This window comes from Diadema antillarum, unplaced genomic scaffold, assembly GCF_040938485.1.
Source record: "Diadema antillarum isolate AM-2024a unplaced genomic scaffold, OU_Dant_1.0 seq00000392_RagTag, whole genome shotgun sequence".
NCBI lineage: Eukaryota > Metazoa > Echinodermata > Echinoidea > Diadematoida > Diadematidae > Diadema > Diadema antillarum.
The window spans coordinates 1097235-1227500 of record NW_027271387.1 but is presented as its reverse complement, the minus strand read 5'-3'; the positions used below and the strand labels follow the sequence as shown (position 1 = coordinate 1227500).

The 130266-nt window shown below is 38.9% G+C and overlaps 2 protein-coding genes across 2 annotated transcripts; one reads left to right on the top strand and one right to left on the bottom strand.

Moving 5' to 3' along the window:
- Window positions 1–8834: 8834 nt before the first annotated feature.
- Window positions 8835–82955, bottom strand: LOC139731979 (myoferlin-like). Its single transcript, XM_071642851.1, has 51 exons — window positions 82862–82955; window positions 80815–80870; window positions 74256–74347; window positions 70461–70566; window positions 66242–66311; window positions 65819–65933; window positions 64931–65117; window positions 64032–64094; window positions 58934–59134; window positions 57851–57888; window positions 57262–57344; window positions 56028–56131; window positions 54723–54791; window positions 53788–53831; window positions 53247–53323; window positions 49109–49209; window positions 47996–48199; window positions 46542–46754; window positions 45949–46055; window positions 44556–44751; window positions 43303–43458; window positions 42474–42617; window positions 41053–41136; window positions 39788–39867; window positions 38933–39050; window positions 38364–38466; window positions 37565–37689; window positions 36522–36686; window positions 35698–35761; window positions 33749–33826; window positions 32743–32924; window positions 31980–32132; window positions 30658–30756; window positions 27882–28043; window positions 27402–27564; window positions 26030–26166; window positions 25284–25313; window positions 24859–24888; window positions 22774–22881; window positions 21812–21937; window positions 20690–20851; window positions 19992–20083; window positions 18754–18924; window positions 18150–18304; window positions 17474–17702; window positions 16508–16603; window positions 14548–14686; window positions 13607–13706; window positions 12807–13012; window positions 11214–11323; window positions 8835–9396 (listed from the first exon to the last, which is right to left on the bottom strand). The coding sequence occupies exons 1-51, from the start codon at window positions 82953–82955 to the stop codon at window positions 9219–9221; spliced, it is 6165 nt and encodes a 2054-aa protein (XP_071498952.1). The 3' UTR covers window positions 8835–9218.
- A 15729-nt stretch (window positions 82956–98684) lies between these two features.
- Window positions 98685–101299, top strand: LOC139731976 (uncharacterized). Its single transcript, XM_071642850.1, has 2 exons — window positions 98685–98688; window positions 100089–101299. Exons 1-2 carry the CDS (start codon window positions 98685–98687, stop codon window positions 101297–101299), a joined length of 1215 nt encoding a protein of 404 aa, XP_071498951.1.
- Window positions 101300–130266: the final 28967 nt, after the last annotated feature.

The following is a 130266-nucleotide window of genomic DNA, read 5'->3' as shown; positions in this document are numbered from 1 at the left end:
TCCAATCAAATTGTGAAAAGGTGGTCATGAATTCACATTTCTTACGAACGATCAGGAGAGACGAAACAAAATGAAAGGCCTGTCTTACTCCAGTTCTCTATTAGTTATACATTTTCTCATGTTGTGACAGTTCGATTGGTTCTCATTTTGAAGTGAGCCAAAACCTAAGAACATTCTCACTTATAATTTCCAAAGAGTATTATGCAGGCACGCAAACTCAATTTAGTTGTATTTCATTTAAATGTAATGGGTAAGAGGGTATGAGAGAGAATGCTGAGCTATGAAGTAAAATGGTAAAGTAAAAAGTTTGTCAGATAGTATTACAAAAGCCTGAATATTGCAAGAGCTCCGGAGTAAAAACAATCAGGGAAAAACCCTATGTATGATAACATTGTGAGAGCGTTAGACTGCATTGTGACGCGTCGTTATTTAATTTACATTCTTTATTCATCTTTTTCATAAAAAAACACAGGTAATGAGCCGGATTGGGTTAAAATTCTTACTTACAGCTTTGTAGAAGTCTGAGTCAACAGTATCACACAGTACTTCAAGACGTATTAGTACAAACGATTTCTTGAGCCTGCACCGTTTCAGGCTCTGTTCTGGATACGGCGGTAGAAACTCATTCTTTTTTGTTGTTTATTTTATCATTATTTACTAATCTCTTTTCTAACTTACAGGTAGCGGATTTCTTTGCAGGCCAAATTCGGAAATGTACTGTTGATTATTACTTATACATTTTCTCATGTTGTGACAGTTCTATTGGTTCTCATTTTAAAGTGAGCCAAAACCTAAGAACATTCTCACTTATAATTTCCAAAGAGTATTATGCAGGCACGCAAACTCATTTTAGTTGTATTTCATTTAAATGTAATGGGTAAGAGGGTATGAGAGAGAATGGAAAGTGCTGAGCTATGAAGTAAAATGGTAAAGTAAAAAGTTTGTCAGATAGTATTACAAAAGAAACTCATTCTTTTTTGTTTGTTTATTTTATCATTATTTACTTATCTCTCTTCTAACTTAAAGGTAGTGGATCTCTTTGCAGCCCAAATTCGAAAATGCTTAGAGACAGCTAGTAACCAAATATGCTACTATAATTACTTTAATAAATAAGAAATAACCATTCCAGTATGTATCTTAGTGTGCACAGTAAGACAGATCAAATCAAATAGGATAACATCTGAGCACTAAGCCTGAGGTCTGAATTTGCACTCAACTTCTTCCAATGGCTAACGGATGTTTAATTTTTGAATTTCACTGACCTCCAAATTTCACAAAGAAAACCTTCTTAGCATGATGGTTAATATGACATTTGACTGATATTGGAGATGTTTGCGAATCGGATCTACTACCTTTAATATTATTAAATCTAAAATGATTATTTGAAAGTTCGGAAATGCTGGAAATATCCTACCACAAGGAGGCAAAATATAAATGGTTCACATTTACAATTCATTTTGTTTTAAAAATTTTCTTATTTATTTTCGTTTTTGACAAACTCGCATACCAACGGCTGATATACTGTATAGTAAAGTGAATGTTTCATCTTCCAAACAGCATCCAATGGGATGGAAAACTCCAACTGAAAGGTGGACACCGTGACCATACTCGCTAAAGAAAACGCGTAATAGGGGTCGTTTTTTCTCACGGATTAGATGGAAAGTGTGATGTACGAGCGTATATAATCAAAGGGTATCAAAAAGGCCGAAATTTGGGAAAATGGTATATTGTTCAATCATGATGAAGTACTTCTTTAGGGTGCAGGAAACATTTAAGGAATACTTGTTTTTAAGGCCCAAAAAATCATATGATCATTACTCGTTTAGGGGCCATTTTGAAAGTCCATGTATGAGCATGGTGTCCACCTTTTAATTGTCGCTACCCCTCCCGGGACAGTATCAAAGGACCGTTTTGTTAATTAACGCAATCCCCCCTTCCTTTAAAAATCCTGGCTTCAGGCCTGCTAACGCGGGTATACAATAGAGAAAATAAAAGTTAAAACAACACCAGGAAAATCACTATTCTCAATTTTGCGGCGCGCTACGCGCGCAGAGTCTCGAACACAATTAAACTTTGCAACTTCCTGGCAAAATGAGTTTTTACTATTTCCTAGATGAAATACCGTAACGCAATTGCATGCAACAGACAAAAATACAAATTTCCTCGATACTTTAAAACGTCATTAAAACAGTCAAAATTCACAATTTGCGGCGCGCTTCGCGCGCAAATTCTTATACAACTTTTGTAGTTCGGTCGTCCAAAGAATATATATATATATATATATATATATATATATATATATATATAATTGTGTGTGTGTGTGTGTGTGTGTGTCATCATTGGTATTGGTACCGAAGGTCCATTTTTTTAGTGACCGCACCCCCCTTGAAAAATCCTGGCTACGGGCCTGTACCTCTGGTATGAAAATAACTTGGGTAAAGAGGTATCTTGATAAAGAAAATGAGAGTTAACAAAGTTTTTCTTAGAATGTATGTAAAAACTATGGGCGGTGATATGTTCTTTAAATGGAATCTTTCACCTCGGCACCTTATTCTAAATGATAATATTGATATTTTTGGTACGATGTTCTTTTTGCATGGTGTCATTACAAGTACTACAATCCAGTTAAATTCAAGGAAATTGTTTCACAGCCATTATGGTTTAATTCCCATATTTTAGTTGATGGTCAGCCTATTTATTCTAGAAATTTTTTTGAATCAAATACGACTTACATAGGAGATATTATCAACCCTGATGGTTCCTTCATGAATTATGACCAAATATTACAGCAATTTAATCCAGGGTTATTCTTGATTTATTTTTCAATAGTATATGCAATTCCTCAAGAATGGAAATTCACCATAAAACAAAATATAGATTGTCAAAGTGTTGTATTACTTTCGAATCCTTGTGATCTTCTACTGAATAATTTTCTTAAATCCAAAAGAGTTTCAAATTTTTGTTACCCATACTTTGTAAAGAATCATAAAACCACACTTTCAGAGACAGACCACCAAGTAAAATGGAAAACTGATTTACTGTTGCACTTACAAGATTCTTTGTTATGGAAGTCTCGTTTTTCTTTGATCTATAGATCATCGATAGAGAATAGAATTCGTAATTTTCAATTTAAGTTCGTACATAGAAAAATCGCTACTCAATATTATCTATGTAAAACAGGTATCAGTGATTCTGCAATTTGTAATTTTTGTGACTCTCATCCACAGACATTAATACATTTATTTCTGAAATGTACCCATGTGTCATCTTTCTGGTATGAAGTATTTTTTTTTGGCTCAAAGCTAAAAATGTCCGCAGTGTTATGTTCATAGATGAAGAAATCTTTTTTGGAACTTTGCATGTTGAAAGAGGACATTTCGTGAATACAATTATCTATTATGCAAAATATTTTATATTTTCTTGTAAAATCAAAAATATCATTCCAACTCTAAATCCGTTTCTGTTTTTTATGAAGCATTTGGAAAATACAGAACGCATCATAGCTATGAAAAAGAATCGTCTAGATTTTCATGGGAGCAAATGGCAAGCTCTTATACCATAGTTTTCTATGTTATTTGTTTTTTCCATATTGTACTATTCATTATTATGCATGTATTAGGTATATGAAGCAGCATGTGAATTGGGAAGAAAGAGTTGGAAAAAAAAAGAAAAAAAAAGATGCTTTTTAAAGATCTATCTGATCTAGGCAGTCTCTATAACCAAACAAACATATCATAGTTTTCATCACGGAGGTTCGCATATAACTCACGGACGTTCGGAACAAACAAGATATTGAACAATGCAGTTCTGTGGAGTTGGAAACGCATTCTATTCACAACCAACTGCGATTTCATGTTGAGAACGAACTCCTCTGCAAAATCCTAAATAACTATCACCAGTTGTCATAGTTATAAATATAATCTTCTTCATGCTAATGTATATATATATATATATATATATATATATATATATATATCAGTAGTTTTCGTTTTGTCTTGTTTTGATTTGTTTTGTTTTGTTCTTTTTTGTATTGTGTCATGATTGTTACCTTTTACTAGGGAGAAGCCTTGACAGGTCAATGGCCTCTTCCTCCACACCCTGTATTGCATATATGATTGACGTATTTCCTGTATTATTCATTCTTTTTTATCAGTTGTGCAAGTTGTGGAAATAAATGAAATGAAAAAAAAAATCTGAATAGTTATAGCTTGTTTCTCTTTTCATGCTGAGGATTCAAAGAAAACATTTTTTCCATCTCTGGTATAGATGGACGTAAGAACGTACGTGTAAGCTCAGTGACGTAGTCCATCTGATAAAACATTACCCCCGGTTATGTCGCTAATATCTTCCATCAAACGAATCAGTTAACTCGGCAATTACAACGACTTCCATTTGTAAATTTACACTTCAGGTTAAAAGAATCAAATGTCATGTTTTGTCAGTTGTAAGCAGACCATCGGTAACCTCTGAAAATTGAAAAAAGAAGCTATTTACTACGCACATTGTTTTCATTATACCATCACACAAATAGATTGGATGATGTTTTTAACAACATGTTTTATCATAACTCTAGGGCCCGAATTCACGAAGGTGGTACAATTGAAACCATGGTTTAAACCATGGACAAAGACCGCAGTTTTTCTTTTTTAATGGGGCGCCAAGTGTCGCATGGCCTATTTCGTTACGAAATCAGTCATTTCGTCGACGAAATGATTATTTCATTGACGTAATGTTAGCGTTTCGTAACGAAATGAACATTTCGTCGACGAAATCGACGAAATGACTCATTTCGTAACGAAATAGGCCATAAGACACTTGGCGCCCCATAAAAAAAAAACTACGTTTTTTTTTTTGTCCATGGTTTAAACCATGGTTTCAATTGTACCACCTACGTGAATTCGGGCCAGAGGGTGTGGCGAGGCAATCGCTATTTGCATTTGACGTCTGAGCGACCAATAAACAGAATTATTATCAAAATCATGGCAGAAATGTGTTAAAGGCATAATTTACCATTTGCAGAAGAAACAACAACCTATAGTATTAGTGCTTTCAAATAGTCCTAAAATGTGAGTTAGGGATAGATACAACCATAGTAAAAATTTGAATCCTTATGATAGATGTTAAGTATTGTTGAATACACAAAATTAGAAGAATAGTTATAACAAAAATGTTTCCAGACTAAACCGTCTACAGTTACGGTTTACTAAAAAAAATACTGATATCTCCTTAAAAATACTGATATCTCTGATACTGATATCTTCTTTGCTTTATTGCAAATATATATATATATATATATATATATATATATATATATATATATATTGTAGGATATTTTGTGATACAACAGACTTACACATATGATGATGATGATGATGAAGTCTTGTATAGCGCCGGTATCCGCCAAGTCAGGCGCTCATGGCGCCTGACTTGGCTATAAAAATATTATCCATTTTGCATAAAACAGTCACAATCCGTGGTTACAGGCTGGTGATGCAATCAACTGAAATTAAGAGTGGAAGGCCCACACTCCAGAAAGTTCAAATTATACGTGCATTCTCTACTACAAGTCATATGCATCAAATGTGATATATTGAACATTTTTTAAATCATTGCTCCCAAAGGTAAACAGGACCTTTAACATTCCATTTACAGGCTGTCATGATACAGATCTCTTATTATTTCCTCTCAAAATTCCGGATGCTCTTAGGTTTGGAGCGCCAAGGTATGAACTTGTTGTCCTGAATTTTCTGATTCTCATGCTGATGTAAATTCCCCCCCCCCTTTTTTTCTTTCCACATTATAGTGTTCCGAACCTCTTCTGGTTATAGTGAGACATTCGTTATTTGCATTTGACCTCTGTGTTGTCAGTAAGCTGAATTATCGTTATGGACACGCCTTATCCGAGCATATAGGACATTGGTATCACAGCTTCATATTTACAATTCGTTTCACATTCTGTCACTGGTGTTTATAACTTTAACGATTGTAATTTGCGTAGTTTATTTCTACTTATTACTTTTCCGAAACCTTACCAACTTGGGTGTCTTCTATGAGGCTGCTCGTCCATTCTTTGTATATGCCTCTTTACATTCATGTTTCGGGGGATTTTTTGCCTTCTGTTGTTTCTCACGCTTATGCATCTTTGCACTTGCAATCTCGCGATTTGTATGCACTATGCTAACACAAACACAAACACCAGCACCCACACTTACACATTTATATAGACACAGCACACGTACACACAAGTACAACCATGTCTACACACACACACACACACGCACACACAAATCGTTGAAATGATAATCTATGGTTACTATATCTTCTAAACGCACCGACAGATCTCCTGCAGCCGATTACACTAACAACAATCGATCACTTTTATATCACGCGTTATTGATTTAACATCATATTTTACAACGTTGGTTTTGCTCGAAGTATATAGATATCATTTCTTTGACAGAGAGAATGAACACCTTGTGATTCCTTTATTCACTTGAAAATCACAGTGACACTTGTCGAAAGGCGAATTCTCCCCGTATTAGTAACTGATATGCATCGCTCATTATTACTACACGAGTTCATTACACAGTCATACGGTGAAGTTCGTGTCCACACACGAACTACGATGATATAGTGATAATCATGTGGATATTCAGTACATCGGTTATATGATCTGACGAGAATTCATGAATATACATATATCTCTAAATTTGTCATTAACAAGAATAAAAGACAAAATCGATCCGAAAAAAAAAGTCAATTTCAGAGACCACATCATCCTCTTGATTGCGCAAATTACTCCGTTTCCTGTTATAAGCAATTTGATATCAGTATCGATACAGTACTTTGGCAAATACACTGTAATTCTGTGACTCTAAAGGAAAAAGTGTTTAATTTGCAAGTTACTTTCATTTGACCCACCATTCTCGTTTTGGTCTAACATCTCTGGCTTTATATACACTTTGATCATATAAATAATTCACATGCATTATCATGACATTTCAAGACAAAAGCAGTCAATACAAATAACTAATATCTAGTTTGCATGATTTCTTCCAATATATGTTTTGTTTCGTATCACAACAAAATAACACAGAAAATTACTAGCAAGCTCATTTCGAAGTAAGTTCGGATATTAACCGAGCCACTACAATCAAGTCATAAAAACTCTGATAATCTTGGTGGTTGACGGCCGTTATCGAAAATTTTAGAATGTATAAATAACCGTTGATATTGGCAGACGTCAAGGATGTGGCTGGGAATACACATGACCATACATTAATGATTAAATTTTCTGCTACACGAATAGACACGTTCCTTCAGACTTCAGACTCACGAATACACAGTGCTATATATTGCCAAACGTTGAGATTCACATTTTCTGAATAGGGAGATATACATGTACTTCACCTCAGCATGCAAATCACAATAAATCCACATTCCGGAATAAGTTCACTTCCACGATTTACGGATCTGCACGGTATCATTTTGTATAACCTCAATTTCATGTGAACGCAGTAGTGTTGATATTTGCTATTACTGTATGAGCTGTAATATACAGATCGTCAGGCACATCTTCAACACTTTCAAATACTAATGGTTACATGTATTCCTTGTGAAATCAGTAAACATTCACAACAAGGAACTACTGGAACTGAAAGCGACTGTATCGAAATATCGTTCAGTACGTTCAAAGACATCTCACAACGAAGGTTTATTACGTTATTGTCAACTAATTCAAATTTACAACCTTTACAACAAATGTTAGTGACGGCAAGAAAGCCCCACAGAGAGTTGTTCTAACATAATAGTAACTAACGCGTGCAAACGGGATTTCCAGTATCGAAATACATTTATTGGAAGCAGTTATACCCAGGGCTTGTAACAAGGTCCTCATGATAAAAAAAAAAGATTCTCATCAATTTGAAGATATTGATAAGCTTTTGCTTTCCTCTCCATTGTCATGCTCATGAAGGCTTATTAAAGATTCAGCGAGTATGTTACACCGCTTTTTTCCCCCTTTGGTAATGATATTTCTCTATTTAGGCACAGAAAGTCATATTTCCATGCTCATGTTTACTATGATAATTTTTTAAAAACAAAAGTCCTTATTAGTCGAATGTGACAAACAAAACAAGAAAATGTAGAAGGTGGACTAATGCCATAATCATACGCATCTAAACTTTTATCAGCTGTGAACCGCAGCTTTTGTTTCCAAGAATACTGCGCAGTGATATATAAGTGAGAGAAATAAATCAGAAAACATTGTATTATGCTCAGACACTGTCGTTGATGTAGGTCCTTTGACGTTGATGATGGGGGAAAGTGACGGGTATACTCATTGTTATTCGGGGACAACATGATAATTATTTCCTTCAGAAAAAAAAACCCAATAAAGTCAGGCACTACGAAAGCCAAGACAAAATATAATCACATTAGTATTTTACATCTCCGATCCTATTCAATATTCATACGATATAAAAAATATTCAAAGGTTTATATTCATTAATCAATTAAATACTGTCTCAAGCTGATCATTTTTTTTTTCGGTCATTTCGAAGAAAACCTTGATGTTGACGGTAGTTTTGTAGTGGAAGACATTGTTCAATTGGTAAAAGCCCACTTTCTAGGTGCAGAACTCATGTTTTGATTTGAGGCCCACAATTTCATCTTTAATATGCACATTAATTTGACGACAGCGTTATTTTATTTAAATGCTCAAGTTCCAGTGAATGAACATTGTCATTGGCTGACCCGGTTTGAGAGTCGCAATTTAGTCCAAGGCACTGCTATATGGATTACAAGAGCGCTTAGGTTGAAAACGGCGTTAAGTCAAAGTAGAGACCAAAGCTCTTGTGGAAGACATTGTCTTGGTTTATGGCCAATGATCTAGTTTAAGACAACGATGTAGCTGACTGCAGCATATTTTATTTGAATTGTTCAAACAGCACTATTTTAAATAGTTGAAGACATCCTTATGGAAGACTTGAATGTCATCGATTTATGGGAAGGCAGTGTTTGAGTTGAAGATATGGCGTTCTCTCGCTCGTAGGTCCACGTTGGACTTGCAGTTGATTAAAGCGTATCGTCTGAACACATCGTTGTTCTAAGTGAGGATTCGTGCTCTTGTACAACATCATCCATATAATGATCATGAGTAAGAGGCAAATGTCTTCGTAGATTGAAGGCATCCTTAGGTTGAAGGCATCCTAGGTGTTCTAGTTGAAGACGGCGTTGACGGATGCTCCCGGCACGTTGTAGATGAAGAGAATGAGGAAGATGATTAGGAGGATGACGAGGATGCCGATGATGATGTACCACTTGTAGTTGTACCAGATGATGAAGCGAATGGATTTCCAGGGGGAGGTGAACCACAGGAAGGAAGTCTCTGGGCGACTGCGTTTCAAAGAGATTTTGAATAATTTAACACTTACCTATTTACACGAAAACATATTCTATTTCCCCAAACCCTACCAATTTCGGCACAGTAGCCTCAGCCTTGCAAAACCTCGGACAAACTGCAAACGTGCATTTTTCTACAGGGGAGCCAAACTATATAACAGCCTTCCGCATGCTGTACGTGACTACAAGTCACTGAATGATTTTAAACGGTCCCTTTCTGAATTGGTTTAATCTCATCTGTGTCAACTTATCTAGATATACATGTATTTTTTCTGATACACAAGAAATGTATCTACACTTTTCAAGAAAGCGTATTTTGCCTTGAGATTTTGTATAATATCGCATTATAAATTAATATTTCATGAGATTATTATACTTTTGTATTTATATAATATGTAATCTTCTACTCTTTTTTCTTTCTTTTCCATACCTCTTTATAACTGGTCCCCATGGAAGACCAGCGGCACCAGAAAAGTGCAGCTGAGTATGGGCTATCCAGCCGTTATTTCTATAATCCTACATTCTATTATTTTGTATGTCGATGATGTGTCACATTATTCATTTGCTATGTATGTATGTTTCATTTTATGCATGATGTATCATTTTCCTTGCGCCTTATATGTTGTCTTTTATATCTGTATGTATGTTATGACGGAAATAAAACAAACAAACAAACAAACAAACAAAACAAAACAAAACCCCCCAAAATATTCAAACACACGTCTCTGACATTGCACATAATCATTATGCTTTACCGCAGGCATGTGTGGTATATTTGCACGTTGCTATGCATAGTGCCATAAAATCAAATCATATTGCACATAATCATTATGCACATTATGCACATATTGCACATAATCATTATGCTTTACCGCAGGCATGTGTGGTATATTTGCACGTTGATATGCATAGTGCCATAAAATCAAATCATGAAAAATGCTTTTGAAGGGAAATTCAATTTTATATATCAAATCTGTGAGATTAATTCATGCCTACTCTTGAAGTGACAGATGCAAACGTGGCTGGACTGAAATGACGCAAAATGACGCAAAAAGGATTTACGTGGAGACCCACGGTTTTGGATCGCCACACCAGTAAAGTTTTATCTGGGAATGTCACGTGATAAGTTACAACTTGACCTCTCCGTTGCCATGTATAAGTTTATGGAAATAGGACGCTTTTTGTGTATTAGATCATTTAAAACACGAGTTCTCATTCAATGTAGCTGCTGTGGCTATTCATTAAAGATGGAGGAGAAACATTCTCCACATTATGATATATTGCATATCAACACCCCTTTTATTTCATATCTAAAGTTTTCAGTCAAATAGCGATGATATCTAAGTGGACAAAATCATGGTCCGTGCCTTCTGTATTATACATGTTAGGAACGCCCTGCGCAATAACACACAAAACATGTTCCAGTCAATATTGTTGATATTCAGTTGGAGAAACGATAATAAACCATGCCACATTATCTTTATCTGATGCCGTTTGATCATGTAAAACACGCTATATACCAAGATATTGTAAGCTATGATTATATACAGATATTGCAACTGACTTAAAGGGAGTTGCAGGCCATGCACACTGCACATCTTATTGAAATAATTGCCTTGGAGTACAATGTATTTGAATTTGAAGCGTGGCACGAACTCTTCTTGAATGTTATCCCTGGTTTGTATAGGGAAAAAATATTCTTGCGACATACAGGATAACACTTGCTGGATGACTTTGCTTACACATCGTGGAAACTTAACTACAAAGAACTTATGCATGGGAAAACAAAATAAGATCAGTAAGATACTAACTTTGGCGGGTCTAGATGGGGATGCTGGTTGGGTTCGTCCCTTCCCGGAGCTGTGGGCCGCTCTTCGATCTCACCCTCGTCTAGAATTTCAAGCTCCATTTCGACCTTTCCCTGCAGTGAGAGATACATCATATAGGACTCATGTATAAACATCGACTTTCAAAGCATGGGCAATCCATCCATTTAATTTGTAAACTTTGATTAATTATCTATGTATGATCTAAGGTTTTTTTTTTTTGGTGTATTTTTGATGTGAAATGGAAAATAGACAATCAAACAAACACACAACTGAAAAATCCAAATGACGGCGGGGAGTTTGCCTGATTATAGTCCTTATTTGATGTTTCACCTGGCAGGTTTGCACTTATGATTTAGAATCTATTTAGTTTGAAAGAGTATGATTATTATGGCTGTTGACATGACACTCAAATGTATCAAAAAGGCAAAGTAATGGCAGCTTTGATAGGATCATGGAGTTTTATTATCTCAAGGGAGCCAATTCTATGGACTGCTTGCTCTTCAAACAAGTGTACAGTATCAAAGGGGGCTTGTCATTACCTCATAATATTATTTACTCAGCACTTTCCATACATTATTTCCGGTGATAGATAATCGGGACCGTGTTTTCATCCGTGATTTCCTACACAAAACGCCAATTCGAAACGGCAATGAGAAGCATGATATACGTCGTTTTGGAATGTGTTTGTATAGTTGACTTGTTTGCTTTCCGGGTCAAACGGCACAAAGCAGCGACGCTGTGCAATTCCCGAATCGCAATAACCTCAAAAGAAACGTCTTCTTTGAATCGTAGTTTTATCTTTCTAGGGTTAGAAACCTGGGTCTATATACAATGTGAGAGAAACAATTCGACTAATTATGAACGCACCTGGCAGGATTTAAACCCAGGACCATTAATGTTGGGAAAATCCACTAAAATTTTTTCATTGATTTTACAAGAAAGAGAGAAAATATCCCTGCAGAACAGTGCAAATTAATCAAAATCGGATGAGAAATGAGAAAGTTACAACATTCTGAAATGTCAAATATTTTAGGAAAACACTCCTTGAGCAGTCGTTATGAACATTCATTTCAGCAAGTTGCTGATGTCATGCTATCACAATTTCTTATTCATTTCAAATACAGAAGTGACAAAAAAATCTAATATTTCAGCTATCAGCTCTATGAATATAAAACTTGCCTTAAAACGTTCTAAAATCAAAACGAACAAATGTTATCTTTGATATATTTTGGTAGGGAATATGCTTTTTAGCTGTAAGATGAAATAACGATTTCCCCAAATTTCATATAAAATAATGCATGAAAAATTGCGAAGACATGACATCATCAACTCACTCACTCACTTGAATATGCATAAGGACCGGTCAAGAAATGTTTCCTGAAAAATGTGAAATTTCAAAATGTCATATCTTCCTTGTTGCTTATCCAATTTTTGTCATTTTCGAAAAGTTCTGTAGGGAGTTAATTCCTCTTTCTTTTTGGAGTGTGTTTATTGGATGTAATAGGACCTACATACGCACGACAATCAAATACTATAGTAAGATAGCTTGCGCTAATAAAGATTGGATCAACTGACCGCCAGGGTACGTAGGTCTTCATCCCCTTCCGTGCAGTAGCATGGCCACCAGCCTCGGACCCGCTTCTGATCGAAGAGAGACATGTAGCTGACCTGCCGTGAGCTACCTTTCTTCGACCCGTCCCCACCGGGTAGCTGGTTCAGCGAGCACTGGTAGGACTTCTTCGCAGGGACCACCATTCGGTTCAGGTCCAGTTCCACGGCACCTGTAGAGTGGGAGAGGGAATGGAGTTGGTTGGAGGACCAGAATTCATTTTCATATTCTTTCCCATGTACAGTATATGTTAATGAGAACCTTTTCCAAAAAATGTTTATCCGAGAAAGAGAATATCAGGGTAGATAGATAGACAGACAGACACACAGACAGACGGAGGGACGGATGGACAGACAGACAGAAAGACAGACTCTTTCTCTCTCATCATCCTGATCTCTTAAATGTGACGTAAGATTTGATCATTTTGGCGCGACTTTTTTCCCCCACAAACATAACAATAAAAACAAACTATGGGATAAACATGAGCACAACGAGTAAACACATTCATTGATTTACTCCTCTTTGCCGAATTACCCCATCAAACAATTGTCAAATGTCACGAATTTACTATCGATGAAATCTGTCCCTTTTTATCATTCACTCAACTCCTTCGGTGAGCGTCATTCAAGTTATTTGCCGGCTTTATTATTTTTTTTTTCTCGGCTCCGCTCGAGTCAAGTAACTGTACAGTGTATCATCAAAATTGTGGTGAACATACAGTGCGATTGAATATATAAAAAAAAAAAAACAAGTGAAAACAACAAACCAAGGAAGTCGTCAGCGGAGAATTTGTCGTTGTCCCAAATTTGAATTACGAATGTGGGAGGAACTCGTATTTCCGTGGCGCTAACACTCCAGAAATGTTCCTAAAGTGGAAACAAAAATATATTGAGGAATGAAAATCAGACCGAGTCTATTATGTTCAGACCGAACTGTAATTCTATTCCTTACGCGTGATGGCAAATAATTTTATCATCACTTTTACAACTACGTTGTCGCAAACAAAGACATGGATAGTGGTAATGATGAAGACAATTCAACTTGTTTCGGCTGTTCCTCATTCCTATCACTGCCATTAGTACTGGTGCTATCTGTATATCCCATAACGCTTATCGCCCTTTCTAGGTGATTTTGTATCAGATATGTCACTTATGGGCTCGCATATCTATTTCCAAATGAAGCCTACTCCATGGGTTCAATTTTGCTGCACACTTGTTTCTACATGTATTATCTGCTGGCGCGATGGCGCATTCATTATGTCTTCTACATTCTGTTCAATGAAATCCCTCTCTCCGTTCTGGAAATAAATCTCCTGGCACCAACACCTAACCAAGTGCTACTATTCCTAGATAATACCTGTATCCTCGTGCTTAATATTTGCTCGTTAGTATGTTTCTACGTAAGACACAATGTTGACAGTTAGATATTCCGTTTATTTCCTCAAAGGATTTCTCCTCCATCTGAAGTACGACTCCTTCGACAGCGCACGGTCGAGTGCCATCATCTTTCGTTTTCCTTTCATAATATTCAAATTACCCCCCTCCCCCTAAAAAAAAGTAAATGAATAAATATATTCCCCGCTCCGTTCAACACACTAAACATGCCACCCCCCCCCCCCCCCCCCCCCCGCACCATCCCGTCCGCCAACCACCACCTTTATCGACACGGAGGCGTCCGCGGATATATGCGCGTAGCATTTGCACTCACCTTTCTCTTGACCACGAGCACGCGCTCGGGCGGAATGTAATCCATGTCAAAGACGAATCTCCAGTTGAAGTTGCCCTCTCCGTTGAGTGACCGGTAGTGGACATCCGTCTCCTGCTTCTCGTCTTGACCAGCCAGCCAGCTGTCCATGCATAATATACATGCGAAGAAATACGAACAACTGGTTTCTGTTTCTGTTCGTGTGCTTATTTTGTTACACCGGTCTGAGACTGATTTAAACACCTATAGCTTATACACTAAAGTTTCAAGCATGCGCACACCATGGATATTTTCGCGCTCTATCCAGAGTTATATCAGACATAACCCACACAAATTTTCGAGGGTGTGTGTGTGTTTGTGTGTGTGTGTGGGGGGGGGGGGGGGGGGGGGGCTAATCAGCAGATGGATTCCCAATCAGATGTTGCTATGAAATCAATGCCTCAGTTATAATAGTTAGCTATGATTTCATTAAATTGCAGACGGATTGCATTTCTTTTGACGTATTGATTCACCAACGAAAAAAAAAATATTTAGTGAAAAAATTATAAATCTTGAAAGATCCTTATGAAACTTGAGCAACTCCTCCTCCTTTGGAAACGTTGGAATGAAAGTAAAACAAGTCGGTTCAAATCAAAACATGAAAAGGTTTGAATGTTTCATATTTTTCGCATTTGCCAGATTCTAAAAATTAGTTCTTAGACTTCGTGTCGATGTACTAAGAATTCATTTACACGGGGGCGAGAGAGACCTCAAATTGGAGAAAGGTAACACTGAAATAAAACGGACACACACGTTGCTCACCCTTTGAACATCACTATAATGATAAAATAAAACGGACACATTTTGCTGACCCTTTGACCATCCCTTTAAAATAAAATGGACACACTTTGCTCACCCTTTTGACCATCACTATAAAATAAAACGGACACATTTTGCTCACCATATGACCATCCCTTTAAAATAAAACGGACACATTTTGCTCACCATTTTGACCATCCGTTTAAAATAAAAGGGACACACTTTGCTCACCCTTTGACCTTCCTTTAAACTAAAACGGACACACTTTGCGCACCATTTGACCATCCCTTTAAAATAAAACGGACACACTTTGCTCACCATTTGACCATCCCTTTGAAATAAAACGGACACATTTTGCTCACCATTTGACCATCCCTTTAAAATAAAATGGACACACTTTGCTCACCCTTTTGACCATCAATATAAAATAAAACGGACACACTTTTTTCACCCTTTGACCATCCCTTTAGAATAAAACGGACACATTTTGTTCACCCTTTGACCTTCCCTTTCAAATAAAACGGACACGTTTTGCTCACCATTTTACCATCCCTTTAAAATAAAATGGACACATTTTGCTCACCATTTGACCATCCTTTTAAAATAAAACGGACACACTTTGCTCACCCTTTGACCATCCCTTTAAAATAAAATGGACACACTTTGCTCACCCTTTGACCATCCCTTTAAAACAAAGTGGACACACTTTGTTCACCATTTGACCATCCCTTTAAAATAAAACGGACACATTTTGCTCACCATTTGACCATCCCTTTAAAACAAAAGGGACACACTTTGCTCACCATTTGACCATCCCTAAATAAAATAAAACGGACACATTTTGCTCACCCTTTGACCATCCCTTTAAAATAAAATGGACACACTTTGCTTACCCTTTTGACCATCACTATAAAATAAAACGGACACTTTTTTCACCCTTTGACCATCCCTTTAAAATAAAACGGACACATTTTCTCACCATTTGACCATCCCTTTAAAATAAAACGGACACACTTTGCTACCTTTTGCTCACCCTTTGACCTTCCCTTTAAGATAAAACAGACACACTTTTTTCACCGTTTGACCATCCCTTTAGAATAAAACGGACACACTTTGCTCACCCTTAGGCCATCCCCTTAAAATAAAACGGACACACTTTGCTCACCCTTTGACGTAGATGTCGCTCATCCTCTCACCAGTGATTGAAGTCTCGTCCAAGATCACGTCTACTGTGTTCCAGATGACGCAGCGAAGCTGAAATCTAATAAGAGTATTACATAAACCTATGATATGATCACCATTCTATGGATTCACTTGAATCCAAACTTATATTTACTTCTGCCGAGGAGGTTCTGTTGTGTTTTTTTTTTATTCCCGAAGTTTGCCCGTTTCTTTCTTTGTTTGTTTGTCGCTTAACAATATCAAAAAAGACCAGTTGATGCAATTTTCAGGATATGCTCATTGTAAAAGAACCACATGATATTCCATTCGCTTATTTGCTATAATTCCTTGGGACAAATTCATGAAATTCTTCCGTCGAGAGGCTTTATTATGCAACTGATTGACAAATTGTTCTACATCGACGTCGATGTAGGGCAATTTGTCAATCAGTTGCAATTCCTTGGCCGTTTTACGAGTTACATCGATGCTTTTGTATTTATTTCTTATCACTTATCTTTTTTATTTCTCATATTCTGCAGTCGCTACTGAAAACAGTTGACCTTTCTTCATTTTAAGGTATAGTTAGTATCAGGATCACATTTCTTTGGTGTTGTGAAAAGTCCAACATTCTCCATAGCAAATCATCAAAAAATGAAGCCGAATGTTATATATCAGATGTTATAACGAGAGTTGCTGTGAATATGATCAATGATTGAATCCTTTAACGGCAGAAGTAATGCCCTTCCACAGACAAGGTACTCTTTCCTTACTATACCTTAAAGTTATGTTTCTAGACAGTTGCATTTGTAACTGCGTATTGACAGTCTGATATATCATATTAGATGTACATGTATACACAGTCTGGCACTATTCTATGACAGATTTTCAACCTTCAAGCAGCTACTGTTGAAGTTTCAAAAGCAAGAACAATCATTGGTGCAGGGCGTTCCTGTACACGAATTAAGCTTACTTCTTGGCCTTTCGAACAGTGATGTCAAAAGGCGGTCCCGGCTGGCTCATACCGCTGGGAAAGATGTCTACCCACATCTCGAGGTGGCCCTGGACCAGGTCTGGCATGACAGGGTTGTACAGCTTCCGAGTCTCCACGTGCTCCCGGACCAATTTTTGGGCCCGCAGAGCGTAGAGGGCCAGTCTCTGGTCCGTCGGGCCCCAATGCTCGTTTTGAATCTTGTTGGCCTCTACGAGTGGATTTTCGTGAGGTCGAAGGTAATCGAGATAGAGTGGTTAGTCGCTTTGCTTTTTTGGAAGTTCGGGATAGATTTCAATATTATACGCCGACGTTTCAGTCACTATTTACTTGATCAAGTACAAGAGTATTTTCTGACAGCATTCGAGATGGTAACTATACAGTGCAACAACAACGTAGGCAACATGTTAAGAATCTATACATTGTAAGGCCTAAACCAGTTCTCCTTGATCCATATTTCACTTTACGTATGTTTTCTAGTATTATCATAACGTTACCTTTACAATTATCATAATAAATGTGAGTACAACTAATAACTATCATCATTAGTCATAATTGCAAACAGTAGCTACTAGTCATATCATTGTTTTGCTTCAAACGTTAAATCACGTCTTGCGAATGGTTTCTGAACATGCGCAACAGACTGACATAGACTTACCGAGGTCAATCAAATTGAAAGTCTCGCCTCCAACGATGACGCTTGAAGGTGGATCTGCGTCCTCAAAGATCGGGGGAGCCATCGAGTGTCGCTTGCAGTGCTCGGCCAGGAGCTGGCGGGGAGTGCCCGTGTCGCGCCAGATGTTCGGGCCTGAGCTGTAATTTCACACAGTAAGTTGCAGCGAAGCCGTAAGACTACATAGTGACCAGTGACCATATACATATTCAATTCAATTCATCGACTCAATTCAGTTCAATTCAATTCAGTTCAAGTCAGTTCAACTCAACCCAATTCAATTCAATTCAACCCAACTCAGCTCAACTCAATTCAATTCAGTGCAATTTAATTTAATTCAATTCAATTCAATTCAATTCAATTCAATTCCATTCCATTCCATTCCATTCCATTCAATTCAATTCAATTCAACAATATAAATGGGTACCAAATTATGACATGGTATAATAGATAATGGAATGACCTTCTTGGAGACGAGAGTCTACATTGAAGAGACTATACTCTTTGTACACTAGATCATAACAAAACAAGCAAGCAAAAACGTTCAACATAATTCGATATCATAATAAGAATGACGAGGTGTGCTCACATGTTGTATGTTTGGGGGAGACCACAAGTTGCGCGGTACTGCGTCAGAAATCGATTCTCGAGATCGATGACAGTTTGACCGATCATATCGTCACGGCTCAGTAGGTCCCGATCCATTACTGTGATCACGAGGTCCTTGTGTATCGGCAGAACCGTCTTGATCTCAAACAATCTAGACCAAAATGAAACAAATGAGCTTGTTATTAAAAAAATGGAAAAATGCAGATGGCGATTTTATGGCCTCGTGATGATGACCACTATAGCAATGTGCCATAATAATTGCCACGAGTAGTCAATATGACATAATTTGGAAGTGGTCATGGTATCAGTCCATAGTAGTATGCTTTCAGTAGTTACTAGTAGTTTCAGATTTGGACCATACTTGATGTATATTGGTTTACCCTTATCAGGACAAAGCGAAACCTAAAGACACCAGGGCTATGTAAAAAAGAACAGCAACAACAACAACCAAAACTGGATTGTTTTATTTGCGTATGTCTGTACTAGGGAAGGGGTTCTCCCGCCCTGCGACATGCAGGAAGCACAACCATGTATAGTGTAAAAGGGAATTTCTACCTGTTGCATAATAGCAGTCTGTAACTTTTGTATCGTCCTCTTGAAATGATCGAAAAAAAACTTATGTATCAACTAACGCAAACAAATTGTCATGCAACCTCTGTCAAAGATTTATAGATATACTTATTGGTTTATGAACTTGGGAAGGGGAAGGGAACACATTTGAGCTGCATAAAAATTGCCTTATTTATATTCACTTCACCAAAATCGCATTTACCTTCCGCACCACGCTAGTGAAAACTTCTGAGATTATACTTGTCGATTGATAAGGAATATACATCAGATTAGACTTAAACTTTCATTACTGCTTTGCCCTTTGGCAGAATCTAAAACTAACCCAATATTTCTTTTACTTAGCGGAAATGTATCGAGATGACAAAGCAGGCTCAGTGAAAATTTAAAATCGTGGTCGGCCTCATTTTAAAGAGAGCGGAGAAAATCTTTACACAACGATAACCAGCAAATCACTGTCAGTGAAAATAATATCTTTGACGAAGATGGTATCGATGGTGACGATGAAGGTGATGGTGACGATGATGGAAGTTTGATGATATACACATTTCATATAGATAAAATGAAATGAAATTAATTTTTGAAATGAACGAGAATGATGTGTGTTGAAACAATATGTATCAAGATTGGACACAATCTCGTAAGCGTTACCTGCCGAAGAAAGGATCGAGGGTGTTGGGCACGTAATTCTCATTGTCGTCCTGCTTCTTGTTGCCAAGGGAAACGATGACGTAAGGATCAGACTGTCGAGCAAAATTTGTGAGTGACAAAAAGGAATTACTGAATGCAAATTTGCAGCAGAACTGTTACATAACGGGCGTTAACTACTAGGAATACAGCATATGAATCCGTTGATTGAAAATAAGAGAATATAGCAGCTATTTGTTGGTCTTTTCTCTCTCTTCCTCTTTTTTGTTTTTTTCTCTCTCTCTCTCCTTTTCTTTCTCTATAAGTATATCAAGTGCATATCATAAGTTACATTGTAGATCTCATATGTTTAGAATAAAGATGAATTTGTGAGACTACCAAAGGAGTCATATTAATAATGCATGGAATATCAAATGAAATTTCGTTTTTCTTACATGCAGACAGTTGTTGGTGTCATACAAGTCATTCTCAACAAGAACACAGAGCTTGATTTGACAGTGAATTTAGCGTTTCGAATCTTTGTACTGTAGTTAGTGTTCTTGAATCTGTTGTGTTCTTGTTGAGTCCCTTCTTGTTCGTGTGACGAGTCTACTTGAAGTTTGATACTGTTGTTGTTGTTCTTGTGTTTGTAAATGCTAGTGAGGCGGCATGAGTTTTATCACTTAGATCGAGCATTAATGTAGCAGCTATTGTCGTCTTACCAGACCATTTCTGTCCATGGGGCACAGCTGATGCGCGCGCACCACGTAGACACGCACGATGCATTCCACGAGCCCGACGTGCGGTAGCTCGCCCTGTTTGAAGAACATTGGTTCCAGGGGTTCCTTCATCTCCGGAGGCAGTGGGTAGATTTTGAACGAGCCCTAAAAGGACAGGGGATTATAGACGAAGAGAATCTTCAGGTCACCTGCATGGGTCTCAGATACATAAAACATGCGACACACAGTGATTGCAGTTCCCATGGCAACTGCTACGCAGCAGCCAATCAACTGCTAGTAAGTCTCTTGTAACTATGGCATCAGTTCATATCAACTTGACGGCTTTGACATGAAGATGATAATAATGATGATAGTAATATATAATAATGATGATAATAGAAATAATAATAATAATGATTAATAATAATAATAATAATAAAAATAATAATAATAATAATAATAATACTAATAATGTCTTATTTATCCAGGGTAGCCTCTTCAGTGTTGCCACTGCTCTACCAGAGGGCCCTGCCATTATTATTACCCTGGCGTTGCCAGGTACCCATTTATACACCTGGGCCGAGAGGGACCTCGTGGGTAAAACATCTTGTCCAAGGACGTCAGCACTGGGCGGGATTCGAACTCGGGTCCTCAGATTGGGAGTCGAGAGTCTTATCTACTATGCCACAGCGCCCCCATAGCAATGGATGATGAGGATGATCAATGCGGATGATCAATGTGGATAGTGGCAAGGTTTTTCAGGAATTTCAACAATAAACATGGATTATGGTGCTGCACTAGAGCTACGACAGGAGAGACTAGAAGAGGATTATTGCATCAGCGATCGCCTACGGGCAGAGATATGTACAGCAGAGAAGAGGGATTATGGTAAGATCTGTGAGTGCATGACCAGATTTGACATCCTTGAATTAATTAGCATTATATTATTTTGGTAATAACTATCTTGATGGTGACCTTATTGTTTTTCAAACATTTTATGCAAAATGTTTCTTCATTCTTTGGATTATGTTTCAGTTTAAAAAAAAATCTAACCGATTTTGAAATTAACCAAGACAGTGTTCAACTGCGACTTTGATTCTCTGCCCGCATGTGATCATTTTGTACCTTGAACTCGCCCACGTTGCTCGGTTCTTGGTCCCCTTTCACCTTGCCTCGAGTCAGGGAGAACGTGTCGCAAAAATCGGAGAAGCCGTTGAATTCTGGAACCTTCTCTAGTTCGTAAGGAATGAGCTGGAATAGAAGAATAACCCAACGAATGATCGCAAGTACAGAATAATAGTGTGGTGATCATCAGCCTCTAGTAAATTTCGTCATCAGAATCTAAAATATCAAGATATAGAAGAGTTCATCGATCACTACCTCTACTATACCGGTCGGATCATCATGGTGTGACATTCTTGAAAGATGTTATTGTTCATGGAAATGAATTTTGAATTGTACGCCCAGTTGTTGTGAGAAAGATTGACTTCCTTGTCATAAAGGTGAGGCACAAACAGAAATGTATGCAGTGTCCTGGGAATTGCTCTGCAAAGATCAATTTATAGGCAAATTGTATAAACATGAATGTAAACTAAATAAACAAATTCTCTCAAATGTGCAAAACAAAGTGGCAGCTGAAACCTTTCGAACGGGCATCTTACTATTTGATATTTGATAATCATACAACAGAAAATAACAGAACATAACAAAACAGAACGGAATACTCCCGAACAATATGAAAACATATATCACGCGTTCCTTTGGCATACGATTACTAGTATTTAATATTTTCCTTCCGTGCGAAAAGGAGTAAAGTGTAGGAAATTCAAAACTCTGTTTCGTGTGTATGATTGTCGAAGTGTACACATATATTTTAGAGAGGGATATATTGATAGATTGAGGGTGAGAAAGGATATATATTACAAATATACAAATATATAAATATATAAATATGTAAATATATAAATATATAGAAATATAAATGCATATATATATAAATATATCAATATATAGATATACAAATGCATATATTTATAAAGGAGGAAAAACTGGGAGGGAGAGTGAGAAAATTCAACGCCTCTGCCTACCTCCAGGGTATCGTAGCCGCGCTCCAAGTACGACACACACTTGTCGGTATCACCGATGGATGCGTAATATTTCGACCACCAGTCGATCTCCTCCTCTGCCACGGCCTCCTAAAAGTTCGATAAAAGAAGTTTGATAATCGACAAGGTTGTCGTCGATAGTTTGACAAACAGATTCTTATCAATTGCGGACGCAATATACGAGAAGTCTTCATTACGATTATTAAGACATAGTGACCGTCCAATTATTAATGAAGCGATAGACAGGTTTATGAACCATGATTGGAAAGCAAAGTAGAAAGAAAATAATGGTAATCTTTCAAATACATAATACTTTGCTTGGATTCAATATGATTATGATTATTATTTATTCGACCAGATGAAGAACATGATATACATGTACATATCATAACATTACAAACATAACACAAAAAGTAGAGTAAACATTACAAAAGGATACACTATACATGTACTGGACATGTAAAACAAAAATAATGATAGAGGCAAAGAAGGTGCCAAATTCAAGTCAGGGTACACATAAGTAAAGACATTTACTATTTCCCGTACCCATGTGAGCCAACACATGTTGCCCCCAACTAGCAACATTGATAAAACGCATGCAATTTACAGACTTACGGTACACAATTCCAAATATCATTCTGTAAATATGAATAAGCTATATAGACTATACACGGATTCAAGAGAGTGCAAGTTTTTAAGGAATCAGAGCTAGAAATCGGTATATCAGTGACATCGGGTGTACGGATTGCTGGCACCTGCGTCTGTTGACAAATTACATGCAATATTGTAGAAGCGGTAAAAAGTCTAGACGATGTAGTGATATATACAAGAGGGTATTTTGGAAGCTACCACAGTGTGCTGATGATCAGTTTTGTGCATGACAAAGTTGACAGATGGTCGATCTAGAAAAGTTAGCAAAGAGGAAACTAAACGCGGACACTGTGACAAAGAGAAAACCAAAGGATGAAGGCTGATACGCATGCAGTTTCAGCAGTGTTCTAGAAAGAGAGAGTCTCCAAAAGAGGTCGAAGAGAGGACCTTAACATAGGAAGTTGGTGTCACTGTGGATGTGCAATCGTGGACGGTGGATGAGCAAATGCATGGAGAAGAGATGTGAGCAAGAGATGTGATGCTGGTGGATGATCACTCAAGACTGCCATAACTGCTAGATTCCATTCATTTCAATTCGATATTTGGTTTTAATTCACACATGCAAGAAAAAAGTTGAATGTGCACGGTGGCAGACAAACAAAAACGTCAATAACAACACTTGTAGCTTCATATTACTTACAGTAAAACGAATTACATCATGATAACGTGAACAGAAATATTTGCGATATTCTAAACTACTTGTCAAAACTACCATATCATGACTATCAGTAATGATTATGGAACGAGTTTAGATGGTAAAAACTTAAGATGCCTTGTAGATCTGAGGATGATGTTCATGTGTGACACGATCCTTTCATGAAAGCGAAGATGAATTAAGCAACAATCATGTATCTCCCCAGCTAAAAATGGAGATCTTGGAGAACAAGAATTGCCGTTCAACTTTGGATTTGTTAAAGTAGGCAGACCAAGAGAGAATAATGTCAAAACCAGATGAAAATGCCTTAAGAAAGAAGAACCATTGTGATATAAAAGAGCTGAGTCATGGGTAAAAAGAGATAGATCAATAATTGAAAAGAATGGGATAAGAGAGGAGAAGGAGTCGAAAAACCGTGTTCTGCGGTTAAACTTGTTTTGTTTAAAGTTGACTTGTTTGGTATTTGGATCAGGTTCCCATCAGAAACCCTTAAATGTTTTATTCCCAAACATAATGACTACGCTGATGTTGATGAAGTGTGTAAGATAAGAAAGGAAACCGTTTCATGATTTAGCGTTTCAGTTTGCACGTATGGATTTTATCACAATGTCGATACCACGCACGACAACCATACCAAAGTGTAAAGGTTCTAGTGTACTAAACAATGCTTTAAGAAGTGCATGACGAACGTTGGCAAGCATAATTATCCTTAAATGTGTAAAGATTGGAGTGCGCAATAATCAAGATGAGTTGTGACATACCGGGTCAACCGATCTTGTTCTCTGCCACCACTGTTAGGATAAACAAGGAGAAAAGGAAGAAAAGAGAGAAAAGGAATAAAGAGAGAAAGGTTACATTTACATGGGTGTATCCGTCATCAAAACCCATACCATGTCACTGTGAATTCACGTGTCGTCTGCAACAAAAAGATTTTGTATTCAATGAGTACGATTTTTATCTACGCGTGTCTGGTGTGAATATAATTACCTCCTAAAAATTAACATGTTTGATATCGTAATCTTTATGCCAAAGTAACCCATACCCCTACATCATTATGATGAACCAATGTTATGATCAGGATTTCATGTATATAGTATTACATCACATCGTAATTCCATTGTTTTTTACACGTCTCAGAAAATTACAATCAACATTTATGAGTTAAGGGATAAAGCTTTTCAAATACCTGCATTCGTCTTAATCCGCCCATGCTGATCTGTTCAGAAAAAAATATAGAAAGAATATAATATCATGTATATATGAAGCAACAGAAAACGACACCAGAAAAAAAAAATCGTTCGCCTAAACTCACAGCCTTCTGGGCACATGGATTCAGTCGTTTAGAATATCTTACACACGTAAAACCCGATTCTCGTATAAGAAATGACCTCTGTTTTGATCGTGTCAATAGATAGCGCTCTTAATAATCGTCTGAAATAATATCATCGTTTATGTTGAGAGGCAATAATCTTAATTAATATAAAGACAACAGCACAAGAGTGTTCTCGTAATGTTGGTGGCAAATGTAGGTACCAATACTCAATTGTCTACAGAGAGAGAGAAAAAAGTGAAAGATTCAACGACATAAGAATCATAATATATATCTTAACAGAAAATGGAGAAAAAGTAATTTGCCTGATACATATATACACTTGTACATCCATGCATGATAAGCACACATTGTATCAAATGGTATGGTATCTACATGATATATCTCTATGGGCTCGACAATCCCTTCTTGTACTGGTCATCAATTTCACTTTTTGGTAACCGCAAAAACTAAAGAAAATGTTGAAAATGCATACTCGTGAGCTGTATAACTCGTGAGCTGTATAACTCGTGGGCTGTATAACTCGTAGGCTGTATGACTCACGGGCTGTATAACTTATGGGATTTCGAGCTCGCGATGTGGACCTAAATCAGTATCGATACCTTTTTCTTCCTCTGGTTGTCTTCGGCAGACAGTGTGACTTTTCGACTTTTGTCCGTGGAAGACTCCCCATCCGGCATGTCGATCACTTCGTACTCTTTCTTGTCCGGGCGGGTAAGTGTGAGCCCTGGTACGTCGTCTTGTAATACAGAAATAGGTTTCGAGTTTAATCGGAGAATATCACTGAGTATTCAAAGCTTCTCTGCTTTTCAAGATGACGAAACATGCACTTATAAAAGTCCAGACAATACCCTGTTTGGTTACTGGCAGGCCTATGTTAAGTAGGGGAACCCGGGGCAAAGAGGAACACAGGGCAAAGTGAAACACCCCACTAAACCTATATATTCAGTCTTGAATCTAAAGCTCATGCACCAAGATCCCTCCAGAATGCTCCATCTTTTGAGATCAGAGCTGTGTAAATAAATAATTATATGTGTGTCTTTTAGGGAAAATATTTGTTTTGCATACCTCAAAACCAACAATTGATGACAAAATATTTTATGCCAAATTATAATGCTTATCTGAAATAGTATCTCGAAACCATGGTAACAACGATGCATGGATTTTAATTCAATTCATTCGGTTTAAAATGATTTCATTTCCATATAAAGTAATACAAAGTAATTTAAGCTTCCATAAATCGTGATATCAGGGTTAGCAAATATTGGCCGACGTCACAGTTATGCCTGTTGGGAAAATTATACATGGTTGGGGCAAAGTGGACGGGACAAGGTAGAACATGTTAACTAATGGGTTTGTGGGTAAAATGAAGTTTGGTGTGCATTTGTTAGCGGTAGTCCTAAGGTAATAGTATAAACCAAAAATCTTGCTTTACTCTGCTTTGAATTCCCGTTTTGGCTGAAATCATATCCTGTACTTTTTCCTCATGATTTAAGGTATATTTTCTTTTACAGGCTACACGCATGCAAATGAACATCTATCAACAAACTTAATGTTGCATTCCAAGTACATCGAGCTATAATAGCAATACAAAGGTAGGTAAATTTTATTGTGGTTAGATGGCATGGGTGAACCTATGGTTTAACCCTGTGAGTTCTTTAAGAATGAAACCCATCATCCTTCCTCTGATATTTCGATCGAACTTTAAAAGATTTCTTTTTTAATTGTAAATATGTGCACATTGTACAGTGCTGTCTATTTACCGTTCAGAATGATTAATGAAATCATCCAGGAACAGATTTCACTTTCCTGAGGCATTTAACATTCATTTGCACCTACATTATTTCTTCATAGCTTCTTCTTTTAAACAATACTGCATAAACTGGATAGGTAGGATCACACAGCGTAGAATTTTTTTTCAAACTGGAAATGTTATCAAACATTCCCACTGGAAGGAAAAACTACACAGCTTACCAGCTCTGTCATCCGTTGTAGATAGTCGCAGAGATCGGATGCGCCGGTACTTTGCAAGCCCGCTGATTGCAGTGATGCCCACGATTGGTTTGCGGCCGAACGCTCGGTGATCGCGCACCTTGATGTTTATCGGGGGCGTGTAGAGTTCTTCTCGTGGCAAATCCTTCATGACCATAAAAAAAAGAAATGTGTTTTAGCCTCCATATTTGACATTTAACATCGTGACTACCCAGCTGTAATGTTCTTTCGAAATGTTAAACCATGCATTATCATTATTATCATTCTCCCTTATCCGAACTGCATCGAATTGTAATTTCGAAAATGTTAAACCATGCATTATTATTATCATTATTCGTCCTTATCTGAACTGCAGTGAATTTGAGCAAGTCAGATAGTACATTTGAACCTCGAATTGGCAACGGTAGACTTGACAAAAGCAATACCCCCTCCCCCTTCATGAAAGGATTTTCTATTTCTTACCACTCGCAGGATGAGGATCGGCTGATCGAAGTTTGGGTTGGTCTTCACGTTCTTGATTACTTGCGATTCCAGAACCTTCCCGCCAATCTCAAACTCAACACTGGGTGACGTCACATTCATCTGCATGAACTTAGACAGATTGCGAACTCCCCAACACAGAATCTGTTCGAAGACAAAGCACACAGATCCAATCATTTCCTCTCTGTTTTTGATACGCCGGTTGTAAGCGCTGTGTTCTAATTTTTTTTAAATAAAAATCAGCATGAATTGTTCCATGTATAGATACCAAATAATAATTCATCTAGAAAATGTTAAGCTGCGTTTACACCATGTTCCCGGCAGCCACAGCAGCCCCCTTTCTGGCCACCGTGGGGGAAAAAAAAACCCGGGATGGACGTGAAACGACGCGGTGAGGCGGGACTGTCTAATGTGGCAGGCCGTGATTGCCGTAGATGCCGTGGATGGCGTGTCAGATTTTTAAACTGTCAGAAAAATTTACCACTGCAGTCGGTGCAAATGAGGAATTTTGTATGCTGCGATATAACGGGGTGAACGCAAGGAAACATGGCGGCACGTAATAGACCGTAACACAACTTGGAGGCGGTCCGTATTGGGACGCTACGGAAAATAATGGTAGTCATAGCCTAACCAGACGCCGTGAGAACAGCGTCTGATAGCTGTATGTTTACCGGAGAGAGGACTGGAACGAACAAGACTAGAATACGAATAGGGAAGGAAAATGGCTTATCTACCCACGGCGCACTGCGTTTCGGGCAAACTTTGTATCGTTTTGAAATAAATGTTTATTCATTTTATGCTGATCAGGCCACTCTGTACAAAGATTTGCAATGAATAAAGAAAATAGATAAATCAATAAATGGGGCTGTTATGGTCGCCGGGAACATGGTGTAAACACACCTTAGACCACAATATTTTTCTTCTTCTTTGTTTGTTTGTTCGTTTGTTGTTGTCGTTGTTTTTGTGGGGTGATCTCTTTCTGAAAGGTGCCCTCTCTGTTTGTTATAGCGCTGTTCCTATACAGAGTGCCCTGTCATATAGTCAACTTATTTGTATAAATGTCTGTAGTCAAAACTGTGTCCATGCCAGTGGATAGTGTCTAGCAATCAATATCCATGTGCTGCGGACCCCTGCTTCCTTTTCACCAGTCTTTCCTTCTCTAACTGCCCCTTCCCGATGTTTTGTTGTTATTGTAGTTGTTGTTTTCCGTGTTTTTTTTTTTTTTTTTGGGGGGGTCTTTTTTTTTGGGGGGGGGGTGCATTTGTGTGCTCTCACTAATATATCTATTTTTTAATTTTCAATTAATAATTGAGTGGCAAAAATTGTCATCTTCCAATCTTATCTTTTGCGTGGGCCATACAATATATTCCAATAACACGATGAATTACTTCAAATACATTATCATAGACTATGTACGTGCATATTTTTTCCCCGCATTCTAACTTACACGTCCGTATTCTTTTTTTAATAGTACTGAAGTTGTACAATTGATTTGAATTCTCGGTATCACCAATACCAAGGTGCCGTGCGCAGAGCAGCGTTTTAGATGCATTGTGAGATAGCTCAGGGGACAACTTAAATGCCCCGGTTTTGGCTGCATATATTATGCACTCAGGTCACGTTCTGTCTTTATCCAGGGGTATTTTTTGTTGAAGATTTCTTCGCTTTCGATCATGTGACCAGCACATTGAAGCATTGCAGTAGTGAACCATGACTCCAGTAACCGCAAATCAGTAACATTTCGAAACTTTCAGCTCTTCTAAAGCTGAACTATAGCCAAGAAAAAGGGAGTAACAGCGTAAAAGCAGACAAATAACTACATTGAATCGTATGGGAACTGCGACGCGCGCGAGACAAATGCAAGCGACAATGGACCGAGGAATTCCACAGTGCATCTGTGAGAGGGCTTTTCAGCGTGCGCAGAAGTTTTCTGCGCATTGGCATCCCACAGCACAGCTTTAAAGGTAGGCCCCTATACATTTCACGCCTGGATCGAAAGGGACAAAGTGGGTTTAAGAATCTTGTTTATGGATGTACGTTGACTGGGAATGATTCTAGTCCATTTATTAGTCCATCCGCCAATAAACCAAAGTGCCCTCACAATTCCCTTCTGTGATGTAATGATATTTCAGGCGTCATCGGGACGAATAACTTTTCTGGATAATGAATTTTGAAAACTACATCTCTGAACACTTTCTTACGATTAATCAAGAACATATGCGGTGTTACAGTGATCTAGGTAGAAATGCATTCGCGTTTACAATTTCATCTGACAATGAAATAAAGTAATCTACCTCCGTTTCTGCTAATCTCCGATTTCATTTTACGTTTCTCGTTCTTGTGCTGCTTAAAGAAAAGGAAGAAGCGCTTTCACAACAAACAAGATAAAAATCCCCACAACGAAACAAAATCATATATCCACGACCATGCCATATTCAAAATAATGCGACAAGCGACAGAACATTAAAGCAAAGCAAAACCAAGAAGCAAACCATGTCGCCCCATGATATCAGCAGAATTAAACAAATAAAAAGGAATAGGCCTTTGACAAGACCAAATAAAACTCAACCATCTCAAATAAAATCATACAAAACAACACTACAAGGTAAATAAAATACAGCCATTTCCAACCATAAACAAATGAAAAGAAGAAAAAAAAAAGAATAGAAAACAAACAAAGCAAACCAAAGGATTATGTTAAGTCTGGTTTGACCCAACGTCCGTGTATTCATGATTTACGCGCATGCGTATAACTCACCTCCACTGCAGTGTGTTGCATGACGGGTCGGATTCCGCTGGGAACCACGTACCGGTTCTGCTTCATGGGCGGCATGAAGGGCAGGTCGGAGTGACTCTTCTGCAAATTGAGGAAAACTTGGGGTATAAATTGCTGTACAGCGCAGAGAGGATACATGCAAAGGAGGAAAAGAGACAGACGAGAAAGGAAAGAGCGCGAGAAATTTCAATGAGAGTTTTTGATTTTTCGTCTAAATTTTTCTCTTTGTAAACTTGAAACGAAGCAAACTCAAACGACAAATTAACGTTTCAAGACTTAAAGTCTGAGACATATGGAAAAAAATTCTTTCTGCTTTTAAGGAGTGATATGTTTCAAATGAAATTATGGGTACACGATAATGAAGGGGCATGAGCATCAATTGATACTAGCGATGATGAGGGTAATCACTTAATTTGGAATTGCGGAAGTGTTAATTACTCCCTAAAATTTGTCTGCGATGAAGGTGATACTCATCACAATATGAAGGTCTTGTTTAGTGTTAAACGTGATATTGGAAGTTTATTGCTCAGATGCGAAGCCCATGGCTAGGTAGTTTAGATTTGTATATAATAATTAATGAGAGGTGTTAAAAAAATTGAATGAACAATTCCTGTTGAAAATGCGAAGTCACTGTCAAAATGGCACTCCTGTTAGCATTCAATCCATTCACTGACGCAGATACATTTTTTTTTTAAATTTCTTTTTATTTCGCAGAACGAAGGAGATTTGTTGTTTGGTGTTTTTCTTCTTCAGTCAAGAGATTGCTTAGTCTGTGTCCCGAGAATTTGCCTTTTGTCTCAATAAATGTTTAGATTTTTAATCAATTTTTGTAACTTGCGCAATTTCCCTTCTTTAATACATGTCTCATTATTTCACATATTCGTGTATGTATAACTGTATCGTAATTATTCATTTCCAGCCAGGCTTATTGTTTATGTATTCTTATCATGGACGAAGAAATGAAATGAAATGAAATGAAATGAAATGAAGTAATATGGAATGAACCTGAATGGAGTGAAATGAAATGAAATAGAATCAAACGGAATGAAATGGAATGGAATGGAATGACATGGAATGGAATCAAACGGAATGAAATGAAGTGAAATGAAATGAAATGAATTGAAACGAAACGAAGTTAAACGGAATGAAATGAAATGGTATGAAATGAAATGGAATTAAACGAATTGGAATGACATGAAATGGAATGAAACGGATTGAAATGAAATGAAATAAAGTAAAATGAAATGAGGAATGTCTAAAGAAAGCATGCGGATATTTTCAAATAGGGAACTCCTTTGCCTCACCTGAAGAAAGAGCTCGAAGGAAGCCAGCAGCTCTCCAGCATCCCTCTGGCCCCGCTGGAGGTCGTGCCAGGCGAGGCGGCACACCCGACGGTCCGATGGCTGCAATTTCACCATTGGTTTGATCTTTGCCCTCCCGAGGAACTCGTCATTTTTCTGAAGGTACAATAATGGGATGGCGCGTGTGAAGGTTTTCTTACGTAATGATTGCATCACTTCTTTGCTTTAAAGAACGTCATTTGAGTGAAAATTACGATATTTATCTGTTCGCTCATACGAGAGGGATTCTCACGTCCGATCAGGTTCAACAAGAAATGATGAATTTCAATGGTATGTCTGTATTAAGCTATAAATTTCCAAACAAATTCAGTGCCCTTGATACAGCAATTATACTGACTTCAAGTCTCAAGTCCGCATTACCATTATGTATTTTCTGTGCAGAATCCCAATACACAATATGTAATGCTTGATTTGGAAACACAATTTTATTTGCAACTCTGCGATGACTTATCGTTATTTGATTACTTCGTACAATGCCAAGATTAATCGGATATCGAAATATATGTAGCAGCTTTTGCTCTACCTTTAAACAGGTTTGAAAGACCATCAAAGTTAGAACAAACAATTACGGAAAGTTTGGCTGCGAAAGTGCAATTATTTAGGCAAGAAAAGAAACTTGTCAGTGTCGAAAATGAGAGCGGAAAACACGAATTGTTGAAAGAGTAATATTCTTGTCAATATTGTCATAATGTAACAGGAAACCTACGTAGGCATCGTGGTCATAGATCTCCACGACGATATCGGGGGGATGTCGGGCAACGAAGCGCGGGTCTCCGTGAATGACGATCTCTTCGAAGATCAGAGTCTGGTCCCACTGCGGCGAGAGTGAGTGCTTGATGAAGTGAGTTCGCTGACTCCGGAACAGGATGCTGACGAAGGCGAACGGATCTGGATAAACCACGAAAAGCACGGGTGAGGCAGGTGAGCGGAGCAGCGAAAACGAAATTTTATAGTCACAATTTTCTCCAAATAGATATCCTCAAACCATTCTACACACATTTTCTACATTTCTATTAACGAATAGTAAAATGCACAATCAATGCCATGATCGTAATATCATCTCATGCTTGAATACAGTACTTATTCGATTCTTTCAAGGTTCATTTCATTGTTTTGCGGAATGTACTTATGATAATGTGTGGCACCTTGACATTTTCCTTGCTTTAAAAATAGTCAACGAAAGCGATCTGGAGATCACCATTTTAAGTTAGACAATCTAAGAATCACTAAAGCTTCGGCAGTGTGAAGACAAAGTATGAGTATAGCATTTTTCATTGTGTACCCCCTAGAAGTCGAATTTCGAGTTGTGTTCGCGAAGTAGAGTTCAAAAACTGTAATTTCCTCTCATACCAACTTTCCGTAGGGGATAAAGTTCAGAAGAGAATTAAAAGAAGTCTTCATACCCTCATTTGACCATTTGAGAATTGAGATTACTTGACCAAGTAAGACATAGCTGCAACAGGTGGAACACTGAATGACTACCGCTCGGCTGAGAGACACACCCATCCTCTATACCCCCATGTCAAATAACAAAAAAGAAATGTAACGTGACTGCCGCAAGCATAGTGGAAGCTTCGTAATGAATACTCAGCGGCCATCAACATTATCGCTTGGTCAGTTTAAATCAGCATGACATGAACCCATTGAACCCTTTACATAAACTGCGGCCCATACCGTCATTGCACAGCCCATGTAATATATACGAGCCTTACCTGAGAAATTGTCCGAATCGGCAGCGATGAGGTTCCGCGCCTGGAACATATACGCCCGAAGTTGGTATTTATGCACCTCTACAAACGGACAGATGTATAATAAGTCACATTAGTTGCTCTGAGGTAGGTAAAAAATACAAATCAATCCACCTTGACATCCCATTTCTTAATTTACTACCAGTGATGGAAGAACATTATGCGTCATAATTATCTGGGACACTGAACAAGACAGATTGACGATATAAGGAATGAAACCGTTTCGTTAGATGTCCATTTCCTCCATGTCTTCCAATCATCTTGACAGCAAATATTACGCTTGTAAAGTCATAACCATGCATAATAATATGTCGTATTCTAGGAGTGATACATGTCTTATACATTTTAAAAACTGACCTCGGGATCACCTCTCATGACTGAGATACTCAATCCTTTGTCTTTATTGCCACAGTGTAACCACTACGTTATTGGTTTCCCTTAACATCATTTCATCTTCTACATTTGCCGGAGTTATCTTTTCCATTTTATTTCTTTTCATGATAATATATATCGCAGTTTTCATGTGGCCATGCTGTACTGCAGGAGTCACGTTGGGGGTGAGTTGGCTCAGTCGGCAGCGCGTCTGCCTCCGACCCAAGCGACCCGGGATCAAACCCGAGTCTGAACTGAGCAATGTTGTGTGTTATCATACCGTCCCCTCTAGAAAGAGGCAAAACACTCTGTCCCTCGGATAGGACATAAAATGGAGGTCCCGTGTGTGAGAGAGTCACAACTCACGCACGTAAAAGATCCCGCTTCATTCATTCATCACAAGGAGCAGGGTGTTTAACCTGGTGAAGTGGTCCCACCTCACATCCAACTGGACCCTATCGAAAACCAGCTTAACATAGGTGAATATGGGCTATCCAGCCAAACAAATGTTGTCCCCAAATTGAGCAAAGATGGACACACGATAAAGGAAATTTTCAAATTTGGCTCTGTCATTCGTAAAAGCATCTCATAAGTCATCTCATGACCGCTTGTAGAGCTTCTCAGGCTTCGACAGCAACTTCATGATCTGCGGCAAAATCTTGTGGAAGCCAAGAAATACCCCGAAGATCTTGCAAAGGTTTATCCTATAATTATAAAGATTCACATTTTCATGTAGCCTTCTGATGTGGTTCGTTGTTATCGTGTTTTAGGCATCGAATTCACTTATACATTTGATTGGTTTTTAACCAAGTTTGGGGCCATCTTAGTGCAAAATATTGAAAATTACATATTTTCAATACAGTAGTGATACATTGCAATAGTTGTACCGTGTGAAAAAAAAAAACCCGGAGGGACCCACTAAAAAGACAATGCTTGTAGATTGTGGGCCCCTCTTGTATTAAGTGATCGATGCAAAAATTGAATTGAATTGAAAACAGCAGCAAATCAGCACAAAAAGTTTGTGACAAAAAAAAAGTTTGGCAGCCCACTAAGAGACAGAAGGACAAACAGTTACACACAAAACAACAAACAGAGTAAAGAGCATAAGACAAGACTGGGACAGCAACAAGATTACTCGTAGGGAAAGAAACTGACTTGACGACACGAGAGGAAACAAGACTATAGCGTGATAAAGAGGCAACAGAATAGACAGGAATAAATAATTGTCTAAAGATTTGATCCCAAAGATGCGACAAGATAGTCGCACATAAGGTTGAACAGGGCTTTGTGGTATTTTTGCACAGACAGACAGATAGACTCACAAACACAAACTTCCAAATCTACTGTGTAAGCGGTGATGAGAAAAGGCCAAGTGAGTATTAAGCATCCAAGTTTAATAGTTAATCTTACTACAAACCCGTTGTCATTATCCGCCCAGTACACATACTGCACCAACACACAGTCAGGAAAGAGGTTCAATTCCCGATTACGTTTTAGGACCCTATTCGGAGGAGGAGGAGGAGGTAACTTTGATAACTTACCTTTGGGTTCCAGGAAGATTCTCGGAACTGCCTGGTCTTCCTTCTCCGTTTTTTCCTCTGTCATCTATTGACGAAGAACATCACCAATATCTCTTTAGCATAATCATTGCAGAGTAATCCTCCTAAGCACAGTATATAAGCATGCAAATCCTTGGGGTTGTAAGAATGCAAGCATCTTTCAAGATTAAAGCATGATTCTGATTTTGATGAAAGTAACCCTGTTTCCTATATTTACGGGATTTTGAAATCTGCCCATAAATGTTTTATAGACCATACAAGGTTTCTATATGGTCGATGGGTTAAAGAAAACTGATAATCTGCATAGGGACTCTGTGACTGTATATGAATGGGCCTCCTATCAATTCGATCGCTGGTTAGATCGAGAATTATTGTCGTTTGGAGTTTTGTTCTTTTCGTTAATGATTGTCGAGGGAGTATAGTGTCCATCTTCATATTCATCCTCTCGAGTATTTCAATCGGCTGCCGTCTTGGCAGCCTGTTGTGTCCAACACTACTACAACGGCTTTCCCGCCACTTACATAAAGCTACACGCGTTTCTTAGATGGCCATAACAGCAAGTAAAGTGTGTGATAAGGTGTATGATGCCCGATATAAGGAGTAATTAAGCGGTCTCGCCGAAGGAAAATGAATGTCGCTGCAAGACTTATATTTACTGTCTATAGAAAGACAAAATGAATGGCCAGATTTATGATCTGAATTACGCTTTGAAAACATGCACGCGTCTTAACCACCAGATTTCTATTGTGCGAAAATCAAATGGATGTTTGATATCTTTATCGGTCTAACATCAAAATAAGCTGTACCGATCTCCGAAGTTCGAAGATGGATGCGGCGGTGTCACTGGACGGGATCATCTTCCGATGCCATCGACGCCTTCGGACGATGTCCATCTTTCGCTCCGTGGCGTGGAAACGCATGTGGAACATGGGCGCGTACTCCCAGCCGTCTGCTTTCATATCCTCCTTCGTCTGTACAGTTGAGGTAGAAATGGTTCAGGGGGTGTTTCATAAAGCTGTTCTTAAAGTTACCGACGACTTACGAGCGACTGGTGATCAGTTCTTGTGCTGAATTATTGAAATTCTGATGAGTATATAGCACATTACAACTGATCACCAGTCGCTCGTAAGTTGTTCGTAACTTTAAGAACAGCTTTATGAAACACCCCAGGTCTCACACTCGTAAATAGCGTCTTTGGTAGTGTACTTATAAAACAATGCACTGAAGATTTCAGCGCGTTTGAGATGCCGAGTAACCAAGTTGGTATACTACAGCCCTGAAATTTATGGGAATTTCGATCGAACTTCCAATTGAAGGTTCTATACAAACATTCTGCGCGAGTGCCAATTGTTCAATAAAGAGTAAACGTTCATATCTGCCGTTTCTCTGACATTTTTGCCCCTCTTTCTCTTACCCTCTAGCTGGTCGATGATACTAAAATATATTTGTACAGCTATTTGTTGCAATCTTATACGTTGTACTTTCACAGTTGCAATTATTATCTAAGGTAGATCGTGAACAACTTTTGATATAATGAAGGCTCGTCCTTTGCGGGAGATGCTATAATTTGTATGGAATATCGATTGTTTGGATTTAAACTTTTCCGACAAATCGAGCGTGCAATGTTTTTGCTATGAGGATGATACACAAGAAGCATTATTTTCATTGCTTTATAGAAATTCACGTTTTGGGACGTCCTAAACAAATCGACACTGTAAGTGATTTAGGCCGCCAGTCTGTCTATCCCCTGTCAACAGGGTGAACATTTCATATTTCAATGTCAGAGTGCCTGCCAGACATGTTTGACTGAATTTCTGCACAGCATCAATTCCCTTCCATCATCGCCTACCTCTTGCACGCTGACTTCCTTGACCAGCGATCGTGGTCGAACCCAGCGCTTCCTGCGACACATGTGATACGTTCGGCTGGCCGGCGTCCACGCGGCCGACGTCGACTCCACGCAATACTCGTAACCTGATGTGGAAAACGAAAAGGAACGTGTTGCATGCATCAGCGGTGCTATGGTAAAAAACTCCACATTAAGATTTTACCGTAGATACGAACGCTTAAGCATTGGAGAAGAAGTCACCGTGCCGAAACTCGTCAAAATGCCCTTTATCTAATGCAATAGGGTTGCCTTGCGCTTTAGCGCATATCATCAGGTTGCAATCTCGCCGCATTATTCTAAAGATTGCTAAGAATTTATCCAGAATGTTAGCTTCTTTGCCATTTCATGGAGAATACCCGTCATTCTTTGTCTCTTTTTTTTTCTCTCTTTCTTTTTAAGATGATCCTTCGCACTAGTCCAAACATTAGCCTTGTGACACATCAGCATACTTTCGATACACTGTTTTGGTTGGCCTATACAGCAGGAAATACTGATTTAATGACTCGTATTTCAGTACAGTTCGTGCAACGTTAGGGTAATGGGAGGCTGACAGTGCATCGCCAAGGCCTTTTCTTCACAGAGCACCGTGGAGTGATTAATTTAAGCAATACTTCCAGTCACCATTGGTGACAGCTTGGCTTCAACCAATCAGCTGTGAGGATTTGACAAGATCCGAGCATCGATTCACATTATATACAACATTACCGCGGTGTCCCGTTAGCCCCCTCCCGCTCCCCCCTCCTCCCCCACAGTTACCAACCTTCGTCATCGCAGGCTCGGTTGATATCCACCTGCCATGCATCGTCCCACTTCCAGCCGGCCGGGCATTCGATTTGGGCCCTTGATTGGACTGGGTCTCCTTTCTGCCTCACAAGAATGGTGAAATGAGTAATAGAGAAGAAGTAGAGGTTACCGATTTCTTCACTAGGATATGAATCATTGAAACTTAATAATAGGAATCAAAATGATGATAATGATTTTAGATGAAAGAGCTAATTTATCGATTTTCAGCAGTATGACTGTCTGAAATCAATCGTTTGATGATTACAACTAATGAACATTGTAAGGAGATATAGAGACTAGCTATTACTTTGGTTTAAGCAAAATCTAAATTCATTAAGCCGGTGCGAACATCGTGGAAGTTTGCCCTGCTAACAACATTACATGCTTTTGTTGGTATCTTTTCAAGAAACGTTTTACAAGTAACGGCGAGTTATTTAAGAGAGAACCCTTTTTTACTGCTAGTTTTTTTATCTCTCATTGAAGGAATAGAGTCCTTTCCTATTAGTGAAAAACATCGATGGAACTAGATGGGTTAACTAAGCTTACCACGTTGGTGAAGGGAGTGGTCGATTGAACCCATTCGCCACCGGGAATAAAGCGGACCTGCTGCTCGAAGCAGTCCTCAAGGAAGTGTTTCAATCCTGCGTCTGCATCGTAGAGTAAACTTTTTTGGAAAATGAGTAAAAAAAAGAAAGAAAGAAAATGTATAACGTTATTCATATCCTTTAATTTTCAACTTTGTAAGTTCAACTTTGTCATAAAGGATTAGGCGGAAATATGTCAACAATTATGACTCACCGTGTGATTAATCGCGAAAATTTGTTGATAATGCATGTGATTTAAGGCACGTATGTTATGAATGATAAACTTTAAGGAATAGGATGAAGCTTTATCACACTAGCTAAAATTATAATAAAAAGACGGGTGTACACTATGATTGCAAGTAGCTATAAAGTTCTAACACAGTCATGTTCTCACTATAAGTAAAATATAAACTACCATAAACTGAATTGGTTGTTTAGATCTACGAAATCATATATTCACCGAGGTGAGTATATTAAATAGAAAAAAATATGATACATTAATTTCCGTTCACAGCTAAATATATCGAAAGGCAAAATGAGAATGAAAGCATTAAGCAGAATATCTCACCAGGACACGGAAGTTTATGAAAAATGGTCATATAATTTATTCAAGGAACAAACATAATGTCACATCACTTCGATAGAAATAAAACGATGAATAGGTTTCAAAATGCCTAAGATTTTGCCTACGGCATTACTGACAGAAAAAAAGGGGAAATGTTTCTCGCATCCTACGAATCTCGTACGTCAGATTTCATATAGCTGTTTACTTGTATCCTGACACTGCGTTCTGGTTCTGCTATTTTTTTTAACCCACCTTGCATCGAGGCTCACAAACCAGTCACCGTCCCACCTCCATCCCTTTGGCGTAGTGAACTTGTTCTTGGGAAGGTTTAGCTGAAATGAAAATGAAATTAATGCGCAGGACTACTCGTGAGAGCTCTACCATCGCTGGTATACATCCCAGTCCCACAAACTTAAATATCTGCACTCTTTCTTAGCACTAAGCATTAGTCCCTTGTCTATCCGTAGGAGTGATTAATTTTTTCAATAGGTATTCTATGCTCAATTAACGTAATGATCAACTCCAATACACAGAATTCTGTCATTTGCAAAACTATGGGAGTCGCAATGTAGAAAGCAGTTATCTTTCCTTAAAATTCAGCAGTGTTTATTTCATAACAAGTTGTTTAGCCTTCACATCTGGAAATTCTTTTTAAAAAAGAAGTAAACAACCCTGGTTTTACAACCAGGTTAGCATTACACATAAGCATGCGACATGGCTCTTTATTCTGTTATCAGACGGCGAATTACGAATGATTATGTTTCACTTTAAATTCGTGCCATCAAAATATTTCAGTATCTGTCATTGCCAAAAAGACAAGATTATGGGATGTAGATTAGATCTAATCTAATCGCATTAAAATGATTTCTCTCTATTTCTCTCTATCTCTCCCTTTCCTTCTTTTCTTTTGTATTTGTTTGCAATGAGGCGTCAATTCAGCACATTTCATTACACTTAATTATCAAAGGAACGACCTGCAGGATTTTTGTATATACCTCTCAAATCAAACAGAAGCTGAAGTGAATTAGTCACGATGTGAAAAGTGCCAGAAATGGAAATGATAGGGAATATATTTCGTGCATTTCCCGAGCTGACGGGGAATATATTTCCGAGTTACGTGTTGCCACAACAAAATATTTTGCACCTTTAACAAAGCAGATAACCATTCGACATGTTCGACGCATGATGTGTTCCACATGTCGTGAAGAAATCATGTAATTTTCGCAAGTATTATCAAACACGGCGGAGTATGCGAACGTGACTGACTTTTGCGCATAACATCAACACTCCTATAGGCCATTACGTCACAGTATGCATCCAATTCAGTGGCATAGTTACTCTTAAACTGTACTTTCAGAAACAAGCAATTTCAGACCCATCTCTCTTTACATTGCGTCTTTGAAAACACCACGCTTTTTAAATATTCAGGTATAGATGGAAATTAAAGTTATAGTGAGAAGTTCTTGTAGGTTGAAAGTAATTCTGTAAGAATCTGACTAGACGGAGTACAACCGTACCTTGCCCGAGGCGTCAGAGTACTTCGCGCGGGAAATGAGCGCCTTGTCGGACCACTGACCCATCATGTTCCGTTGGTTCTCGTACTGCTCAGATGCCGGGGAAAACAGAAAGTTAGAAAATTCTTGGTTACTCGGACGGTATCATGGAAGTCCAAAAATGAAAGCAAGTAACAAATGAACCCTCTCGAGACCACACTTTAGAAACAACATAGCGATAATGCTCAATGACACCTTGCCTCTCTATGAAAGAGTCAAATATTGCAGTCCTCGTTGTGTTTGCGTGGTTTCGTTCTGTACACTAATTCGCGCTATGAAATGATGTAAAGACTATCATTCAGCTGCAATGTAATAAGAAGAAGGTCCTCTCTGTTGAATGTTTGCAGCACAAAGGAATAATAAAAGGGTGTAATCCTTCTTCCATGGACCATCATCTTTATCTCTCTAATCATTGTAATTGAAGGAAGATGGTGTACTTTATGATAACGCTTAGATATTTGTTGGTATATTGAAGTAATATTACAGTATCTATTTGTTCATAGGTTTGATGAGGAATAGGGCCGAAAATGTTGGTACTCTATCTTCTTAATTCCAATGTTTTTTGTTTATCCTCTAACTTTGTCTAATGCTTTAGGAATGCTCTTAAAGCGCATTGGGATTCATGGGGATGTGACAACGCTGAACTTAGCAAAGAAGAAAATGGGGGGGGGGGGGGTGACAGGAAGATAAAAAAGCAACACAGATATAGGATTATAAACCAAAACTGAACCAGTGAGAAATGGACCCTGTTTAGGAAAGAGAGAGAGGGAGAGAGAGAGAGAGAGGGGGGGGGGGATGGGGAAGAAGCAGGAGAAGACAAATAAGAATGAGGAGAGAAGAAGAAGGGGAGGACTGGAGCAGGAGGAGGATTTGAGGGAATAGGAGAAAGAGGAGAAATAGGTAGAGGAGAACGAGGAGGAGGAGGAGGAAGAGAAGAAAGGGGATGAGGAAGAGGGTTAGGATGGAGAAGTAGTTCCGCGGAGGAGGAGGGGGATGGAGAAGTGGATCAGCAGAGGAGGAGGAGGAGATGGAGAAGAGGATGCAAGGAGGGGTAGGAGGAGGAGGAGGAGGATAGAGAAGAGGACCCGAGCAGGAGGAAGAGGGGGATGGAGAGGAGGATCCGAGCAGGAGGAGAAGGAGGATGACGATGGAGAAGAGGATACGAGGAGGAAGAGGGGGAGGGGGAGAATAGAGAAGAGGATCCAAACTGGAGGAAGGGGGATGGAGGAGAGGATCCGAGCAGGAGGATGATCGAGGAAGAAGAAGGAGCAGAAAAAGAAGAAGAAGAAAAGAAGAAGAAGAAGAAGAAGAAGAAGAAGAAGAAAGAAGAAGAAGAGGAGGAGGAGGGGGAGGAGGAGGAGAACTTCATGTGAACCTGACCCTACCGTTTCAGCGTAAACAGCGATAGATGAATCCGTGAGGTCTTTGCGGAAGTTTTCACTGTGTTCCTCCAAGCCCAGCCAGAGTTTGAGCCGCAGCATGGCGGGGATGGTGTACAGACCGTCGTCAGCAGAACTCGGCTTTACGTACTACCCAGATTTAATGGATTGATAGTCAAAGGAAGAGGAATAGATAACGTTGTTGTTGTTGTTTTTTCTGAGAGGACTATTGATCATTTTGACTCGGATAATCCCCAGGGTTACCATACTCCGAGTTAGGACACAGTGAGATCAGTGAGTTCAGTGATAAGTTTCAAGAGCAGAAATAATCTTTCACTCTCCGCTTGGTAAGATAGAAATATCCACATTTGATGGAAACTGTTATACTCCGAAAAGAGTGTTAATTGAATGGTTCATGTATACATTCTGAAAAAAAATCCTATGTTTAATTACAGAACTATAGACTACGGCTTTGAACAATACAGTGTGACATAAATCATTAGTACTTTAGACATGTTCAAAACATCAGGCATTTGAACTTGATTTTATACCAACCACACTTTGCCAAAATACTGCATATCATTGGGTCTGAACCATGAACATTGAGATATATCGAATAATATTTATTTCTCACACTTGATAAAATGATCTTATTTTATACTTCTCGCATTGCCGAATGCAGATAAAAATGATCCTTTACCTAAACTGCAAAAATATGTTCATTACCACAGTATTTATCTTATGCAAAGAAATAGATGAGATAAGATGAGATAAAATGAGATGAGATGTTGATCTGATTTTCTCTCTTCGGGACTTGGGTTTCCATGGTGCTTACCTGGAGGAAGTAACTGAACGTGCGTCCACAATAGCGCCCGCACGCGTCCCTCCCTTTGGCAGAGTACAGCACTTCGTACGCGGGTACCCGGATGTAGGCGGTCCGCTTGGATCCACACAGCATCCACACCACGACATCCGGTATGCTATTCTGGGGCTACTCATTTACGCAAAACAACAACGACAACTGACAAATCAATACATATATCATTATGATTATTGCTTAGCGTTATCACCTACTCTAAACATAACTTTCAAACGTCCTTCCTCTTCAAAGAAACATAATTATGTGATATCATAGCCCAGTGCGCCTTTTGTTAACTATGTTTGCTACGGAAGATAAAAGCTACCCATATGACGATAACAATTATTTTTAAAATATACTTTTGCGAATACTGTGGTAAATTGAGTGATAATATAGCTCCCTAGAAGAGAGATTGATAAGATACTGAGATAACTTACTAGGGCCCCCACTTTACGTGAATTAGTAGTAAGCTACATACGATATCTTCACATTGTTGTAAAAAAAAATGCATATTACATGGCAACTGAACAAAAATACATGTAATTACAATAATGGAAGAGATATATTCTGACTGGGCGTCGTTAACTACTTCGGGATCTGAAAATCTACTATGCAGTCTTTATGCCCTTTGCTTAGCCCGTCGCAGTCAACAAAATACCAATGATAACACCGCTGTGTAGCAGATAAGATAAGTCTCCGGACCTTAAGCAGGAGGATACGGGTTGGAATCCCACGTCAATGTGTTCATCCTTAGACAATATTTATTCCCCAGGGGCGGCGCAGCCGTGGGGGCCGTGGGGGCTCGGGCCCCCACACTTTTTGTGCACCATATAAAGGAATACATAAGGTGTCATCACTTTGGGCCCCCACACTTTTTTTTAACCCGGAAGTACGTAAGAGGCACTACAATGGGAGGGGAGAGAATGAGCTGAGGACCTTTTTTTTTTTTTTTTTTTTTTTGCTTGTTAGCTCATGAAACCCGGAAGTGGGCCCCCACACTTTTGAAAACAGTGCGCCGGCCCTGTTCCCTACAGTGCCCCATCTGACAGAGATGTGTAGACTGTTGTACTTTATAATGTTGGGGTTCTTATACCAATGGGGTTCTCTGGTAGAGCAGTGGCATGGAGAGCCTACCATTAATAAAGACCTTGTGGTCTCATGCTCTTAATATGATTACAACAGTTATTCCATTTCACTTCAAGACTATGACAAACATCACACCTACACACCTCGACCGCAAGTTCCTGAAGCATCATGAGGTATTCCTCCACCTCGTCCAGGGTTTCGTCGATGTCCGTGGCTCGATCGCGGAGCGCCGTCGCTCGCTCCACGATGTCGAGCATGACTCGTCTTCGGAAGTCGTAACGTCGCTGATCGAGCTCGTTGGCGTAGTTCTTGTTGGCACCGAAATCTGGCAGCGGCGTCCTACGAAGAGGTTTAGTTACAGGCATTATTTACCATTTGCAGATGAAACAAAAACCCAGCTTTAGTGCTTCAATATAGTTCCAAAATTTGAGTTAGGGATAGAAATAACCAATATTGAAAGGTTAATCAGTATAATCAATGTTAAGTATTGTTAAATAGACAAAATATAAACAATAGTTATGATAAAATTGTTTCTTGACTAAAATCGTCTACAGTTATGGTTCAATGAGAAAATAGTGATATCTCCTTATATTTTACGCTTCATTAAAACATTTTTATATGGTAGAATGTTTTGAGATACAACTGACCTACACATATGCATAATGTGATAACTGGGCTCCGTTTTATCAAAAGATATAATCGATTATGAATTTCCTTACCACACAGGCTGCCATAGACTTACAATCGAAATTACTAAACATAATCAATTATAACTCTTCATATAACAGGACCCTGGCACATTTTTAAACCACTGCTCCCGATGGTAAACAGTACCTTTAACATTAGCTAAAACAAGTGACTGCCGTCGTTAGCTTAGAAAAAACATTTTTCTTAGAACTCATCACAACAATTCGAGTTTTTCGAATGGTCAAAAAGTTTTCACATTTGGCACGTCACGTTACGATTACGTTACAATTACTGATTATCTACGAACATGAAAATGCAATATACCGATGCAATATCCACAGACACACACAATACATATGCGCTCTCTTTCTTCTTTCCTCTCAATCTCTTATTTCATTATCTCCATCAGATATGCATGCCATTTTTCAAAAACAACATTCTTTCGTTTTTTTCATGAAGAAGTAATGTTATACACAATAATCTACTTGTCCTACCAACACAAATATTGTAGCGCGTTATGTGAGACAACGGCCAACACCCAACAAATGTACAAACCACAAACGCACTATCACATACGCACACACACAAACACACACACACACACACACACACACACACACACTTCAAACCTTTCAATTTTGTAAATGTTGATCTCATCTTAGTACGCTGAAGCTGTATATTGTATCGATAAGCACCCATCTATTGCTTCTTCTAATTGTTTCTGGAAAAGCTCTTGCTACATGTTTTTATTATTTGTGTGTATGTTTGGTTTTGTTTGTTTGTTTGTTTGTTTGTTTGTTTGTTTGTATGTCTGAGAGGGCACTTTGGGAAAGCATTGCCGAGACCTACTTGCACACTTCGATGAGTCGATCAATCATGGTGATGAGCTGCGTGGCGATGTCTTTCTCGGAGTCTCCGGACCGGATGCTCGTCCGTACGGACTCGATGTTTGCTTCCTGAATAATGATAATGGTGATAATAACAATAATGATAATAATGATAACAACAATCGGGGCGATCGTTAACGGCCCGACACTGTACAGTCATGCTTACCTGGAAACATTGAACTGCACATTACTTGAATATGAGACCAATCTGAAGCAAATAATTTTCACACAATAGATATATAATGTACTCTTAAATGAATCCCACAAGGATTGGAACAATCACCATCCCCCCCCCCCCCCCAGCTTTCCCACTGATTCCCACTGATCAGTTACTAGCCATCCCCTTCAAGAATTGTAAACTACCATCGCAACAACCAATTTTACCGAAAAGGATTATTATACACATTCTTTTTTCTTCAATGTTTTCTCTCGGCTGGATCTGAGCTCAGGATCTTTTAGGGTCCAGAGCTTTTCCTACCACTCCCACTGCTCCAACGAACGTAAACCCTTTAGAAAACAGGGTTTCTTTGCCCCCTCTGCCGCCCAATCCCTTACCAGTCTCACGATGATGTGGTTGAGGATGTTGAGCGGGTCGAGGCGGTGGCTGATATCCTCCCACTCAGAGCTGATGACGATGAGGGGTTTGTTGTCCATCCAGGGCAAGAAGTAGTAGTGGTTGCCGTCGAAAACGGCGTTCGAAGGCTGTGTGGTCGACGGCTGCGGTGTCACGCGCTCGTCGAACTTGTTCCCAAAGTTTCCGATGCTCACCTGTCAGCAAGAGTTTAAAGTTCAAAGTCTAAAGTTCGTATATCGTTGCCCCCTTTTTTGTATCAGCATAGATCTGCGAAAAAGGTCAGTATGGATATAATGCAATTTCTAGATGATTGATAATGGCTTGTCCCAAATTACAAATGGGTTGGGTTTGAACCACTATTGCATTACTCATGGAAGTGGCTCAGACCCAAACCATTAGTTTGGGATTAGCCATCATCAATCATCTAGAAATTGCATTATATAAGTATACATTATCATATACTTGCATCTACTTGGTTCTAATCATGTCTATTAATAGAGAGAGGAAAGATTGTCGACATAAGCAGAATGATATCTTCACTCGTAGTACATGTTACGTTTGTCTCAGAAAAATTAGGAATGTATTTCTTTGATTGGATTTTGTATAACATTGAAAATAAAAGTGTGTAATGACATGTTAACAATTAACTGCATGATGCCGAAGTTGACTTCCTACATTAGAAAGCAGAGTTAGATTTAACAGTTATAATCTGACATCCTGTGCGTCAACCAAAATTATGGCTAGCCCCAATACATCAGTCCGGAGCCCAAATGCGCATGGACACCGTGAATGGCCTTTCTTTTTTTCGTCAGTTGGTTAGGCACTTCACTCGATTCAAAGCGACATAATACACTAGCTTGCCCAACATAGTAATTTATGGAACCTGTATTCAAACAAAGAATGAATCGGAGTAGATCAGGGGGGTGTTTCATGAAACTTTTTGTCGGTGATTTACACCAACAACTGTTAAAAGCTACTGAAATCCTTGCGTCTGATTGGCTGATAGCAAATTTGTCGGTGAAAACCTCCGACGAACTCGTTGATGAAACGCCCCCCAGATGACCAGAATGGTTCGTTAATCAACATCAAGCACCCATTTATTGTGCCTAACTGAAAGCATTAACAAACTTTTTCTGTTAGTACTGCCAAATACCAGGCTTGCTGTCAGGTGGAAGTACTGGCAAGCTTCATTCATGAGGATTACATGAATAATCATCACATCACAGATGCTTATCTCAGTGAATTTAAAAACCGGCCTGTCTGTCAGTACAAATGACCTTTTTGTGCTCATGCGCAACCTGGAACCCCGAACTAGTTTCTTTTCTTTAACGTTGATTTTAATGAGGATGTCCTCACCACTCCCTACTCCCCTCTCTCCATTTCTCTTTCTTTCTCTCTCTCTAAAGGGCGGACAAAATATAGGTTTGACGAGCACCTCAAATTCCACGGGACGATCCGTTTCGCTGATCATGGTGGCATTGATGAAAGCTGCGTAAAGATGGTACTTTCGGCGTCGACGAAACTTGTCTAGTCGCTGCATCTCAGCGTTGCTTAGCGACACAATCTGCTCCTCCGGGGGATCCCCGAGTTCTGTTGCCATGGAAACCAGAACGCGCCCCCTATAGGCAGCACCATGACCCTGTAAACGAATGTAGAGTATGCAAAATCCGCTTTAACTGCATGGTACATTTCAATTCTACGAACAGCAGAGGTTGTTCCTGTAAAGCCTGCACGAGGTTTACCCGACACATACAAACGCAGGGCTATTAAACAAAATATATAAACTGGATTCTACACATCGAAATTGATTTAGTAGAAACAGCTACATTATACAAGTACTTATTAAGGGGAAGTATCCACAATTAAGATACTGCACATTGCATGTTTTAATCAGCTCTTTCAGTATCGTTCATGGAATCTATCAACACTGCACGATCGTTCCCTATTTCTACGATTGATGCAACGGATTTGCGATTGGCTTGGCTCCTAACAAAAATGTATCTGTCTCCTAGAATCAATTAAAATAAAACTTTAGCTTCAGTGCTATTGATTTTTATATTTTCCTTTTGGCGTTTTTTCATAAAACTTGAGACATAATATTGTTTGAATTTCATTTAATAATGACTGAGTATATATTGCTTACTGCTGTACACCAGCTCATCACTATGCTACAATTAGTCGTTTTTCCAATCAAAATGTGTTTTTTTTTTCTAACAGGAAGGAATATACCGCATTTAATATTTTGCTTACTACGTATCTGAATGACATCAAAGAGAAGATTCATTCATTCATTCATTCATTCATTCATTTATGTTTTTTTTTCATTTCCAAACAATATACATGGGTAATGCAAATGTCAAAATGATGGTATATTCTTATAATATACATGTATAATGTCACATGATCAGTAGAAATACATCTTGTTTCATTAAGGACTTGCCTGACGATGCATAAGATTTTTTCATCCAGATGTATTAACTCCACGTCATGCATAAAAATGATAACAATCGCACCAATAAAGACAAAGTAGATAAATCTAAGTCCTCACCCTCCCTCTGTTTAACTCGTCGTAGTCACCGTTGAAAGAGTCGAACTCGCGGGGAGACCCGTAGAAATTCACGAAGCACGGTCCAAACGTCGGCAAATATCCTTTGTGATCGCACATTAATCAATAAGAGCGGAGAGAGAGAGATACACAATCTATTAACAATGCTAATGACAGTGAGGATAGCAACGAGGACAATAATTATGATAATAAAAATGATGACAATTGAATCATGACAATGATGATGATGAAAATGATATGATATCGGTAATACAAATAATGATAATAATGATAAATGCAATATACTCTTGAATATAATCCATGATGATCTGACATGATAACCCAGGATTAAGAAAAACAAAATTATCTCTACATTCCGTCATGACTGTTACAATGTAAGTGAAAATGATGTAATTGGTGAGAATAATATGATAGTGTCACCTAGTACTTCCTTGGATTCACACACCACCAGTATGCACTATCACCGTTGTTCAAATTTCACTGCAATTTTATGCCTTCACTTGTCAACGGGGGGGGGGGGGGGGGATCAGTACACAGTATAATACGCATGTGCTATTACGTAAAATTACTGTATGATAACATAATTAGGTAGTAAAATTCAAATATTATTTCAATGATAAATTTGATAATTATGTAACGGAAACAAACGATAGTTCATTTCCACCTTATACTTTCGAATGAAGTTAAAACCAATTGTCTTAACCACGTGCTTATACAAAAATGAAGGTAAGATCTCTGAAGACAGGTTGAAATTCTTGTTTTCTACTTTTCTCCGTCTATTACAGGATCTTTCTTCAAATGCTGCCAAAATAAAGAACTTATGTCTCCACTCCGCGGAGATATTCTCTCGGCGGTCAGTCATTGGAAGCGAAGCATGCTGCTTCCGGCGACCTACTGAAGTAAATCCGATCGCAGTCGGATGAATTCGACTTGGTTGGTTGACTATCAGGTCAGTGTCAGACATGTCGCGCGTCATCCTTATCGGACGATATTGCCTCATCGAATCATAGCCCGACATGTCTAATACTGACCTGAGAGTCGACCAACACAAGTCGAATTCGTCGGACTGCGTTCTGATGCACTTCGGTGGGTGACCGGAAGCAGCAAACTTTGCTCCGATGAGTGACCGATGAGAGAAAATCTTTGTGGAATGGGGGTATTACGGATTCAACACCGCCACCGCCACCGCCACACCCCCTCCCCTCCACACACACAAACACACACACACACACAAAACCTACAAACAGTCATTGTAATTCCTGTGACATGTTATTGCCCTGATACACCAGCCAAACCAAAACAGGTGAAGAAGTAGCCTACACATTACAAACACATACGCACACACATACTCGTTCTGCTAACATTAACATGCACATTATTCAAGATGCACTCATGTGACCAGCGAGAGATATAATTTTACATGCATTAGCAAGAAGACATGGCAGATAGAAACAATGGTAGCCCACCATGGTCCGGCGGAAACAGAATTTGAAATGTTGTCCAATCATCCTACGTCATGATGACAAAGGGTGCGTTCGAGCAATCTAAAGCGAACCAAAGCGAACCGAACCAAAGCGATCAGTACTGAACTGTGTCAGATTTTGAGCGCTCTAGTGCTCCTTTGGCTCGGGTTCGGTACGGTTCGGTTTGCTTTAGGAGAGCGCTCGAACGCACCCTTTATCATCCCCTAGTCGCGACCACCTTTAAAGCGAAGAGATGAGTAAGACTGCAATATTAGAATGGGTATCTTTGTCAAACATTTGATGGAGGAAATACCGTCACGATGGAACCAAGCAGACCCAAAACTTTAAGAGAAAAACAAGTCAACATTTTCTGGCTTTATTTGGTATAATGCTATGTGAGTTCACATCAACTTAAAGACTGCCGAAGAGGCAATCTACATACAAATTTCAAAAAATGCGCAAAATTTGAAGAAAAAACCACACTGCAATGGCGCGTTCAGTATGGCTGATACATGCGAAGCGGTGAAATGTCAGCAGATTATTCAAATCTTTATTTGCAAACTTATCATCGTCTTACCGACCATCCTAGTGACTGTAGATAAAAATGTCAAAGGTGGTAATAAGGATGTTTTGTCAGCAATTAACTTAAAATAATTATATACATATATTCCTAATGCGTTTTGATCTGCTGTGCAACATAACATGCTTTTAAAGGTTGTGACAAATATTTCATCAATCGTGGATATGTGCAGCCTTCAAAACCACAATCGGATGTTTGGATGGTATTAGGATAACTTTTTTGTTGTTGTGACAGGCTCATAATGACAACAAAATGACTTCAGACAATCGCATTGTCTGATCACTAAAACACGAAAGAAGGCCGTTCTCAGTGGATCACAAGATTACAATGAATGATATGTGACATTTAAACCAAAATGACAGGGGTTATTTGACATTTATCGAACAAATTCACTTATTCTGAATCTCTGCGCCCAAATTTAATCTTCTTACACGATAAAATGATAATAATACCAAGTTCGTTCCTGAGTTTCTCTCACTTGTGGCATAAATAATTCTTCCGGCAAAGCTGCACTAGATATAGCATTTACAGATGGGAATTACACAAATTGGTACATCAACGCTCCTTGCACACTGCATACACATCCCACCCCTCCTCCCCCACCAAAAAATAAGATAAGACAAAATAAAATAAAATAGAATACATAAATGAGTTAATTAAATTAGTATAATGATATACATGTATGTTTTTCTTTTCTATCACGAGTAAAGTACATGCGGAAATATAGATAGATCATTTAATTTCGCAGATAGGGCAGCCAAAAACGTGATTCGTCGCAGTACAGCCAAAACCGCCAATAGGCATAAGAGCAACCAAATTCGCCAATCGACATACGAATTCGTACATGGTGCAACCGACTGACCAAATACGCTCATTAATTCTTCGCAATTATACAATCATGGCAATCAATGATTTAGCGCATGTTATGCGTTCTATATAATTACAATTCAAATTAAGATTAAAATTACAATTCAGTTGGCTTTCTCCTGTTTACATCTTCTTTCACCTTTTGATTCTGCTTTTCTTTTCACAGGGAATCAATCATTTTTCATTTCTTGTCTACATTAAGTCGCCGGAAAATCATATTTATGGGATCCCCATCCTCGATTAAAAAGAAAAAAAGTGGGTGCCAGCAGTATAACATGTAAACTTCACTGCCATTTTTTTTTAACTTGGTAAATGTAAAGAATTGCCCAATGTATTCCATCCATATGCCTTCTTTTACATATTTATTACAGCGTAATATACACATATTCTAGCGGTTATTTTGCACAACCTCTGATACTACATAACATGTAATAATGCAGGGTTTTTGTTTTTTTCCAATCTACAGGCATAAATCACTGCATTTATACAATAATGACCTTTTTTCTGTCATATTGGTATAATATGTACACTGTAGTTACTTTCTCTGTTGCAGGTTAGGATAAAAATTTATAAAAAATGAATGACTTAGATCTCACAGATATACAGGTCAACGTCGGCAATATTGCTAGGTGCTGTGTAGAGCTTTCAAACATATATTAAAAGAAGCCACTCATTCGAAAATTAATGATTTAGTAAAGTACAATATACAAATAATCATTTAATGCGTGTGACAATGGTAATTGAATGCACTATTATTAATATCAATGCCCTTTGGCGAAATTGAATGCCCTAACCTATAAAGTCACAGGCGACCTCCTGTGCTATGGCTTATATATGAATGACATTTTTACACTCATGATTGCCCTATGGTAAATTTGAATGCCCTATGGTAAATTTGAATGCCCATTATGCATTTTAGCTCCCTATGGCGATTTTAAGTGATTAATTTTCACTCTTCTGTCATCTCTTCGGTGAAATCAAGTGACATACTTTTGCCCTACATGTAAATTGGACGGGAAACCTGTGATAATAATTAAAAAGAAACATTGATACCAATGTACAGTTTTCGTGCGAATTAATGTAGAATTATTCATTGGCTAGGGGTGTCGGTAAGATAGCATCTTCTTTGGGTAACTGATAATTACAAAAAACAAACAAACAAACAAATGGTAGCTATCAAACATGACGAGGGGGCAGCTAGTGCTCTTACCTTCGTCTCCCCTAGAGCCAATCTGATCGAGTTCCAGAAATGCCGTCGCGATAAAATCATCTGTCGAAAGGCGGTCCCTGGGGAATGTGATGAACAGGTTATCATCCGAACCAGATTTCACATAAATGAGGAGAAATTTGCAGCAGAGCTTATACAGAGCTAGTTCGTAATCAGGTCATGCACACATTTGTACGAATAAACCTTCCTTTTTTTTTTCTCTCAGTTTATACGCAGGTACTGGACTCATTTACAAGGCAACTTACTGCGCAATAGTTCGAAATCAATGTCTAAACAAAAAATAAAACTGCGTAAATCGTTTGGACCAGAGTGGCCCGTCATTTGGCGATTATATGAAAGTAAATAATTCTCTTTTTAGCATTAAATACTAAATACGTTCATTTTTAATAACATTTTGCTGAATACTAGGCATTAATGAACACTTTACTGCTGTCAGGTTGACGATCTAGAAAGAACCATTTTTCTATGATCGACATCAATGATTACTGCATCACAGATGCTTATCAATAATCCAAACACTTACCAGTCCCTCAAGATTAACTTCAAGCGCTCGCACATAGAAGGAAACTGAAGGTGATGATGACAAACATAAAGAGAAAAAAATGATTGGCATATCTATTTTGGCACGTTCACAAAAATGTCTACAAAGGAGTTTCGGCACCTATACGTCAGAAATGCATCATATCATCCAATGTTTTCTTATTAATCGTAATGGACATGTATTTTTCAACTAAATGTAAAAAAGACGCTACCAGGCCAAGTCGGCCGAATCAACGAATTCAAAATCAAACTTATTTTGAATCAAGCTGAAGACGTGATCTACTTGAGATAATCATACGTGAATTTTCATATTAGCTCACCACATTCATCACATGATATGTGAACATTCAAGTTCAAGAGAATAATTTGGCATCGTACAACATTGGACGAGACTCTGAAATGAACCCAGGGTTAGGACAAGGTTTTCAGCCCTAATTATCACAAAAAAACTACCGCTTAGCTGAAGAGATCTCAGTAGTTCGTGCAAGATGTTTGTTGGATCTATCATCACATCGATTATCATTGTCTTTGTCGACAGGAGCGGTGGCCCGGTGGCACTAAAAAAAAAAAAAAAAAAATGTTGTCGAGCAACCAACTTTATCTTTTGGTTGTCCAATCGCGCTAGTATAAGATTCACAATGACTTGTTACTTTTGTTGTTATTTCGGGGCTGTACATATCTTTTTTTTCAGGCCACCAAATTTCAGATTCAAAGATTTTAATCGCCCTAACGGGGCATCAGAGAAAGACGTTAGTGTCCGAGCCTTATTGTAAAATACTGAAAAGCAACGTCACTGGATATACTGATATGCAAACGACATTCAGCCTATGAGTATAAAGATGTTAAGATATATCATACTGTCATACATGTATAGAAATGTCTTCATTTACGGATTAGAAGGTTTATTTCTAGTCTTACTCGAATGGGTAATCGCAGCTCCTGATTCCATTCGGGGTGGTCGTTGGTATACTTCACATCGGTCTTCAACTATACGCACACAGCAGAACAAAAGGAAAGCATAATACAATGGCTGTTAATTGTCATGCTAGCAACAACAATTTACGTCACTCCCTTCAATGTTATTTCCTGTCCCTGTGTGTATGTGTGTGTGTGTGTGTGTGTGTGTGTGTGTGTGTGTGTGTGTGTGTGTGTATTAATTCATTCTACATCACCAATTCGGAATAAGTCTCGTTAGTATTGTAAGTGCGTAAAATTCTCTTTTTTTAATCTTTAAATCACAAAACAGAGGTGTCATCATCTCCATTGATGATTCAGACACTATAGTCCTTCGAAAGCTCTTGAAGTCCACTCGAATTTCATTCAAGAAAACACAGCTAAATCCAAGCAGTCCTTGCATACGTAATGTACCTGATAAGATCCGGTCGAGCCAGTAAACAAATTTGCGTTACAAAGGGCTCTCAACCTTTCCACGTCGTTCTTTTTCCCTTCATCCACTGTTGAAGATGCTTCAATTATCTCTCGGCTAAGCCCTGAAGGCACAATTATTATACGAAACATGTCAATTTTCACAGATGTTGAACTAGAAAATAAGTCAAGGTGTTGAGTAAAATGAGTGAGATTAGTAGTGCCTTTTTAATGAACCTTTTTGCAGATGTAATTAACTAATATGTGAAGACCTTTGATTTAGTTTGCAAAACAGGTTTATTAACGTAAAACGCAAGAAACATGAGGCGTACAAGATATATTCAACAAAAACTAAATTTCTTTAATTTGCGGTAACATTGTTTACATGGTAGAATTTTAAGAATGCATACTTTATCCACGTTCAGATTATTTTTACAGACAAGATGAATAAAGCTTGCAGAGGATCAAGTATATTTGATGTTGACTGTAAAAAGGTAATTTGGTTTGGCTCGCAGATTGTTTGAATCAGCTGTCCAATACATAATTGGTATATACAGTATGTCATCATTACAATATAATAACTGTAATGTATTTTTTTCCTTTTTATTTCATGCATTGGTTTTGCAACTTTTTCATTTATACAAATTTTACGAAGGGAAATACAGATATAAGATATGAAAGTCAGGGCACATTTTGACATTGTCATATAACTGTCAAAACGCAAGCTTGTCAAAATCAATCATCAAACACAAGCTTGTCAAAATCAATCAGCATTGTCTGTTTTCCTATTGTTTGAAGGGGTTGTCAAGGGTTGTAAGTAACATAACAAACAAGGCATAGCTAATTAACATTTCTTACTGATTTCCCAGCAAACGTGAAGACGAGATACGGGTCCACCAACTCCTTCTGCTCTTCACCCACTCGGAGGACTTTCTTGACCCCCTCAAAGCAAGATGGATCCACTACAGACAACAGAGAGAGAGAGAAATGGATGTTTGAGGAAACCCAATAACAGTTAATCATAATTATGCTTGTTTTTGATTGGTTGACGCGCTGCGGGTAAGCGTGGTTCGCTTCCGGGTCGTGTCATTGGCAGTAATGCTTTCATTGCTCGATCTCATAGTGGCACATAGCTAGTCAGGCAATGCCACTTTCATGGCTTTCCCGCATGATCGTCTATTTTTTTTTTTTGTCAGATAGTGCCATGGTTTATGTTTGAGTTAAATCTAAGTGATTTCCATCTTCACAAGATCTAGTTTGATCAGCTGTTGATGACACAGTTGGCGCTTTACCACCAACAAGCAGCTCCAGTATATATTATTTTCCTCCATCCGACCGCTTACCCATAGTTACCGCCTCCACGCCTGTCTGTCACTGGGTGTATGGCGACGTTTCTCTTTATCTCTGGCTGTAGTGTGTCTTCCTTTGTGACATGTATTATTCCACAATCAATAAATATAATCGTTATAGAAAATAATGGAAGCCAGAGACACGACAGCGGAGAGCCATTTGCTCATCAGCGAAATGTCACCATCAATACCGCAGCGGTATGTAATTTTGAACATTTCTTCGGGATAAAAAAGTAATCTTCAGTACCTACGGAAACTGTACCCGCTTGACGTCTCGTCTAATCAGATATTACCATTTCATGTTTATCACGAGAAAATAGCAGAGTTACTATGAAAACGGCACCAAACAAGCCCCAGACAAACAAACAAACAAATGAAAAATCGAACGACACTTTAGAAATACAACGGGCTTAAATGTGACTTTTTATTTTACTCTACTCTATGAACACTATCAACGAGTAGTAAAAAAACCCCCAAAACAACAAAGCACATAAGTGCAGTTTATGGGATATGATAGACCAATGGGGTGACATCCCTTCGAATTTCAAGTAAGACACGCTGTTTTCCTACACTTTGTTCCTTTTTTTATCTGTCTTATAGGGTGTCAGCTTATGTTGTATACACTGAGAATATAATAATGCTGTCTGTGTACTGTAATCATGAAGGGGGGGGGGGGGGGGAGGGGGAGGACCAAAAGACAGACACTGTACAAGTGACAAATAATTACAAAAATATTTACTCACTTTGGGGTAGATCTTCTGCCTGGAAGACCCTTAGCTTGAAGCAGCCCTTCCTTATGTCTATACCGGCGGGATGTAACAGATTCCTGGTAAGGAAATAATTTCACGACATTGAAAAGAAAATTCAGTAACATCTCAAGTATCATAATCGATTAGGTGAAGCCGACATTATTTCTCATGGTATTTTCTTTAATTGTGCCTTCCGTGTATAACTTTTTTTTTATCATTGCCTGTCGATAAATTGATACGAGTATTTCCCCTTTATCAAAACCTTGAAATGAAATGCTATGGCATATTGCCACATTCTTCTGTCTTCCATCTTGTGAACTACACGATTTCGATTTAAGGGAAGTTTGGATGTGTTTTAATAAGGTATAACTATGTAATGAGCCGTTCTGTTTCTCCTTGAGGCGAAGTACACAGATCAATTTACATACCGCAGCACGGAAACCAAACACAGAAAGAATTCATGTCATCTGAAGTTGAGTCGGAGAAACTATTATACTGTACTTAATTGTATTCTGTTTGTAGAGTCTTAATAAAGTCTTTACTTATGAGTACAATGTATTGTTAAAGGAAATTAATATCTTACGTCTCGATGTCGTAGTCTTCATCTGCCTTCTTTAAAATCTGTTACGTCACAAAGGAAACAAGAAACAAAGTTGACTTTAATGTGAGACGCATCTGACAACGTTCATTCATTATGTTGACATAAAGAACATGATCTAATGTTTGCTGGATATGTGTTTCTAAAGAGGTGTATAACTTTTTTTTCGATCCCTCGTTTTTGATTAACTTCGGATGACTCCTCCATCACATGACACTCGTTTGTATTTTTCCTCTGTCGCCTCTTCCCTTGGGTTTGTACGATAGTAGATATCTATATAACTCAGCCAAGTGTACCCAGCTACTAGCATATCAATATGAATATTCAGTGTCACTATTATTTTCTTGTTCAAGTCAAAATGATTTGTGCAGATAATCCGAAAACATTGATATATTTTTCGTTTGTTATTTTGATTTGAGTGACATGCAAGTCCACGCAAAGCGGATGACCATAAAAAGTGGCTTCATATCGTGGAGGTCGAATCGGGCCAGCTTGTGTGCTGCCCTGCGCCTACGAGTGTTCTACGAGACTTTAACAACATGAACCTTACACCAATGGCATTATGGCATATTCATCAAGAACAGCTCACCTTTAAAATTAACAACAACAACAACAACAAGAATTCTTTTTATACGATGCGTTCGATAAAGTTCTGGATCTGTAAACAAAAGGTCTATAAGGGTCCGAATCCTTCCCGGTGTATTAATCTTTGAACAAGATTGTTCATTATGTCTTACAATTCCCTACTGATGAGTCGTAAATGAACGCCTGGTAATGATGGGGGTAATGATAATGTCAGATCCATCTGCAGGGGCGGATCCAAGAATTCCGTAAAGAGGGGGCGCCTTTATAAAATCAAAGGAGGGGCGCATGCATCCCATCCCCATTTTTTCTTTTTATTTCTTTTGTTTTAACAAAAAAAAAAATAAGGGGGAGTGCGTCCGTTGCGTCCCTGCCTGGATCCGCCACTGATCTGAGAGAGGAATACAATAACAAAGAAGAGGCTACCATCAATAACCATAGCTAAACAAAACCTTGTGAACTCTTTGAACCATCTAGCTTAAATACCGGTGCTTCGTCACCCTGACCGATGATGGATATGCTGACGAGGAGGTAGCCCTTGGCTGCCGACGACTTCGACTCTTCCACGACGGTCAGCAGAAGCCACTTGTTGTGGAGTGTGTGGTCTTCGGACTGGTAGACGGTTCCGATGTCAAGCTGGAATGTGCCTATCACGGCGTCACTGCGTACAAGATGAGAATCCAGCACCTGAACATAAAAAAACAGCATCAACAGCAAAATGATATCAAAGTACATAGAGTGATTCCGCGTCAATTAAGCTCCGCCTCGTTCTAGAGACCCAAACTCCTCCCTATCTGCAGTTCACACCTGGGTTCCACTTTTTGAAGAGTTTATGTCATACTGATCGCAGGTGCCAAGGTGATATGGCAATACCTTAATTGCTACAAGTTGTTAAAATGTCAAAACTAGTATCTCATGATATTGTTGTAATTGCTTCCATGGTATGAGTCCTAATATTGTGCATGCATTTCCTCAGAAAGACAGAAAGACAATAAATGCGTCCGTTAATCATTACGTCTACTCATGAACAGAACGTCACATACATATATGCATTTATGCCATAATATGTCTTTCTTACAAACAACGTGGACAATCAATTTTGCAAATAGAGAGGTAACCTAATTGTTAGTATTGGAATGGCTCATTCCTTGCTTTCGACAAAGTTACTACAAATTTGCCTTTTGTCTGCCACGTCTTTCGTGCACACAAGTTTATAGCTCTCACTCACACGCGCAGATAAGGGCGCAAAACCATCACATGTAGACATTTCGACATCTCGTGTCGGAAGACATATTTTGTTGATGCATCCGTTTCCATGGCATCACAGATTGAGGACAGAGATAAATTATCTCGAAGTCTCATCTGAATAAGACACACACCCCCCGACTCGAAACTGGTTCCACCAAACAGTGTTTGCTCAGCCGATAATTGAAATGACCAAGGATTCGACGTGACAGTCATCCAGTGTGGACACGAAGAAAGTGAAAATGGTATTTATTCATGAGCGGCGCTTCGGAGGATTTGACATCTCGGAGAATTGTGTGTACATTAAAATTATCGTCATATCATTGAATAGCAGGAGGCGTTTTCTTTCGCTAGTAAATTAAAAAAAAGGGATTATCGTCTGACAAAGCTTTCTTGTCTGTCATTTCAAATTTCGAGGCAGTGGTGTAAGTCAACTGATTTCTGTTGGAAAGCATTTTTTTTTTTGCCCTTCTTTATCCAGAGTATCCAAAGTAAGAAATAGTCCAAGTTTCACCATTTTTTTATGACCCGTGTGCTTGATTTACGGATCGATTAAAGTCCTGCGTGAGATAGTGACTGCATCAAATTAACTCACTGATATAATCTCTCGATTCTCCTTCGATGAAGAGTTCAATTACTGACTGTCGTAAGACTGAAAATGACGACGTTACCACCTGACAGTTACACCAAATCCCAGATTGCCATCTGCATCAGTGACTCGTGCTCCGCTCTATTCTCTACTTTCCTCAATGTACTGGTCCTCGTGGCGCTCCGCCATGAGCGAGACATGCACGACGTCACGCGATTTCTCTACCAGACCCTTTCCTACCAACACATCATCTGCTGCATCATCTGGCTTCTGCTGACTCTCCTCACCATACTGCCGAGCGACTGGGGCTGCTTTGTGGCAGAGAACGTGGCACCGTGGACATCCCTGAGCCTCCTCCTACACTTAATGACAACGATGTGCTTCATCGCTGTCAACAAGTTCGTCATGGTGGCCCATCCTCTGCGCTACCTTGTCCTCGTAAACCTACGCCGGGTCAAGATCTCGTTAGCTGGTGTTTTAATCACGGTAACTTTCATCATTGCGTTTATTACCCTTCCTATTCCTGGGATTCCGCTGTCCGAATACTTCCGTTTCTCCTGCGGAAGCGAACTTTTCAGCAGTCGGTCCGACTTTGCCGTGCGTACCGCGGCATTGGCCAGCGTAGTGGTACCCGTTGCCTTGACGGCACTCCTCACCACCGCCTTCAACTTAGGTTTGCTTTGGTTCCTGTGGAGGCACACGAGAAATTCCGTTCATCCGGTAGGATTCACGAGCAACGACGACACGCGCACCAGCACTGGATCCGCAGTCCCTTCTACTAGCTTCCATGTCGCCCAGACGGAGGACAGCACTGAACTGCAACCAGTGGGCGAGGTGGCATCGTTGCAGGGAATACCTCTACCCGGGCAGGTAGCAGCTGAAGCACTGGGATACGCAGTTCGCAGCACGGACCTGCCGCTTAGGACAGTAGCAGTTCAGCCCGACACTACGGCCGCTGATTGCTCCCCGCCCAGCCGTCGGAATTCTCCAGCAAACAACGTCCAGCCATCAAGGATGAGAGGAATCCGAACGCTTGTCATCATGACATTGTCCTTCTACCTCCTCTGGACACCGTTCGTTGTTTGGGGGTTTCTTGTTACCTCCGTCAGTGAAACTGTCCTAGTCGTGGTTTTCATCACACCGTGCATAGCCACTTGGGTGCAGCCCTTGGTCCACATTCTGACGAGCAAACGAGCGCGAAAACACGTAGGAGAAATACTGAGGAGTATCCTCACTGCAGAGCCAGGCTAGACGTGCAACTGACGGGGAGTTTCTGTACATTTCTTCTCGTAATTGTTATTGTGGCACCACGACTTTTCCTATGACATCGGATAAGATCTGCTCTTGTCTTTGCCATTCTGACATTAAGACATTTTGAGTGGCATTGGCGGGTGTCTGCTCAATCTCCACGTAACTTATCGTCCAAACGTTTCTATATAGTAACAGTGGCTGAGCGAAAGAATTAATTGATAACGTATGCAGATGCATCAATATTCAACACTTAGTGTCCTTACAGTGTTGCTCCTTTATTCATTTCTGTTTTGATAGAAGAATGAAAAAAATATACACCCGAAGCTGTCAAATAATGGAAAGAGAACGGTAAAAATCGTGGCTGATCGTTAATCACTCGATCCAGCGACATGACGATCAATTACTATACTTCCGATCTGTCTTCACGTACGCCATCATTTAATGACCTTTCTACCACATACTGACGTGGAAAAGACCCGATGGCATTTCATTTCTTACCGTGACGAAATTGGACTAGACCTACCAGGAACGGTACTCCAGTACAACCCAGTACTACTTGGCAGATGCAGTCTTGTCTAAAATTGTGCTGGTAGACCTTAAAAAATAATTGCCGATTCAAAACGAAAGAATTGCCTTCTAAATATACTTCAGTTTGGGCTTATGGTAGATTTCATAGTAATGAAATGTATTCAGTGAGCAAAAGGTGGATTGTGTGACATGCGAAGAGGCTGTGATAGTGTGGTATCCAGGTTTACTAATGTATTCAAATGTATGTATATTTTCATCATGTATTCTTATATTTTCAAGTGAAACGCGATTTCATTTAGTGTACACAGTCAGTCTATTGCAATACTAGGAAGGAATTGTGTTTTCATGTCTTAATTGTTTCTACGTGTTCTATACAGTGGTTCTACATGTCTATTCAGGAAAACAAATTTGTGTTTAGTCTTATTTGTTATCTCCGTTGTCACTGTCATCATGAATACTGGAACCAGTAAATGATATTGTGTTATAACATGTTTTTTTTCCTTACAGTTTTTTATTCCGAAAGTTCGTTAATCCGAAAATGAAACAGGAATAGGGTTAGTTGATCCGTAGGCTCCGTAGGCTCGTTAATCCGAAATTTGAAAAAAAAAGAAGATATTCCAAAGGTTCGTTCAAGTTATTTTTATTTTCGAAATAGGGAGCCTTATTCACTTATTGGATTAACAAACCTTATTTCATTTTCAGACTAAAGAACCTTATTCACTTACTGGATTCATTCTCACTTCACTTCTTACTTTTCACTGGCAATGTCGTAGTCACTTATAATATAGCACCACGTGCTGGTACCATGTGTGACAGGCTGCTTCGTTGTGAAAAAAAAGAAGAAATATCACAATGACAACAGTGAATGGCCTTTACCTCCCTCCAAAGTCCGACCACAAAGAATTGTACATTCAAAGTTATGTACTTAAACACAAATATTTAGCTGCGTTATAAATAAACAACATGTACATAAAGTGATACATGCATGCCAACAAGCATGCGCGCGCGCACACACACACGCACACACACACACACACACACACACACATGCACGTACACACCATTTATAATTAACGCAAGCAGTGTAAAGTGGAAGCAAAAATACAAACACTGTGGCCTCAAGGTTGAGGTGGATTTCCGTATAACTGCCCAATGCGTCATCCGTTTAAATTCATGAGTCACATCTAAATCATCATCATCATCATCATCATCATCATCAAATAACTGACTATTACGCAATGTCCGTTTAAAGTGCACACGATCCAGGTGTGATTTGGTAAAATTTCGACAGACCGCCATACATTAGGTAATCATTCTTTCAGTATAGTTGAGTGTGGTGCCACTGAAGCGATGTGACATTCCAAATGGCAGCAGACGAATGAATCAAGCAGTGTATTAAGATGGCTTCTCTTTGCCATTTTAATTTCAGGGGAGGAATTTCATTTGTAATCACGTGATGCGGAACAAATAGACACGAGAGGCTTTTACATCATTTCTCCAACTTCTCCAGGGTGAGAGCAAAAGAGGTAGAGATGATCTGCGTGCTTTGCTTCACTTGTTATTGGCCGTTTCTGTAATTTATCACAATTTATGGGTGTTTATTTTCCTACAGCCTAGTAACGAAGTATTTCTTTCGCATGCTGCGCAGGAATTCGATCAGTTGTTGCTAGGAAAGGCACACCACCGGCAAGCTTTTGTGGTTGTTTAGGGCAACTTTTGTGAACGAAACATTCATAAAATCTGAATACATTACAGAACCGGTCTGTTGCCAGCTAAATATTTCCATGACCTTCTTATTTTGTTTTGAGATGTAGGAGATGACCAACAATACAGTAGACAGTCAACATTAAGTGTGGTTTTTATCAAGTTCCGACGTAGAATTACTTGAAACGGATCTTCAGTGTTAGAGACTCAACAAATGATTATGTCACCGTACCACATCGGCACGAAAGAGAAATCAAAATAGTTTACCTGGAATTGAATGATCTCATCGAACAACTCTGCCGGACTCATGTTGAACTGGAAAAAGAACAGCTAACACAACAAAGGGAAAACGAATAAAAAAAGGTGTCAACATCACGCCACAATCATTCACTGTCTCTTCCTATCCATTTATGAAATGGGGCCCTGATGATGTTTATGTATTGTTATTTATTGAGAGTGGTAAAATTTAATTGTCTCTCCTGAGCCTTCATATGGAAAGCACTTAATTATAATCTTAGCGCTGACAGCGTAACAATGACACTTATCGATCATGATCTTAATCAACAATCTGGAGCTATTGTAGGCATTGCTTTTAATTATCAGAGGATGAATAACAAGAATTTGAGACCCATTTATGATATTGAAAAGTTTGGTTTGAAAACAAAATCGCTGACAATGACTTCAATGTGAAATGGTGTGGTGTTCAATGGCGGTGAGTTAGCTCAGTCGGTAGCGCGTCTGCCTCACGATCCAAACAGTGCCAAAGGACCCGGGTTCGATTCCCGAGTCCCACTTAGCAATATTGTGTGTGATCATACCGTCCCCTCAAGTAAGATGCAAAACACTCTGTCCCTCGGATAGGACATAAAATGGAGGTCCCGAGTGTGTTAGAGAGTCACAACCCATGCACATAAAATACCCCACTTTATTCATTCATCGCAAAGAGAGGGGTGTTTAACCCGGTGAAGTGGTCCCGCCTAACATCCAACTGGACCCCATGGAAGACCAGCTATTGCAGCTGAATATTGTGCTATCTAGCCATCTTCTCAGATGGAAATGAAATAAACAAAACAAACAAAACAAACAGATTCATAACTATACTGCTGCCAGGATATAGTGCATAAAATATGTAGGTATTTTTGAATCCAAACCAGCGAGTGTCATACCTCGTCCCAATACGGTTTACTGGTGGATTTCTTGACACGGGTAACTTGGGTGTTATGTTGTATCGTCACCCGACACACCGGGTTGATGTTCGTACCGTGGAGCTGACGTCCCTCCCAAACTTTCACCCGAATCTGGAAGTCCGTCGGCTTTGTTGAAAGGGTGTCTCGGCTCATCTTTCCCGTTAATCTTCCAATTATAAAAAAGATAGGTACATTACAGTTAAAATAAATAGATTCAGGACTTCCTCTATGCATGAAAATACCTACATTTAATAACAGCTATGCTTTGATTGTTTACGACACACATATTCTAAAAAGGCAGCTGCACTAAGTGTTTACAGCTATGATATTTTTGAAGTTTTAGTGTTACAAGCTGTATTCTATTCAGTAGAATGATATAATGTTATAATGTGTATTATATGGATATTCTTTGAGCTTCATCATTGAGATATCTAATGTACTTCACTGCATTTCTTCTAGATCATTTTGCCTATGCACGTCGTTTGAATATTATAATGAATACAGTTCAATCGGATTAAGTCTTAGTCCTGAGGATGCTGGAGTATTTGGTATTTGTTTATAAACCAACGAAGCAAACCAAGCTAAAATGACCAGTACTCCTTTTGTCTTTTCACTCAGTATGAAGTAAAGAATAATCACCATATATTTAGATTTACTCAGAAATAGATATAAAACTTCCCTTCCCAATCAAGGAAAGCCGCACACTTTTAATGTACACATTTCAAACACGCAGTGTACTTGGATATGACGACAGTGATTAACAGCTTTGCAAACATTATGCTTCTCAGTGACGTATGGCACATTTAATCCATACATTTGGCAGGCGAGAGGCTCTTAATGAGAGATGCTGATGTAAAATCAACTAACCGTAGTCCTCCATAGGCGTCCGATCCCTCCTTAACGTCCGTTGTTTGCGTGGCGTCAGTGGTGGTGTCACGCGCAGGCGGTGGAGCACCAGGGGCGGCAGGGTCGTGGGCAGACTCTGTAAAGGGGGGGGGGGGGGGGGGGAGGGAGGGGGATGGGAAGGGAGAGTTTTTAACAAGGCGTGATATTTCATTTCTATTGCACTGTAGTAATAAAAATGATAAATGATGTGTACAGATTGACCTTATATAAACAACATTTTACTAGCAGGAAAATTCATTTATGCGTGCGAAAGTTTGGTTGCTACGTAGCACGTGCAGAAAAAATAGGTTTCCAGCCCCTTATATAGATGATCAAATGAGTACAAAACACAATACTTACAATAGAATAATGTATATTTCATTTAAAATGAAAATCGAAACTAACCTGATACGTCCAAGTCGGATGACGCGGCTGTGCTCGGGGGTTGGTATTTGAGATGAAGCTCAATTTCTCCCTATTCGTTGAATTGAAAGATTAATTTAGTATAGTATACAAATATTGATAGGTATAACGGTTTAGATAAATTGTGTGAAAATGAGCCAGCGATTCACTCTCAAACTTCTCTCCCACACTTCACTTTCATCCTCCTTCCCCGATCTTCCTTCTTCTTCTCCTCTTCTTTTTACTTTTTCTTTCAATACCTTTTCATCTCCTCCTCTTCTACCATATTTTCTCCTTCTTCATCTGCTCCTCCTCCACTTCATGCTACTTCATTTTGTTGTATTTTTCTTGTTTTTCTTCTCTTTTTGTTGATTCGTTTTTCTTCTTCCGAGTTTTTGTCACTAAAAACACCAACATCTGCGGCTTTTGTTTCATTTGATTCTGTTTATTCTTGTGTTTATCTATAGTGTATGGAAAGGTCTTGCAATCAAAATATATCCCGATACCTTTTCAGAATAGAGACTGTTATAAAATCACTGCTTGCAGCGCTACAACAACCGTTTTCACGATTACCCATAGAGTTGTTCTGTTGAAATTTGGAATGTGTGTGTGGGGAATGTATGTCGACATTCGATAGTTTCTAAACGCAAATCTTTTCCATCTGAAGAGAAACTCCACGTTATTTCATCCAGGCTTTTAGTAAATCGATACCACGATCAATATGGCGCACTAAAGAAGCAGTGTCCTGTTACAGACATGATAGATTTTTGAGGATATCCGAACAAAGATAAGACTCAACATGCAGGGGCGTCACCAGCTTTTTTTCAAGGGGGGTGCGTTTTGACACTAAATTTTTACGAGATTTTTTGGACAGACATTTGGAATAAATAGGAAGCTCTCAATCCCTAGACTTTTCCTGTTTTTTTAGGGAAACCAAGCGGGGAAAGGGCACCGGCGTAGCTAGGATTTCATCGGGGGGGGGGGGGGGGGGGGGGTTAGTATGCGAGGGAGCGAGCAAGGGTGGGGGGAGGGTGTGGAAGTGCCAGAGGGGGTTGTACCCCCTATAAATGGATTATGGAATGACGATGTGAAACGACAAATTACTGGCAGCGATATCAGGAGAATGGCATAACAACTACATGCGAGCGAGGGGAGCGAGCGAGCTTGAAAATTTTGACATTTTACAGTCCAAAAACTGCCGTTTGTAGCCATATTTTTTTTTGCTTTGTAAATTAAGGGGGGCGCACCGGGCGCAACTGGTGGCAATAATTGGCAGCAACATCAGGAGAATTGCATAATGATTGAATGCGAGCGAGCAAAGAGAGCGAGCTTGGAAATTTTGACATTTTACAGTCCCAAAACTGCCATTTGGAGCCATATTTTTTCGCTTTGGAAATAAAGGAGGGGTGGGGGCGCAACGGGCGCAACTGCCGGTAATTACTGGCAGCAACATCAGGAGAATTGCGTAACAATTAAATGCGAGCGAGCGAGCGAGCGAGCTTGAAAATTTTGACATTTTACAGTCCAAAAACTGCCGTTTGTAGCCATATTTTTTTTTGCTTTGTAAATTAAGGGGGGGGGGGGGGGCGCACCGGGCGCAACTGGTGGCAATGATTGGCAGCAACATCAGGAGAATTGCATAATGATTGAATGCGAGCGAGCAAAGAGAGCGAGCTTGGAAATTTTGACATTTTACAGTCCCAAAACTGCCATTTGGAGCCATATTTTTTCACTTGGAAATAAAGGAGGGGTGGGGGCGCAACGGGCGCAACTGCCGGTAATTACTGGCAGCAACATCAGGAGAATTGCGTAACAATTAAATGCGAGCGAGCGAGCGACCGAGCTTGAAAATTTTGACATTTTACAGTAAAAAACAAACAAACTGCCGGTCGTAGCTATGCCGTTTGTAGCTATATTTCTTCGCTTTAGAATTTAAGGGGGCGCATCGGGCGCAACTGCTGGCAAATACTGGCAGCAATATCAGGAGAGCATAATGATTACATTATGCTCTTTTACAGTCCAAAAACTGCCGTTCTTAGCCATATTTTTTCGCTTTGGAAATTAAGGGGGAGGGGCACCGGGCGGAACTGCTGGCAAATACTGGCAGCAACATCAGGTGAATTACATAACAATTAAATGCGAGCGAACGGAGCGAGCGAGCTTGAAAATTTTGACGTTTTACAGTCCCCAAACTGCCGTTTGTAGCTATATTTTTTTCGCTTTGGAAATTGGGGGGGGGGGGGGGGGCGCACCAGGCGCGACTGCCGGCAATTACTGGCAGCAGCTTCAGGAGAATGGCATTACGACTAAATGTGAGCGAGAGGAGCGAGCGAGCTTGAAAATTTTGACATTTTACTTTCCAAAAACTGCGGTTTGCAGCTATTTCATTTTATTTTTTCAATTTGGAAATTAAAGGGGGGGGGGGGGGCGTCCGGTGCGCCCCTCCTCCTGGATCCGCCACTGGTAGTCAAGGGTGTGGGTTTATGTTCATGACTGGGGGAGGTATGACCAGCGATGTGGCGTCGAAGTGACCAAGCGGGTAAAGGATGTCCAAAATCTGCACTTTAGAGCATCCCCTAAACTAATTGTGCGTGTTTGTTTGTGTGTGTGTATTATATACATGGAAAAGTTAGGAATTAGCCCAGGTCAAGCCTTTTTATTGGCAATGCAAGACATTTTTATATAGTATGTAAAGCAACACTGCAAAATCAATGATCTAGCTTTGATATAACGAGCGTAAGGTACAAAGGTGTACATTCTACATCACATTGCGCAACATTGTAGCGACTCTTCGTTCGAATGTACTGAGTACACTGATGCGCACATCCTGCTTATATGCAGAATGCCAACCAGGAATCACAATCTTTTGTCGGGTCCGGGCTTTGTGAACAATGTTTCACACTATATTCCTATTTAATTATGGTTAAAAGAAATCATAGAAAAATATCTTATATCTGGATCACCCTTTCATTCAAAAGCAGTTTACTAACACTTGAACTACTATTTCGGTAAATCTTTTTTTTTTAACCAGCGGATTGGGAGGGGGGCGCAACCCCCCCACCCCCCACCCCCTCCGTAGTTACGCCACTGCTTTTGGGTGAGATAATTGGGCAGATTTCTTGAATTCTAACAAAAAAGCAAGAAAATCTTTTCATCGCGGAATTATGATTATGTGGGATGGGGCAAATGGTGCGCTTGCCTTCCAATATTTTTATGGGGGCAACATTTTTGATTTCTTTCAAAAGCAAGAAAATCTTCACATTTCGGGAATTATTGATTATGAGGGGGGGGGGGGCAAAACTAAAATATGCTTGCCCCTTCATTTTTTTTCAATTTTTTTTTTTAATGAGGCTAAGGCTCGCTCTTGGGCTGGCAATATGGATTGGTCAGAAGTAACGTACATAGACCCTACATTTATACTTGTAAGTAGCACACGTACATGCAAACGTGTATAAGTGCTCCGTATATCGTACGGATGTACAGTACGGTCGATAAATAGTAAACACTGTAGAATACTAATATATATGTATAAAATCAATGCTGCCAGAACCAGGGGTGCGAATTGTTTTTGCCGACGATTGTGTGTGTGTGTGTGTGTGTGTGTGTCCCTGGTGCAGACTGATTTTTTTTTTTTTTTTTTTTTTAGGATCTGAAGGGGGGTGCGTTCGCACCCAACGCACCCCCCCTGGTGACGCCCATGACATGGCTTCAAATTATACACAGTATCCTCTCTTTAATAGTAAAGCAATCATTCATGCATGAAAATCTGATACGCCTGCATGGGAACAAGCGATATGCATACGTGTATCCTAAGGTTCCTCAGAAAACATTTTGTATTCATCCTACAAAGCAACCATATAAACATGATTGACAAGTATATCTTTTTTAACATGAATGTTATATATTAGAATCAATTTTAGAAAAAAATTGAAAATATATAACACACACTCGCATCACACATACCCTCTGCGAGCAGGTGCTATATACATTTTTACATATTATTTTGTTTCATGTGTGGATATGGACATATCGCAAAGGAATCATCCTGGCGTCGACACATTTTTCCTCTTAACTCTTTCTCTGCAAACGAATCAAATGCGGACAAATTTCACGCACATATAGTATAACCTAGGGACGTGAAGTAAATGTGGCACACGGAAGGTTAATGGGTTAGCATCCAGGGGTGCGGCTGAATGAAAATGGTTAACCCAGTCACACTCACCGTCGTGACGCGGTCCGAGCCATCTCGCAGCTGAATGGTGGTTTGGGTCTCCCGTTCCTTCGCCCGGATGACATCTTTCAACGAGACCTTACAGCAGCCTATCAATCTATGTTGCGGAACGGAGAAGAAGGGAATCAAGAATTGGGTAGGATAATCAGATAGTGCTTACAGAAGTCGTGGTTAAGCATTCGATAATCTTCTTTTTGATCTTCGATAGTGTCATCTTTCAACAAAAAAAAAAAGATATTGATATGCTAATAACTTGATTACCATGAATGTTACATTGAAAATGAAATGAACCAAAGGATACACACATAACAAAGTAATGAACTACAACTAGGAAAGTATAGATATATACATGCAAAGATTTAAATTATATCGGGCCTACTCGGTCTCCGAGCATAACTTACTTTATTTTTCTCCGCAATGTATTTCATTAATCATATCAATAACATGGAAACATGCAAATTATGCGCAGTCTATGAAAATGTGCATTTCCGTGTCGTTTCTTAATAACATTAATATTTTAGCAACGATCGACTGATGGTTCTGGCAGAATCTTGGTTTGAAAGTTTCCTTTGTTTGTTTATTTTTTCTGGGTGTATCCAAGTAATCTGAAGAAAAATAGTAAGAAATTGTCAAATTCAGGTCAGGTGTGTAAATCATCTTCATCATCTGCTTTTCCTTCTTCCTTTCTTCTTCTCTCCTTTTGTTTTCTTTTTCTTCTTCTTCTTTTTTTTCTTCTTCTTCTCCTTCAATCCGTTTCTCGTTTCAAATAAATTATTTATCATTATAATTCTTATCAGTGATAGTAGCTGTATGGCGTTGTTGTTATCATTATTACTTTTATACTTTTACTAATGTTGTTATAGCAAGGCAAAGTATTTGAAAGCTAACACACCCCCAACGCACTTTTCTGGCAAAACCAGATGGGGGAGGGGGGAGCTTATCGACAAATGGTGATGGGTGGTGCCCAAGTCAATGCGACGCGACTCCGACGCTTCCAACCCATTCGATACAGGTAGGCCTACATTTAAAATGATGACTCCGAATGAAGAGATTAATGCCAACATTGACAAAGATCACTGGGAGAGCAGTGCACTAAACAAAAGGATATCGTGCAGAGTCTATTAGTGATAACATTCTTTCATTATCACCGTGGTTTAGAGCCTATGTCTCCAATCACTCCCGTGTACGTCTTCATTGGGCCGGATGCATAAACGCTAGCAATTGCTTGTGCTAGCCTTTTACTCAAATCCGTATGCATAAAAACGAGCAATTGCTTGCCAGCAGCAGCTCTTGCTAGCAAGCACAAGCAATTCCTTGCTGCCCGCGAGCAATTGCTTAGAGACCAGGCATTTGCTTGAAAACGTATGCATAAAACATACCTTTTGCTTGTTCTTGCTAGCAATTGCTTACGATTTTCCAAGCTCTGTAAAATGAGCTTGAGCTTTTGCTTAACTGGGACGTTCCCTTTAAAGTGTATCATTTTCATATTCATAAAAGAAAGACCACACTTGTGCAGGAGTGGTATAAATCTACAAGAAATTACTCCTAAGTAGTGTACGAAACTTTTTAGTTTCAACAACGGGAATGTCCAGTGGTTAGCACGCAAAATGTGATGAAAAACAGGCAGGTAGGGTGTCTGACTTCGGTGGAGAGGAAGGAGACCTCTCTCCACATGCGATCTGGCAGATCCGGGCTACCAGAAGTAGAGTGATGGGAATAAGCCTGTACGTGTGTGTGTGTATAGATGTGAGTGTGCGTCTGTGCTTGCATCTATGAGATGCACACACACACACACACACACACACACACACACACACACACACACGCCCTTTAAAACACCCGCCTTTGTTCTTGTGTTCGCACAGGCGTGACGTCCCTTTTGTTGAAAATGCAAGCAATTGCTTGTGCGGCACAAGCAAAAGGTATAAGCACAAGCAAAAGGTTATGCATATAATGGATTTAAGCAATTGCTTGAGCTAGACCTTTTGCTAGACGAGCTTGTGCTTTTGCTTGAAGCAATTGCTTACAAGCAATTGCCTGTTTTATGCATTCGGCCCAATGTGCGCGATTAGGCCTATAAACATGGCGGTGAAAAGTTGTCATTTAGGCTGTGGGTTCACACGGGAGTATACTATTCGGGTATACGGTGCACGTTTTCGAGGGGAGGCGAATTGCTTGAATCGAACAATAGGATTTTCTACTGTTGTACCGGGCCACATAAGAGGGCACTATTCGAAAATGCCGTATAGCTGCGTATGGTAAGTATAGTATAGTGGGAATCGTGCTTGTTCAATTTTCGTGCAGCGTATACTGTCCTGTTCGGGTGTGGCAGCTGGTGTTCTGAATGTGTGCTTTGGTTAAATAAGCTAAGTTAAAAATTATAGGATTTCTTGGTACTTATTTTATTGGAATTTCATAGCACATGCCGTCATATTTAAGTAATCCAGCACTTCAGGCCTGGGTTACGATGTCAAATGCCCCACGTACCCCCCTTTTTTTTTACCTGAAAGAACAATATTTCATGCACATTCTGTGTGATTTATGTGGGCTCTGCATTTTTCTCTCTTTCTTTTTCTGACCTTGAAATGATTGAAGGCACAAGGTCAGAATCGGCTCAACGAACCCGCAGCGTGGGTTAATTGACCAGTGTTATTGTGTATAGTTGAGCCATACTCAATTAATCACTTAATTATTGTAAAAATGAGTTGAAAATAGTGTGGAAATAGATTTAACCCAAGAAAATTTTGTTTGTAAAAATGACTTCTTTATTAATTCACTTTTGCTATGAGTTCACAGAGCTGGGATGGGGGAGCATATAGAATTAAGCGGTGCCAGGTAAAAATGTCAGAGGTAAAAATGTCAGAGGTAAAAATGCCAGAGGTAAAAATATCAGAGGTAAAAATGTCAGAAGTAAAAATGTCAGAGGTAAAAATGTCAGAAGTAAAAATGAGGTAAAAATGTCAGAGATAAAACATTTTTACTTCCGACATTTTTACTTCTGACATTTTTACTTCTGACATTTTTACCTCTGACATTTTTACGTCTGACATTTTTACCTCTGACATTTTTACTTCTGACATTTTTACTTCTGACATTTTTACTTCTGACATTTTTACCTCTGACATTATTACACCGAACCGAATTAAGCTACCCCCACCATAAAAAATGACGTCATCAAAGCAAAAAATAGTAATAACTGATAAAATCAATTAGGCTGATACATGTTTAAAATGTTTAAATATATATTTGGAAACATAACTACAGTGTTTCCAATCATATTTACCCTTCCCCACCCCCAACCCCCTCCCCCCTAAAAAAAAAAAAAAATAGATAAATAAGATTTTAGTTTTTAATGTGTAAAATCATTTGGAGGTGCTGTCTTACCCATACCGTTCTTCATTTTTCTTCACAATATGTGCCTCCTGCATCAGCCTCGGCCAGGAGGAGAAGAGCCAGATCTTCATCATCTGAAGTATCCATTTTGGCAGCGCCAAAAGAATATCAAAGCAGGATATGCGTGCTACCTTATGTGACCCGCCATGCCCGTATAGCGTATAGCGAATAGCGAATAGCGAATAGTGAATAGCGTATAGCGTATTGCGTATACTTCTAGGTGAACCCAGCCTAACAGTGACGAAATGAGCGGTGGTGAACGCAGTATGAAGTGAGTGGTGACAGATACGACGACAAGGCCACTAATTTAAACATTTATCGGTCTGCAATACTATCATTATGGAAATCTTCATAGCTATCGGAAATTATCACTGCCATCTTTGTTTAGCTTACCGATGTCTGCCCACACGTTCCCAGTCCCGCACGTCAATTTCTATGAAGTCTCCGTGTTCCAGCGGCTTCGTGCCCAAGTCCCATGCCAAAGTCTGGGCGTAGAACAAGTGTATGTTTATGTCAGCATTTTAAACCAAGAATGCGTTTATTCACAGCAGAAACTTTACGTTCGTCGATCAATTTGACCATCTTTAAGTCAATTCACAGGTAGCTCATGTGCACATTGGTAGTCTATACACCTACAGATGACCTTCCTTTTTTTTCTAAAAAGTTGGATCTCACTTCACTCGATTTCAAGGCGGCACAAGCTTGCACAAGCTTGCCCGACGTAATAATTTGTGGAATTCTTGTTCAATCAAAGAATAAACTTGCTTATCTAGACCAAGTGACCAGAATGATCTGTCAATGGACTCTTCGGCAGGCGTCCATTACATTGTTTTTATATTGACTGCATTGACAATGCTAAATACCCGGCCTGCTGTCTGGTGGACGCATTGCAAGCACCATTTATAAGGACACATGAATAATCCTCACATCACCTGATATCGTGGTGAATTTAGAAAGCAACATGCCTGATTGTACAAATGACCCTTTTACGCTCATGCGTAAAGTGAAACTGTGAACTGGCTTATCGTCTAGTATCATGCAGAGTACAAAAATATCTTTTCGAATTTTGAAATACGCAATTCACTATAAATCATATTTCCATTTTCACATAATTACGAACATGACAAACTTTATTGAACACGTTGAAGTTTGAAAATAACTGGTAATGAATAACACACAATAATGCAACTCAAAACAAGAAATAAGACAATTTACAAGCAGAGATTACGAAAGACAACCTAATAGATACAGTCTGTTGATGGCGTTTTTTTATGATAATACATTGTGATATGATTTGATATTGCGGAGGAAAAACGAAATAAAGTGTTTATGCAATGAAAGAGGAAATCCACCCCCCCCCAAAAAAAAAAAAAATCTCTACAGAACGTTTCAAAAATGACAAAAAACAGACAATAATAAGGAAGATAAAGTATTATGACCTTTGGAAATCTTACATTTCTTCGGAAAACATTTCTTGACCAGTCCTTATGAGTATTCGAATGAGCGAGTTGATGATGTTATGCCCTCACAAGTTTTCATGCATGTAACATGTATATATAATGATATTTAGAAAAAGTGTTATTTTAAGATAGCACAGATAAAAGCATATAACCATGCCAAAATGTATCATAGTTAACATTAGTTCTTTTATTTTGGATGGTTGTAAGGATAGTTTTCTATTTATACAGCTGAAAATGAGATTTCCGTGTATGAAATGAATGAGAACCTATGAAAGCATGACATCATCGACTTGCTGATTTGAATATTCAAAACAACTGGTCAAGAAGTGTTCTCCAAATTTGACACGTCATAACTTCCTAATTTCTTATCCGATTTTGATCAATTCTGCACAGTTCTGCAGGGATTTTTTCCTCTTACTAATGGAATTCTTATAATAGATCTTACTCATTTTATTTGGGGAAACCTGTGAAGCTACTAAGGTATAGACCTGCTTGTTTTGGCTGCTGTTTATTATGAGTATATTTCAGCTATCATTGGGGGGTTTTATAGAGTAGTATATGCCTAACAATAGTTGATTTATGCACTGACATATCAATGCACCTTACTCATTGCATAACCCATTGAATCATCTTTTCGTCTTACTTTGGAAGCCCTCCAGTTACGTGGCTGGCGTAAGTTACCGTAGTACTTTAAAACCAAAAATTGGTCTAAAAGGTCCCTCGTAACAATGAGAGGTAAACAGAAGGAAAGGTTAAAAAATGAAACGTAGAACCATACAGGCGCAGGTTCGTAGAAATGCATGCATTATACGCACATAGACAGTACAGCAGATGTATGCTGTACACAAGTGTTCAATTTCGATGTACCTACATGCGGATAGGCTTGAAAACAACAAAAATAACAACAAACACAACTCCCACTTGCCCGCATATTGTGCACAAGCTCATTACTCTCTTGCTAAAAGATTCGCAGTGCTATTGTGTGTGTGTGTGTGTGTGTGTGTGTGTGTGTGTGTGTGTGTGTGTGCATATTTGCACGGGTTGGCAGAAAAACGATCCCTGCTTTGATAATGTACCAACACACAAAGTTTGCAGTTATGCAATAGTGTGTCAGAGATAAACGAAGATACCTTGAAGTACGTGGAGGAACGCACATTTTGAATCTTAAATCTTCACTACACACTTGTATGCCCTGCAACAAAATAAGACCATCACACTAAGTATGACGTTTGCGAATTAAATGTTAGGATGCAGGGTGCTACTCTAACGCCAACCTGCAATAAGTATGAATAATGTTCCAAAGCAAGCGTGAGGGGGAATGCTGTATAGTATGATGCTATCATATTGCATGGAAACAGTACGGCTTCCATGTATTCTTCAAAAGGCCCATGGACTTTCTACGTGACTAATGGCTAAGTCGAGATCTCCACATAGACTTTGCGTCAACTGCCGTATCTACACCCCCCCCCCCCCCCCCCCCACCCCCGATAGGGATGTCATGCTGCGAAATGATATGTGATGTGATGGTGGTGTAAGACTTTAAAATAACACAGCTTTTTTTTTTATTCTGTTTGACATGAGTCACGAGAGAACTTTGCTGTTGCTTTTTTTTTTTCAACAGAGGAAGTCTTTCATAGCAAGTATGAACACTACACAGGCAACCCCTATACATCAATCAAATCAGTCAAACAGATGGTGGTAGGAACCAGACATGTTTGTTCAGTTCTATTTTCTTCTCAGCTTTCTTTTTTTTCTCATTTAATCACTTCATGGCAAGCAAGAAAGCGAACCTCGAACTCTGCATGTACAGTCTCTAGGCAGCAGCTTCCTAATTTGAAGACATACGGCTGCCTTGACAGGTTTTCTCTCATCGTTTGAGATACATATAGAAACTTCCCGTTATACCAAGTGTATCTGCATACAAAACGTGAAATGCAGTTTAGTAATTGTATAGATTGACGAATGAATGTCAGACAAAAAAAAAAGGAGAGAAGATAATAGTTGGATTTCACCGTACATTCGGTGTTTGCACATATAGAATAATCACATTCGTTCTCTGTTAATTGAAAATGTATTTTAATAAATTGAAACCTTCTCTGAAAATCTATTGCTTTTTGATAAGAGAGAATCAGTCAATAATCAATATGTTCAAATTCAGTTGTTTTTTATATCAATGAAATATCTAAAACACTATAGTATACAATGTAGGCCTATTAAAGTCTAGTCGAGTATATACAATAATAATCTGAGGGATATAAAACCATGACGATAGCTATTCAAAGTCCTATCTCGATATCTGACGAGGTATTCATACGCACTCAACGTTTTGCTAAAACCAGTGTATGGTATCAAAAGAAAAACTTTCCAATTGATTGAACACTTCATCGTGCAGGTGAAATACAGTATATGATATTGTTCACTCAGCATATTATAAAGGTTCCATTCGTAGGAATCGTATGTAATGAAGTGTGACTCTGTGTACATTTCATCTGTCAATTTCATTTGGTTCACCTATTCTCTATATTAATCAGTATATTACTGATTAATTACTCATAATTATGCCAGACATTAAACATAGGAGTACTTTGCAAAGGTTTTTGTACACTTATGTAAATGGACGTTGAAAGCCAATATGACAGGAACTATATGTATGTGCATTTCTGCGCATTTTCTTTCAGCGTTTACCGTGTTTTTTTTGTTTTTTTTTACTCAGATGGCTATATGTTATAATGTATGTAAGGCCTAGTGTGTTGCACTTTTAGGCAAAATACTTATATGTATATTAGAATATAAATATATTTCATTTTTTTCTCACTAAGATGCCTATACTAAGTATAGGCCTACATAGATGTATTTTTGGCAAAATATGTATACGCATTTTAAAACATTACTTTTTGTTTACTTTGATTGCTAAACTATTCATGTATAGACTAAGATGTATTTTGTATGCAAAATCTTCATTTGTATTTTAGAATAATGAATATTTCAAAATATTCTAAAATCAGACATTTACTATAGGTTGTGATCTGAAATAGAGAGTACTTGATAACGTTTTAACGAAAGAGATATCGGTTGCATCGGAAACAATCGCATTTGCTCTGTAATCTCCTCTTTCGAATATAGGCCGGTGGTTCCCTTGTGTAAGCCGGATTCAAAACTTTTGGTGAAATGAACAATCGAGGTGTACTATGGCCGGCTTGGATACAGCAGATGAGAGGTGGGTCTCTTCCCACCTCCCTGGATATAAAGACGGGACTTAATTTGTAAGAATTCTGAGGGGGCCAAAAGTCGATTCTCTTTTATATGCTGTCTTGTGATACCATAGCCTGTGCTGTTGGAAAAAAACAAAACAAACTCACAACAACAACCCTGCACCATTCAAGTCAAACATTCACCCCTCTTTTACCCCCTCCTCAATTTTCACCCTCTCTACTCACTCTCCCTCCACCAATCCCCTCTCATGTTACCAGCACACTCTCCCATTCTCTGTCACCCGTAAGTCTCCTTCATCCTCGCCTTACGCATTTCTAACTCTACGACTTCTCTGCTCAGGACCTGTACAAGCTCTTTCACCGCCTCCTCCCCCCCCCCCCCCCCCCCCCCCCCCTTTGCTATCCACTTTGCTAGATTATGTTCCCATAACACGCTTAATCTAGCGCTTCTCTTTTGTGACAAAATAAAAACAGGACTTATTTCCGGAGCAAGCAGGGTGCGCATTTCCCTCCCTCAAAACAGGTCTTTTGTATTGCACACGGGGGTGGCTTTTTGTCTTTCCGATAGAAGGGGGCAGTAGAAGCGTGCGATCAAAGTTCAGAGAAATATACTGTTTTTCGTCAACATCATGAGCAACATTGCCGGCCGCTGCTCGCGGAAGATGTTAACCCTTAAAACGCCTCGTTTTGAAATGACATGACATGCACACTTTTACAAAACAGCTTCCTCGTATTTTGTTTATTTGTCTGTATGTGTGTATTTTTCTGTCTTTCTTTTATCTTTTATACAATTTGCGTAGTTCTGTCAGTTTAGTAATTAAATATTTTTATGTAAGGGGACTGCTAACCTTTTTAGCAGTCCCCTCAATTTCCAACTTTTCCCCCCAGTATTTGCCATAAAATTTACAACACTGTATCTCAGATCACAGTTTGTTTGTTTTTCATTACAATGTAGTGTCATTATGGGTATTCAGATGTTATAATCATACTATTGGAAATGAAGTAGAAGAATGAAATGAAACGATAGAAGAATGCTGTCGTTAACGATGCAAAACGTTATATTCTTATTTTTTTTCACCAATAAAATGTGGCTTTACGGTACAGTGACGCAACAACCTGATGACTTACCTTAAATATTAGCTATTAGTATGGGTTAGAAGACATGTCTATATTCCTAGAACTGCACTAGATGTGTCTGAAAAATTGTGAAACAACTGTGTGAACTTGGACCTAAGAGTTTCGCACAATTGACCGCACAGCGTGAAATTTTCGTGTCACTTCAGTCTTGCCATGCTGCTCAGTCTTTGAGCATGAGCGCCGTTACTTTGGTCGCCTGATCAGCTGGGTTTATTCTCGGGTTAAACAGAGGGGTGCGTGACATGGATCAGCAAGAGAATAGATCAGAACAGAACGTAATGCCTGGATGAAACTCATTTGTGCTGAAAGAGCGCCAAGGACGAGTGAATTCACAATAGATGCAGACTGTTTATATATAGCACTTTCAAAACAGCCGATCCCCAGCCGTTTTCTTTATTTTCAAGTCGCTATCCCATGCTACACTTCTACTTGATCGTTGAATAAATACACCACTTACAGCTACTAAGAATACACGACTTAATTCCACTTGTTACACCTGTGCTTGCTTTACAGTATGTCAGTTACTTCATGTGTTAAAGTATTGTTCTCATGGCCACTCTCTTGCCTTTCGCCTCGCTCTACTGAACGTTACTGGCGTACAAATTACTGGCGCCATCATATTTTTCCTAGCCTATAGTGCAGTGACTTTAGAGGTCATGGAGACACGGTCATGGTACACTAAACAAAGTATCAAAGCCGCGGAACAGTCTCTGTAGCAACATGTTTTCCAATAGAACGGAAGATGATATTATTCCCCAATGATTGAAGATGCAATGTGCCATGTATTCTAATTACAACGGACAATAGAAGTGGATTCACGTAAGACATTATTGTATACGCTCTAAAAATCAAACACATCGCGACGACGGGTATGTGAGCCTGCCGTGGTAGTGCAGTATTCATTTCTATCTTAAGGAGTCAGTAATTCGATTGCTTAAATTGTATATGAAAACAAATACGTCGTCAAAACTTCCCAAACGGATGGTAATCATCTGTTAGATAATGTCATGAACTACAATGGCTGTAAATATGTCTTGTTGTTCATATACAGTATTCTCTAATGGATATGTAAGCTTTGACTCGAGAAGACAAACTTTCTAACATGAGTGAAAAGAAGTATGTATATCAATGGCCAATACTTACTTGATTCCACGCTGGGTTTAAATCGCTCTTCACACACTGCGTCTTTCGCTTGATGCCTGCCAGGTGCGTCAGAAAGAAAGAGAGAGAGAGAATAGCAAATAACTAGAGACATAACAGCATGTCAGCGAAATGCAATCATCACGTTTGTCATACTATGATGCCCTAAAATTGAATCTTTCCATATTCTTAGGTCTGTTTTTTGGGTCTTCTTCTTCACTGCATCATTTTATCAAATTCCTGTAAGGGACGCAGCGAGATGTGTCCTCGTACAAACTATGTTTAACTCATGAAATTCATTTTGATCCTCATTCATTTTCTTAAATCGAATGTGGCGTTTCGAATGTTTATTTGTGTTGACGAACTCGCGCAAGAACTGGAACCAATTCAATGGCAAATCCATCTGCACAAATACCTCAGGTATTTCACATTGTCATTGGGATCCTTTTCAAACATTCCCGTGACAATCGAATACAGTCGCTATGCTAATTAATTGCGAGGATTGCGGGTATGTTTGCTTTTTATTCCGGATCCATGAGAACCGCAGATGTTGCCTGCTCATATTTCTGTCGAAATGGCTGCTCAACGCCAGAACCACCTTTGCAAAGGTTAATGATATGAAAACTGCATTGAGTACACAGGGGAAAAACTAAGTGGATGTTATAATATCTATACAGCTCTCCAGTATCGTGCTGTGGTACTCTTATGATTGCCAGGCTTGTGTGTCGAGCCCGTACCATCGTGTGGTAGATAGAAGTCATCAAAATTATTGCCTTCTCACGTGAATTGAAAGAACTGGCCAACACATTATGTCACGATTCTATATCACCCTATACGAAGATGTTTACTGAGCCGTTTACACCATCCCAACAACCGAATACAAATTCAACGCCCCCCCCCCCCAAATAATGATAAAAAAGTTCTTTCACTTAATGTAGTTCGATGTATCGTCTGCATATCTATAATGACGATGTCTATTATGCGTTTGGTCATCGGTCTTTTTGAAAGTATCAGTCTCATCCTGTGGTAATTATAATTATGAATAAATACTACTTTTGTGCATTCAAAAAATACTTGAACACAATATTCGTTCTCTCCTCAAAGTGAAAGACGTGCTCTAAAGAAATAGTGAAAACATTGGATCAAACGGTTCCTGTGTAAAAAGCAAACAAACAACAAAACAAAACAAACCAAAACAAAAGGTCACATTATACACTTAATTACCTTCTTTGGATGGCGTTCAATATAATCATATCGAAATATGGAAGACATTAATCATCAGCTGGACACAGCCCAGAACTTCAAGGAGGATCAAGGCTATACGTATGTGTCGACGCCAATAGTCGTAAGACGACTGTACTGGTAAACTACCAGCATAAGCTTTGAAACCAGTTTCAACCACAAAGTGGCCAAGATCTTTACTACTGATAGACACATGATGTAGCAATGGTGATAGGGAGTATACTTTAATGAAAAGACAGAATTCCCGACATTGTGAAGTTTTGAAAATGTCCCATCGCTACTATTCAAGCGGATGTAAATATTGTATCGATGTGTTCAACATCATCTTACTATTAACTCGGAAAAGTAAAAAAATGTTTCACAATAAGCCGTATGCATTTTTTTTTTTACATATGGCATGCTGCTAGCAAAGGGCAATCTTGATATCGATATATATAATATATATATATATATATATTTAAATTGAAATAAATATAATGAATACAAACAGATCCATTCACGTTGTATGTAAGCGCTTCATACATGAACAAGATAGAAGAAAGCAATGTTCTAGTTTCTTCTGCCTCACGCTATACATAATACATATCAGATTTCTTGCACAGTCATACTTGCGTGTGTCTGATTATGTGTTGTGTGTTTGATATTACATTTTAAGTTTGAAGATATTCCGGAATTTTGACAAACTATTAGAAATAAAGTAAAGATAACTCAGCCCCAGCTCGAGTATAATCAGTCACATAGGTCTGGTAGTTCTAAATTTGAAGAATACAATCGCAACCACACTTGAGAAAATGTGTAAGACACTTACCTTGGAAATTGGCCGTAAGGTAAGGATCAACCTTTCCAACGACCTCTAGATTTGGGAGATTCTTCGCGCTTTTTGCTATAAGTTGCAAAGACATTTTGATGAGGCACGGAGATATCGCATATCTCACATTAAGAAGAAGGAAAAAAAAGAGAGAGAATCGGCAGCGTTGTCCGTGGGGATAGAGGCCCTTCACTATTTCTGACTCATTTTGTGAAGATGAGACGATTTCACCTTTATGTTCTTCTCTTCCGTCGGTTTCGAAATGTGAAGAAGCTAGCGATTTGCCGCCATATTCACCGAGCTGCCTTTCTCAAGAAGATTATCAGCGTTAGATATCCCACGGGAGGTCGTTCGGTGCAATCAAAATGTCTGTATGGCGGTTGACTTGAAGATTCACTGTACTAACTTCGGTATGAAAAGAAGAAGAAATATGACCCAACCGCCCTCCGGTACTTCCTCTTTCAAATGGGTCAGCACATGTATTATAATCATGCATCACCGGTCCAGCTGCATTAGAAAAAAAAAGGGGGGGGGGGGGACTTCAGTGGTATTATGTCGGAATATCACAAACTAAATGCCTCGTCCCACCGTAAAATACGACAGACAAGCTTGGTATAATGCGACGTGTGCATACTCCCAGGTATTTTTGCTGGTGGGGTGTGTTTCGGGCTCCGTTCCGCCCGTGCTATTTTGCGATCTTTCTATAGCTACTGATCTCCTCTATGACAATTAAAGTGCGGGTATATCACTTGTTCGCGGCGTTGCACGAGCAGTACATTCGCTTTTTGGGAAGAGTTGTATCTCTGACATGTAGTCAGTTTGATTGCTATTTGCTATTCTGCGTACACATGCAAGATTCCTTGGATGAAATACCTTGTCATTTTTAAGCAATTAAGTCACCTGCAACAAAAGAATATACGATGATTCTGAAAGAAAGAAAGAAAAATAAGACAACAAGGAAATTAGAAGAAATATAAGTTGCATTAGGCTTTCAAATCTAGTTAGTAAGAGCCAATAAAGAAAAAAAAATGGACGTACATTACCGTCTTTATGGAGTAATGGCAGTGGCGAAACCGTCTCCTGACTATGCTCGTTTGACACTGCCTGCCGTCAGCCATTAATCAGTGTACGAAGATGAGCTTTGATGCAATGTGTTGCTGTTATATTGTACTTATGTACCATTAAAGGTATGGTAAAGTATTGGTAGAGGTGAGATTTGGGTCTTAACTTTTTCGAGATATCAAGCATATGTCAAGAAACCGTTTGTAAACTAGTACAGAGCATACCTTTCTAAGAGGAATTCAAAGTTTATTTGATAAAATCGGTTTTAAAATGGCTGAGACATCCAAAAATAAAGTAAAACAAAGCGATCATAATAAAAGGTGGGTCCCACATTTTATCAGAATTGCACTGTTTTGAGTATCTCAGCCATTTCAAAAACCAATTTCCATCAGATGAACGTTGAATTCCTTTTGGAATTACATGCTCTTTCATATTCCAAAAGAGGTTTCTCATAATCTCATCCCAAATGTCAGAAACCTGTGGTTATGTCTTAACCAGAACTATACGATCCCTTTAATGTCAAAAAGTTAGGTATTTTTTATTCTAAAAAACAACACACACATTAACCAACAATCATTTTCCTCAAAATGCATTTGTAAAAGTGCTAAGTGTAATAAAGGAATGGTATATTTTTTGTTGAGTTATATGCGGGATTCAGATTTCAATTTTTGCGAGATAGTTAGAAAACACTTATGAAATATCAAAGAAAATACATGTACAATTGTAAGAGGAACTCTTTATTCCCCATCCCACTAGACGGCGATTCTGCTACGATCATAAAAAATCTACAAAGTGCGGCGGCTCGTGGCTTGATCGCTTTAAATCGTCTCCGTCGTATCTTGAGCGGTTCAGAATCGTGGAGGGTCGTCATCATCGCCATGGTCGGCGACATCGCTACGGAAGTTTTGAACATGTCCAAAGCTTCCGTAGCGAGGTCGCCGTGGTTTTAGAGCGTATCACAATCGCCTCACGAGCGCATTAAAAGCGCCACATTCATGACGCCGTGGTTTCAGTTTCAGTCTCAGTTTAGTTTATTTCCACAAGTTCAGATAAAAACATATAAATATACAATCAATCAGTTCTAACACATACGTATACAAACCAAAAATTATTTTGGATAAGTACATAATCACAGTTAAAAGTTAAAAAGTGTGTGTTCAAGATTGACTTAACAATTAAAATAAATGGTGGAGGAAATCAGCAGTAGGCCATTGACCTTTCGAGGCTGATCCCATGAGCAAATATACAATATTAAAACTGAATGTCGTTATACACTGTTTCATAAATCATGAGTCGCATAAAAAATAACCGGATTTGCAATAAATAGGGACAAGAAAAGAACATCCAAAAGGAAGGAACCAAGACATACCAAAAACAACCATAAAAGGGTGGGACAAAAGGATGGGCAAGAATTATAATTAAATGCAATTAAAAAAAATATATACAATTTGTGCATACAATATTCTATTAAAATCTACAAAGACAAACAAAATTACACATCATCACAATACTGAGTATCATTGAATATAGTGTGCAGCTGTATAATCGTGAATCTTAACCTGATTCTTCAGTGTGTACATAATATGTCGAGCAATATCGTGAGCCGCGCCCCGCCACTGAGGGCGCACCACTTCCAGCCTGATCAGAGCCGGCCCTCCATTACGATACTGAGTGTAATACAGTGTAAAAGAATAATTGTAATACAATGAATGTAGAGGGCTCCGATCATGATCACCACATAGTACTTATTCAGCACTTCGTGATTTCAACTCTTCAACAGAGCACGCAGATCGTACCGAGTAAGCACATGCTCCGCACTTAACAACGCAAGTTGTGCGCACTGATTTCTGCAAGCCCAGCCGACGGACGAGTGTCATAGATATTTTCGTCTCCAAAATGTTGGCAATTAGGTATTCGTACTGTTCTACTTCTCCCAGGGGGCAGAAATGCCCTATAAAGATTGTTGCCTCGAAAAAAAAATCGTATACACAGAAAAATGATTGTAGTATATTACATGAAAGAGCTTTCAAAACTCTATCGAATTGTCATTACAAACAAAAATGTCATGCTATAGAACCTTTCTCAGGCCTGGCAGGCGATGAGTAATGATTATGGTTATATATATATATATATATATATATATATATATATATATATATATATATATATATATAATATTTTGCAGAACATAAGAGACAGTCAAAAACTGCTTGAAGAAGAGAAATCTTGATCTCTGAGTAGTCAGTGTATGAAGTGACCAGGTTTTTGGAGTTCTGAAAAATTGTTACATTCAAGAGTTGCACAAGCTTGGCTAATATGCATTGGTCATCATTGTTTTTGTAGAGCAGTGATAAACTCAGTACAATTTCAGCTAAGCTGAAATTGAGAATGTGTATATTTTGAAATTAAGCAAGGAAGAAATTACTATGACAGCATTACCTTATATAGATTGCAGTCATCACACCTTCAGACTCAGAGAAAATGAAAAAAAAAAACCCATAGGCCTACATTCATTGTTCCAGCAATATGCTGTTAATCTAGTTTAAAATATACCTGGATGGCTGAAATGAACTACTGGACACCTCTGACACTACGTATGAAGATGGCAGACTTCATAACAGCAAATCATATGCATCTGAAATAACAAACGTATATTCTCAGCTCATGTCCAGTGCCAACGTGTTAGGCTATTTAAACCAAAATAATGTTTTACAATGTCATTGTATACACGATGATATATTTATTTATACGTGTACCTGATGGGCCCCATTTCATAAAATAAGTTAGGATGGCAACTCTTGCTGGAATGGCAACTTCCAACAGCAACAGCCAATCAGGAAGCTAGATTCTTGTCATTACTATGACAATTGTCATTCCAGTAAGAGTTGCTATCATATCAACTTTTTATGAAATAAGGTCCAGATGTATTAACTCTTTCTCTGTCATTGAGTCATATATTCACACATTTCACATATATAATGGACATGAAATAAATATGGTACACAGCAAATGCCATGTACACGTATGGAGAAGACATATGATTATACATCAGAAGAATCTCGGAAGGTGGTCCTATAGGCCTACCCCCAACATCTGACGGGGAAAAAAAATCATCGCACTTGCACGCACTTACAACATGCGAGAGAGTAGGGATACCGCACTTGAGCAGCACGTGTAATTACAGCCTCCGCAAGATAACGTGGCAATTGCACGGAGATTGTACGTTGTAAGCACGTACAACTCACTTACCACGTGCACAACGTACGATGCACGTAACCTCTCACGGCTAGGCGTGGCGTGCGGGCCTAGTACTTATACCCTGCGCAACCGTGAGAGTGTCGTGTGTTGACGTACTTCCTCCCTGCTCTAGTCACTCAGGGGCGTCACCAGCTTTTTTTCAAGGGGGGTGCGTTTTGACACTTAATGTTTACGAGATTTTTTGGACAGACATTTGGAATATAGGAAGCTCTCAATCCCTAGACTTTTACTGTTTTTGAGGGAAACCAAGCCTGGAAAGGGCGCCGGCGTAGCTAGGATTTCATCTTTGGGGTGGGTGGGGGTGGGGGTGGGGGTGGGTGAGGTGGGGGGGGGGGTCTAGGAACAGTACCCCCTGGAAAACCACCCTCCGGATAACTACCACCCGGATAATTACCCCCCAGGACAATTCCCCCCTAGGGCAACTACCCCCCGGACAACTACCCTCCAAGGGCAATTACCCTCCAGGGTAATTACCCCCTAGGACAACTACCCCCCGGACAACTACCCTCCTAGGGCAATCACCCCCCAGGGCAATTCCCCCTTAGGAAAACTACCCCCTGGAAAACTACCCCTCGGATAACTACCCCTGGATAACTACCCCCGCGGATAACTACCCCCTGGATAATTACCCCCCGGAAAACTACCCCCTGGATAACTACCCCCCGGAAAACTACCCCCTGGGTAACTACCCCCAGGAGAACTCCCCCCTGGGTAACTACCCCCAGGAGAACTACCCCTCGGATAACTACCCCCCGGATAATTACCCCCCGGATAATTACCCCTCGGATAATTACCCCCCGGATAATTACCCCCCGGATAATCACCCCCCGGATAACTACCCCCCCCCCCCCGATAATTACCACCAGGATAATTATCCCCAGGTTAATTACCCCCTCCTCCGAAAACTAGACCCCAGATAACTTCCACCCGATAACTACCCCCTCCGATAACTTCCCATGGATGATTACCCCGGATAAGTAGGCCTACAACTCCCCCTCCCCTATAACTATCAAGAGGAAAATTACCCCCAGGACAGTGCACCACGCCAATTACCCCCTGGGTAACTACCTCCCGGGTCATTGCCCCCACCCCCCCCCCCCCCCATCTTACTTTTAATTAAAAGAATATCATTACTACAGGAAACGAAGTTCTTTGTATTATTTGCCAGGAATCACGGAGATGCCATAGTGATACATCATCTTATGAAAACAACATCTTAAGGATTTACGATTTGTATCGTTTGCATTTAGGACGATTTATGTACAAGCTTAATTTCTCCCTCTGTATTTTGCCTCTATGTTCATAAAAAACGAAGCTGTCCCTTCATATCATACCCGGTAATCCAGTAAATGTCAATGCCTTTAACCAAAACTATTTTCGCTAAATCTGTATTTTCTTTTACTGTTCCGAAATTTTGGATTTCTCTTGGTAGTATAGTATAAAAAAAAGTTTTAAATTTGAATGCCTTTACCATTGACCTAAAGACATTTTGAAGAAATGTTTTCAATTCAATTCAATTCATTTATTTTCATTCTTCTTCTTTTTTTCTTTTTCAACAAAAACATTACACAAGATAGATCAGGTTTTACATCATAAACAAAGAACATTTGTCTTAATTAATAAATGGTATCAATAAACATAGGAGCGCATACTGGCAAAAAAAATAATACAAAGTCATGCTTCAGTTGAAAAAAAAGGAAGAAAGAATAGAGAGGTCCACAAAAAGCAAAGCTTGTAGATTGTGAACCACTCATAACACAATGTTACACTTCAGAGTGAGTTAAATTTTTTACAATATTTTTTTAACCACAATCGTCTATCGTTTACCACAACTCCATGTAACACTTCTTTATTTTGAGGCGCTTATATCTCATGCCTCACGTGCCCTGGTTTTGACCCATCATCTTCCTCTTCCCTCTCGCTTTTCTCTGTCCACCGCGAAAATAGTCTATTCCTGTCATTCATAACTCACCTTTCCTCTTTCTCTCATTACAAGGGATTTATTTCGTGTGTGTTCGTGTGCAGTGCACGCCCGTTAAAACGAAATGCTCAGGACCGGCAGTTTTTGTTTTTTTTTCGTTTTAACGAAATTTCGTTATAACCGAACAAATGTAATATGCAATGTATAACGAAAAAAGGAAACCACGCATAAAAAATTCTATTTGTTGAATCCTCATAATACGCTGGAAAGCTATGTGAAATGGGAGATTACCTTTTTATTTTCGTTTAAATATTATACATTTTAAAAAGAGCATAAAGTTGTTTGTGTTGTCACACATGTGTAGAAATGACGGTGTACGATTTGGTTACAGTTCGCTATTCCAAAGTTTTTTTTCTTACTAAAGTACGTTACTCCGAAGGCTCCTTATTCCGAAGTTTCGCCATCCCCGGGATTCCGATGGTTTGTTTATATGAAGGTTCGCATTTCCGCAGAATTATTATTCCGAGAGTTCATAATTATAGATCAAAATAATATATTGTTCATTTTCCGAAGGTTCGTTGATCTGAAAATGAAATGAGGTTCGTCATTCTGAAGGTTTATAAATCAAAAAAGAGAAAGGTTCACTATTCAGAAAGTCCGTTGTTCCGAAGGCTTTTTCATCCGAAAATGAAATAAGGTTCGTTATTCCGAAGAAATTTTGTTAATGAAAAAAAATGAGAAAGGTTTGTTATTTCGAAGATTTATTTATCTTAAGACGATTATAGGAATTGCAATTCTTAAGCTTTGTTAGTGTACTCTCCTTTTTCCACCATGGATTAACGATACTTTTTGTAATGTTCCGATTAACGAACGTTTTGAATTCCTGTCATTTTCGGACTAACGAACCGTATAAGAATAAAAATAAGGACCATATTTTATTATCGGATTAACGAACCTTTGGAATAACGCCAAAATGTGCTTAATAACAAACCCTCTTTCATTTCCGAACTAACGGACATTTAGTTGTATCAGAATCTGTGTGTTTTGTATTAAAGGACTTCGGAACAATGAAACAAACCTTATCTGAATTCAGATTATTGTATTACAATAACGCAAGTTCCCCTCGGAAACTGTGCGTGATACACGGGAGTGAACATTCAATGATGCGTTCGCTCATGCAGAGACGCTTTAAAAATGCTTGTTCCGCTATGCATTTTCGAATGCAGTCCGCATTTCGTTATAACGGAGCACATTTCTTTTGTTTTTCTTTGTCAGTGGCGCTCAGAAAAGACTTCGTGATAACGAAAATTTTGTTATAACCGTCTTCGTTATAAGCGAAGTTTGTACCATAAACTTTAATGGCGATAATTTTGGGACCAGAAGTTTTGCTTCGTTATAACGAAATTTCGTTATAACCGTGTTCGTTGTAACCGGAGTGCACTGTATCATTATTTGTGTACTTCGTCTCTGTCTTAATGTGCTTTCTTTGTATTGTTTCATCAATTTTGTAACTATTTTAGTGTTATACCGTTAACGCTCATTTCAGAATTACCCTACTGCATTATTGGGCATTAACAACTAGTATATCAAGGATGTGGGAAGAGATTGTCACCTCCTTGGTATGATCACCGCAGAGCATTACCTCCCTTGACAAGTACTCCTTATTAAAATTAGGCTCCAAACAATCACCCCTCTTACAATAACTCTCCCCCAGAAAAGTACGTCTCTCATTGTTATTTTCGAACAACGTTTGCTATTTGAATTGAAAAAAAAAATTCATATCATCTGGTTTTGGTCGAGACCTAACTTCAGGTTTTAAACATCTTTTGGGTGAGATAATTAGAAACTCCTTACGAAACATTAAAGAGCATGTTATTCCAAGAAGGATTCAAGTTTTTGTGAAAAAAAAAAATACACTTGAAATGGCCGGGATAAAACAGACCAGCCCTATAATGTGAACAGGATTCTGTCAACTACAACTCTCTATAGATCTATTCAAAAAGAGGATGCAGGACAAAAGACTTCGTTAACAACTAGGGGTGTTTTGTAAAAAAAAAAAAAGAAATACCGTTAAACTCGTAATATTTTACTCTTTCTAATGAGACTAACTTATATTTGAACTGGATTTCCTCTTTTGGTGTCGAGAACATTTAATTTGAAAACTAGCACAATTCTACTTGTATGTAAAACAAGCTGTAATTTTACTCTTATGACAGATTAGGGCACCGTTTGATAAAAGTTGCCAGTTATGACATCTTGTTAGTCTCTAATAATTTCAATAAAACCATGGGTTCTGCTTGATTGATAAGCTCGAGTCACTGACTTGTTACCATGGACCTGCTTTGATCGACCTCCAACGATTGGTAGTTGTGTGGAACTGACAGCTTGTCAGGACTGATAACTTTCATTAAACCGTGCCCGGATCCTATCAGAAATTATGGCTTTATATCGAAGGGTCCCTCGCTAATGTTAACGGAATATGAATTGCAGTGAAATCAACTCTCCTTTTCTTATGTTTATCGTCTAATGTGTTATAACGGTAGAAAGTGACAAGCCAAAAGAGTAAATGTGACCGTGCACCTCAAAACGAACATAAAGTCGCACACACTGATTTTGCGTGAGGACTGAAAATAAGTGAAATGGGTCAACCTAGCCGAACTTGACTTTTTCATATTTTCTAAAGGAGCGGGTCTTCTTTTACATTATGCTAAAATTTGGTATCATAAAACGGGCAGGAAAGTGTGTTTTCTTAGCAGTATATCTCTAACATTTTTGGCAGAATAGTGTGATTAGGCGTGTCTTTAGAATCCCTTTTTCATTTCTGAAAAACCTTGTCCACACTCTTCACTTTCAACTCTAATAACTTTTGAAAGGATAGTGCTATACTGCTTTGAAAATTGGCATTAATTATGGACAGAATGTGTTAATGAGGCATGCTTAATTTCAGTTTAATCTGATAATCCCTTCATTGTTGTAAATCTGGTGGTTTACTTCCTGTTTTTTGTCCCATTCATCGCACAGCCAGCACGGTTTGGTAAAGATTAAGCGCTTGAATAGACACTGTACTTTAGAGCCTCTTTTCTCAGTTCCCACTTTTCCTGAGTTTGTGCTTTCTTTCCAATATTTAGATAGGTTAGGAGAGTCCATTTGATTTGAGTTATACATCATTTTAAAGCTTAAAGTCTGCTCTTTCAGAATATGGTCTTAACTATAAAAATTCATATCTGGCGACTTATTGTTTGTTTTGAGGTGCAGGGTCACAAATGATGACAGTGTAAGAGAAAGGTGCATCTTCTGAAATGGTGTTATGAACTTATGGAAAAATTACAACGGGTGGTAACTTTCGGGGGGCGGGGAGGGAGGGTTGTCCAGTAGGTAAGTATCAGGAGGGGGCGGGGGGGGGGTAATAATCCGGGTGGTAGTTATCCTGGGGGTAGTTATCCGGGGAGTAATTACCGGGTGGTAGTTATCCTGGGGGTAGTTATCCAAGGGGTAGTTATCCGGGGGGTAGTTACCCAGGGGGTAGTTCTCCGGGGGGTAGTTATCCAGGGGGTAGTTATCCGGGGGGTAGTTATCCAGGGGGTAGTTATCCGGGTGGTAGTTATCTGGGGGGTAGTTATCCGGGGGGTAGTCATCCAGGGGGTAGTTACCCAGGGGGTAGATATCCAGGGGGTAGATGTCCTAGGGGTAATTGCCCTTGGGGGTAGTTGCCCTAGGAGGGTAGATGACCGGGTGGTAGTTGTCCTAGGGGGTTATGGCCCTGGAGGGTGATTACCCTAGGAGGGTTATTGTCCGGGGGGTAGTTGCCCTAAGGGGGAATAGACCTGGGGGGTAATTATCCGGGTGGTAGTTATCCGGAGGGTAGTTGCCCAGGGGGTAAGTGCCCGGATACGGGGGGGGGGGGGGTTAGTATGCGAGGGAGCGAGCAAGGGTGTGGAAATGCCGGAGGGGGTTGTAACCCCTATAAATGGATTATGGAATGACGGTGTGAAACGACAAATTACTGGCAGCGATATCAGGAGAATGGCATAACGACTACATGCGAGCGAGCGGAGCTAGCGAGCTTGAAAATTTTGACATTTTACAGTCCGAAAACTGCCGTTTGCAGCCATATTTTTTTGCTTTGTAAATTAAGGGGGGACGCACCGGGCGCAACTGCTGGCAATTACTGGCAGCAACATCAGGTGAATGGCATGATAATTAAAGGCGTGCGAGCGAAGAGAGCGAGCTTGGAAATTTTGACATTTTACAGTCCAAAAACTGCCATTTGGAGCCATATTTTTTCGCTTTGGAAATAAAGGACGGATGGGGGGCGCAACGGGCGCAACTGCCGGTAATTACTGGCAGCAACATCAGGAGAATTGCATAAAAATTAAATGTGAGCGAGCGAGCGAGCGAGCTTGAAAATTTTGACATTTTACAGTCCCAAAACTGCCGTTTGTAGCCATATCTTTTTGCTTTGGAAATTAAAGGGGGCGCACCGAGCGCAACTGCTGGCAATTACTGGCAGCAACATCAGGTGAATGGCATAACAATTAAATGCGAGCGAGCGAGCGAGCGAGCTTGAAAATTTTGACATTTTACAGTCCAAAAACTGCCATTTGGAGCCATATTTTTTCGCTTTGGAAATAAAGGAGGGGTGGGGGTGCAACGGGCGCAACTGCCGGTAATTACTGGCAGCAACATCAGGAGAATTGCACAACAATTAAATGGGAGCGAGCGAGCAAGCGAGCTTGAAAAATTTGACATTTTACAGTCACAAAACTGCCGTTTGTAGCCATATTTTTTTTTGTTTTGTTTGGAAATTAAGGGGGGGGGGCACCGGGCGCAACTGCCGGCAATTACTGGCAGCAACATCAGGTGAATGGCATAACAATCAAATGCGAGCGAGCGAGCGAGCAAGCTTGAAAATTTTGACATTTTACAGTCCCAAAACTGCCATTTGGGGCCATATCTTTTCGCTTTGGAAATAAAGGAGGGGGGGGGGGGGGGGCGCACCGGACGCAACTGCCAGCAATTACTGGCAGCAACATCAGGAGAATTGCGTAACAATTAAATGCGAGCGAGCGAGCGAGCGAGCTTGAAAATATTGACATTTTACAGTAAAAAAACAAACTGCCGTTTGTAGCTATGTTTCTTCGCTTTAGAATTTAAGATGGCGCATCGGGCGCAACTGCGGGCAAATACTGGCAGCAATATCAGGAGAGCATAATGATTACATTCGAGCGAGCGGAACGAGCGAGCTTGTAAATTTTACATTTTACAGTCCAAAAATTGCTGTTCTTAGCCATATTTTTTCGCTTTGGAAATTAAGGGGGGAGGGGCACCGGGCGGAACTGCTGGCGATTACTGGCAGCAACATCAGGTGAATTGCATAACGATTAAATGCGAGCGAGCGAAGAGAGCGAGCTTGAAAATTTTACATTTTACAGTCCAAAAACTGCCGTTCTTAGCCATATTTTTTCGCTTTGGAAATTAAGGGGGGAGGGGCACCAGGCGGAACTGCTGGCAATTACTGGCAGCAACATCAGGTGAATTGCATAACGATTAAATGCGAGCGAGCGAAGAGAGCGAGCTTGAAAATTTTACATTAAATTTACAGTCCCAAAACTGCCGTTCTTAGCCATATTTTTTCGCTTTGGAAATTAAGGGGGGAGGCGCACCGGGCGCAACTGCAGGCAATTACTGGCAGCAACATCAGAAGAATGGCATAAAGATTAAATGCAAGGGAACGGAGCGAGCGAGCTTGAAAATTTTGACATTTTACAGTCCCCAAACTGCCGTTTGTAGCTATATTTTTTCGCTTTGGAAATCAAGGGGGGGGGGGCGCACCAGGCGCATCTGCCGGCAATTACTGGCAGCAACTTCAGGAAAATGACATTACGACTAAATGCGAGCGAGAGGAGCGAGCGAGCTTTAAAATTTTGACATTTTACTGTCCAAAAACTGCCGTTTGAAGCTATATTTTTTTTTTTCGCTTTGGAAATTTTGGAAATTCATTCAAAAGCAGTTTACTAACACTTGAACTACTATTTCGGTAAGTCTTCTTTTTTTTTTACCAGCGGATTGGGAGGGGGCGCACCCCCTCCGTAGTTACCCCACTGCTTTTGGGTGAAATGATTGGACAGATTTCTTGAATTCTAACAAAAAAGCAAGACAATCTTTTCATCGCGGGAATTATGATTATGTGGGGTGGGGTAAATGGTGCGCTTGCCCTCCAATATTTTAATGGGGGCAACATTTTTGTTTTCTTTCAAAAGCAAGAAAATCTTCTCATTTCGGGAATTATCAATTATGGGGGGGGGCAAAATTAAAATATGCTTGCCCCTCCAATATTTTTATGGTGGTAACTTTTTGTTTTTCTGTCAAAAAAAAAAAGATAAGACAATCTTCTCGTCTCTGGAATTATGGAGGGGGGGGGGTGGGCAAAATGATATGCTTGCCCCTCCATTTTTTTTTCATTTCTTTTTTTAATGAGGCTAAGGCTCGCTCTTGGGCTGGCAATATGGATTGGTCAGAAGTAACGTACATAGTCCCTACATACTTGTAAGTAGCACACGTACATGCAAACGTGTATAAGTGCTCCGTATCGTACGGATGTACAGTACGGTCGATAAATAGTAAACACTGTAGAATACTAATAGATATGTAAAAAATCAGTGCTGCCAGAACCAGGGGTGCGAACTGTTTTTGCCGACGATTTTGTGTGTGTGTGTGTGTGTGTGTGTGTGTGTGTGTGTGTGTGTGTGTCCCTGGTGCAAAATATTTAAAAAAAAATATAAAAGAATAATTATTTAGCGTCCGGCGTTGAGGTCGCTCGCAGACTGATTTTTTTTTTTTTTTTTTAAGGATCTGAAGGGGGGTGCGTTCGCACCCAACGCACCCCCCCTGGTGACGCCCATGTCACTTCCTCCCCACGTTTTCAGAAAAAAAACGTGAATGCCGTGGCGTCCGCCAAAAACGTACGGACTAAAAGCACGCACGGCGAGTTGTGACCAGGGCTTATGTCACGAGGAACTTTCGCTGCGTTCGGGCTACGGATTCACCCTAAGTACGGGCAACGTAAGTGCCCTCTACAGTAAACGTGTGTACAACGCACTGACTCCGTGCGTCTTCCTGCCGTCACTTGCTCGACGGACGACGCACGTAGCTCTTGCTTGTTGTGCTCGTGATAAGTGATAAGCACGTGATAGTCCGTGCTTATTCGGCACTTCCGTGAGTTCAACTCTTCAATAGAGCACGCAGATCGTACCAGCAAGCACCTACTCCGCACTTACAACGCACGTTGTGCGCACTGATTTCTGCAATGTACACATGCCGAGCCGACGTACGAGTGTCATTAATTTTCGTCTCCAAGATGTTGGCAATAATTAGGTATTCGTACTGGGATAAAAAAACCCTGCATACACAGAAAAATGATTGTTATATTACATGAAAGATTTCAAAACTCTATCGAATTGTGTCACAAACCAAAATGTCATGCTACAGGACCTTTCTGCATGGCAGGCGATGAGTAATGATCATGGTTCTTTAAAAAAGATATATGATATGAGAATGATACATATCCCAATGACAGTGAAAAGCTGCTTGAAGAAGCAAAGCATTTAGAAATCTTGAGCTCTGAGTAGTCAGTGCATGAAGTGACCAGGTTATGGGAGTTCTGAAAAAGTGTTACATTTAAGAGTTGCACAAGCTTGGTTAAAATGCATTGGTCATAATTGTTTTTGTAGAACAGTGATAAAGTCAGTACAATTGTCAGTTAAGCTGAAATTGAGAATGTGTATATTTTGAAATTAAGCAAGGAAGAAGTTACTATGATGACAGCATTACCTTATATAAATTGCAAACGTGACACCTTCAGACTCAGAGAAAAATGTAGAACCATAGGCCTACATTCATCGTTTCAGCAATATGCTGTTAATCTAACTCAAAATATGCCTGGATGGCTGAAATGAACCACTGGTCACCTCTGAAAGTGGGTGTAAAGATGGCAGACTTCATAACAGCATATCATATGCATCTGAAATAACAAACGTCTATTCTCAGCTCATCTCCATACAGTGCCAATGTGTTAGGCTATTTAAACCAAAATAATGTTTTACAATGTCATTGTATACACTATGTGTTTATACCTGATGTGTTAACCCTTTCTCTGTCAGTGAGTCAAATATATACCTCATATAAATCTATGGACATGAAATAAATATGGCACACAGAAGGTTAAACTGCCATGTACACGTATGGAGAGGACGTATGATTATCCATCTGAAGAACCTCGGAAGGTGGTCCTATAATTAGGCCTACCCCTAACATCTGACGGGGGAAAAAATCATCGCACTTGCACGCACTTACAACATGCAAGAGAGTAGGAATGACGTACGTGACCAGCACGTGTGATTATAGCCTCCGCAAGATAACTTGGCAATCGCACGGAGAAAGTACGTTGAAAGCACGTACAACTCTCTTACCACGTGCACAACGTACGATGCACGTAACCTCTCACGACCAGGCGTGGCGTGCGGGCCTAGTACTTACACGCTGCGCAACCGTGTGAGTGTCGTGCGTTGACGTACTTCCTGCTCTAGCTACTCCCTCCCCACGTTTTCAGAAAAAACGTGAATGCCGTGTGTTGTGGCACGGATTGTCGCCCCCGTCACGGATTGTCGTCTGGCGACAATCCGTGACGCTTGTGCAGTTCCCACTTTTTGACCTCGAAGGCGACAATCCGTGATGGCAAAAAATTTGTTGCGACACGGATTGTCGCCCCGTCAAGGATTGTCGCCCCGGGCTCGGGGTGGTTCCTCCGGTTTTAAGCTCTGGTGGGATGGGTATGACTGGTAAGTTATGCGTATAGTGTGTGAGTGTGTGTGTGTTTGTGTGTGTGTACGTGCGTGTGTGTGTCGGTTTGCGTGCAAATAGTTAGATGACACAATTTGAAACCCATATACCTGACTGGACTTGCTTACCACTTCATTCCAGATTAAAACCCAGTAACTAAAACATTGAAATTTTGATACCAGTTGATACCAGTTGGTTTCAATTGGTTTCTACTGGCTTTTTTTTTGCTCATGAATATTCATAAGCTATTCAAATTCTCTTCGTGAAAAAGATAAACATTGTTAAATTTAATGCTTTTTATGATTTCGATATAAACTCCGAAATGTCTGAAATGTATCATAAATTTATTGAATATTATTGCCGTCTTATTCACGATTTCAACTTGTACCTTTGATGAGGTATTTTCACATTTGTATAGTAAAAGTGTAATCTACATGGTTACCATGTCTTAAAGCATTACAACTAAATGACCCTATATGTGAATGAAATATCCCTGGTACTAACTAGGTCTAGGATGTAGGCTAAGCCTAGGTGTACTTGTAGGTATAGGCTTTACGACTAGCTGTAGGATTATGAAAGGTTAGATATGAACAATGTCTTGACATACACATGTTCTGGTAAACACCCATACATCAAATAATTCAATACAAAATTAACTTTGTCAGCAATATCTAATTGGGTAGAATTGGTTGGGCAAATGATTACCCAACTCAAAATATAGCCAACGGTTGGGAAATTGCAAAGATGGGTAAAGTCTGATTGGTCAACAGCTGATGGGCAATTTAATTTGCCCAACCACATAGCAAACTCATTACCCGACATCAGTTGGGCAGATTTTAACCAATAGTTGTGTGGACAGTATGTTGCCCAGTGTTGGTTAACAAGTCTATAAAAAGAAATGGTTATAATCATGAAAGAATGTTAAGTCCCCACATAAAAGAAAAATCGTTGACATGTCGTTTCTTTTTGCTCGACTCGCGATAAAGATTATTTTACTTGTCCACTTTTATGTGTTGCTCTTTGTTTTGTTTGTTTGTTTGTTTGTTTGTTTGTTTGTTTTTTGAGTAACGATATCATTCTCTGACGGGAAAGCGGTGTCACAGTCTTTGATGGAACGATTTGATGGCTTTACCGCGTGCTCAAATGGGCAGACTGGTGATGTTTGCAACTATAGGGAAAAAAATAAAGACAAATTATACATGTATTTCAAGTGACTGACCAAGTATAAGAGACTTCATGTCTTTCTGAATGTTGCTGCCGACTGATCTTTGGCAGCAATTGGTTGTTGACCCGTAACAGTGTCGGGGAATTTCGGAACGCGCCGAGGAATCTTCCGAACTGCCGGGTTGTAGGCTCCGGCTAGGTTGTGTAGTTCGGAAGATTCCTCGGCGCTTTCAGAAATTCCGCGACCCTGTTACGAGTAAACAACCAATTGTCGCCAAAGATCAGTCGGCCTGATGAAGCGTCCCGGAGAGGATGTGAAACATCGCTACTCCAAATTACAAGTAAGTCCAGTTGACTAGATTTACTGATATAGTTCAACAAGGGCTTTGCAATTGATTACTAAAGATAAGACATTGGACTCAGTAGAAATAAGGTATGAATAATTTTGAACATGGCACTTCTTGGAAATCCATGAGTAAAAGATCCTCCAAAGGAAGATTTCTGGAATTGTGTTTTGTCGTTGTTCTGTCATGTGTTGGTCACATATAAGTCATGATAAAACAAAATGCATTCTTTTCATTGTAAAAATAAAAAATTGAGGACAACTATGTATTCAAATTCATGAATTTCATGAATTTGAATAATTACGCAGTACCCGCTGCATGCTATAAGGATTAGAACCAACACTTGTTGTCGGGCGAAAGCTCGGTGGTCTAGTGGAGATGACGCCTGTCCGGAGATCAGGAGGTCGTAGGTTCGAATCCTGCTCGAGTACGTACGCCCATAATTTTTTTTTATATTTTTTTTTAATCTTGGCTACTACTAAAACACCGATCAATTCAGAGCTTATTTACGTCGGTGTAGGGCAATTTGTCAATCAGTTGCAATGACAACTATATGTATAGATATATTATATTTAATTGTATAGCCAAGAACAGAAAAATTCCTTCTATACATGCATTGCATTGCATGGATATTGTATAGATTGGAAGTTAAGTGTCAATACTACAAAAACTAAAGTCCTGATTTTCTCAAGAGGCAAAGTACGTAACTTTCCATTGTTCAGTTTTGGTGAAGACAAACTTGATGTAGTGGATGATTTTGTTTATTTAGGTATTCAATTTAATTACAATGGAAGTTTTAAGAAGGCTATTGCTAAACAGGTGACACAGGCAAGGAAAGCACTTTTTTCTATGTCACTAAAGGTTCAGAAACTCAAGCTTCCTGTGGATATTCAATGCGAACTGTTTGATCAGTTAGTGTTACCAATACTATTGTACGGGTGTGAAGTTTGGGGTTTTATGGATTTGAGTCAAATCGAAATTTTTCATAGGAAATTCTTGAAATCGTTGTTATGTGTAAATAAATTCACACCAGATTGTATGGTATATGCAGAAACCGGGAGAACACGACTGGCTAATACTGTTAAATATCGTATGGTTAGCTTTTGGCTGAGGATCATAAAGGGTTCTTCTGCTAAATATTCATTCAGGTTTTATACACTCCAAAGATTAATAAGTCAACAGGACACGACTTTTGTATCTAAGTGGATATCTCATATTGAGGAAATTTTAAACAATGCTGGTCTTGGTGTTGTATGGTTAAGAAAAGGGGAAGGATTTAGTAATAACTGGATATTGAGCACCGTGAAGTTGAGATTAAGTGATATGTCTAAACAGGATTTGATGGCAAATGTTTGGTCAAACAGAGTATGTTTAAATTATAGGATTTTTAAGACGAATAGTCTCTTTGAAAGGTATTTAGTCCAGTTGAGTAAGAGGGATAGAATTTCATTGAGCCGTTTTAGATGTAGGTCAAATCAGTTGCCAGCTAATAATAGAAGATTTGTACAGTCATTTGATGAAAGGGATGTTCACTGCCCTTGTTGTGATAGGCATGAAACGGGTGATGAATTTCACTATGTTTTCGTATGCCCCTTCTTTGAAAAGGAAAGGCAGTTATATTTAAGCAATCATTATTTGGTTAAACGTCCTTGCTCATTACACATGTCCAGATTATTTTCATGCTCGCATTTAGGACAACTTAAAAGATTAGTGTTATTTGTGAGGCTGATCATGTCATATTTTGCAAATTTGCAGAAGCCTGAACAAGTTGAGTATACTGTAGTCAAGAAAGAAAATATTGTAACTCGTAGTGGTAGAAAAATTAAGCATCCAGTGATACTCGATCTCTAGTACATATTTTGTAGTTGTATGTCACGATTGTTTGGTCGTATGGTTCATACGATTAGTTAACCTTGCTTGCCAATTTGTATATATCACTGTATATATGTTTAGTAGGTATAGACTATTTTATATACATCATTGTACTTTATCACAAACATGTATTTTTTGATATTGTTATAACCATATCTTGTATTTATGTGTTGTACTCTCATACCCCGGAATGGGGTCGGAAGAGTCGAATAAAATCTAAATCTAAATAAAATCTAATACAAAAATTTCTCGGCACCTTAATACCCTTCAGTGTAATACGCTTAAAAAAAATGTGTGTATTGAGGAAAAAAAATGATGTTAGTGTACATCTTGAATACATTCCGGGGGTGGGGGGAACTATTCAGCTCAACTGCTATCTATTGTTTGACCACAAAGTATCATGCTTGTTTGTGTGTGTGTGTTTGCGTGTGTGTGTGTGTGTGTGTGTGTGTGTGTGTGTGTGTATGTTGATCGTGATTTACCTGTAATTTATCAAATTCCTCCTCTGTAATCGTATCCACATGACTACATTGAAACCCCTATTTTATTTTCGTGTTCTCTTCTGGATGCACTTGATCGTGAAATTAACGGGTCGGAAGACCGACACGTGCACTTGTCTACATCCTTTGCCTTGAAATTATGCTTTTGTATTCTTTATTCATTTTTATTTTTCTTTTGGGGGCAGGATGGAAGTGGGAGATACATAATCCATCTGCAAGGCTCAGACGGTTTCTCAGGCTTTAATAATGAACATGAGTGAAATGTCATTTGCAGTGTGGGTACGTGCGTCAGAATGCACTAATTCATACAACATGGCAAATCGTCTGGATTATGCTGCATTCTTTGATGTAAAATATATTGAATGTAATCAATTCTTTTTGATGCTCTGTGAAAGACTTATTTCCTCTTCTATTTTCTTCCACTTATCTAATAATCTGACACATATTGGTCAGGGTTTCTTTTTTTTTCTGCCTTAAAGTAAGTATGAGCTGGGATTTCCGTGAAGCTTTTAAATCCATTGAAATCTTTTCCTCGGAAAGATCCTAAGCAAAAGCAATACCTTTGCATGTTTGATTTGCTCTGCTTCACGAAACGAGGATGAATTCTCGTCACGCAGCTCATGGACAAAATGAAGAAAAGGATAATACGGACCCTGAATGCCCTCGAATAATGCAAGACGCATCTTTATTGGCCCTCTGAAGGATGAGAATTTACCTTTACCAATCCTACGTAACTACAATCTGATTAATTAGCATTCCACTTAATGAATCACTCTATGATGCGGTTCTTTAATCTACCATCAAAACATGATCATAACATTTGGACTACTTATATAATACTGTTCATTTTGAGATGTACAGGCAACATTTTCTCAGCCTATTATCTGTATAAATACATCATTTCTGGGCTGTCTACTGTGGATTTCCCAGTGTCTTGCTCTGGGAAAAGGAGGCCTGATGAAAACAACCGCTCGTTTGCTAATGTCTTTTTTTTAGACAGTCTGAAGAAAGAACGTTTCAATGAAGACTTGGAACCAACTCACGTTTTGATTAGGGTTTGTGCATTTATTGAATATTTGTCCTGATTCGTTACATCCTGTGAACTGTTTTTTTTTTTTAATTTGAAATCTTATCGAGGACTTTACCCAGCTTTGATAATTCATGATGAGCTTCAATAGGCGTTACGATATAAGTCCGAGTATCCTATCTATATGTCACATGATGCGTAACTTATCTCTGATCCACACAAACGACATCTGCGACCTTTTTCTTTAGGGGAGGGGGGGGGGGGCTGGAGTGCGGAAGGATGTAAGTCGTCGCCGTTCTCTCAGTCGCGCACGGGTACCTCAAACTTGGGGATTCGACGTCACAATTGCGAGTGGTTTGTGAATTCTTTCGATTGGACGTCAATTGAGATTGATAGGAAGAAAAACACATGCAACGTTCATATGGAAGACCTGTAGATCGTATTAGGCAACATAGCAAATATTTTTAAAGCAAAAATACGCGAAAACTCTGCATTTGCGAAATTTTTTTTGATTAACTGTTATTTAGCCTGCTCTCATTTCTCTTCGTCTACTGATTACAAGATTTTCCTCCATGTTTTCCTTTACTTTTCAAGGAGTGGAAATGCTGATACATTGCCAGAGAAGAATGGAGAGCGGGCTCTATGCTCCAAGGATTCTTCTGACTCTGTTGGTGCTATCTGGTCTTTTGCCATCGGTACCTGCGCACCGGAGCATCTGTGACATATGTACATGTTTTTTTCCGGGATACGAAGTGTGTCATGCGTGAATGTATTCAGCATTCCTGGGTGTTTCTTCATGTCTTGCAGGTAACACTTATGGAGCATTTATTGATATTGAGAATATACCCGAAATGCTTTCTCTAGACCTATTCGAAGAGTTAGCAACGACAAATTTCCTCGTGCTCAACCGAAATTCTCTGAGAAATGTTTCCGACAAGTATATTCACTAATATGAGAGAGCTCCAAAGTTTTATCCCTTGCCAAAAAAACCTGTTAATAGGAATTCCTGTGTTCAGCAACAATACCTCGCTAAGATCCCTCTCATTTTTCAAGAAACGCTATTTCGGATCTTGGGAAACACCTACGAGAAGATGCCCCCAAACTTGAGCAACTTTCCCTTTCATTTAACCGGATCAAGCGCTTTTTCGGCAGATCAGTTTTCCAAATAGTATTCGTTCTGTAGATTTGAAAGCAAATATAGTTGATAAGGTTGACAAATCCTCTTTCTCTGGTCTGCTTCATCTACAAACGATTGAAACTTGGTCAAAAACAGGCTTAAAGAGATAGTTTCTGGAACGTTTTCACTCCCGTACCTTCGTCAGGTGCATTTACAAGATAATCGCGTCTCCTGGGTTTGCCTCTGATGCCTTCTCCAGCAACATTACATATTTATCTCTCACAGGAAAATAGATTAACTGAACTCTACTCTGTCGATGGCTTTCCTAACTTGCAATCATTGTATCTACCAAGCATTCGCTTCATCTCACCTGGCCCTTGGAAGGCTCAATTTTCTTTCTGTTGATGGGACAAGCAGAGATTTCAAAACAGTGTCAACTCTGAAAAACGTCAACAGTCTTGAAGTACTTATTGTCTATGGTGGTGCGGAAAAATTCGATTTTCGTTTACCAACCATTCCTTTCTCAGAGTCTTTTTCCTTGAACTTGTCGCCGGTACAAAGACTGCACAATGTCCACGAGACTACCGTCGTTGTCAGATCTTACGATATCTGGCTGCAAACTTATCATCGTACCCCTTGTCGCCGGACTAAAAACTGCTCAGAATAATCCATCTGCCAGGCAACGAAATTACATCAATTCAAGCCTCGAGTTTGATAATCTTCCCAGTCTGGAGTATATAGACCTACAGAAAAAAACAGAATATCATCTATAAGTGGACAATTTCAGACTCCAAGTTTGCATGTTATTAACTTACATCACAACAAAAATCTCGTACACCGACGTAGATATAACTTTTCCCCTTAGCCTGGATGTTCTTCATCTCTCCCAAAAATCATATATGGCGTTGGTTTCCTTTTACAGATACACGGCACCTTCGGAGACTATATGTTTTTGGAAATGAATTGACATTTGTCGATATCAACACGTTTTGGTGCGGTGTTTAGTCTTGAAGTACTGCTTTTGGAATTTAACCGTATTGAAGCAGTATACGGACTCCCCATCCTCACCTCGGCTAGCACATATTGATCTCAGCAAACAACCCCACTTTTTTTTTCATCGATTCTTCGGTGTTTTTTGACTACCCCCAAAAATAAGTAAAAGTATATCTTAAGAAACACCCGCATTTTCAGTATTTGAATTTTTACCTGTCCTCGATTGACTGTACTGGATCTTTTTTGGTAGCATGTTTACTAGCGATCCCGCTAAATCTTGGCATATTCTTTCCAAAAACTTCTTGATCTTTTGCCTATGCGATAACCCCATTGTAAGTATTGATCTAGCTGCCGTAGAAACACTGCCACTAAAATCCGTGTGTGTGGGAAGCAGAAAGAGGAGGGCAATCTCGCCTGAAAATTTTCATCTCCTCAAACAGGCAAAGTCCGTAGATTTGTTACTGGCGTCATCTGTTGAGATCACCTGCAGCGATTTAGCTGCCCTAGCGGCAAAGTTGTACCTCAGCATTACTGGAGGAACCGTAGGAGAATTCATAGAGACGCACTGTGTAGTACCTTTATTCAAGCATCTTTCCTTGAGGGAAGTAACCGTCGCCGACAGCCTTTTTATCCAACTATTTGCCAGCGGAGGTGTGAAATCCCTCACCCTTAAAAAACTTGGGTTGAAGTCAAAACTTTCCTTTCCACACGTGAGCAAATATCTACACGCACCGAACCTTACAGGCCTGGAGTACACATTGAGCAAATTATTGAATATCCCACCGATTTTTGCACCGATTGCTATTTCTCTTAACCTTAGCAGAAATATGGTAAAGTTCCTCGACTGTGACCGAATCTTATATTTTTACCGTCAGCTTCGTTACCTTGACTTATCTTACAATCGCATTACTTTTTTGGCCAATTGTTCAGGTATAGACACTATACATTCACTTGAATCATTAATTTTAAAGGGTAATAAAATCGGTTTATTAGGAGTTAAGAATGGAAATACACACCTCAGCATATTTCCGCACCTTACCAATTTGGACGTAACAAGTAATAATTTACATTATCTGAGTGAGGGTATTGTCCCTACAAGTGTGTGGAACATGCCGTTGTTTTATCTTACGCTGAATGCAAACGATAACCCACTCCTCTGTGATTGTAACCAACGATGGCTTCTCAGCCTTGATGATCATGTGACTTTTCAAAACGGAGTCTGCGCAGCTCCAGGGATAAACGAAGGGCGCCTTTTGACAGACCTTATTCAAGAATCTTTCCCTTGTCCACCATCTATTACGGCTTCGCAGGTTTGTGCCTATATCAATGACAGTTTAATTGTGTCTGTTACGTGCCCGGTGATATCACATCCACAACCTAATATTACGTGGTTCTCTTCAAGCCCCCTTCTTCGTGATACACTCTCCAGTCATTATGATGAGCCCAGTGAGAAAGATCACATAGAAATCGATCTATACACTTTCCTTAACCAAGAACTTGTCTTGTCATGTGGCGTAAAAAGCATCTACCAGTCCATTGTGATAGACATCGCTTTATCTGTAGAATTTTCATCTGAAACAGTAGGAAGACATGAATTTCGGAACGCGTCGTTAACCTGTAAGGCCTGGCAAAGGCTAGATGACGTTACAAAGCTCGATGGTCCTACGGGTCGCCCCTGGAGTACCCAAATGATTGATGGAGGAAGCTCTGAATTCGACAAATCGTATTTCGTGGCAGCTATGTCTTTGCTATCGTCGACATTACTTATTTGATAGTTGTCAATACATGCTGCTGTTAGTGATCACATCAACATGGGGCAGTCACTGTTCGGAGAATTAGACATGCTTAAGCGCAATCAACTGGTCTCCTTAGAATATTGTGACTTGTTCGACATTTTCCTTACTTCTTACTTGAACTGCCCATTCAAAGATATTGAATATGAATGTCGTTTTTTTAATATCTATTTTGTTCATTCAACTGCATTCTGCACCCATACTTGCAACTGCACTGCACTCACCTGATCACTTAATTTCCTCTAAGAGAGTTGTGTCGCTAGTCTTTTTGTGAGTCCCCATCCATTTCAAGCTTAATCACTCACGATGGTCGTCTCCTGCATTCGATTATCTGTTATTTACTGAAAAATATTATTATTTTACTGCATGTTTCTGAATATGTACACTGCTCAATACAATTGTTTATGCTTGTCTGTTTGTGTAATGTTATGTTACTATTTTCAATCAGTGCACTCGTTATTCTTTGTCTTTGTGCTTTTGAAATTTGCATTAAATTTGTGTTTGATGCAATGCGGAAGTAAATCAAATCAGATCAAATCAAAATAAAATAAGAATTAACATCATAATTTTAGATCGTTTACGGTCAGTTCAATTTTACATACAATGCAACTCAATGGGGAAGTGAACATGACACTTAAATTTCATGTTCATCTCGTTGCGAGGAAATAACTTCTGTTTTCCTATACATTATCATGTTAAAGTTAGAGAAACAAGCTGTCAAACACTTCCAAAACTTAATCGTACTCTAATTTTGAAGAGAAAGATGTTTGTTTTAATCGATAGTGTCGCCAGTTAAAAAAAAAATGTATGAAAAACTTCACTAGGACAAACATGTAACGCTTCTACTGACTAGAAATGTAATTGCTTCTGCAAACAGGATAAACGATTGGCTTTAGATTTAGCTGGCGCCCTGTCAACGGTGTAATGTTCAGCTGCGTAGTCTTGGCGACGCGCATTTCAAAGCAGTAGTTATTTGAAGAGTGCCAGTGCATCTAGCGTTAAAAGAACAATGGGTTGTTTTGCTTTACTAGTATAAGCCGGCAGATTGGTGCAGACATCAGGCATGACATTGTCACATGCACCTTTTATTGAATTTAGGCAGGTCGGAATACTATAATCCAGTTAGGTCTATTCGAGATTTACGGATTTTCCTTGCGATGCTGAAATTAATCTTTAGTATGGATTGTTTGATTATGTCTGTCATGTGGACATTGAATAATGTCATGATGTTTATGATTGTTTGATTTATGGATCAATAAAAGACCTGTATTACAATATATATATATATTTCTCTTAATATGAAATCACATGTCTATGACTCTACCAGAGGAGAGAAGAGAAGAAAGAAGAAAACGAAGACGAAAATTATAAATAAAAGAAAGCAAAAGACATAGAAGATAAAGGCCGTGTCACACCTTCCCGGGCAAGCCTTGCGTGCGAGTTGCGAAGAACAATTTTTGCTACCCGGAGGTCCCCGCAGATGACCCACACATGACAGTACCTTGCACGTATCTCACCCGTAGTTACCCGGAGTTGCGCACGCATGTCCTCTTTACCCGCAGCCAAGTTTGGCATATCACATCTTTCCGGGGAAAGATACGCGGGCTTGATGCGTGTGGGGATTTTTGAGCACACAGGACAATTTTTGCAGGGGGACAAGGATTTGGGGGAGTTTCGCATGCGTCTTTACTACCTGCTGGACCTGTGCTACTCACGTTCTACCATTCCATTTGACCTGCGTGTAGGCGCATGGGTGGCGAGTGAGGGCTGACAACTCGGTGATGGAATTCCTCTGAAGGAATTTGTTACGGCAATTGTCCCACAGAAAGTCATACAGATCACATACAGATGACTTGCGGTATCTCCGGGCCTCCTACTGGTGTTCTGCGTGGACCTCTGTGGGCAATCCCCGCTACTCACCCGGAATAGTTTTGGTCATGCTCAAAACTTGGCTGCGGGTAAATCGGACTTGCGTGCGCACCTTCAGGCAACTGCGGCGAGATACGCGCTATGTAGGCCCTATACTGTCAGGTAGCAAAAAAAAAAAAAAAAAATGCCTTCCCAGACCCGGTGTGACAGGGCCTTGAGCATACTCAAAGCTCGTTCCGGGTGAGTCGCGGGGGTCTACCCGCAGAGGTACACGTAGAACGCCAGTAGGAGGCCTTTTAATAGCGGCAGCACCTCGCAGGCAACTCATAGGTAGCTGTAACGCAGGTGCTTCGTAGCCCCCGTATGTCCCTCGTAACTGAAAACGGATCGGTTTCTAAGTTCTCACGCAGGTCACACGGAATACACGCATGTAAGTAGCACGCGTCTAACAGGTAAGACGCTAGTACGGAACTCGCCAACATCCTTGTTCGCCCGCAGAAAATTTCCCTGCTTGCTGGAAAATCCTTACTCGCAACGAGCCCGCGTAGCTTACCCGGAAAGGTATGACAGGGCCTTTAGGTCGAACGAGGCATATAGGTAGAGGGGTGAGGTAAGGAAGATTGAATGACGAAAGGATCATACAGGGGTTTGACAGTTTGTGTATCGCAAAGTAAACCAGAAATATGTTTTTACAAGTTGTCTACTACAAAACAGCGAACGTTGTACTCAAATCGCAGTAACTATAGAAATGTAGGACAATATGTTTCTCTGTATTTACGTATTATCTTTAGACACTGATATCGGACGAGGGACAATTTTAGCCAAAATATGTTTCAATACAAGTGATGTTTATTCGAAGTAGTCAGCTATTTTAAAGCAAAGTTCAAGTGTGTTACATTGAAATATGGTGTACTTATACGGTTATTTTTGCAAATGCTATTCCTGATTATCTGGTGAGAACTGTAGACGTGTAATACATAAGTCCATCGTCACAGATGGAGAAAGTTTCATTACGCATATGCAGCTATGGCTAGTGTAGCAGTCCACAAGTTAACAGATGATGAAATACTGTAAATCGAAACGGTAAATTTGACTCAAATTAAGTTTGTGTTTGACAGTGGAAGTTAAATGGAATTACATTTGTATCATAATATATGCACTTCATAAAGCATGGGAACAATGAAGTTGTTTGATATCTCTTTTGTTCTGACAAGTCAATGTAGCCATAAAGAGTAAGACATTGGTACATTGTATGGTGTTGACAATAATCATTCCATGTCTGCCTGGATGACGTAGTAGGTATACGCGCCACGATGACTACAAAGTATTAGTAACAGAGCCAGTTAGGCAAAACTTAAAGTAAATGACACAAAAAGGGATCCATTCTAAAGCCTAAGAAGAACATGGTGCTCAGGATCCCCCCAAACAAACAAACAAACAAACAAACAAACAAACAAACAACCTATAATTGATAATAACAGGTCTCATTGTATCTAGACATTGATATTAAACAAACAGTTGTTGAGGAACACTTATTCGTATTTCTTATGTATTACATTACATTTTAGAATTTTAAGAGTTTGGGCTGTTTTGAAGACTGTTTTTCATCTTTCACTATCACATAGAGAAGATGTTGCAAAATGTTATTTTTTCCAATTATTATGTACTTGATCAAAAGTATTAGAAGTGTAATTTTAATGATTTTGTGTTGTTTTTGAAAGTTGTAGGCCCTGCATGTATTTTGCAACTTGTGAACAGTGTTTATGTCATCTGAATTACCACTAGTAATGGAGAGAATAGTACACTTACCTTCGTCATGCTCATGATACTTACTGTAAGAGCTGTTGAATGCTGTAGTGTCCCATAAGTGATAGATCTTATTGATAGCAGAAAGCAAATCTTAGCTTTCTGTTATAGTTTGATTCTTTGATATTTCCATTATCTCATCAAAGGCATATCAACGTAACCATCTTTTATGTATAAATCGTATATCAAGTTTCAAGTTTATTTTCCACATCTCATAAAAAGAAAGAAAAATGAAATCAATATGATTTCATATGAGCATAACAAAATGTACACACAGAAAAAAAAACAATCAATAACAAAATAATGCACATGTATAAAAATCAAAGTTTGTGACTCAGGATATGTGGCGAGTGTGAAGGGGAACAGCAATTCACCTTTCGAGGCCGAACCCCATAGACAAAATGAAGAAATGTGTACCTATCTATTAATCTGTCGATCGATCAAATTATTCATCCATCTACATATCTTTCAGAATCTGTCGATCTATTGATACACGCATGAACAAATTCATAGAATTCATCTCTAAACTCCTTGTACATGACTGTCTGTCGTATGACAAAACTTATACAATCTTTTTATATATATTCAACACGACCTGATAATAAAAATTAAGCCAAACCACCATCTACTTGAGATTCCAAATGACGTCATCCTCATAGCTACACCAATAAGAGTGAAAAAGAGAGTAGAAAATCGCACTAATTGTTGCAAACTTCCTTTAATTACGGTTTAAGTGTATATGTATAAAATATAGTCATACATCTGTTTAAACGGTCAACTTAGTTGCCCCAAACCGTGGCCTATTAACTGTCACCATTATGCAAATCTCACTTAGAAAATTGACCCGTTCCCGGCAACAGTACTTGAAAATGTGAGAGGGAGAGGTATGATGCTGTTAGTTGTACGGTACGCCTCTGTCATCTTAGGAAGAATTATAATCGAGACAATGGATAACAAAACAATGTTGCAAAACGATGTATAACTATAAATAGATATATAATGATGGGTATATATTACATCAAAGCATGTAATAAATTCCAATTATTATATATCTATTTACAGTTATACATTGTTGAATGTTTTGCAATTGCTAAATATGTTGCCAAGTATGCTCTGAAGCTGTTAACCCATGCTGAAATTGTATTCAATGTATCATATTATATTCATCACTTCATAATATGATCTGTTATGCTCAAAACATCTATTTCATTTCGTATAAACAGACAATAAAGCTGAAGAAGACCGAAGGTAGAAAACTTCCACCAGCTGGCATCCTGCAACGTCTTCTGTCATCCATTTTCTCGATTATATAACATAAATTATATATATATAGAATTATATATATATATATATATATATGCTATTATTATTATTTTCATTATTATTATTATTATTATTATTATTATTATTATTATTATTATTATCATCATCATCATTATTATATATTGATAGATCCTGATGAATGCCGACACGGCCGAAAGCTCGAACACAAAATTAAGGATATAAGAATACTATACTGTCTTACGCATATAATGTCTCCACGACCTGGAAGATTATTCTACTCAAATTTTCGGCGTCCTACGCCTTCTTCAAGAGCCTTGACAATGACGGTATCAAAACAAAGCAAAACAAAAATTGAAAACGCAGAGCGCGTACTCAAAGACAGACTTAATTGCTATGACTCCGGAAGAACGAGTGGTACGCCGAAAATCTGAGTCCAATAAACTCATGTTTTGTTGGCGAAAAATGCATTACCAGTTTGTTTCTTCATTTCTTCGTACAATATAATTATATATGCATATATTATATATATATATATATATATATATATATATATATATATATATACATACATACATACATACATATATAATACGGTTATTATTTCATGAATTTGAATAATACGGTTATTGCTCCCTGGAGTAACAATAAAGCACTAATGAACCTTTAGTCATCTTCTGGTGTAAACGTCATTATCACATGCTCTGCCATCCAGACATCGAGCACTCTGTACGAGGATACGGTAGCCTATGCGAAGTATATAGTAATTATGTATATAAATATATATAAAAATATAATATATATATATATATATATATATATTAAAAATATGATATATATATATATAATATAATATATATGAATATTATATTTTTATATATAATATATATAAAAATATAATATATATATATATGTGTGTGTGTGTGTGTGTGTGTGTGTGTGTGTGTGTGTGTGTTTGTGTGTACGTAATGAGAAGTCGGACGGAGCGATAGGCATAGCTATAGATTTCAACAGGTTTAATGGCCGCCGAGCTTTCGGCGAACCTTCATTGAGTGGACCTTCATCAGGACTGCGTTAACAGACAAGATCAATCACATGACATTGTGCAGTCTTTGTACCCGCGGTGACTTCATGGAAAAGAATCTGAGAAAGGAATGGTTAGTAAACGAAATCGACTTTTGAATGACTGACTGACTGAATGAATGAATGAATGGAAAGATATTTTATTGGGTAACATCCATAGCAACATTGAAATATATACACGTATACCAAGAGATAAAAGATGCATATAGAGTAAAAACAAAAATAAAACCATACACAAAAATTATCAATCTTGAAGCTTGTACAATGTAAAAAATGACTGTCATGTACCATCATACATGTAATATTTTAATGTACATCTTATAATGCTCAATTATACTTCTAAATATAAACAAAAGACAAACAAATCAAATCAAACCAACTCCGGTACTGAAATCAGGTACATCACACATTTTGATCATCGTATACAGTGCACATGATACCCGTGTAATAAAGTTGTATGGGCAACAGTAAAATTGAAGAAAAAATAAAAGAAAGAGAGAGAGAGAATGAAACAGAGAAAGAGAGAAAGAGAGGAGAGAGATGGAGAGAGAGAAAGAAAGAGGGAGAGAGAAAGAAGTTTCATAGCGAGGTTTAAAACTAAATTGAGACCTGAAATAAACTTCCGAATGAGATTCAAAATAATATGCCTATCAATAATTATTACGCAAGGAATGATATACGTGTGCAACAATACACTGATTCATTTGTATCATGATTCAAATTTCAATAATAATAATAATAATAATGATAATAATAATAATAATAATATATATATATATATATATATATATATATACATATATGTGTGTGTATGTGTGTATGAGTGTGTGTGCAACCATTTATGACACACACAAATATCAAAAATTTACAAACAGTTTGTGGTTACTAAAGAATGAGCATCCATCCTCGTTTATAATTCAGATTATGCTATGATGAAAATACATCACAATACAAATCTATAAACCTTGCACATGAGTGAACACATCAGTTTGTATCTTCCAAAGCACAAAAGCAAAAATTGACAAGTTGTTATTCAAGAGTATGTACTTTTCCATACACCAATGAGAACAACAGACAAATTCCAAACAATCAAAACCCAAATTAAGGGGCAAAAAAATCAACCTATGATCTCTATGTCTCTGTCACCTTCAAAATATAAAGAAAGGCGAGAAATAATGGAGGAAAATGAAGAATCTTCTGTCAAATCCAGAGTCAAAAGACATAAGAAGAGGAGCAATGGTAACAAAGATGGTAGAAATTTTAAACGTTATTCCAAATCAAGAAACTTTGAAACAATATTTGGGGCTGAATTTGTTTCATGCATTCTTCAATTCCTTAGTCAAAAAGTGAAATGAACAAATTGTGTCCATTCTAACGCCTTTGCGGCTTACTCTCTACGTCATTTAAAGTTCGAGTTGACAGAAAATGTGTATGTTCCCCCATCAGTTTCCTCACTGTTTTTGTTTGAAAATATACAGAGAAACAAGGGACAGTGAGGGAACGGAAACGTATTTCTGCTATATCATTCATGCCCCTCATTGCGTTAAATTTGTCTCTTATCATTGCTATCTTGAAAGACATTTACAAATGAATTTCAATATGTCAATTTCTGCAAATTTTCTGACGAGGTCACCTGCCTGAGCAAGTTTCCTGGATGAAGTGGTGGGCATGTCGGTCACATACATGTTAAAAAGGAGTGGAGCCAACTCAGAGGCCTGGGGACGCCATTATTGAGAGTCCTAACACAGAACTGGTCTGGTTACCTAGAGTGACCCTGAATTTCCGATTGCTGAGGACCGAAGACAAGATCTTGGACAGTTTCAAAAGGAGACCACATCTCCACACTGTGTTGTATGCTGATGGAAGGTCTATGAGTGCTAGGCCAGTTTTCAAGCCTTGTTGGAAGCCAGCCTCGATGTTTGTCAGGGTTAGAACTTGGTCGGCACAGCTCCTACCTGGTGTAAAACCTGCTTGCTCTCTCGGCAGGATAGGCTCCACCAAAGGAGACAGCCTGGCAGGTTGGAGTCGTTCAAACAGCTTGAAAGTTGTACACAACAGCGAGGTAGGTCTGTAGCTGGCAAGGTCTTCAGCAGCTTTCCCTGGTTGTAGGAGAGCGATGATCCTAGACTCTCTCCATGCCTTAGGAATGGTTCCAATAGAATGCGCATAGGAAAACATGGATGCCAACCATATGCGTCCCTTGCGTCTAAGGTTTTTCAGGAGCTCCGGGTAGATACCATCGATTCCAGCCGCTTTGCCTGACTTGTTAGCTTTCAGGCCTAAATCCACTTCTGCCAAAGAGTAGGGATCACAGAGACTAATTGTCGATTGTGAGATAGTAGGATTCTCTCAGGCCCTTACGAAATAATCTCTCTGCTATACCTTGCTAAGCAGTTTAGTAAGAGGTTTCAAGGAAAAATTCAAACAAGTCATAATTATTAAAGAGGTCTTTTCCTTGTAAGATAGAAAATGATTACGCTAAAGTATATCTAGAACTCCCCACTGTGGTTCTAGGATGCAGTATTCATGTGATTATTGATAGCAGAAAGTTTTGGCAGCTGTTAAATAAGTATATTCGACAATAACAAAGTCATAGCAGCAACGAAATAAGGATTTTCATATTTAGACCATCCTGCACCCCTCACTTGGTCGTTCGAGGTGGGAACGATAGGACTATCGACCTTCGAAACATCATCTAGCCGTTGCCAAGCTTCACAAATTAACGACGCGTTCCGAAAATTCAATGTTTCAGATGAAAATTCTACCGATACAGCAATATCTATAACAATGGATTGGTAGATGCTCTTAACGCCACATGACAAGATAACTTTTTGGTTGACGAAATTGAATAGATCGATTTCGATGTGATCTTTTTTAATGGGGTCACCGTGCTGAGTGGCGAGCGTATCACTAGGGAGGAGGCTTGAAGAGAACCACGTGATGTTAGGTTCTGGTTGCGATATCACCGGGCACGTAACAGACACAATTAAACTGTCATTGATAGAGGCACACACATGCAAGGTCGTAATAAATGGCGGGCAAGGGAAAGATTCTTGAATGAGGTCTGTCAGAATGCGCCCTTCATTTATGCCTGGAGCAACGCAAACGCCATTTTGAAAAGTTAAATGATCATCAAGACTGAGAAGCCATCGTTGGTTACAATCACAGACGAGTGGGTTATCGTCTACATCCAGAGTAAGATAAAACAACGGCATGTTCCAAAGACTTGTAGGGACAATACCCTCACTCAGATAATGTAAATTGTTACTTGTCAAGTCCAAATAGGTCAGGTGTGGAAACATGCTCAGGTGCGTATATCGAGCTTTAATTCCTAATAAGAAGATTCCATTACCTTTTAATATCAGGTGTTCGAGCGGATGTACGATATCGATTCTAGAGCATTGCGACAAAAAGGTAATGCGATTGTAGGCCAAGTCAAGGTAACGAAGTTGACGGTATGAGTGCACGATTCGCTCGCAGTCAAGAACCTTCACCAAATTTCTGCTTAGGTTAAGAGAAACAGCAACGGGAGCAAAAATTTGTGGGATACTCACTAAGTTGCTTAATGTGTACTCTAGACTTTTGAGATTCGGTGTGTGCAAAATGTTGCTGACATCCGGAAATGAAAGTTTTGAAGTCAGTGTAAGTTTTTCAAAAGTCACCGACACAACACGTCTACTGGTTAGGAGTTGGACAAAAACACTGTCGGCGACGACTATTTCCCTTAAGAAAATATATTTTAACAGAGGTATTCTACAGTGAGTCTCATTGGAATCTCCTACAGTCCCGCCAGTAATACTGAGGGAAATCCTTGCCGCTAAGGCAGTGAAATCACTGCAGGAGAGCTCCACGGATGACGTCAGTAACAGATCTACCGACTCTGCCTGTTCGAAGAACTGGAAACTTTTTGGAGAGATTGGCTTCCCCTCACTACTTCCAACGCACACGGATTTTAGTGGCAGCGTTTCTACGGCAGCTAGATCAACACTTAAGATGGGAATGCCGCATAAATAGAAATATAGAAGTTCTGGACAAAGTTGGGCAAAATTTGGCGGGATCTTTAGAAGCTTGCTACCACTAAGATCCAGTATCATCAATACTGAAAGGCGAAATTCAAACGCTGAAACAAGGGTGTTTTTAAGATACAGTTCAGTAATTTTTGGGGTAGTCAGAAAGGCCGAAGGATCAATGAAAATAAGTGGGTTATTACTCAGATTTACAAGTGTTAGTCGAGGTGAGATAGGTAATGCGTATACTGCTTCAATATGGTTGTATGCCAAAAACAGTGATTTAAGACTGTACACTGCACCAAAGGTGTCCCAATCGACAAATGTGAATTTGTTTTGAGAAACATATAGTGCCTGGAGGTGCCGTGTATCTGCAAAAGGAAACCAACGCAATAAGTTATTTCTGGAAAAATGAAGGAATACTACGCTAAGAGGAAAAACAATATCCACATTGGTGGACGATATAACGTTGTGATGTAAGTTGATAATTTCCAAATTCGGAGTCTGAAATTGTCCACTAATAGATGATATTCTGTTTCCCTCCAGGCCTATATACTCCAGACAGGGGAGGTTGTCAAAACTAGAGGCTTCAACTGATGTGATTTGGTTGCCTACCAGATCGATGATTCTGAGCATTTTTAGTCCGGCGACAGCAGGTACAACGCTAAGTTTACTGTCCGATACCCTAAGACCTGATAATGACCATAATCTTGTGACATTGTGCAGTCCTTCCACCTGCGATGAGTAAATGGAGAAGGATCTGAGAGAGGAATGGTTGGTAAACGAAATCGATTTTTCCGCACCACCGAAGACAGTAAATGCTTCAAGAGTGTTGACGTTTTCTAGAGATGACACAATCTTGAAATCTCTGTTAGTCCCGTGAACAGAAAGTAATTTGAGCCTTCCAAGGCCAGGTGTGATGAAGCGAATGCTGGGTAAATACAATGTTTGCAAGTTAGGAAATCCATCGACAGAGTAGAGTTCAGTTAATCTATTTCGTAAGAGAGATAAATATGTAATGCTGCTGGAGAAGGCATCAGAGGAAACCCAGGAGATTTGATTGCCCTGTAAACGCACCGTCAGAAGGGACGGTAGTGAAAACGTTCCTGAAATTATGCCTTTAAGTCGGTTCTCGCACAATTCAATCCTTTGCAGTTGAAGCAGACCAGCAAAAGAGTACTCGTTAACCTTTTCAGTTATATTTGCATTCAAATCTATTGAACGAATATTGACTGGAAACTGATCTGCCGTAAAGCTCTTGATCCTGTTAAATGAAAGGGAAAGTTGCTCAAGTTTGGGGGCATCTTCTCTTAGGTGTTTTCCAACATCCGAAATAGCGTTTCTTGAAAATGAGAGGGATCTTAGAGAAGTATTGTTGCTGAACACAGGAATTCCTGTCAACAGGTTTCGGGCAAGCGATAAGCTTTGTAGCTCTCTCATAATAATACACATATCTGTCGGAACATTTCTCAGAGAATTTCCGTTGAGCACGAGCACATTTGTCGTGGTTAACTCTTCAAATAGGTCTGCAGGAAGCATTTCTGGTATATCCTGTATATCTACAAATGCGCCAGAACTGTTACCTTGAAGACAAGAAGAGCACTTCGGAACATTGAATACATTTACGCACGACACACTTCGTATCCCGGAAAAACATGTGCATATGTCACAGACGCTCCGTTGCGCGGGTACCGATGGCAAAAGACCAGATAGAATCAACAGAGTCAGAAGAAAACTTGGAGCGTAGAGCCCGGTCTCCATTCTCTTCTCACAGTGTATCAGCATTTTCATTCCTTGAAAAGTCAACAAAAAGTAAATAAAATGTTACGATCGGATAAAAAAAATAAAAGTAGGATAACGATTTCAAAAAGGATAACGTACGCAAATACACAGAATTTGACAAGAGAATGCAGTGCTTCGCGTATTTATTTGAAATAAATAGGTATTTTCAAATCCCTGTTGTGCGCCAACTCCACAAGTTTGATTTAATGGGTTTAATGTTTGCTGTTGCGAATTAGCTTTGTTATTCCGAAGATTCGGTAATCCGAAAATAAAACAAGTTTCATCATTTAAAAAAGAAAATAATGGAAAAAAATGTTCGTACTGACGATCCCTACGAATAACGGACTTTGTTTCGTTTTCGGATTAAGAACCTTCGGAAAAATATTCTTTTTACGCTTTTGAATTATTAGGGCTGTTTTCACTAAGCAAGCAATATTTGCGGAGGATGCGAATGTCGAAAATAAATCAAAACATTCGAAAAAGGCTTTCTCCGAATGTGTCCCGACAATTGACCCATTAACCATGTTGCGCTGTTTGTCCAGATATATCATTTCATAATTTCAGAGCCATCACTGTTTTCAGGATTATACAGATGAAATTTCTCAGATTGTCTTGTGGGATGAGAATATATGTCCTTGTTTAATTGAAATAGTGAGAAGAAAGAAAATGGCAACTGACCATTATGTACTAGTAAGCGAAATATAAGGAGTGAATTTTGCAAAATAAAAATAATGTCATTTGCCTTGAGTGTTTTTAATTCTGAGAATAAAGAATCTGAATTCTCTCGATAACCTGAGTTGATGCATATAGATACGTATAGCCTTCTTAAGGGGTAGAAGTAATATATCATCAATGTGACTTTTTGAAGTTGCTCATACAATGTTGCAAGATGAAATATACGATAATATAAACGAGTTATATAGCAAACACAAAATGTTCTGAGGGACGTTATACCTGAGATTATGGAGTATACGAACTTTACGAGACACTTTATCAGAGATGTATTGCACATGAGTGTTCCATTTCATATTTTCATTTATATATATTCCGAGAAATTTGATACTTTCTCTTTGTTCCAATGATATACCATCCACCATGATATTCAAATGTTGTTTCATTTTTATGCCTCTTATCATGAAAATAGATAAGATTTGCTTGTTTTAAGTTGAGTTTACGATTAAGCCATGTAGATAATTTTGGTGATTCAGTATTAAGAGTTCTTAGGAGGGAATGAAAATCAGAATTGGAACAGAATATGTTGGTGTCATCGGCAAACACAATATATTGCAGTTCTGAGGACCTTACCCCACAAGCATATGCTTTTCTTTGGATTGCCACTCACACATCTTAATTTCTTAATAAAGGTATGGCGGACCCTAGACTGACTTAAAAGGGAATTCTGTCATGAATAATTATGTAATTCTTATTCTCTATAACGGGATTTCAAAAGTATTGGCTCTTGATAAATAATATGATATGAAGTGAAGTCGGTATGAAGACAGGCACCTCGGTCATGCACTTTACAGCGGCCAGCCGTCAAATGCCGTCAAATTTGGCCCCCAAACGTTCGTGAAAATACCTCAGGAAGTACATGAGCAGCTCGCAGATACGTCGAGTCTTGCGTATAGGTAGAGAGTGATACTCATATGGCAAAGCCATTCTTGCGCAGTTTGTGTGTAGTTCTCACAACGTATGTGCGGATGTTGTATGCGGTCATTGCTGAACTACTGCCAGTCGCATTATAAGAAGACCACGCAATTTAAATGCGAAGAACGCAAATTTTCCATTTGGCCTAATCACGGGCAAAATATGAAAAGAGTTAATAGCTGCCTTGAGTTGAAGCCAATTTGTTCGCTGTTCCTTTTCCTTTTCATTCTTTCCCTTTCACTTCTCTCTGTTGTTCGTTGGTTTAAACACACATGAACGGTCATTGTGTCTGTGCCGACTTCTTTTGTGAGGACCGGATGTGCCCCCACAATTGTCTTATTCTTTTGAGATTTCCCCACACATTGTTTTGATTTTCATTTCTAACTTTGGCGTAATCCAGAGCAATTTGAATTGAATTCTGTGACTGTTCAGAAGATTTCATTCTCTATGCGGGTATTTGAATTTTTGTAATTATTGCATGTGTAAGATGTATTTTGCGATTTTAATCTAAGAAATGAAACGGAAGGAAAAGAAATGAAATGCAATCAGAAGTCAGACACCTCGGGCATAAGCGCTTTATGTAGAGGTCAGTCGTACGTCACAGGATGCAGATTTGTCCCAAACATGTAGGAAACGTTCGTGAGAGATGTCTCAAAATATAGAGCAGATAGATGATCGGAAGATCTTCGCAAATTTCGGGAAACATGCGCAAGATATTCTCCAAATTGTCGGGACCTCTTTAAGGGTTTTATGAAGATTTTGCGAACATCATGGACGAAATGCATAGGTCGTGCACATGTATGACGAGGCTTTCAAAACATTTTTAGTAACAAATCACTGGCAATCGCGACCAAATGTGAGTCAAACGTTCGCAAGCAATTTCTTTTTCCTGTGCTTTTTTTTTAAAATTACTGCCGAACTAAAAAACGACAGACGCGAACAGTAAATGTTGACGATTTTCGGTTCTTGGCGATTTTTTGAAGACTAATGCTAAGTACGAATGTTGGACTTCGTCACTTTTTTTCTCACCATCGGTGCAATTTTCACAAATCGTTCGCGTGCTCCGTGAAATCAGCCTTTCGGAACTAACAAACCTCATTTCATTTCGAACCTTCGGAATAACGAATCGTTCACGACTGAGAGAGCGGTGACTTATCATACGCTTATACGCCCCCCCCCCTTCAAAACAAGTCGCAGTTATCGTTTGTATCGGTCAGAGTAAAATAACCCACCACGGGACTTTTGTAATAATAAAGGAATGATATCCTAGCAAAGCTGGTTCAAGTCCTCGACAAGATTTCAAATAAAAAGAAGAAAAATCGACAAATATACAAACCTTTCCAATTACGACATGGGCTGGTTCCAAGACGAACAGTTCGAACCTATAATGAAAACGTAATCTTTTCAAGTTGTCGTAAATAAAGAACAGACAACAGGCTCTTGCTCTCGGCAAGTCTTTTTCCCAGTGTAAGACGCAGAAAATCTACAGTAGGCTGCAAAGAAATTATGCCTGTCCAGCTAAGAAGAATATTCGCACATGTACCTGATATTCAAATGTTTGGAATGCTAATTGACCAAACTGTAGGTACACAGGTTTGGGTAAGGTGAAATCTCATTCGGAAGTCCGAGTAATAAATTCAGCGCTGCGTTTTTCATTATTCGAGGACATTTACTGATCAGTATCATCCTCTCGGTTTCATTTTGTTCATGATTTGAAACATGGCAAATCAAGCATGCAAGGTATTCCTTGTGCTTGGGATCATTTCTAGGAGAAGCTTTCAACGGATGTGAGAGCTTCACGAAAATCCCATCAAACGTTTAATTCCAGGCAGAAAAACCCGACCAATATGTGTGAGATTACTATGATAAGTTGGAGAATATGGAAGAGGAATTAGTCCTTTACGGGAAATAACAAGAAGTGTGATTACATCGAAATACATTAAATGTCAGAAAAATGCACATCAGAATCTACATCATTTGCATGAGTTGATAAATTCTGACGCACGTGCCCCAAATGCACATACATAACCTGACAAACCAACCCTCTGAGCATTGGTAAGCATGTCGTCTCCCTCCACCCCATCCTAAGAAGGAAAAAAATGTATATAAGTGAAAAAAACCAAAGAATAAAAAAACATAATTTCACAGCAAAAAATATAAACAGGTGCAAGTGCAAGGTGCAAGAGCCTGAAAGTAAGCAATAAAAGACAGGTATAATAAAGCAAGCGGACACGATTTCAAAAAGAGGAAATCGATAAATTACTCATAAACGTATCAAGACACACACCCACACCAAGACACATACACGTACGCGAGCGCACACACACACACACGTATATATATATATATATATATATATATATATATATATATATATATATATCAATGCGTATCAAAAAAAGTAATCCGATTTTAGAAGGCAACTAATCCATAGTTTTCAACTATAGAGCCCCCTTGGTGGTCGTGAGGAAAGAAGAACTCTTCATCTTTCCATTAGTACTTATTGTGTTGACAAAGTTAATATTATCCATTATTCAGGAATATTAAGACACTTGATGTTTATCAATTTACTGCATAGATTATCTATCTGTAGTGTTATGTATGACTTGATTAATGAGAATTTGCCACATTCGCTGTCAGAATATTGTTCATTAATTCAACATGGATATAGTACAAGGAAAAAAGAAGATGAAAATCTTTATATACCAAAGGTAAGGACGAGCTTGGGAAAAGAGTGTTTATCTTACCAAGGTACAATTTTTTTGGAATGACCTACCAATCAAAATTAGGAAGAAACCATGAAGGTCAAGTTTTTGAAAAGATGTCGTAGAACTTTTGTTAGAAAGTTAATGTACTCCTGACATTTTGTTAGCATATATTTTACCTTTTAAAATGTAAATACTATTTTTTCATTATAATTATAAACATTGTTTATGTTTTTGATATACATGGATTACAGATTATTATCAGTAGATTCATTACGTCACAAACTGTTCATTTAATCAGATGTTTTCCTTTCTTTAGTACTAGAGTTATTGATAATTGGTAATCGTAGCACATTACTGAACGGTAATAAACTACGAAATCATTATACTTTATAACTGCATAGAATGTGAGGGGCCAGACTTGACTAGCCTTGACTTCATGCTATTTTCTGGTTCCTGTTGTCATCGCTTTTTTATGTAACTGACACGACTATAAAGATGTACAATGATTCTTATTGCATTGGATGATAAATTCATTCATTCATTCATATCTTTGTTGTCTCTAAAGTTGATGTGCTCAGTCATGTAGTCATGCCCGTTTAGACATGCGACAAAGCTATCTCATCATTCAACAAAGAGAGCGACTCCATTGTCCCATAATATGGAATGTTAAAGCTAGTCAAAAAACAAAACGGCCAAACAAGAAGCAACACAGTAAAAGTGTAATAGGGAAATTCTCTTTCATTGATCACTGAGCAGACAAAAAAAGGAGAAAAGACGCGATTTGCCTTTAACAATCAGGATTAGTGTCAACACTGCAAGCAAGCTAATATAGTCACTATAAACACAACATTGAACAATACGCTGACGATCGTCGTAGGGAAAACCCGCTTCTTTTGCAGCTCCTCTCCTCCGCAGACGCCAAGGCAAGGCGAGAGAGCAGCTAGGATTTGAGATTTGAGATTTGAGATTTTGCGGGGCATCAGCGTCATCCTTGAGAGTGTGTGGGAGGGGTGTCCCCCTTCCGCATGGTAGAGAGAATTAGCACTTTTATGCATTGTACCGTGCTATCCTATGCATACTAAGTATAGTATTTTTGGATATATGTCCCATGCACAAAAATATTGTCTAAACTTATAATGTGGACAGCGGGAAATCGTCCCGTTGCCGGTCGAGCGTCACTCGCTGACTGTTCAGACTCTGCGCGGAGAAGATCCCCACATTTCGCAAAATTGTTACCGAAAATCGACCGATGACCGACGGGAAATCGTCAGGGCATTGGTCGGCCATCGCTGGGGTTTTACAGCCTGATCGACATCTCAAAAAATCGCTGGGCAGTGCCAAGATTTCAACGGCGACCGAGCAGGCTACAAATCGGTAGTCTGAGTTGTAACCTAGCCTAAATAGTGAAACGTTTGAAATGAAAGTCTGTTGTAAATGCTGCATAGTTAAGGCGTCAGAGGCACAACTTGACTTGACTAAACACATCATTTCACTTTTTTTTTCTGAGTAAGTGTATATTCTGCAGGAAGGGACACAGCGGCTTCGGGCGATGAACTCCTCTACCTCCTAAGAAAATGATAATAAAAATGGACGGCACAGGCTTTTTTATACAAAGAACTGTTATAAACTAGCACATCATAAATTATTGTAATGAGGCAATATTAAAGAATTTTTATTTTGATACCAGTCACATTTACTTCGAAGACCCCACTGGACTGTAATAACAATGACCGTACATAGACTTTTTTCTTAAATGGGGGGGGGGGGGGGATAAGAATACCTAAAAAGGCCCAGAACTTAATACTCAAACGACGGTGCGTTTACATTTTTAGAATATATCGAAGTGGAAAGATCTGGTACACACTTTTAGTGAATTATATTATTTTATTCACAAACACTCACACATACACACAGACATAAATCTATTGAAAATCATTTTTCATTGGCGTTTGCTCGTTTGTTTGACTGTGTGCAAAATTTACAATAAGTTGTGAACGGATTTAGATGAAACTTACAAAAAGGGGGGCTTGAGAATGACACGAGGAGCAGATAATTAAATTTTGGTAGTGATCCGGGAAATCTTATGGATTTTATGAAGGATATGCGATATTTTGGCGGGTAAGGAGTCAATGAACTTGGGAGTTAAAGCTGCGTATTTGTGAGATTTGCATACGGGCACTAATTCCAGTGTGTGCAATGCTTGAACGAGGCGCCGCGCTGCTAGAAGCTGTTGAACAATTGGCTTCTATTATATTCGGCATGTAGCATTATCCGTATGAGTTGAAATATTATTCATCTCATTTGGAGAACAAGATCAGTCAGTGGTAGAAGTGAGCTGCTTGGAGGAGGTCTGCGCTCTCAGAGTGCTTCTTTCTTATTCAATACTTTGTGCAAGAACGAAACACAGAAAGTTATATAAACAAGAAAAATAGACCACGTACTATCAGCGACGGGCTTAGAGAGAGGGAAGGGGGATAATCTAGAATGTGTTAGCGTCTGTCTAAACTCATTACTGTTTGGTTGCAATCTTTTACTCAACCGTTTCATGACAGTTCAGATTACTTGGCATTCAAATATTCTCCAAAAGTCCTGTATCATTTTCAAGGCCTAAAGTCTTTAACCAACATTAAACATGCAGGGTCTATATCCCTTCTGTCTTCTTCTCTGTAATCTTCGACATTAAACGTAGTTCTCCTGCGCGCTGTTTCATATTAAGCTGTTTGTAAGGTAACGCACGACTTTATGAGCGACTTAGATATGGCAAGTAAAGTGGGTTTCCTAATCATTGTTAATTTCAATAGCTAAAGTTAAAATTTGCAGATGATAATGCTTATTCTTACATGTTAACACACGTTTTTAGTTGAAAGTACATATTTGCCGCAATGTAGATTAAGAATTTTGCACGCAAATATCTCAGATGAGATATGATATTATAAGAAAGAGTTTGTTAATGTTTTTGTTATGTTGTATATCCAAAATAGTATGTTTGACCAATGGGATTACTGAATTTGGAACACGTGACCGAGAGATGTTTCTCCCAACATCCATGCCGTGGGACTATCACACAAATATGTGATACTCTTTTTCGTTAGCACTTTTCACATACCCACGATTGGAATCGATAAAAGTATCGCTCGCATCACAATCGGCCACGCGAGGAGCTAGCAATCTCTAGTGGCACAAATCCGCGGACATCGCATAATCATCGATACATCAGTATCACCTGTTATCGTCTTTATTAGATCTAACGTCACTCTCGTTCGTTCATTCGACTCATTCGACTTGTTCACACATGGCATGCTACGAGACGAATAATAAAACGCAATTTTGTATAAATTTGCGCAAACATTTCCGAAATATATTGCCAAGTTAGTGTGTGTGTGTGGGTGTGCGTGTATGTGTGTGTGTGTGTGTGTGTGTGTGTGTGTGTGTGTGTGTGTGTGTGTGTGTTGAATGCCTGCACAAAGTAATAACCCCCACTGCGTTTTCTTCAAAAACGAGTTCTTACCGCGTTTACACTCAGACACCGATTTTGGAACTTTCTAATTAAACGCTGTAGATTTGCTGTGTGTTACCAAGGCCCCATCTACTTAGTATCTCAGTTATGAGTCTACAAAGGACAACTTTAAATCTCGAAGGGTAAAATAGACAGGCGGATTAATAATGTATGAGTAGATCATACGAGATATTTTACGCAAGAATACTGGTTTAAGACCTTAAGTCTTTCCAACTTTTCTCTTACTTTCAAAAATGATGTTATGAATAAGACATTGTGCTTTATACGGAATTTGCAATGCAATATTCAAATGTCACTTGATCTGATAAGTCGTGGTACGAGTGAGCACCGAGGTTACCAGTGACCTGCTTGGATATACGTCAAGGCATAATAGATTACCACTCTTCCCTTCTCACTAAGCCAGTCGCTAAATACGCGATTCCTTACCTGTTTTATATAACTCCTTCATAGAAAGGGCAATGCAATGTTATAAAGATATCCGGTCCTTATTCTTTGTTAACCCATTGTTTTGCTTTTCATACAAAGTAAAACAAGAACAAGAAAAATAACACACACAAACTCACACGCAGTGTGGTATAATAATGTTTTGCATACGTCTTTCTTCCTGCGTTATCCACATCCATGTCTTGTTTTCTTCTCGGAGTCTGCTGTAACGGAGACATTCCCTCTGATATTCATCAAGCCCTTCCCATCCTCGTGATAAAAGCGTGAAAAAGTTTTTTTACATGTTAAGTTATCTAAAGTGTTAGGGAACATAGAGGATTTAAAAATGTCACTGTATTATTGGACCACAAACTACAAGATGTGACTGAGATCAAGGAAGATAAGAAAACAAAATCGTGCAGGGAGGCATTGGCTATCTGGTTCACCGTTTCAGCCGATGCAGACACTGTTATATTGCAACTAATAGTTAGGGCATTTTAGAAAATCTCTGGACCATCTGTGAAAAAAAATTGCTTACCAATAGCTTTCTTCACCATTGTGTTCATAAAGGTGTCTACTAACACCTATCAATTAGTACCAACCCAAATCCTTGTGGAAAATTCTGGGGACCCAATCAAAGTTGGGCACCCGGAGGGGGGCGGGGCAAAAATGGACAAATATATATTTTTTCCGAATATAAGCGTGTGAGATGTTTAACTAGGGGTTTCTGGGGGTGCTGAATCGATTCAAACCGTTAGTTTGGAGTAAAAACTACTATCTGACCGCATAATAGGCCACGCCTCCTTTTTGGCCCCACCGAAATACATAAATATTGGTATTTTTATACGTATACGTATACGTATGGAACATGAGTTTAAATAATTCACAGCCGGTTTTAATAATATCATCTTTCTTGGATCGGATGTCCAGAAACGCATCCATGGCCCTTTCCACTTTGTCAGTCTCGCAGAGCTTGTTTACCAAAGTTGATTTGCTGAACCCAGAAATCGCTGACACTGTATCGCAGCTGGAGAAGCTGTGCAAGAAGATCAAATTTGATTTGATTTGATTTGATTTGATTTGATTTGATTTGATTTGATTTATTTCTGCTTAATTCCGTTACATCAGATAGGAACATGTACATGTCATTTATGACAAATAGTATATCGACACATAGTTTTTAGTACAATTATACAAGACAAATACAAACATACTAGCTTATGGAACTTAAACAGAAGGGTCTCCAAAATAAGCCGAGGCTTGACGGTATGGAGACTATATGCTTACCTACTCTGAATAGAATAGGGAATAGAGAAAGAGAGAAATAGGGAAGGGTATAGGGGGAAAGGGAAAGTTACAGAGTGTATGGGTACCACTCCAACTACTTTACAATGATAGTAATGATGATAAATACAATATGATAATGATATTAAAGTTAGCACGTTCAGTTGCCTTTGCCGGAGTAATGACCGAATATGCACTATGAAAATAATAATGTGTGAATACAAAATATCTTATACATATTGTTCTCTGACAGTGAATAAAATATATCGTGCTTGTTTTATGTACGCAGTAATGTAAGGCACATCGTACACATACATGCTCATATAATATACATGATGTACCTATCCTATACATACATATACATACTCATATTCATAATATGGATAGATAAATAAATCGATATATGTATGCACACATCCATGCATTATGTATCACGTACATATTCATATACATTTGATTATAATACAATAAAGGAATCAGAATGTTATCCTGGGGAATACTGCTTGAGGAGGTGAAGTTTTACAGCCTTCTTAAATGAATACATAGTGGTCATGTTTTTAATTTCGATGGGAAGGGAATTCCAAGTATCAGGGCCGGAGTGTCTGATAGAATGATGCGCGAGTGCGGTTTTGGGGTTAAATAAATGTAAATTTGTGGATTGTCTGGTTGGATAAGAGTGAATCTCTGAATTTGACCGAAATATTATGTTAAATATTGGAGGCAAGAGGTTTGACTTGAGACAAAACAAAAATACAGCTTTTTGGAGAAAATTTATATCATTTATCTTAAGGGATTTAAGCTGGAAAAACAATGGGTCGGTGTGATCTCGAGAGCGTGCTCGACTGCACACTCGTATTGCTTTTTTCTGTAGGAGAAGTATACGGTCCGTGTTACATTTGTGGGTTGCCCAGATAATGTTGCAATACGATATGTATGGTAAGATTAAGGCATTATACAGGGTAAACAATACACGAGTTGGTAAAAAATACTGAAGCTTAGTTAACAGGCCAACGTTTCGGGATATAGGCAAAATGATGTGTTTTACATGATCATCCCATTTTAGGTTTTCATTTATATACACACCAAGAAATTTATTAAATATTTTCCTTTCAAGAGATATACCATCAATATACAATTCGTATTCTGGTAGATCAGCTTTTTTACATTTAAAATGAATGAAATTAGTTTTGCTTAAATTTAGTGCCAGTATATTACCTTTAAACCATGTAGATAATTTCGGTAATTCATTGTTCAAAGTAGCAACTAGGTGGTTTAGGTCAGCATGTGAGTAAAACACAATTGTATCAACGGCAAATAATATATACTGTAACATAGATGATGCTTTTGAAATATCATTAATGTAAATTAAAAACAATAACGGCCCTAAGATCGAACCCTGGGGAACTCCACATGTTACAGGTAGTGTATTGGAGGATACTGAATCAAAGGAAACAAATTGTTTTCTACATAACAAATAGTTTTCAAACCATGTAAGTGCAGTACCCCGAACCCCGTAATGTCGTAGCTTATATAATAATATTTTGTGGTCAAGAGTATCGAATGCCTTGCTGAGATCCATAAATACACCAATTACATGTTTGCGATCTGCCAAGGCACTCGATACTCTATCAAATAACTGCATTAGCGCGTGATCAGTAGAATGATTGGTTCGGAAACCGAATTGATCAGGATTGAAGAATCATTCTGACACAGAAATCCATACAACCTATTATACACAATTCTCTCGAGTATTTTGGAGAAACTAGAGAGAATAGAAATGGGACGGTAATTAGTTACACACGTGGGATCATCTTTTTTATAAATCGGTATTACTTTAGCAATTTTGAAGGAACTTGGAAAAATACCAGAAGAAAGAGATAGATTAAAGATATGGACTAAGGGAGACAAAATACTACCTATGATCTGCTTAGGTAAATTGGTGCTGATTTCATCATGACTGACAGAATAACTATTTTTAAAAGCACAAACAATTCTTAATATTTCAATAAAATCAGTTGGGCTTAAAAATAAGGCTGAATCTATTGGTTGTGGCAGAAAATCTGCGAAATCACAATTACTCTTATCGATTATAGAGCCCTGTTGTGGCCC

What these genes read in the sequence shown, in the direction of transcription:
- LOC139731979 (XM_071642851.1), bottom strand. Translation starts at nt 82,955, where the DNA reads ATGTCTTTGCAACTTATAGCAAAAAGCGCGAAGAATCTCCCAAATCTA. An exon ending in CGTTCAGTTACTTCCTCCAG is followed by an intron (nt 42,618 to 43,302) that starts GTAAGCACCATG and finishes AAATCTGGGTAG; the next exon opens with TACGTAAAGCCGAGTTCTGC. An exon ending in AATCTTCCTGGAACCCAAAG is followed by an intron (nt 33,827 to 35,697) that starts GTAAGTTATCAA and finishes GTCCGTTTGTAG; the next exon opens with AGGTGCATAAATACCAACTT.